This window comes from Equus caballus, chromosome X, assembly GCF_041296265.1.
Source record: "Equus caballus isolate H_3958 breed thoroughbred chromosome X, TB-T2T, whole genome shotgun sequence".
Taxonomy (NCBI): Eukaryota; Metazoa; Chordata; class Mammalia; order Perissodactyla; family Equidae; genus Equus; species Equus caballus.
In genome coordinates, this window is record NC_091715.1 from 13,854,329 (window position 1) to 13,976,224 (window position 121,896).

Here is a 121,896-nt window from a genome sequence, read left to right on the forward strand (position 1 = left end):
CCCCAGTTGCAGCGGTGTTGACTCCAGTGATGATTCCCCACCTTCCTAATTGTGACAGAGGTAGGATTTCTTTGGGTCAGTCAGTTGTGTGACATTCTGGCAGTCATTCTGCTCATCCAGCCCTTCCAACGATATGGTAAGCACCTGATTCTCTGAACTCGAGAACTTTCTGTCTAAATACCTAAAGAGGTTTCTGTTTCCGGCACTGAACACCAATAGATACAGCATGGTATCCCTCCTGGGCTGGAACTACAGTAGCACCCAGATACATAGTGCAGGTTTTCAAAAAGGATGATACTTGCTGTCCTCCTGTGAGCAGAGGTTTTCTAATCAATGTTGCCCAGACCGCATTCTTTACTCAGCTGAGCAAGGAACAAAAAAAGCAAAGGCCTTCAGAGCTTCGGTCAGCAAAGAAGCAAGAATGCATCACCACCATGCCTAAAGGAGCCAGTCTCAGGCTGCTCCCATCCCAACATCTTTGCTTCCTTCTGCTTGGCTGCACCTTGCCATGGGGCCTCCTCTGATGCCCTTGAACTCTCCAGGCTGATGCTAGGAGACTCTAGACCATTCCCATCAGACCACATGGACAATGCCAAAGGTTAGTTGCCACCCACAGATACTTCTCAGAAATTACAAGAACAGCTTCTCTGTAATAAAGACAGGGGAAAGATGGGAGGATGGAGAATGATTAATGGCCCCTTCATACTTGATAGAATGCAAGTGCGATCTGCATTTTCGGTGTTGATATTTTCTCACACCACGACATTCCCACATGGTAGCAACCTGGGAAATAAAACAACAGCTTTGTTTGGGGAAAGAAGGAGGTCTGTGTTCTTTAGTTGCTTTGGAAGAAAGCATGCATTTCGGGAAGTATTGCCATAGGGGACCATGGGCTCCTGTGGTGCTTGGCAAAGTTAGAGTCTCTGGAAAGTCCAAAGGTGATATATTTAATAGGCAGCTCATTTTCTTTCATCTTCATGGTAAGTGTCTAATCCCAAAGGCAGTTCTTACAGCAAGACACAGCAGGTAAGATGCGACAAAGTCCCCATCAGACTTCACTGCTGAAACTGAGTGGGGAAAAAGGCTGAAAAACAGTGGCATGGCCTTCTGCTTCTGTAAGAGGAAGCTAAAGAAACACAATGAAGGGCAAGTTGATGGGCAGGAAGGAAACAAAGGAACAGAAGCCACAAAGCAGGAATATATGAGCAGGATGCAGACAAGGGACCCATGTCCAAGGACACCCATAGAGGGAAGGGAAGTGTTCCAGTGAAGGAGATGAAGCTTCAGAAGGGGACGCAGGGTCATAAGGGAAGGCATTTCAAAATGTACCCTGTCTGCAGTCACATTGGCCAGAAGGCTTCTGAGCATTGGGAGCCCAGTTTTAAACAATATAACTTTTTTCAAGACTAAGGCACACACAAATATCTAAGACTTCCCCAGCACTTATCAAAATGCCTAGAGGTAAAAAATTAAGCAAAATTTTTAGATTTTTTTCTCTGATTATAAAAGTAACACATGTCCACTGTAGAAAATATAATTATATAAGAAAGAACAAATATTCCATGCAGTCCCACCACCCACATATAACTGCTTTGCTGTATTTTCTTCTCTGTGTATATGAAGTTGCACATCTTCATCTCTTCACTAAATATTGTATTGTATTTTCCCATATCACTAAATATTCTTTACTAACATGCTTTTTGACGGACTAAATTAGTATTCTTGTACATAAATCTTTTGCAATTTTCTGATTATTTTCTTAGGATAAACTCCTAAAAGCTGAATTACTATGTTGATGGGAATGTTTACTTCTAAAGTTCTTAATGCTTACTGCCCATTGTTTTACAGAAACTTTGCACCAATTTACATTCCTACCACTTTCTATGAGGGTGCACTCAAAACTCTTTTTGGTTTTTGCTTTAAAAAACAGCCTTTCTTGGGCAATGTAGTGCTATTGAGGAAATATATGAAGAAAGGTGAGATTTTAGTACTGGTTCTGCCATGTGTCTTTGGGAAAGTTAATTCATCTTTTCATACCTTACTCAAGTTACCTTTAGGAACACTTCAAGCTCAAACATTCTTTGAAATTGTGTTTTTTTAACTAAGATAAAAAGAGTAAGTGTCATATTTTATCCAATTTTTTTTGGAGGAAGATTAGCCCTGAGTTAACATCTGCCGCCAATCCTCTTCATTTTGCTGAGGAAGACTGGCCCTGAGCTAACATCTGGGCCCATCTTCCTCTACTTTATATGTGGGATGCCTGCCACAGCATGGCTTGACAAGTGGTGCCATGTCTGCACCAGGCATCCAAACCTGTGAACCCCAGGCCACTGAAGTGGAACGTGCGAACTTAACCGCTGCACCACCGGGCTGGCCCCAATATTTTGTCCAATTAATAGAATATCAAGACATGATAGTATTAAATGAATGCACATATTATTGAAAATCTGTTCATTTGTGATTGGTAGAATTTAATCCTCCCGAGAATAGTCACTAGAATAAAGCTATTAAGGGAGGGCTTTGCATCTGTTTTGTCACTGCTATATTGCCATGCCAAAATGCATACTGGCTGCTTTATAAATATATGTTGAATGCAAGAATGAATTCATGGGGAAAATTTTATTAACTAGATGTAGCCAACCAATGTAGCTGTTGGTACTCTGCCAATATCTCCTTGGCCCATCTGAAGGTCATCCACAGCTGTGGTGGACAGTTCCTGTACACACTGGTAGATTCCAGCCTCCAGCACCTGGGTCTCCCTGCCTGAGGACTTTATCTGACCACAGTAGCATTCTCTGTACAGGCAGGACAAACCAGAAGTGCTGGGGAGCTAACACCCCCAGGAGCAACTCAAACAATGAGGGCTGGGAGTTGGTGGATAAATACCCCAACTTCCTCGCCCCCTAGTGGGACAGGTCTGAGTCTACACAATCTTTCAGAGAATCCTCAGCAGGACTCAGCCCAGTTGCCCACAGCAGTAACCTACTCATCAACACACCTTCCTTTCCCTCACTGCCTCCCTGTGCTTCCTGAGAACACCTTCCAAATCAACCTCTTGCACCTAAATCCTCATCTCAGAGTCTACTTTTGGGGGAACCAAACACTAGAGTTGATGCTTGCAAAATTATAGGTATATAACTTGAAAACGTGTCCCTCTTTTTATAAGGAACAAATTCTCCATCATTTTAATTCCTGAGAGCAGGAAGTAGACTGGTAAACTCACTCAGAAGCAGTGATGTAAGTGGGGTTTTGTGACTGCGTGTGCATCCAGGATAGCCTTGGTCTCAAGGTTTATTTGAGAACAGATGCCAAGAAAGAGGGCGGGCAGTTAATTATATTAGAGATTTCAAATTGAAGAGTTAAATGTAGTTCCAAGCTGGAGAGGAATCAGAACCTATTCTTCTCTGTCCTGGGGAAGACCTTAGCACCAGGATGCCAATTACCACACATCACCTTGTGTGAGTTATTGGAACAAGGCCACCAGGATTCATATTTTTCTTCCTTTTTTTTTTTTTTTGAGGAAGATTAGCCCTGAGCTAACATCTGCTACCGATCCTCCTCTTTTTACTGAGGAAGACTGGCCCTGAGCTAACATTCATGCCCATCTTCCTCTACTTTATATGTGGGACACCTGCCACAGCATGGCTTGACAACCCTGGGCTGCCGAAGCACAACATGCAAACTTAACTGCTGCACCACTGGGCCGGCCCCAAGGTTCATATTTTTCTGAATCCCCCAGCTGCTATCACAGTAGGTGATATCACAAAGGACGTCTTCAAGCAAGAATCATGGGCTGCTTCAAGCCTCATTTGGGTATTTGGGGGCTAATGTACAGCAAGCATAGAAACCCCTATATACCAGTCAGAATTTTAGTGCAGACAACAGAATCCACTCTAGCTAGGAAAAAACTTGAAGGATATAGACAATCTCTGAAAAGCCGGGGAACCAGTTTAGAGGCTGTGCAATGAGGAACAATGCCACAAATTTCACCAAGCACTGGTCTGGTAGAGACACCCTTGCCACCTCCTGGGCAGCATCACACAGCTGGCACCATCCATCCATTAATGCTGAACCTCTGCCTTGCTGGAAGCTGGTGTTGCCACCCTCACCCTCATGGATTCCATACAGTAACACTGGCTGCTTCCATGCCAAACATTGACCTGTGTATGTTTGATTGGCTGTACCCTGATCTCTAGCTGCAAAAGAGGTTTAGAAAGTGAGAATCTCTCTTCCACTGTGGGAGAAAGTAACATATTTGGGGGGTTCTCCAAATATAAAAAAGGTGTTCAGAGGAATTAGGTCAAAAAGGATCTGCACTGCACTTCTTCAGCTGTCACTCTCCAGTGCCCTCCCTGCCACCAGAATGCCAGATCCTATCCCTGACTACCTGTGAGCTCTGACATACATCTGCCTAGTTAGTGGCATCTTAATACAAGTTGCATGCTGAGCGCCTGGTCAGAAAGTAGAGCTTAGAGGAAGAGCCTCCATGGGTGATGAAATTCCTGGGGGCGCTGTGATCGGGGCTCCCGCTTGAGGTCAAGGACACATCCTTTTCTACCATCCTTTGCTGTCCAAGAGAAATATAGTATGAGCCACAAACACAAGGTAATTTAAAATTGCCTAGTCACCACATTAAAGAAAGGAAATCCCTTTTAATAATACACTTAATCTAATGTAACCAAAATATCATCATTTCAACAAGTAATCAATATAAAACAAATTTTGAATAAGATATAGGACCTCTTTCAAATGAAGTCTTTGAAATCCAGCATGAACTTTACACTTACAGCACATCACAATTTGGACTGCCCACATTTCAAGTGCTCAAGAGCCACATGTGGCTATGGCTGATGGCTCCCATATTGGACAGTGCAGACGCTCCTTTTGGGATGGCAGCGCTGGTGCTGTGCCCTCCTCCTCTTCAGCTGTGAGCCGCCTGCCACGCCCACGGTCGGAGTAGCCCTTCAGAGAACGTGCATTTTTCTACACTACAATGCGGTTAGCGCCATTCTATCTAAGAGTTGAGTTGAGTTGAGTTACAAAGTTTCTCACTCCTGGCCCTCAGTCATCCTGGCTGCCTGAGCAGTCTATGATCCTGTTCCCTCTCTACTCACGCCCACTGCTAATCCCTCCATGGGCTGGGGACCCCAGGAGGCAAGCGGGCACTCACCTTGGCTGCAAAATATAACAGGATGCCAAAAAACTCAGTAATCAAGATAAATATTTTAATGGAATATTTTCAAATTAAAATTAATGCAAAAATCCATGGTGGAGATAATATCGAAATTTTACATGCTAGCAGGATCCACCAGGGCTGGGATGAGAGCGAGGCTAGGGAGGTGGGTGGCGCACGTCCAAGGACTGTCCTTCCCCTGCCTTTTGCCTCAAGTACCTGTCAGTGTCCCAAGACAATGGGGCCACTTTGCTAAGTGCTCAACATATTTGCTGGGTAAATGAATAAATGAATGAGGAAAAAAAGTCCTTTCTGACTGGTTCTTTATTACTTAGCCTCAAATTTAGCTTTAATGAAAAGCAGTAATATATCGGTTTGACACAATTACAATCAAAATCCCATTGGAATTTTTTTAACTTGACAAATTGACTCTAGCATTTACACTGAAGAATAAGCAGGTGAGAATAAAGAGCATGCAATAAAGAGTTCTTTTTATAACCCGGAGAAAATAATCGAGAAGAAACCAAACCCTGTTTGGTTTCTGCTTCTTGGCTGGACAGCCCTCAGCCCTGGCTCCCACACAGTCCTACACCAGCAGCGGCTCTCCAGCGTGGGGCAAATCATACTAGAGGGATCCCTTTCCCCTCCCAGAACGGTTTTAGCAGGTAAGAAGTGGTTCAACAGTCAGCAAGGGCCTCAAAAGGAGAAAGAAGGAAAAGAATGTTCCCAATGCACAGCCTGTACCCTGAGGAGTTTCTGAAATCAGAGGTAAATGCTAGCAGTCTCTGCCCCTTTCCGCAGATCAACTCCTCTTTCCCACCCCTAGACCGGCCCCCACCCAACCCCCAGGACATGGCTACCTTGCCCCAGGCCCTCTTCTAGCAGCATCTATTGAGTCACTCCCATGTCTCCCACTCCTGACCACCTCTGGCTGCCCACACAGAGTGGACCTCAAAACCCAAGCCAAGGACGGAACTCTGCCTGGTCTAACTCTACCACTCGTGCTTTTCTCCACCTTTAATGCCCTGTCCTCTCCCTCATCACACGCACACACGTGCCTCATTCCCCTCTTTCTTGGTCCATCTGTTCCAGCCAGTCTACTTCTTCCTCTTTCTCCCTTTCCCATCACCCATGAAGCATTTGCATTCATGAACACGCATTTGCCAAAACCCTACACTGCAGGGCCACCTTTCTGCAGAGGGAAGCCTGGGGTGGAGGGGCCTGAGGCTGAGAATGGTGCCTCCACTCGCACCTAACAGGCTGAAAGCTTAATGAGCTGGACTGTCTGGGGAGGTGCAGGGAAGTCTATGTGAGAGCAGAAGCCTCATCAGATGGCTGGTCCATGGGATTCTCTCAGCTTCCAAGGACCATATGCATCCTTGGGTTGTGTGTGAGGGTGTTGGTGCGGAGCTGCCTTGTCAAAGGATTTGAGTGACAGAAAAGGACTCTAGGAATCAACACAGAAGATCTTTGAGAGTGGAAATTCAGTATCACTTCCGTCAGTGGAAGGCCATGTCCCAGTGTCTCAGTGTCACACCAAACACTCATTTCCCCCATCACAAGAGGTAGAGGAGGGACAGGAGACAAAGAGCTGGACTCTTTCCTCTAGGATGGCGTCTCAGTCCGTTCAGGCCGCTATAGAAAAGCACCGCAGGCTGGGTGGCGTATAAACAACAGGAAGTTATTTCTCACAGTTCTGGAGGCTAGAAAGCCCAAAATCAAGGTGCCAGTAAGAACCTCCTTCCTGACTCATAGGTGGTCATCTTGCTGTGTCCTCACACGGTGGAAGGGGCAAAGGATCTCTCTGGAACCTCTTTTAACAATGGCACTAATCCCATCCACAAGGGCTCCACCCTCATGACTTAAGCACCTCCCAGAGGTCTCACCTCCTAATACCATCACCTTGAGGGGTAGGTTTCAACATATGGATTTGGGGGGGACACAAACATTCAGAGCATAGCAGATGGGTACTCATTTCCTTCCTTTCTCCACTTGAGGTGAAGACGCCCCTTTGGGGGTGACTTCTGGCTTCCAGCTTCCTGGTCTTTGAAACTGCACTCTGCAATCTGGCTTCTCTCCAGGAAGTAGTCTTGGTTCAGAGATATAAAAGCTTGTGGTTGCAGCTTGGGCCTTCCTTGACCCCAGTGACTGGGACTCTAGAAGGGAGGCCCTGTGTCCACGTCTGTGCCCAGGCTCTCTGAAGTGGCACTCACGAGAATGTCCCAAGGCCTCTACTATGCTGTCCCTTCCCACTCCCCTTCATTCTCTGCCCTATTCCTCCCCTTTTTCCTCTTCTCCTTGTACTAGACCCCGGGACACAGCCCTGAGGAGTCTGGGCACCTTCCTACATCACCCACAGCCAAGGCAACATTTGTAAAAGGAAAGTTAATCCAAGAACCATTGCTAGCTAACATTACTGTGATCACTGAAGTAGTTCGATACTTTCTGGGAAGAAAATGTCGCTAGCTTGCTAAAAGAGTTTTCTTGGTCTGACAGATTTCATCTTTCATCATCTTCCTTTCCCCCAAAGACAACTGGAACTTTCCAGAACCAAGAACTTTCTGACCCTTTTGCTGGTCCTTCACTGTTCTATCAAAGCTTCCCCATCACGTGTTTACATCATCAGAATTTTACATGGTGCCTTATCAGCTAATTAATAAAGCAGTGATTTGCCAGCTTATCTGTATGAAGATTTAATATGAATTTCTTGCCTACATATAAAATGTTTACATTATTTTAAAAATTTAACATGTTCCAATAGTTGTAAACAAAATGGCACCGCCATTAACATGCAGGTGGATATATTTTTTGGCAAACTTTAGCATAAAGTGTCTCCTGCTGTCTTGGAGAGTATATTAGAGCTTTTTGTGGATGAGCCCTTGATCAGAAAGGGAACACCTAGTGAGAGCCTTAAAAAATCTCCAGGCCTGCACACATTTGCTCACATACTGCTCATGTCCCCTGGGGGGCACAGAGCTGAGCCTGGGTGTTTTGCACTCAAGAGCCTGTCACCAAATTACAAGCGAACACCAGGAATTGAGGCAGCATGTTCTGGGAATAATCGCTGAAAATGTTCACCTTGGAGTTTTTCTTTTCTGTACTTCCTTGTAGGTGACTCTTGCCTGAACAGTCAGGGGCATCCATGTTGCCTTGAGGATTATTGAAGGCAGAATGGAAAGAGAAGAGGTTCAGATTTTACTGTCCAAAATAAGACCTTGAAGCTCGCAGGGAAAAAAAACCCCAACAACATTTATTTTGAAAGCGAAAGCAGGATTGGTTGAGAGGGAACTCCCTTGACAGAAAGAGAAAGGCAGCTTCCACCCTGTCCAGAAGGGCAGCTTTAGCCTATCCTGTCTTGACTAATATACTATCCAGTGATAGAGGGCAAAGAGGCTACTAAAGGCAGAACGCAAATGTCTATAACTGTGGCCTAAAGAAAGTGTTCTCTAAAGTGATGAGGTAAGTTTGCCAAGAGTATGTCCTCAGCTCAAAGTCAAGCACAACTGGAGCTGCACACAGAGGAACTTGACCAATAAAAAGGAAAAAGGATCTCCTTCCTTTCAGGCTTTTTTGTGTGTGTGGCTGAAGATTTAAATTTATCTGTTGTTTGTCATTTAACATGCCTTCACACAATTTAAATAAAAGGTAGGTTCTGTTCCAAAGCACAAAGCCAAGAAAAGAAAAAGCATAAAACCAATCTCTTTTTTTTTCTTAAAGAGTTTTACATCAGATGGAAAGAAATTCTTAAAAGCCTAGAGCTATCTCTTTGAGCGTATCACGAGTCTACCCATTTTTCCTCCTAGAACGATTTTCCTTGCTTTGAGTCTATTCAAACAGTCAAAAACACTATAAAAGACCATATAGTTTTCCTGATCAAATGTGCATGGATTATAGAATGTGTCAGCTATGGAATGCACTCTGTTTGAACTTTAAACTCATTTTAGTCCCCAGTTTTATTATCGTTTTTTTTTCTCCATGTAATTTTCTCTAAGTTTCTACTCTGTTCAGGGAACAATTGAGAAGGTGGTGTGCAATTAAAATTAAAACCTGCCACTTCCCACATAAAATATGTAAATAGTGCAACACAGTTTGCATTTCTAAAGACAGCAAATTCAAATTCTCTTAAGTAGTCTAAGAAAAACCATGGATGAATTTAACCCAGTGACCTCCAACCCTTCACATTCCACAGGATTTTTATTCTAATTAACGGGAAGATTAAACATCTGGATGCTGGGCCTCCCTCTAATATCTGCCATTCAGTTGACTTTCTATGAAAAGCAACCAAAATGGAAAATTTCTTTGGGCTCTTACCTTGGGGAAAAAATCTGCCAATCAGTATTATCAGAATCAGACTATGGGGAAGTATAGGGTGGCCCACCTTGGAGCTACCTTTACTCTGATATGTCTAGCTGAGACACTGTGGCCTCAGGGAGACTCCGAAGAACTGAGGACTATTGAAGAGCTTTACCATTTTGCTGATATGGTTTTTTGAAATTATAATCATTTATGATACCTAACTTTAAAGTAATGGGAATAAATGCATTTTGTTAATTGACATACATAAACACTAATGTCTGCACCTATATTTCCCTCTGGTCTTCCAAACTAATAGAGTCACCTTCTTCTTTTATTGCAAATGTTCTGAGCCCCTGAATTAGTCAGGTTAAGCTAGGCTGTGCTGCAGTAATGAGTTAGTTCCAAATTCTAATAGAGATTATTTCTCACTCACACAAAATCCAATGTAGGTGTTCTAATTGAGAGGCTCTCCCAGGTGCCTTTTCTTCAAGCAATGATTCAGGGGTCCAGGATCCTTCTACCTTCTAAGCCTATCATCTCCTATATGCTTGGGATCTTTTGCTGGATCCTCTGAATTTGGCTGGCTGATGAATAAACTGAGAGAATACAAAGGATTACATGGGATGGTTTAGGGGCCAGGCCTAGAAGTGATGAACATCACTTCTACCCATATTCAATTAGCCAGAAGTGATTATATGGCCCCACCTAGACATGAGGGGGCTGAGAAATACAGTTAGCTGAGTAAAAATGGAAAGAGGAAATGGGTTTGATGAGCATCTAACCAATCTCTGCCACAGCCCCCACGCCAGGCACCAAGAGAAACCACAGTGTACTCTTGAACCAAAATCTCCGAGAAGTCTCATTCACATAGTTCTATTTTTATTGAACATATAATTATATATTATTAAATATCATATGTAGCATTCTACATAGTATAACAGCAATGATTCACAACTGAGGGTGATTTTGACTCCTCTCCAGAGGACACTTGACCATATCTGGAGATATTTTTGGTTGTCACAACTGGGGGGGAGGGGTGGATTATAAACTCTAGTTTTTGGTCCAGTATGTAAGTAGCTTGGAAGTCATCACACTCATCCTCACAATAAGAAAAAGGCTGAAGAAACAGAAAATGAACAACTCTTCTTAGATCTATCAGAGAATTGAGGTCAGGGGCAAACCACTGCCCCAAAATTTGGAGAGACAGACAGACAGATACAAAGAATCACAGCTTACCATGAGGAGCAAAAACCACCACTGGAATCAGTACCAGGGTAGGGAAATCTAAACTTTAATTGATAAAATGCTGGGACTCAGTATGGACAAGCTTGCAAACTAAAAACGCCAGGAGGTCCCAGCCTTAAGGGAGGGCCACATTTTTGTGACTTTTACCTCCAGGAGCCCTACCAGGTTCCCACAGTTAAGACTGGGGGAAATCTCACGCTTCTAGCAGAAAGAGGAGAAAAGTGGTCATTCTGAAACATGCCCAGAGCCTTCTGTTCTTAACAAGGCCTACACTCAAGAAAAACTGTTTAGCCAGAACCTAACCAATTGGGGTTTTACTAGAGCCTAAATGACCTGGGAGAAGGGAAACACTAAACTCCAGCCCCCTCTAGCCTTCCTGTCTCACCTAAGGGGTGTGTGTGTGGGGGGGAATTAAAAGCACTTATAGAGGTCACAGCCCAGGGGAACAGGCTCACTAAAAGTCTAAGACCTAATCATAGGATTATAGAATTCATCCCATCCCTCCCAAAACTACCACCACATCAGTAGGATTCCCGTGCCATAACAGAGGAATACAACTGAGAGAATTGTACATCTCAGATCTTATTTAAGAAGTTGTTTCTGGGGAAACCCAAAGATAATGGATAATATAAAAAACAAGAACACCAGAGGAAATTTTAGCCTCTGACACCACAGCTACAGCAATCAGTAAACACAGCCTAACTCCTAGCCAGACAAAACATAAAACCTCACACTAAAAGCCTATTTACCTTAGTTCCTTTTACCTATTACATTGTGTCTTGCTTTCTACAAAAAGTTATGAGGCATCCCAAGGGGCAAAAAATGTAGTCTGAAGAGACAAACCAAGCATCAGAACCAGACGCAGATATGGCAGTGATTTTGTAATTATTAGACTGGGAATTTAAAGCAACTATGATTAATATACCAAGAGCTCTAATGGAAAAAGTGGAGAACATGCAAAAGAAGATGGATAAAGTAAGCAGACAGATGGAAATTCTAAGAATCAAAAGGAAATGCTGGAAATCAAAAACACTGTAACAGAAATGAAGAGTGTCTTTGATGGGCTCTGCAACAGATTAGACACAGTCAAGGAAAGAATCAGTGAATTTGAAGATATGTCAATAGAAATTTCTAAAACTGAACTGCAAAGAGAAAAAAGAATGAGGAAAAGTAGAACAGAATATTCTAGAACTGTAGAACAATTACAAAAGTGTCACAGATGCATAATGGAAATACCAGAAGGAGAAGAAAAAGAGGAAGAAACAGAAGAAATGTTTGAAGTAATAATGACTGAGAATTTTCCAAAATTAATGACAGACACCAAACCACAGATCCAGGAATCTCAGAGGACATCAATCAAGATAAATATTTAAAAATCTACACCTAGGTATATCATATTTAACCTGCAGAAAATCAAAGACACAGACAAAATATTGAAAGAGGACAAAGAAAAAACACTTTACCTATGGAGGAGCAAAGATAAGGATTACATCACATTTCTCTTCAGAAATCATGCACACAAGAAGAGAGTGGAGTGAAACAATTGAAGTGTTGAAAGAAAAAACCTACCAACTTACAATTCTGTATGCAGCAAAATTATCCTTCAAAAGTGAAGGAGAAATAAAGATTTTTCTCAGACAAACAGAAATTGAGGGAATCTGTTGCTAGTAGATCTACCTCGCAATAAATGTTAAGAGAAATTCTTCAGAGAGAAGGAAAATGATATAGGTCAGAAACTCAGATCTATGTAAAGAAAGAAAGAGTGCTAGAGAAGGAACAAATAAAGGTAAAATAAAATCTTTTCTTTTTCTAATTCTTAACTGGCCTAACAAGTAACAAGTTGTTCAAAATAACAATAGCAGAAATCTATTCAGTGAGCATAGCTTCTAGCTAAGTGAAATGAATGGAAATATAGGGATGGGAGGGATGAATTGGGAATACTCTTATAAGATACTTGCCCTATCCATGAAGTGATAGAGTGTTATTTGAAAGTGGCCTTGGGATAGTTGTAAATGTATATTGAAAACTCTAGAGCAACCACCAAATAAAAGTTAAAAAAAGAAGCATAATTGATATGCTAAGACAGGAGAGAAAATGGAATCATATAAAATGCTCAATTAAAACCAGAGAAGATAGGAAAAAAATAGAAGACCAAACAAACAAAGAACAAGGGCAACACATAGAAAACAGTAACAACTAAGGGGATGTCACTGGCACCTAGTCAGTAGAAACCAGAGATGCTACTAAACATCTTAAAATACACAGGACAGGTCCCCACAGTAAAGAATTATTCCATCCAATGACGACATAAGGAGATGGAAAGACATTCCATGTACATGGATTGGAAGAATAAACATAGTTAAAATGTCCATACTTCCTAAAGCAATCTACAGATTCAACACTATCCCAATCAGAATCCCAATGACATTCTTTACAGAATTAGAACAAAGAATCCTAAAATTTATATGGGGCAACAAAAGACCCCGAATTGCTAAAGCAATCCTGAGAAAAAAGAACAAAACGGGAGGCATCACAATCCCTGCCTTCAAAACATACTACAAAGCTACAGTAATCAAAACAGCATGGTACTGGTACAAAAACAGGTGCACAGATCAATGGAACAGAATTGAAAGCCCAGAAATAAAACCACACATCTATGGACAGCTTATCTTTGACAAAGGAGCTAAGAGCATATAATGGAGAAAAGAAAGTCTTTTCAACAAATGGTGCTGGGAAAACTGGAAAGCCATATGTAAAAGAATGAAAATTGACCATTCTTTTTCACCATTCACCAAAATAAACTCAAAATGGATCAAAGACCTAAAGGTGACACCTGAAACCATAAGGCTTCTAGAAGAAAATGTAGGCAGTACACTCATTAACATCAGTATTAAAAGGATCTTTTCAGACACCATGTCTTCTCAGAGAAGGGAAACAATAGAAAGGATAAACAAATGGGACTTCATCAGACTAAAGAACTTCTTCAAGGCAAATGAAAACAGGATTGAAACAAAAAAACAACCCACTAACTGGGAAAAAATATTTGCAAGTCATATATCTGACAAAGGCTTAATATCCATAATATATAAAGAACTCTCACAACTCAACAACAAAAAATCAAACAACCCAATCAAAAAATGGGCTGGAGACATGAACAGACATTTCTCCAAAGAAGATATACGGATGGCCAATAGGCACATGAAAAGATGCCCATCATCGCTGATCATCAGGGAAATGCAAATCAAAACTACACTAAGATACCACCTTACACCCATTAGAATGACAAAAATATCTAAAACTAATAGTAACAAATGTTGGAGAGGCTGTGGAGAAAAAGGAACCCTCATACACTGCTGGTGGGAATGCAAATTGGGGCAGCCACTATGGAAAACAGTATGGAGATTCCTCAAAAAATTAAAAATAGAACTACCATACAATCCAGCCATTCCACTACTGGGTATCTATCCAAAGAGCTTGAAGTCAACAATTCCAAAAGTCCCATGCATCCCAATGTTCATTGCAGCATTATTTACAATAGCCAAGACATGGAGGCAACCTAAGTGTCCATCAACAGATGAATGGATAAAGAAGATGTGGTATATATATACAATGGAATACTACTCAGCTGCAAAACAGAACAAAATCATTCCATTTGCAATAACATGGATGGACCTTGAGGGAATTATGTTAAGTGAAATAAGCCAGTTAGAGAAGCATAATCTCTGTATGACTCCATTCATATGAGGAATTTAAAAATGTGGACAAAGAGAACAGATTAGTGGCTACCAGGGGAAAGGTGGGGTGGTGGGTGGGCACAAAGGGTGAAGTGGTGCACCTACAACACAACTGACAAACAATAATGTACAACTGAAATTTCACAAGATTGTAACCTATCATTAACTCAATAAAAAAAAATTTAAAAAATAAAATAAATAAATAAATAAAAGAATTATTCCATCCAAAATGACAATAGTGCTGAGACTGAGAAATTCTGTATTATACCAATGCCTCATTAACTCCACGAATTACATACCTGAAATTTTTCCTAGTAAATATGGCAGAAACAGCTAACTGTACAACAAAATTCATGCATTCACTTTCATGGTATAGAATTGCTGCTAGGAAATGGCTTCTCAGCCAGGGTACTATACTTCCAGCATCTAGGTCCAATTATACTGCTAGTTTTTGACCAAGGAATGTGAGCAGAAGTGATGTGTGCCCCTTCTGAGCCCAGGTGGTTAGGAAGCAGGTGTGCCTTCTCCACCTTCTCTTCTTTCACTTGGTTGCTAGCTGGATGCAAAGCATTCAGCAGTGGAGCCTGATGCCCTAGGGGACAGCAGAGACACAAGATGGAAAGAGCCTAGGTCCCTCAATGACCCCACAGGACACTGTCTGCTGACCAGGAAATCCCCTTGGACCATTATCAGGGCAAGAAACAAATTCTATTGTGTGAAGCCACTAAAATTTGGAGTCATACTTGTTATAGCAGCTAGAATCTCCCTAACTAATACAGTAAAAGTTTTAAAGGTGCTTGCTTCCAAAAGAATCCTGAATCACCACTAAAAACTTACTATCGAGGTAACACATCTCTTAAATCACCTTCTTCGATTGTTGAAGAGATACCACAGATTTTGTCACAAGGGTTATGTTATGAAGACTCCAGTTCTTATTAAGTTTTCAAAGGAGACTTTGTTATCTTGAAATAATGACTATTGCGTGTCATTCTCCTATCCTGCTACTTCGTTGTTAGTGTATAGAAACGCAACCGATTTTTGTACATTGATTTTGTATCCCGCAACTTGACTGTAATCCTTTATTATTTCTAAAAGCTTTTTAGTGGACTCTTTAGGGTTTTCTAGATATAAAATCATGTCGTCTGCAGAGAGTGACAGTTTCACTTCTTCTTTTCCAGTGTGGATCCCTTTTATTTCTTTTTCTTGCCTGATTGTTCTGGCTAGGACTTCCAATACCATGTTAAATAAGAGTGGTGACAGTGGGCATCCTTGTCTGGTTCCTGTTCTTAGAGGGATAGCTTTCAGTTTTTCTCCATTGAGAATGATATTTGCTGTGGGTTTGTCATATATGGCCTTTATTATGTTGAGGTATTTTCCTTCTATACCCATTTTATTTAGAGCATATGATGGAGAAAGGAGAGTCTCTTCAATAAATGGTGTTGGGAAAACTGGACAGCCACATGCAAAAGAATGAAAGTAGACCATTCCCTTACACCAGGCACAAAAATCAGCTCAAAGTGGATTAAATACTTGAATGTAAGACCCCAAACCATGAGACTTCTAGAAGAAAACATAGGCAGTACACTCTATGACATTGGTCTGAGCAGCATATTTTCAAGTCCCATGTCTGACCGGGCAAGGGAAACAAAAGAAAAAATCAACAAATGGGACTACATCAAACTAAAAAGCTTCTGCACAGCAAAGGAAACCATCAACAAAACGAAAAGACAACCTAACAATTGGGAGAAGTTATTTGCAAACCACATATCAGATAAGGGGTTAATATCCAAAATATACAAAGAACTCATACAGCTCAGCAACAAAAAAACCAACAATCCAATTAGAAAATGGGCAAAAGATCTGAACAGAGATTTCTCCAAAGAAGATATACAGATGGCCAACAGGCATATGAAAAGATGCTCAACATCATTAGCTATCAGGGAAATGCAAATCAAAACTACAATGAGGTATCACCTCACTCCGGTCAGAATGGCTATAATTAACAAGACAGGAAACAACAAATATTGGAGAGGGTGTGGAGAGAAGGGAACCCTTGTTCACTGCTGGTGGCAGTGCAAACTGGTGCAGCCACTATGGAAAGCAGTTTGGAGTATCCTCAGAAAATTAAGGACAGATCTACCATATGATCCAGCTGTTCCACTGGTGGGTATTTATCCAAAGAACTTGAAAACACAAAGGCATAAAGATACTTGCACCCCTATGTTCATTGCAGCATTATACACAATAGCCAAGACTTGGAAGCAACCTAGGTGCCCATCAAGGGACGAATGAATAAAGAAGATGTGGTATTTATACACGATGGACTGCTACTCAGCCATAAGAAATGACGAAATCCGGCCATTTGTCACAACATGGATGGACCTTGAAGGTATTATGCTGAATGAAATAAGTCAGAGGGAGAAAGTCAAATACCGTATGATCTCACTCATAAGTAGAAGATAAAAACGACAACAACAAAAAAAACACATAGCATTGGAGATTGGACTGGTGGTTACCATTGGGGAAGGGGGGAGGGGGGAGGGCAAAAGGGGTGATTAGGGTCACATGTGAGGGGATGCACTATAATTAGTGTTCGGGTGGTGAACATGATGTAATGTATACAGAATTTGAAATATGATGTACATCCGAAAAAAATAAAAATTAAAAAAAAAGGGCTCAGCTCAAGTGTCATTCTGTCAGAGGCCTTTCCCAACCATTGTGTCTAAAAAAAAAAAAAAAGCCCAACATTTAGATTCTTACCTCACACCATACCACAACATAAATTCTTGATGGGTTAATGATTAAAAGAAAAACACACATTTAAAGACAAATGCTTACATCACATTGACATGGTAACAAACTTTCAAAATATAAAAGCAGAGAAAGAAATCAATATGATCCTCTAAAAACGCCATAAATAAAATTAAAAGGCAAACGAGCAAGAAAGGAAAATATCAGCACTATATTTCATATTATCGATCTAGATATTTAAAAAATCAGTTTCTCTTAAAAGATGAAATCCCAATGGAAAAAATAGGTGAAGGTTGTGAGAGATACTTCACAAAAGAACAAATACAAATGGTCGGTAAATGTGTGAGAGAATGTTCAACTTCCAAGCAGTAAATGAATGCAAATTAAAATGATACTGTTTTCACCTTTCAAAATGATAATAATTTAGAAACCGTACTACTCTGTTTTGATAAATGTGCGGTGACAAGAACAGCCTCAGCCTTCTTCAAACGCTATAAATTGGTAAGACTTCCTGAAGGGCAATTTGGCAATATGGATCAATGGCTTTAGAAAATCACCATGAACTTGACCTGATAATTCTACTTCTAGGAATTATACGACAAAGATAATCAGAAAAGCGGGGAATGATGGATGTCCGGGGATTGTCCCTTCAGCTTTGTCTATAATAGAGAAAATCGGGACTAACCTAGAGGAATGACTAAATAAATGACGGCACACTTATTTAATGAAACCTGAAGCATCCATTAAAGAACAAGTTTTTAAGGAATATTCAACCACATGAGAAAATGCTCAGAACACAACAGAAAAAGCAGGATATAAAACCGCATATTTCATATCGTGATTTTATAGTGAAATGCATGGGGGAGGCAACAGAGAAATGTTAATAGTAGTCTCTGCAGTGAGTTTACGGGTGATTTCTAGTTTCTTCTTCCTTTTCGGTGTTTATCCCCCACATTTTCTATAATAAAAAGTTTTTACCTTTATAATCAGGAAAAAAGCAAATGAAATGTTATAATCCTTTCAAGCTTTACCATATTTCCAGAGGGAAATTCTATCTTGATTATTCATAAGGTTGAACGTGGTTTTTTCCAACTTGGAGCCTGTAGGCATTAAGGACCGACTAAGTCAGCGATCCGGCCAGGCCAGGTAAACTTCCCCCTCTGCTACTCAGGCAACTTTCCAGGTCAGTGTTTTCCATACCAGCCTTATCTGTGGCACAATTTGGAAGTTCTGAATTTTTGAAGAACTCAGGTGAAATTCCTCAGAAAACATATTTGGTTGGTAGCGACATAATCAATGAAGTATTGGAAGTAATAGCGAGTAAAAGCGGAGAATTCTTTTAAAAGTACTCATTTCACTTCAAAGTATTTAGAAAGGAAAGAAAAGGGAGGAGGAAAGCCTCTTGGATCTAAAAAAAAAACAAAAAACAATCAGGGCAGTGTCCGTTGAAGGTCACTATTCCAGCTGTATGATGCTATGTAACAAATCACTCCAAAGCTTAATGGCTTAAACCAGGCATCATTTATCATCTCTCATGGTTTTCAGAAGTTCAGGAATTTGGAAGCAGCCTAGGTGGCTGGTTCTGGCTCAGGGTCTCTCATGGGGTTGCGTTAAGAGGTCGGCTTGACTGGAGCTGGATCAGCATTCACTTCCAAGATGGCCCATATGCGTGGCCAGCAACTTGGTGCAGGCTGTTGTCCATAGGCCTCAGTTCCTCTCTCTGGGGGCCCCTGCACAGAGCTATAGAGGATCCTCATGACATGGCAGCTGGCTTTCCCCTGAGGGAGTGAGCCAAGGCAGAGGCCTCAATGCTTTTTAGGACCCAGCCTCGGAAGTCACACACTGTCACTTCTGCAATACCCTATTGGTGACATAGGTCAGTCTTATTCAATGGCGAGGTGGAGGGGAGACACCAGAAGGCAAGAAAGAATCAGCAGAGGCCATCATGGAGGCTGATTGCTCAGGTACCTATCCCGCACCCTGACAATGCTCACTTCTTGACAGTACCACAGACTTTTGTTTAACTGTCTTTCCTCTGCTCCCTCCCCACTCCCCGCTCCAGCCACTGTGAAAGGAAGCTGACCCATCCCCAATACCACTGGTGGGACTAATTGGCCTAAATGTAATTACAGCCCCTTTGACCATGATTGGCTCAGACTCCCAGGCCTAAGCCAGTTAGCACGTGGCATCCTCCCAGCCTCCAGGATTATTCAGGGGTTGGCACATGACCAGATTCAGGCCAATGAGGCATAAGAGGACACTTTGAGGGTACTTCTTAAAAGAGCCACCAGAAAAGATGGTTCCTGTCTTCCTCAGGTGTTTTAGGGTGTGGATTTGAGTTCCAAGCGTGCTGCAGCACGGTCTACCGGCCTGCAAATCAAGCCTGCTTGTGGAGGAGGAGAGCAGAGAGATTCTCAAGAGATAGTAAGAGTCTTGATAGAACCAGAGCTGACCACTGCCCTGCTGCTGGGCTCTTCCTTCATTTGGGGCAATTAACTTCCCATATTTTTGAAGCCACTTTAAGACAGCTTTCTTAGTATGTGCAACCAAACCTGATTTTTCCCACTTGCAAAATGGAGATATCATGAGGCTCAAAGAAATGAAGACAAATGCTTTGAAAACTAAAAGAAACTTTGCTTTTTAACATTAGGGCTAATCACACCTACTTGAACCAAACCAAAATGTGGGACAGCTCCCCGACACGTGGACAAGAGTACTACCAAGCAGGCATGTCCAGAATCAACAATGGTGACGCCTATAGGCCAAACAGACAACTGCTTTGGGGGTGCCACTTCGAGAGTGTCTGAACGGGATGAGGTGGTGTGGGTCTGGGGTCCCAGGTGGGGAACCGTAAGCTCAGGATTTCTGAGCTGTGTGTAGTGAGGGGTACCCGGAGGGTCCACACAAAACTGGTCTTCAAAATGGACACCAAGTGGCACTGAGAGGTCCACCACTTCTGGCCAGTGCCTGCAATGCCACATGAGCCCCTTGCTTTAAGGCTGAGAGGAGGAAGATGGTGAAGCTTGCCAGGCACTGGCGTGTCACCATGAATTGGGGTTTTTAGCCCCTCCTGAGATTTGTGTGGAATATTTGTGCAGAATAAGAGAACAGCGGGATGGGGGGGGGAGCGGGGGGGCCAATCAATTGAAAATCAACTTTGCTGAGTCATACTTTTGCAGATGGCAGAAAAACTTGGCTGACAAAGCAAAACTTCACAGTTTTGCCAATGGCAGGCCATTTATGTTATTTAAGAAACGTATAAATAGACTTGCCATAAGCAAGTTCTGAGTGCTTTATAAACATTTACTTATCTAAGCCCCTCAACAGTCCCATGAAATAGGTATTCGTATCATCCTTATTTTACAGATTAGGAAACTGAGGCACAGAGAGTTTAAGAAGCTTACTTGAGGCCACAAAGCTAGAAAGTGAGGCACAGAGAGGTTAAGTGACTTGTCTGTGGTCACACAGCTGCTAAGTAGTAGAGTCAGGATTTGAATGCAGACTTTGCCGCCAGAGCCCGTACTCCTAGCCTCCGTGCTCTGTCACATTTCAGTTTCTTGGCAGACTCGCTGCTAAATGTCCTCTGGTGGGGATGTTCCTCTCTGCATGATGGTTCACGGTAGGGCCTTCGTGAAGCTAGAGCAGATTTAAGTACACGTGGGAGCCGTGGGTGGTTTTTCTGCCCCTTTTTCTGGCCTTCAATTCTGGGATATTGGGTTGCCCCAAACTCTGATTCTGTCGTCTTCAACCAGCCTGAAGAAAAGCCACGACTTTGGGCTTGTTAGAAATGCAGCCGATCATGAGGGACTTGGACCAACCATTTCCCTCTTTGCCCAAGCTTCCTGATCATTCCAGGCCTCTGCCCATCACACACCCTCCTTCTTAAATACTATCATCAGTGCCGGGGTCGTTAGGGAGAAACCCAATGAAGAGGAAATGATTATAAAAGTTGCATCTGCTGTTCAGGCAGCTGTTCTCTTTCCTCATTAAGACAATCAATCATTTTTCAACATCATTTTTGTAACTAGAAAAAGGCTTCATTTATTCTAAGACTAAGGAGCAGGAATGAGGGAATTAAATCCCACAGGTCTTTAGCTGATGGGATTTTTTTTAATACTCTGTCCTCACCAATGACCTAATTAAGCTTTCAGAGAATGAAAAACTCTCAGCCCCTCTGTCTTGTTTCCATCTGTGCCTTTGCAGAAGTCCATGCCCCCAGCAGTCCATGCCTTCTCTTCTGACTTTTTCTTGAGTCTCATCTTTGTAGATTAAGCCCAGATTTCTCTGACTTTCTGCAAGGGCTTCTTGGCAATGCGTCATTATCACTAAAATCTTACAGCCGAGCCGCAGATTGTCATGGAGATGTCAAGTCAAATGACGGTGATGTAATGACGTGAGCCCCAACCGTGGGGGCAGACTGCCCAGGTTCAAATATCAGCTCTGCCCCTAACTAGCTATTTGACCTTAGGCACATGACTTAGGCTCTTGATGCCTTGGTGTCCTCATCTGTGAAATGGAGAATAAAGGTACAAACCTATCTCCTAGGGTTGTGGGGAGGAAGAAGGGAATTAACGGTATATGTGGAACACTTAAAACAGTGCGTGATGCAAAATTATAATCATACTATTATTGTTGTTGCTGCTGCTGTTTTTATGGTTGCTATGTAGTCCGCCTGCCTCTGATGCTTATGTGCCCTCATGAACATCTTCCCATTCAAACCCCCACGTTCGGATCAGCCCAGCTGGGTCAGGCCTTCTGCCTGCCTACATCCTGGCTGTTGAGAGCTCTGGGGAAAATCAAACAAGTGTATGGACTGCAAACTCACGATCTCCATGCTAAGCCCACTCCCCAGATACTCCATTGTCTGTGCCTCCCTGTGTCAGTCAGGGCTCAGGCAGAAAGACAAAGCCCCATAGTGATCTCAGCAGAGGTAAATGAGGGATGGGAGGCGAAATTGCTGAACCAGGTACTGGAGGACTCAAAAGGGAGACAGGGGATGCTGATATAACAGAGATGGGAGCCGCAAGAATCAGCGGCCACCCTCAGGATGTGAGGGGGACAAAGGGAAGAGGTTGGGTTATCAGAACCTAGAAACCTGGAGGAGGGATCCCATGGGGCTGCATCCCAGATCCCCAAAGAGGAGATTCCATCCATCTCTCAGGGGGCACAATGAGGCTGATTCTGGGAGTGTTGGGAAAACTGTGAACTGAATGGGAATGAATCGCCAGTGCTGAGGCGATGCTCTCACAGCAACAGGAAATAGACAAAAAACCCACAAGAAGCAGCAGCCACCTGTTCTGCCTACCATAGCCACACTGATCTTTCTAAAAAGCAAATGTGGCTGGGTCACAAGCCTTCTTAAAGCAATTCTGTGGCTCTCTCTACATCTCCAGCAATCTGGAGTGTAGCTTGCCATACAGGCCTCCTGGAGCTGGCCATTGCCTGCTCACTAGCACTCTCCTTTCCCATGCTCGACACTCTTTCCAACCACCCCCGCGCCAGCCGTATTGAACTCACTGCATTCTCCCAAACACTGTGCCATTGTTCCAGCCTAGAAAGCTCTTCTCTATGAAGTCTTTGTTGATCACCCAAGCTAGGAATCCCCTCCGTGTGCCTTCACTGTAAACCCAACATTCTTCTAGTAGATGCTTCTGGGCTCTGCCCCATCTCCTTGGTCTTCACCTCTACAGGGAAGGTTGCTTATTATGAACAACTGTGGCTCCACCTGGGGCTGTATTATCTGCCCACCGGCGCACATTTGGCCAGGTGTTCAGGGCAGGGAGTTAATGCCTCTCAAGGCAGCCTTCAGACACAGCTGAAGAGGGATCTGATGGCTAACTGCCCCATCTACATGGCTCCTTGGTGGGGAGAATGAGGCATATTTTACACTGTCTCCCAGAGCTCCCTGGAAAGACTGAACCCCCAGTAACTAGCTTAAAAATCCACTCTTGATCAGCTTTCTTCCATTTCCTGCCTCAATTCCATGATCTCTTCTACCAGTATTTCCTGGGATCACTTCCAAGATAAACTACTTGCACTTAAATCCTTGTTGTACAGCCTGCTTTGGGAGAAACCCAAACTAAGACACTTCTCTCATAGCCCATTACACAGTGTTGTACTCATTTGTTTAAATGTCCCTATCCTCCTAAGCATTCTCAACTCTCTGAAGACCAGGACCTTATAGCATTCTTTGCATCCTCAGACCATAATACAGTGCTGGGCACATAATCTGCCCTCCATCCGTGCTTATTGACTAAGGGGAAAGATCTGAAAACCAAAACAATGGCACTGTGGATAGAATGCGGTGTGTGACAGACAGGGCTTATTGGAGGAGGCTAGCAAGGAGCTTTGAGATTATAATTCTCATTTTTGGAGGTAGGGCTACTTGGGCAACCAAAGAAAGGGAGTAGAATTGCTACTTTTAATTCCTCCATTTCTTCAGAGGAGATTGAAACAGTAGTAACAGAACTGTAGACACACACACATGCATGCACACACACACACTGAAATGTGAGACACAAGAATTCTGCCCCCTTCACCATGCCCCATAACTCTGGCCCCCAGAGCAGCTTGTCACCTCTGATTCTAGCAAGTATCTATCCCTTTACCCTGCTGTAAGAAACATCATGCTTTTGTGACATCACTGCGGCAGCTCTTTCACTCTGAGAAGCTCAGAAATCAGGCAGTCTGAACATTGTCTGGCATGGCTGATGTCTGGCTTAAGGCCATCTGCTCCCTCTCTAATCAGGACTAACCATGTTGGGAATACTCCCTCTGACTTAATCCTTCCTCTGAATGAGACTGATCATAAATAAGAGCTCTGCCACAATGCCCAAGAGTGTCTCAATTCCCTTATGATTTTCAGCATTAGACATAAAACCTCCACATACCAAAGTCATCTCGTCTTCTGGCCCAGGAGGGCTTCTGTGCAGCCCAAGGGCTGGCTTCTATTATGTAACTTAGTCTGACCTCTTCTAGCCAAGCCCCTCATGAACAGTTTCCTACCATATGTCCTCCTGCTTGGACACCTTGGGGGCCTCCAAATCAAGGCATTTCATGACTCCTTCCAATACTATAGCTACTAAAGAAGATTTTTAAATTACAATTATTTTATTATCCAACTTTTTTGAAAACCTAAAATATGCCAGTACCACTTAAGAAACACTGTGCAAATGTTTTACATACAGTAGCTCATTCAACCCTCAAAACAACTCGATGAGAAAGGCAGGTGGATTAGCTTCACATCACAGCAGGGGAAGCAGAGGGTGTGCCTGACTTGCTTAAACATAGGCTTTCCAACTCCCAAGCCTGTGCACTTTACCACAGTATTATTCCGGCATTATTTCCAACTTCATACAATGCAGTTTTACTTCTGAAAGGGACTGTAGAGATTAACTAGAATCCAGCCTCCTTCAGAGGCACTATTCCTTGGTAATTTAAGGCAAGTTCTTGGCGATCAGATAGACCTGAATAGGAGTTCCGGACCTGCCACTTAACTGTGTGATCACAGACAAGACACTTAATCTCTAAGCCTCAGTCTCCCCATCAGTAAAAAGGGGATAATAAAAGGAACCCCTTGAGGATAATATTGCTGTGTTGAAGAAATGAGATCCTGGATGAAAAGCACTTAGCCTGTTGCTTAGCAGGTGTCTGTTAAATATTAGCTAACACTTATGTAGTACTAACTACATTCCAGGTACTCTTCTAAGTACTTGTCACATATTGAATTCATCTTAATTCCCACAATTACGTCATGAAGTAACTGCTATTATAATCCCCACTTTACAGATGGATTAACTGAGAGACATGTCAGACATCAAACCATAGATTCATGAAGTTCAGAGAACACCAAGGAGGATAAATGCCAAAAAAACTACACCTAGGCATATCATATTCAAACTGAAGAAAATCAAAGATAAAGAAAAAATCTTGAAAGAAGCCAGAGGAAAAAAACACCTCACCAATAGAAATGCAAGAATAAGAATTACATCAGACTTCTCATAATCTATTCAAGCTAGAAGGCAGAGGAGTGAAATATTTAAAGTGTTAAGAAAAAAAGCCCACCAACCTGGAACTCCGTACCCTTTGAAATTATTCTTCACACGTTAAGTAGAAATAAAGACTTTCTAAAACAAAAATTGAGAGAATTTGTTACCAGTAAACCTGCTTTGCAAGAAATGTTAAAAGAAATTGTTCAAAGATAAGGAAAATAATATAGAAAACTCAGAAACTTTGATCTACATGAAGAAAGGAAGAGCATCAGAGAATGAATAAGAGAAGGTAAAATAGAAACTTTCATTCTTCTCATTCTTAATTGCTCTTACAGATAATAGTTTGTTCAAAATAACAATAGCAACAATATAGTCAATTATGTATGCTTATGTGACTGTATATATACATATGCTCATGTGTAAGTGAAATGAATGACAGTAATGATACAAGGGTTGGGAGGGAGGAATTAGGATTATTTTCTTATTATAAGGTACCTGCACTATCTGTGAAGTGGTATAGTGTTATTTGAAAGTGGTCTTGGATTCTCTGTAGATGTATATTGCAAACTCTAGAGAAACTACTAAAAAAGTAAAATAAGAAATATAATTGATATGCTAAAAAATGAGAGAAAATGGAACCGTATGAAATAATTAAAACCACAAAAGGCAGAAAAACTGTGGAAGACAATAAGAACAAAGAGAAGGGCAACAAATAGGAAACAGTAACAAATATGGTAGATAGCAATCCGACTATATTAGTAATCACTTTAAACATCAGTGGTCTAGATGCACCAATTGAAAGACAGAGATTGTCAGAGTGGATCAAAAAATAAGACCCAACTATATGTTGTCTACAAGAGATCCACTTTAAATATGACGACACATATAGGTTAAAAGTAAAGGAATGAAGAAGATATACCATGCTAATACTAATCAAAGGAAAGCAGGAGTTGCTATGCTAATTTCAGACAGAGCAGACTTCAGAGCAAGGAAAGTTATCAGGGATAAAGAGGGGCATTACATATTGATGAAGGGGTCAATACTCTAAGAAGACATAATGTGCCTAACAACAGAGCATCAAAATACATGAGGCAAAAACAGATAGAACTGCAGGGATAAATAGATAAATCCACTACTAAAAAGACTTCAACACCCCTCTATCAGAAATGGACAGATCCAGCAGGCGTAAAATCAGTAAGGACGCAGCTGAACTCAATAGCATCATCAATCAACTGAATTTAATTGACATCTATAGATGAATTCATCCAACAATAGCCAAATATACATTCTTCTCAAGCTCACATGGAACATTCACCAAGATAGACCACATTCTGGACCATAAAATAAACCTTAATAAACTTAAAATACACCCTAAGAAATTTGAAAGAATAGAAATCATACCATGTCTGCTCTCAGACCACAACAGAATTAAAGTAGAAATCAATAACAGAAAGATAGCTGGAAAGTCCCGAAGTACTTGGAGATTAACATTACACTTCTAATTAACACACAAATCAAAGAAGAAATCTCAAAGAAATTTTAAAATATTTTGAACTAAAAAAAGTGAAAAATACAATTTATCAAAATTGGGGGGATGCAGAGAAAATAGTGCTTGGGGGGAAATTGATAGCATGGAATGCATATATTAAAAACGAAGAAAGATCTAAAATCAATAATCTAAGCTTCCACTTTAGGAAACTAGAAAAAGAAGAGCAAGTTAAACCCAAAGTAAGCAGAAGAAAAGAAATAATGAAAATTCAAGCAGAAATCAATGAAATTGAGGTTCTGGCCCAGTGGTGTGGTGGTTAAGTTCACGCGCTCCACTTCGGGAGGGTTGCCAGAGCCAAAGTTGTCTCGGGTTTGAGGGTTTGGATCCCGAGCGTGGACCTACACACCACTCATCAAGCCGTGCTGTGGCAGCATCCCACATAAAATAGAGGAAGATTGGCAACAGATGTTAACTCAAAGACAATCTTCCTCACCAAAAAACAAAAGAAATCAATGAAATTGAAAACAGGAAATCAATAGAGAAAATTAACAAAACCAGAAGCTGTTTCTCTGAAAAGACCAATAAAATTGTTAAGTCTCTAGCCAGGCTAAGAAAAAGAGAGAGTAGACATAAGTTACTAGTATCAAAAATGAAAGAGAAGACATCACTAAAGATCTCATGGATATTAAAAGGAAGATAAAAGAATATTATGGACAACTCTATATCCACATATCTGATAACCTAGATAAAATGGACCAATTCCTTGAAAGACACAATCTGCCAAAACTCATACTCAATAAAATTGTTAAAAAATAAACATATTCTTACCATATGATCCAGCAATTGCACTCCTTGGGATGTGCCCAGATGAATTGGAAACTTGCATCCACACAAAAACCTACAAATGTTTACGGCAGCTTTATTCATAACTTCCAAAACTTGGAAGCAGCCAGGATGTCCTTCAGTAGGTGAATGGATAAATAAACTACGGTACATCCAGACAATGGAATATTATTCAGTGCTGGAGGAAAATTAATGCATATTACTAAGTGAAAGAAGCCAGTCTGAAAAGGCTACATACTATATAATTCCAAACATATGACATTCTGGGAAAAGCAAAACTATAGAGACAGTAAAAAGATGAGTGGTTGCCACCGGTTGGGGGAAGTGAGGGTGACTAGGTGGAGCACAGAGACTTTTTAGGAAGTGAAACTATTCTGTATGAGGCTATAATGATGGCTACATGTCATTATACATTTATCCAAAGCTATAGAATGTGTGACACCAAGAGTGAACCCTCATGCAAACTGTGGTCTTTGGGTGAGTATGATGTGTCAATATAGGTTCATCAATTTTAACAAACGTCCCACTCTAGTGGGGGATGTTGATAGTGGGGGAGCTGTACACATGTAGGGGCAGGGGGTATATGGGAAATCTCTGTACTTTCTGATCAATTTTGCTGTGAATCTAAAACTTGTCTAAAAAATGAAGTTTACTAATTAAAATTAATTCTACAACCAGCAATATGGTTCAAGCTTCAGCTAGATGTAAAATCAGAAAAAAAACAAAAAAAGGAAACTGAGACACAGAAGTGTTACAGATAACAACAGCAGAGCCAGAATCTGAACTCTGGCAATCTTTCTCTGGGGTGTGTGCAGTTGCCCACTATACCACCCTGGCTCTCAATTGTTTGTTCTTACTATTTTGCAAGTGGGAAAATGAGGCTAAGAGTGATCAGTCACTTGCCAAGGTCCTAGATTTGGTGAGAGACAGTATAAGATTCCAGGTTTCCTGAACCCCTGGATCCCAGTTCTTCCTCCGCTCTCTCATATTGTCTCCACACTCCCCCATGTCTCCCTCTCACAATATCTGGGAAGATCCGTGTTTGTTCTCCTGGAAAGGAGGAAACTTTTTTTTCCAAATATAACATTTCAATACTCAAATCCTCTGGGAAGCAAAACCGTCTCCTCTTCACTTTCAGCCTGGCTTTATCATCAAAGTGAGAAGAGGATATTCACTAATGCAAGCAGTCAGTGAATAAATGGCGGGTGCAATCTGCTTCAAGACTCCAGCATTTTTAGCATGCTTGGTTTTGACACCAGTTTGCATGGATTCCTGAGACAGATAGGATGAGTAGAACATAGACCAGCATGAAATCCAAGTAGATATGTAGCTGGGAAATGGCTGGTAGAAAGAGATTTAAAAAAAAAAAAACCCCACTGAGAGGCACTAGAAAAGAGAAAGAGACTGTTTTTAATTCTTTCAAAGCTTGTCTAGCTGAAAGGGATCTGCTTTGGTATAATTCCTGACCCACTTTTTTCCTAATAAGAGATAGCCAAGAAACCCAGATGTGAGGGATGGCCTCTCTGTAGAAAGGCTCTTATTTGATTAGACACTGCTTTCATTTTCCAGTGATTCATATTTCCAAGGGCTTCTCCTTCTTTGCTTCATTTTACATCTCGGCTTCTATTTCCTTCCACGAAACCCAAGGCTCTATATTTTCAAGTTAATAACACAGTGCGCCAGAATGTATGATTATGTGCAATCTAATTTCCTTGATTTCATGTTCACATTCACTTATTTTATACTTATTGAGAATAGAGCTATCTTTGCTTTGAGTTTTTAAGCTGTGAGTTTTGTCTGCTCTAAGATAAATTGGACTTTATTCCAAAGGCTTAGTGCGCTCTGGTGAACTACCCTAGGGCCCTGGAGTTTCAAGCAAATGTCTTTTTCTCCTTTCAGAAAACTAAGCTGAGTCTCAAAGTGTGTCCCTTGCTACCATGATTTCTTATTATTTCCTTTCATCCCTAGAAGAAATTTCACAGTTCCGCATGATCCAATGCCTCAGTCACAATTGGCTGAGTGATATTTGCTTAAATAACAGCGCTTCCCAGATGGCTGATACTAGCTTCAGGTCAAAACATAATGAAACTAAAGAATGATCAGTGTTCAGAAATCATTGGTGTGTTGCTTGGTGTTTAAGTATAATACAATTCTATCAGATCCTCTGATTCATGGAAAACTTGAGAATGAGAAGTTGGAGAAGGCAATTTTTTTGGTTTGCTTGCTTTGAGAGTTAGAAGGACCAAGAGCTTCTGGCTGCTGAGGGCAAAGAACCTCAGAAAAGTGAAAAAGGAGCTGTGTGTGTATGTTTGTATATGAATAATTAAGTGTCGTACACAACAATCATACTAGATATCCCATTTCCGATACCCAGTCCAGGGAGGAACTTCAAAGATAATCAAACTTACCACCTATTATCAAACCTATGATAGGTTTTATTGTCTGGGAGGTTATAAGCATCTTATGGAGCTTGGCAAGAAATTAGGCTTGAATGCAAAATGGTACTTTCCTTTAGTTTCACCCTGGTACTCTATACTTCTATCAAGGCATTCAAATTATGAAATGTCAGAGTCCATTTACAATCTCTATTTTCACTCCCACATGAAAAAATATCTTATATTATCCCATTAAATATATTTATACTTGGTATGTACCGGGACCAACTATAGGGAGTCTTACCAAAGAAAGAATACCTTTTTTTCACTCCTAAAATTAGCATTCAAAGATAGGTAAGCCGAGCAATAATGATTCCTTTCCTGTACATGTTGATTTACAGTTTTCAAGCCATTTTCACATAGATAATCTCCTTTGATCTTCACAATAATCTCTGAAGAAGGAAGGCTAGATATTATTCGCATCATTTACAGCTGAGGAAGCCAGAACCCAGAGAGTATGGCAGAGACTAGCCAGTTATGGGACCAAACTATTAAGGGACCAAACCGTGTCCCTTTTCCTTTCTGGCATACAGCAAGACTACCTTTCCCATGATCCCTTGCCATTAGTGTGAACATGTGATGGGTCCTGTCCAATAGAATGCAGGTAGAAGTGATGTGTATGACTTCTTGGCTTGACCCATAAAACCCTCCAATATATAAGCTCCCCATTCTCTTTCCTCATTGACTAGCTGAATGAAGATTACTCCAAGGATTTAGAGGACAGCAAAGCTATAATATGGAAGAAATCTGAGTCACCACTTGGAGGAGAGTTGTCCAGGGAAGCCAGGCAACCAGGAATATATATTGGATTGTTGTGTGAGCGAGAAATAAACTTACATTGTTTTAAGTGATTGGAATTTTGGGGTTATTTGTGGCAGCAGTTACCCTACATTGATACAGAGAAGGTAAATGATTTACCCAAGGTTATATGACTAGTTACACAATAACACAAAAAATCCAGGACTAGAACTCTGTTCTTCCAGTGCTTAGATTAATATTCATTTGTTTATCAGCATCAACCATATGTAAGGCACCCTGCCACAACCTGTTGGCAATCCAGTAATTGAAGGATTGAAAAGTATGACAAATAAGTCACACACAGGCTCTTTATATCTCTCATCTCTCTGATGGTCTCCTCTTTCTGTTTCCTCCATGTTTTCTTCTAGAAGTTACTTTCTCAAGTATCCCAGCAACAACCAAATACAGTAACAGATACCAGGACTTACTGATCTGAGAGGATCCGTATCTGAAAATTATCTCTCCTGAGATCCTTTCTTTCCTGATAGAATAACCAAGAGTTAATGAAACATATATTCTCTTCTACTGAGATAACTTCAAATAGACTTCCTTTAGAGGATGTCTGATAAATGAAGCTGCCAGTACATGCAGAGAACAGGCAGTGACTGAAGTTCCATTACGTATTGGTACAGACAGATTGTGTCAAGGAGTCAGAGGCCAGAGGGCAAGTGCCAAGGCAAACAGAGGTAGTGAATCCTTTAGGTGAGAGACACTAGTGAGAGGAAGGTTCCGTCAGCCTGGACAGAGATGCAGGCAGTTGTTCAGAACCTTGGAGAGCTCCTGGTGAGCGCCATTGCTCTGAGAATGTTTATTCTGAGACCCAATCAGGTAGTTTGCCCTTTCTTCTGAACTCTCTAGTTGATAAAGGGACCTTGTCCTTTCTATGAATGTCTTAGTCTCTATAGAATAAAAGATTGACTCTCATTTTTTTTTGAGGAGTTCAGGTCTGTGTCCAGTAGGTACATTGGAGCTGCCTTATCTATCCTTACTAAAGGCCACATGAGATCCTCACATCTCAGAAAATCTAGAAAAGTACATAATCAAGGGCCTTCATCTCTTCCAGGTTAGAGGCTGATGCTTAGGTGGGCCTGGGCTCCAAATATTTCACCCAACTGAAACCTCATTACTATATGAACCACATCATTAGCCTTATAATCCTAACAGAAGGATCACCAAAATTATGGGCCCCTTTCTTCCTGAAGGTGTCTTCTCAAACGAGTTAATAGATATTCTATGAAAAAGGATTCCATAGAAAAGTAAATTTGAGAGAACTTGGATAAAAATGCTAAATACTTAAAGTGCTTTTGTATATATTCTCTCTCTCTTTATAAAATACAATGTAATGAACATCTTCAGGCATATAAGTCTTTTTCTCCTCTTGGGATTATTTTTTACTTTGGAGATATGTTCCCCAAAGTAGAATTCCTGAGTTAAAGGACATGAGTAATGCTATCATTTGTCAGGTATGGCCAAATCCAATTGGGATTGTGTAACTTTACTTCCATCAGCAGTGTTTGAAAATATCAGTTTCACTAGTATCTCATTAGTAATTTGATTTATATTTGATGGGGTTCAGGACATCCTGCCCCAAGATGTGCCATTCTGGTATGTGGATTATTTCAAGCTGAAGACAACAAAGTCTCAGAAGACTCAGGAAGAACATTCAACCTTTCTCCCCTAACTGCCTAAAAGAAATTTAAAATAAAGGCCTGTTCCCCAGGACAGGCCATCACCATAGATAACTCTGGGTTTCGGTAGACTAGGAGGATCCTTGCTAAGCCCACTCTTATCAAAGTTCTATTTACCGAGCATTTGCTTTTCCATTTCTGTGTGAGTTGCCTTCCTCCCCTTTGAAGTCCCAAATCACTACCCCAAATGTCCTCCTTGTCTGCAGTTGAAGATAATTAAACAGGCAGCCTTGGCTAGTTGGCTGAGTTACTCAGTTTCCCTTGAGTTTCTCCCATACATACACGCTATTAAACTTTGTTTGATTTTCTCCTGCTAACCTGCCTTTTTAATTATTTGACCAGCCATGAGAACCTCAAGGAAAAGGGGGTAATTCCCTCACTTCCCCGACAGTTTTGGCATCGTTGGCAGGATCCCCACTGGCTGGCAAGTTACTGTCTCTGGCTGGAAGAACTACTTCCTCCCTGGGACCACTGTGGATGAGGAGATCCTGGGTTGCCTGACGAAAGCTGGCAAAAGGTAAGATTTCTCACCACGTCAGCCTCCTAGAATCTCTATCTGCCGGGTCAGATGGAAACAAGTGGCGAGAATTTTTTCTTTCTAAATTTAGCTTAGCAGGAGAAAACATTTGGGAAACTAGTTTCTTGTGTGACTCTAGTAAATTTGGTAGAGTACTCGTGGCTTTATTGATCCTTTTCCTCCCAGAGATAGCCACTATGTTTTTCTTTTGTGTCGTGTGTCATAAGAAGGAAATACCATAGGGTAGGACACGGGCATAGGCCCTATAAGCCTGTTGTCTGGGCCAGCCCTACAGCCTGGTGAGTTTTCGGTGATGAGACCGGCATCAACTAGATAAACTTTGCTGTGGGTTAATATGCACATGAGGTGAAAGCTGTTGCTTAGGGCATCTTGGAAGTCAAAAAGGCTGCAAATTTGGTGGGCACGGCTCAAGCAATTAAGAGCCATTAGGGTGCTTGCCACCTCAAGAAGTCTCCTGTGGAAGGATAAGTTGGTCACAGAATGGGGTAGATGACACAGGTGCTCCGCCAACATCAAGAAAATGTCTGTGCAACAGCGAGGTACTCTGTAAAACCACACACAATTCCCAACTCCACAGCACCTCCCTCCTAGGTATTATTCTGGCTCCAAGAGACCCAACGCTTAGCTAAAGCTGTCATTGTACATATAAGAAAAAAACTGGATAAGGTTTTTCCTTCTGTCTTGTTCTGTGTCCTGACAATTTGGCTTCTTGACCAGTGAGAATATTCTCCTTGGTCTCCACCATATGGAAGGTGCATTTACCAGGGTGCACCTTGGTAGCCAGTCAAATAGATTGGGGTTCCGAGCTCTCTCTCTGTCTGGCTCTGCTAAGCTCTCAGGGGAGTTTGTCATAAAGGGCCCAGTCCATAAGGGCCTTTGTCATCTCAACCTTCATTGCTTGATAGTGCTGGAAAAATCCCATTCCAGTAGTGCCTGTCCAGTGTCACAGATTAGCAGGTCTGTGACTGGAGGAGTCCCATGCTCTCGTGGGAGACCAGAGACACCGTTTTCACTACACGATCCTTACTGCCTGTGCAATGAAGGGCTTTCCTTTCTCTGTCTATTTCTGGGAGTGAACTTTTGGGTCATGGGGCCTACATCATCTGCACTCTCTCCAGGGACGCTTCTTGTGTCCGTGGTAAAGATTTATTCTAAGCCTGGAAAGTTACCTTAAAACTCCTTAAAAAGGCTTATTGGGTTGAGTCACTGTTGGAATAAATATACGAATGGAGATCCTACTGCTCAATAGCCAGATGGTGGATCTTTTGAATTAGAAAAACTTCTATATTTGAAAAATATTTTAGAGAGCTCTCCTAACAAGCAGCAGCCTTATTGGTATTTATGGGAAGATCAAATTGAAAAGAAAACCCTCAAAAGTATAACGGCTAGCCTTAAGAAATCTCTTAACAAATTGAAAGAACAGAAGTCAGACTTAGAATAAAGATTAAAAAGCAAATTTAATGAAAATTCTCCTTCTCCTCCCTCCTATGCTCCCCTATATCCCCAGCTCCCTGTCCCTGATTCCCCAGAAGATCTTTTGTATCTCTGGGCCCCTGGTTCAGACCCTCCCCCTCAAGACTTAGCTCCTCAGCCAGCTCCTCAGCCAGTTCCCTTCAATCCTAGAATGTCAACTTCTCCAAAGGGCATTCAGCTGCCTGTTTTAACTTCTCTCTGTAGAAGACTTACAGGGGGCACTCAGGCCTCACCTCCAAGCAAGAGGCATACAGGTCACTTGTGTAAATGCTGGAAGCCAGGAAGTGAATTTAGTAGAAGTGGCCAGAAAAAGCAGAAAGGTTCGCTTTGCTGTCCCTTACAACTCCTCCTAGTTTCTAGGGCTCTGTAATCAGGCTCTGCCAGCTTCAGGGGTTTCTATGCAGTGTCCAGTGCATTTAAGGGAGAAATGCCCTTCAGGAGGAGAAAAAAGAGCCTTCTTGGGGTTCTGGGGCCAAGCAGGGATATTTTTTAAACTTTCCCTTCTCTTAAGAGTGGGACATTCTCTTCTCCAATGCCCTGGTTTCTTGGACCTCCACTGCAAAGAATTCATGTCCCCTGGACAGCAGCCGATCTACTGAATTATAAAACTCTCCTGCCTCCATTGTCAGAAGATCCTACTAAGTTTAAAGAGGAATTAGAAAGATTAGTGGCTATTCATAACCGCACCCACAGAGATCTTGACTGGCTGCTAAGAGGGGTTCTTCCAGCCCATGATTACACTGTAGTTATCAGACAAGCCAGACAACCTCCTGGAGAAAACCCCCCTCACAGGGAAAATAGATGGCCAGACCCTCCTGCAAATGACCAGGAAGTGGCATGACTAGAGGCAGATATTCAAGGCTTAATAGGAGCAATTTTAGAGGCGTTTCCTCCCAAAGTTAATTGGTCAAAAATTGAATTATGTACTCAGAATGAAAGGGAGCATCCAAAAGCCTTTGTTGAACGTTTTATACAAACTTTTCAAAGGCACACTGCATTAAACCCAGGAGCCCCAGAACATAGGAATCTCCCAATTTCTGCTTTGGTTGGAAAATTTCTTCCTGATATAAAAAAAAAAAAAAAAACATTCAAAATAGTGTGGTTGGTTGATCAGGGTAATTAGTTAATGATCACATTAAGTGTAATAATGGAGGTTGCTACACAATTCTTTGAAAATGGTCAGCAGGAAAGTAAAAGAAAAAGAGAATTAAAGACAACTCTTCTCGCTTTACAAGTTGAATGTTTTCAGAAGCAAAAAGACAACTCTGAAAGTAAACTAAAACCCACTCAGAGGCCTCCCTATTGCCCTCCAGACAATTGCAGGTATTTCAAGAAACCAGGGCATAGGAATTTCCCACTCTTAAGAAAAGGGAAAGTTTAAAAAATATCCCTGCTTGGCCCCAGAACCCCCAGAAGTCTTGTTTTTCTCCTCCTGAGGGGCATTTCTCCCTTAAATGATGGGGTCAGCAAATCTTCAGTTGCAGCCCTGAACCTACCATTAAACTTAAAATAGAGGATCGGGAACTGGATATTTTAGTTGATACTGGAGCAACTTTCACTACTATTTGTTCGAAGGATTTATCTCCGCCTGTCACCTCTGATTCTATACAAGCTGTTGGAGTCTCTGGGCAGCCTATTTCACTGCCCGTATCTCAGCCCACTCCAGTATCTTTAGGCCCCCTTAACACTCATCATGCCTTTCTGGTCTCTGACTGTTCACCAGCAAACCTCTTTGGCAGAAATTTGTTATGTAAACTTAATGCCACTATAAATTGTAACAAAAAAGGTGTTTTTATCTATTTGCCCTTGGACCAAACTCCAAGTCTCCTACTTTCCTTGCTAGAAACTCGTCCTGATTTAAATTCTTCTGAAGAGGATGGTCCTTAAAAGATGTCTCAATTAGATCATGGCAGAGAGAACTTGCCCGTGACTCTCTCCCCTCCAATATACAACAAAAAGGGGCATCCATACGCCAACAGAAGATATCCTAACAACCCAAAAACCTCAGAGAGACATGTAGCCACACGATGGAACGTGGAGAGGCTGGAGCCCCCTTCGGAGGAGCTGGACCAGGGTAAGAGAGAACTTCACTCCCTCCCCTAAAGACTGCAATCACTGCCAAGGGAGGCTCTGTGAGGGAAGGAGTGGGGGATGGGTCATGCCTCCACGGGATCACCCAGGACTCACACAGGCCCTTGAAGCCTAGAGGGAAGCCCTGTAACAGGGCAAAAGCTTTTGTGCAGGGTGACATCATCTAGCCAAGACCCCAGGAGACCAGATAGCAAGAGCTGATCGAGAAATCCCGGACTGCACACTGGAGAAAGTGCCCCTCCCCCAACCCGACCTGTGCCGTCTCAGCTGAAGGGAGAGGGCTCAGAATACGTGGCTCTCGACCCCCACCCAGTGGCGGTAGGCTGTAACTGCAACCAAATAATATCAGAATGAGAAAGAGCTGACCTTCCAACATCTGACACTACATCAAATCTCCAGACCAGAGAGAAAACGACAAGCACCCGGAACTCAATCCTAAGGACACAGAAATATGTAAGCTAAATGATAATGAATTCAAAATAGCTATCATCAAAAAAGTCAATGAGGTAAAAGAGAATATAGAGAAACAATTCAATGAGTTCAGGAGCTACTTCACAAAAGAGATTGAAACTATAAAGAAGAATCAATCAGAAATATTAGAGATGGAAGAAATAAAACAAAATATGGATTCCCTGAATGCTCGAGTGGACATCACAGAGGAGCGAATCGGCATAATCAAATATAGTCATATTGAAATGCTCCAGACAGAGGAGGAGAGAAAACTAAGACTAAAAGGAAATGAAGAAAGTCTCCAAGAAATATCCGGCTCAATGAGGAAATGCAACATAAGAATTATAGGTATTCAAGAAGGTGAAGAGAAGGAGAATGGAGCAGAAAGCATGTTCAAACAAATAATAGCAGAGAACTTCCCAAATCTAGGGAAAGAGAGGGAAATATGTGTGGAGGAAGTTTCCAGATCTCCTAGGTTTGTCAATGTAAAAAGACCTACAGCAAGGCATATAGTAGTAAAACTGGCAGGGGAAGGGGTGTAGGGGGTGGGTACAGGGAGTGAAGGGGAGCACTTATGTGGTTACAGTCAAGAAATAATGTACAACTGAAATCTCACATTGATGTAAACTATTACAAACTCAATAAAAAATAATTGATATTTTAAAAAAGATGTCCCAATTAGTCTCTAGGATACAAATGCAAATGAGGTAGGATTGTTGTTTAGTGCAGAACCCATGCACATTACTTGGAGAAAGAATAAACCATTTCCATCAGTAGCCCAATACCCGCTCTCCGAAGAGGCATAATGAGGAATTGAACCCATAATAGACTCCCTTTTGCAATAAGGTGTACTAGTTTTCACTTCCTCACCCTGTAACACTCCAATCTGGCCAGTAAAAGAAGAAGGCAAATTTGACTCAGACGGGAACCAAATCTATAGATCTGTACACGACCTCAGAGCCATAAACTCTTCTGTAATTCCTTGGCATCCTGTGGTCCCCAATCCAGCTGTCAACCTGACCTCAATTCCTGCTGATGCAGCCTGGCTTACAGTCTGTTGATCTCTGCTGTGCTTTCTTTTCAGTCCCATTGCACCCTGACTCACAATTTCTTTCTGCATTTACATTTAAAGGGAGACAATTAACATGGACTCGCATACCTCAGGGATATTGTGAGTCCCCCTCAATATTTTCCCAAGTCCTTAAAGCTGACTTGGATTCTGTAGCCTTTACTCAAGGCTCCACTCTTGTTCAATGTGTGGATGACCTTCTACTCTAATCAAACTGAGCAGGGAGCCCTCACAGACTCCCTCATTCTCCTGAAGGCACTCGCTGAACGAGGCCATAAAGCCTCAGATCTAAACTTCAGTGGGTGCAAATGACTGTTACCTACTTAGGGCATGAGATATCTCAAGGCATTCAAAAGCTAACCCCAAACGCCTTGAGGCAATTTCATCCATCCCTCTCCCCAAAATCAAAAAACAGTTACATAAATTTCTAGGGGCAGCTGGTGACTGCTGCCAATGGATTCCTAATTTTGCAGCCCTTTCTAAACCCCTATATGCTCTTCTCCCAGATATCACTCCCGAGCCTATTTCCTGGCCTTCAGAGGCACTAGCCTCCTTTGAAGGCTTAAAATTAGCTTTGTCCACGCCTCTGGCTCTCGGTTTACCTAATTTTGACAAATCTTTTCATCTATACTGTCATGAAAATAATGGAATTGCTCCAGGCATTCTAGGAAAATCTTTTGTGTCTCAAATACATCCTATAGTATATTTCTCCTGCCAACTAGACCCTGTGGCCTCAGGTATGCCCCCATGCTTACATGTGGTGGCTGCAGCTGCCACCTTGCACCAAAGCCAGTACTTTAACATTAGGCTCTCCCATTCATCTCTACGTTCCCCATGATGTGTCTGCTATCTTGCAAGTACGTAAGATACAACACCTCTCTACACAGCAACAGACCACCTACGAGCAGGCTCTTTTAACCAACCCTTCCATCATCTTACATTGTTGTAACACTTTAAATCCAGCTACTTTACTGCCCCTCCCTGATGATGGAGAGCCCCACTCCATCCCACATGATTGCCTCGCAACTATGGAAATGGTCTCAAAGCCACAAGAGGATCTCTCAGACATCCCTTTAGACAATCCAGACTTACTTCTGTTTTGTGATGGCTTCTGTAAGCAAAATTTCCAAGGAAACATAATAACTGTTTACGCCATAGTTTCCCCACATGAAACTCTTGAAGCTTTTTCTTTACCCACTGCAAAATCAGCCCAAGCTGCTGGACTCATAGCTCTTACTAGAGCTTGTGCATTAGCAAAAGGAAAAACTGCCACTATTTACACGGACTCTGGATATGCTTTTGGAGTCTGCCATGCTGTTGGCACAATTTGGAAATCCCGTGGATTCTTTATTTTTTTTTAAACATCGGCACCTGAGCTAACAGCTGTTGCCAATCTTCTTCTTTTTTTTTTCTGCTTTTTCTCCCCAAATCCCCTCACTACATAGTTGCATATTTTAGTTGTGAGTCCTTCTAGTTGTGGCATGTGGGATGCCACCTCAGCATGACTTGATGAGCAGTGCCATGTCCGTGCCCAGGATCCGAACCGGTGAAACTCTGGGCCGCTGAAACCTGAGCATGTCGACCTAACCACTTGGCCACGTGGCCAGCCCACCCCCCCCCCCACCCCCGCCGCCGTGGATTCTTAACTTCTGCAGGAACTCCTATTGCTAATGCATGCTTAATAGCAGCCTTATTACAAGCTATTCACCTCCCTTTTAAAATTGCCATTCTTCATTGTTCAGCCATACTAAGGAGACTGATGTCATATCTTTAGGAAACGACAGGGCTAATACAGCTGCTAAACATGCAGCTCACAATGGACTCCCTTATCCTTTTTCCACCCAATTTTTAAAGCTGCCTTCACCCCTGACTGATATTATTCACTAACAGGCAAATGCCCCACAATCTGAAAAAGACAATTGGACACAAAAAGGTGCCAAACAATTATCAGATGGATTATATATTGGGCCAAATGGACTTCCTGTAGCTCCTTTTCTTTTGACTTTTTGGCTTACATTTATCTCCCAGCAAATGGGACATATGTGCAAATGGGGGGTAGTTAAGAAACTAAAAGTTACTTTAGTTAAGAAACTAAAACTTTTGCCCTGGCACCCATAAAATTTCTGACCAAACTATTTCCCAGTGCACTACTTGCAAATCTTACTAAGCTTCTGGGAGAAACCAGCATACTCCAGGAAGCCCTCCCAGGCCCACACTGCCCTTTGTGGCACTCCAAATGGACTTTCTAGACTTGCCCCCAGCTTTAGGCTATCCTCACTGTTTGGTCATCATCTGCATGTTTAGTGGGTGGATTGAATGCTATCTGACTAGACATGCGGATGCCACAACAGTGGTAAAGAAATTAATAACTGAAGTTATTCCTCGTTTTGGCATTCCTTTATGGATTGAATCAGACCAAGGAACTCATTTTACAACAGAGATAAACTACTTGCTTGCAAAAACTGTAGGGTACTTATTAAAATTTCATACCCCATATCACCCACAGTCATCATGGCAAGTGGAATGTAAAAATCTAGGCATAAAAAGGACTCTAGGAAAGGTCTGTCAAGAAACTGGACTTAAACGGCCAGAAGCTCTGCCCTTGGCCCTTAGAAAGATTCAAAATACTCCAAATAGGAGATATGGTTTGATTCCTTTTGAAATAGTTTTTGGACTCCCGATGCCTACTGGCATCTCTGAACCTTTCATTCTTAGATTAAGTGAATATTATGGGGAGTTAAGTGACCAATTTGATGCTATGACTAGCTATATACAGAAATTAACTAGCATACTTGAAGCATATCGTCAACAGGTAGAAGAGGCATGGCCCCATCTTCTGAAAAGCCTTGCCATCCCTTTCGACCAGGAGATTGGGTGTACATCAAGGTCTTTAGAAGAAAAACACACTGTCACCTCGCTGGCAAGGACCTTATGAAATCTTACTGACCGCCTACACTGCCATAGAAATACAGGAAAAATCTTCCTAGATTCAGGCAAGCCATGCCAAAATAGACCCAGAACCTCACTCTCAAGACAACTAGGAGACAGTCCCCACGGGTGACCTTAAACTAAGGATTTCCAGGGCCAATTCCCAGGCCCCAGAAGTAGCCGACATCACTAAGTAGACAGCTTTTCCCAAAATCACGGATCAAGAAAGCTTGCTTTCACCTATTTCCTCCCCTTTGCATTTAAAAGCTCCCTACACACACACACACACACACACACACACAATTAGCAAATATATATATTCCTTTAATCATTTATTAGAAAGCTTACTGGAGAGTGCTGGTCTCTATCTATCCTACTTCCCCTCTCTACGTCTCCACTATGGGCTCTTTTCCAAGCTGTATCTTGCTTTTACTAACCCTCTCTTTTTCAACAAGTTGAGCACAGACCAAGCACCCCCTTATGCCAGTTTACCAAGCCTTGGCCACGCTAACTAATCAATCTGACTGCTGGTTATGTCAACGGCTAGACAGCGCAAAAGAACCTGAGCTAGTCTTTGTTTCCACTTAAGTGAACACCTGGTGGACTAAGGACGGAAGGCGGATGAACAGCAGGGTGTGGTTTCCCTGACAAGGAGAACTTCACTCTGCCTCTTCTCCTGGTGAGTCATTTGGGCCCCAGAAAGACTCTACAGCAGCTCCAGGTCTCTCCCTTGCCCAGGGAAAGACAATAGGCAAAAGTTTTCCCTCTGTGCTGAAAGTAAACATGACGCTGGACCTTTCCTGGATGACATACTTGGACAATATTGTAATCAAGCTCTGTGGTTCGATTCCACAGGTGGCATCTTCAAACCTCTAAAGTGAGTTATACGTGACTCTAACACTACTCCCTTTGGCGCAAACATCTGCCAAGTCACCAAATGCTCTGGACGGCTTACAGGCCACTCGTGTACAACTTGGAGTATTGCAGCTGCCCGCATGGTTAAGCTGCCCAGTGCCACAAACTATATATGGGTGGATCAAAAATCTGGACTCACTTGGTCAGGTGACCGGAGCAGGCTTCATAGCTGCCGAAATCAGACTGCGTGCCTCCTGTACCAGCTATTCCGCAATCTGTTCTGTTCTCACAGATTGACAGGAGTGCATGGAAAATGGAGATGTTTAGGCACTAATAGTACCAATGGCATAGGTCATGGAATTCTCCACACCACGGGAACTATAGATTCACTTCTAACTTTTTCTATAAACCACAATGGTCTTTTTATTTTATGTGGCAACAAAGTGTATAAAGGATTCCCACCTAATTGGTCAGGACGCTGTAGATTCGGATGCCTGGCCCCTTCTGTCACTAAATACTCCACCCTAAATGCCAGCCAAATTGCAAACCTGGGTTCCATTGTTCATAAGATTGTGTCACATAAACGTGCCAGTCAGGAAATCATGGAAAATCCATTTGTGTATCACAATTCCAAGTTCTTTTCAGCATTGAGAGTCTTATTCCCCAGCTTTGGAGATTATGAGTTGGAAAAGCCAATCTTAAATCTCTCCACGGTAATGGAACAAGAGTTCAACACCACCATGCAAACTTTGAAAATACTCCAGTCAGAGATGAGCAGCCGAGCCTCTGTGGTACTCCAAAATCGACGTGTTCTGGATACACTGACTGCCCAGCAAGGAGGAGCCTGTGCAATCATCGGTGAAAAACGTTGCTTTTATGTGAATCAAACTGGGCAAGTAATATCTAACTTACATCTCTTAAAAGAGAAGATTGACATTTTCCATCAGATAAATGAAGCTCACACATTTTATTGGACTGACTTATTTCCAGGATTGGGAACTGGTTTAATGGAGTGTGGGGAAGTGTGCTACGGTTTGTTCTTTTCTGCTTGTTTATCCTCATTCTAATCTATGTTCTTTTCTCTCTTTGCAGATTTCTTACCACTTGGTTACTAACTCGATTTTTCTCTCCACAGCCAGCAACCCCGTTTTTTGTATGTGAAAATCCAGGGAAGGTTCAGAGGAGGGAACTGATGGGGTTCAGGGCAGGCCATTCCAAAACACGCCACTCTGGTATGCAGATTATTTTGAGCTGAAGACAACAAAGTCTCAGAAGACTCAGGAAGAACATTCAACCTTTCCCCCCTAACTGCCTAAAAGAAATTTAGTCCCCAGGACAGGCCATCACCAGGGATAACTTTGGGTTCTGGTAGACTGCGAGGATCCTTGCTAAGCCCACGCTTATCAAAGTTCTATTTACCAAGCATTTGCTTTTCCATTTCTGTGTGGGTTGCCTTCCTCCCCTTTGAAGCCCCAAATCACTACCCCAAACATCCTCCTTGTCTGTAGCTGAAGATACTCAAACTGGCAGCCTCAGCTAGTTGGCTGAGTTACTCGGTTTCCCCTGAGTTTCTCCCATATATACACCCTATTAAACTTTGTTTGATTTTCTCCTGCTAACCTGCCTTTTTAATTATTTGACCAGCCATAAGAACCTCAGGGAAAAGGGGGGAATTTTCCCACTTCCCCGACATATTCTTTGATGACTAGTACCTAGAAGTACTTTGATAAAGTGCCTAGAACTGTCTGGCCCATAGTAGATGCTCGATAAGTATTTGTTTAAGATTGAAGTGAAATGTTTAACACTTTCCCATATATCTGTTTACTTAGCATAGTTCCTCATTTAGAATTGCCTCTGTCTTTTTCTTCTTTATTATTGAGATAATGTTTTCTTTTTGATTTGCCTAAGATATTAAGCCTATTTTCCATATTTGTTAAAAAATATTTCCCCTGTGTTTTTAATTTCTTATACACAAAGTTTTTAATCTGTTATGTAGTCCAATTTGTCAGCCATAATTGTGATGTTTTATCACTATAAAGCTTATAAAACTTGGAGAGAACTCCAGAGACCTCATAAAATTCAATGTTTTTCCTCACAAGTTAATTTCTTATATATCATCTGGCATTGTGGTGTGAAGTGTAGGTCTAAGTTAATTTTTCTCTAAATTAGTAACAGATACTTCAATACAATTTATAGTCGAATCTTCTTTTTCCACAGTGTCTTGACTTTTACCAGCGGCTCTTGGTTACACATGTGGGTTGAAACAAAAGAGGATGAGTTTCAAATCTCATGAGAGGAAGTAATATGAGATAAAATGGAATTATCTAATGCTTTACTGTGTGGTTTGCACCATCCTGCTCTCAAAGAGTTTACAATCTTCTTGTGAAAGGTCAAACTTTTGTTTACTTCATTTATGTGTTCGAATATAACAATCTAGTTACCTTAGAGTGTTTTAAAGTGGGTGTTGAAATTTCACTTATACTACATTCAGATGTGCTGTATAAATGTAGTTTCTTTATTTCTTAAAAATGTGATATATTATTCTTCACAAACCCCAATGGCACTTATTTCTAAGCCCTAGGATCCTCTCGAGGCTAGAGTCTGGATGATGGAAATGGGACTTGTCTTGGAGAGAAGGTGAGAAAATGTCCTTGTATTCTCTTGTGCTGTGTCCCCTGCTGGCCTTGAGGTCAGCGTCTGCAGCTGGTGAACTTGTGGTCTGTTTTTGTTTCTGTTTTTGTTTTTTGGCTCAGTCGATGTCCTAAGAGAGTATTGGCCCTTTCCGTCTGGCTGCTTCAATCTCATCTCTAGAAATCCCTCTGAGTCCCTGTCACAACCTCCTTCTCATCCCCTGGGAACAGAATTCACCCTTTATCCTCTGCTCCAGATCACTGTGCCCTGCAGTGGCCAACCTCATGGTAGGCTTCTGGACTGCAACATAGGGTCCACACTACACAGGAAGTGAGGTTGACTCAGGCATGCTAACCAAGTCCTCACTGCAGAGGACATTATTGGCGCTCCACAGTGATCCCCTTCACCAACCAATTCACCCATCCCTCCAGATGTTGTGTGTTGGTTGCTAACAGCTTACAAATGTCCCCTTCTTTAGAGAATTTCCCCCAGGAAGCCATGCCCACCCCCACCTTTGGGGGACAGCCTACAGCCAATGACTAAATGCTAAGAAGCATAAAATTCTGGCCTCCTTGCTCCAGGGGAAACAACTCTATAGTGCAATTCATGCTACAAAACTCCCTACGGGGACAGGCTGAAGCTAAGACAACATCCTTGCTTAGCACCTTCCCCTGACTTGTCCTGCTTTCCTCACTCCGTTTCTCCTGAGAGCATTCCTCCAATAAACAGCAGGCACCAGAATCCTTGTCTCAAGCTCTGCTTCTAGTGAACATGACCTAAGACACTCTCTATGCCTGATAATGGCTCTCTTTACTAGGCTGAGCCATCCCATGTTGGCAAAGGGGTCTCTGTCCAACAGACTCCGCCAGGACTTTGAAACAATAAATGAGGCAAAAGTTCCCTGGTCTCCATTTCCGTATATTTGTCTGTTAGCGCCAACCCCATCCTTTTCCTCAGCCCATATCTATATGAGAGTTCTTAATATGTCAAAATGCTAGTTTTGTAAGTTTTGTGAGTTGCAAATACCTTCCCTCACTCTATGATTTATCTTTTCACTCCTTATAGTGTTTTTTGATAAACAGAAGTCCTTCAAGTTAATATCTAATTTATCAATATTTTCCCTTTCCTTTTGGTTAGGTATCTTTTGTATCTTGTTCATGCAATTCTTCCCTACCCCCAAGCTTATGAAGATATTTTCTATATTAGCTTCTAGGAGCTTTTTAAATTTTTCCTTTTATGTTTAGGTTGTTAATATGCCTGGAATAGATTTGGGGTACAGTGTGAGATAGAGGTTTAATTATAGTTACCCATTGTCTCCATGCTGCTTGTTCTAAGGACTGGCATTTCTTTTCTGTTCTACAGTTCAGCATACATTGAATATTGACCTTATGTGTGGGTATGTTTCTGGGTTCTTCATTCTATTCCACTAGTCTATTTTTCTATTCATGAAAAAATAATATACTGTCTTGGTTACTAAAGCTTATTAACAGTTGTGGATCCAGTGGATCAAGTCTTCCCCTCATTCTTCTGCTTCAAAAAGGTAATGGCATCCTTGGCCTTTTGTATTTCCATATGAATTTTAAAATCAGTTTGTCAAGTTCCACCAAAAAACATTTATTGAAGTTGCATTGAATTTAGAAATAAATTTGGGGAGAATTGGCACCTTTTTTGCTCATATTTGCTATGGTATAGCTCTCCTTCTTGCTATTTCTTTAATGTCTCAGAATAAGGTTTTATTGTTTTTTTCTGTAGAGGTCTTGCACATCCTTTATTAGATTTACTTCTCAGTAATTCATATTAATTTCATGTTCTGTTTGTTGCTGGTATGGAAAAATATATTGCATTTTTGGATACTGAGCTTTTATATTGAAAGACTGTGCTAAATTCTCTTATTAATTCCAGTAGTTTATCTGCCAAGTCGTTTGGATTTTCTGTGAATATAATCATATCATACACAAATAATGACAGTTCTCTATTTCTTTCTTTCCAATGCTTGTGTCTTTTCCTTGTTTTGTGTACTGGCCAGAACTCTGTGAACAATGTTGAATAGCAGTGGTTATCAAGGACATCCTTGTCTGGTTCCTGACCTCCAAGAGAAAGTTTTCAACATTTTACCATTTAGTATGTTTGCAGTAGTTCTTTGGGAGATTAAAGATGTTCTCTTTGCTAAGAGTTTAATCATGAAAGGATGTTTAATATTATCAAATGAATTTTCTACATCATTGAAGCACTCACATGATTTCTTTCCTTATTCTGTTAATGTGATGGATTAAACAGTTCAATTTTCTAATTTTAACCCAATTTGCATTCCTGGGTCAAGCCCCGTTTAGTCATAATGTATCATGTTCTATGAATATTTTTATACAGATCTTTTGGTCTATTATGCACACATTTCTTCTGGTTATATATATAGGAGTGGAATTGCTGGGTCATAGAGTGTGGAAGTCGGTTTTAAGGAAAGAGTGTGGGCTTTAGGTGTATTGACGCAAGGCTTCAGAAGGACCTCTAGGAGGAAATGTTCAGCAGGCAATTAAAAATGTGGGACTGGAGTTTAGGTAGAAACCAGAGGTGTGGATTTTGGAATCATAACATAAAGCTTATATTTGAAGCCAGTGGAATGGAATGCTCTGTGTGGGGAAGGATTACGGAAGAGAGAAGAAGACTCCAGATCAACACTTAGAAAATACCTGTAGCTAGGAGGCAGGAGGACAAAGAACCCATAGAGACGGGCATGACTTCAGATGGGTTGGAAGGAAAACTGAGAGTATCAAGCTTTGAACATTATGGAGAAAACAAAGGTAAGGAGGACCTTAGATCTGGCGACCAGGAGGCCTTCATACTATTTTCTCCCTTTCTGTAGCTGCTGCTACAGCTACTGCTATGCTTTTCTGTTTGTTTGCTCTTAATCTTTGTAAAGTTCTTTGGTGACTTTTGGAGTCAGGCCAGTTTGCAGGACTGTTATCACCCTGGGCAGCTGCTAAGATCATTCTCTACCACCCCACAGAAATACTCAGGACAGAGTACTTAATGAGCACTTACTAATTATAGGTCCATCAGTCAAAATTATGACCTCCAAAATAGCAGCCTTTCAAAAGTCAGCTGAAGGTTCATGTGTCACAGAACAAAGCAGTCACACAAATGGAGAGAGAGAAAAAAGAGATTCCTTTTAAAAAACTATTACCTTCTCAGAATTGGGTAGCTGAGGTTTCATGGCTTGAAATACTGAACTTTCCTTCACGTTACCTCTTACCACTCCTGCCAACACTATTTAAGGCTCTTTTTCAAAGGCTACTGGAGAAAAATCATGAGGAAAGAGAAAGGAAAAAGAGAGAGGGTTAGCTGAGTTCTGTGGATAGAAACACTAAAGAAAGCTGGGGAAGATTTCACTAGCTTGCCCCTACACTCTCTGGGAGCAGGAGGTAAAGCAACACGTACACTACATGCCATTAGGTACACAGCAACAGCCCTCAAATAGGTAGTGAATGTTATTCCATGAGATAAATATTTATCAAGTTTTTACTCTATTCAAAGCAAAGGAAAGACAATTAACCTTGCAGAAAATATCTCATCGGCAACATGAAAGGTCAAAAGGCAATAGAAAATGAGGACATAAAATGGGTGATAAAGAAAGAATTAGAATGGATAACTTCCAAACCAGAAGAAGAAAGCAAAAGTGAAATAAATAAACAGGAACAATAAGAAAGCAAAAATTAAGCCCAAATATATCAGTAATCTATGTTTTTAAGCACTATCTTTAATAGATAAGTAAGTCTGTTTAATATTGGGTGGGTGAAAACAAAAGCTAGGTGTGGGCTATTCACAAAAGTCACATCTAAAGCACAGTGACGTACATAAGCTAAAATAAAAGGAATGGGAAAAGACGTACTAGGCAAATAACAACAAAAAAATCTATCTAACAAAATTAGTATCAGGCAAAACAGCATTTAAAGGGGAAGACTTAGTAGGAATAAAGCAGGGCCTCACTTGATGGTAAAACGAACAATCTACCCAGAAGCTGTAAAAATTTTGAACCTGCATGCATTGAATAACATAGTTCCAAAATATATAAAGCAACATTTTTATAACAGATCCACCATCATAGGAGATTTTAGTTAACATCTCTCAAGGAGTTATCGATAAGGTGGGCAAAATGTATGTATTAAGAATAGCAAAGATTTAATCCACACTAAAAACACAGCTTGATCTAATATTTATACACAGAATATTGCACTCAACAAATAGAGAAATACATATTCATTTTGAGATAATATGGAACATTTTAAAAAATTGATTACATACTAAGTAGGCTGTAAAGAGAATTCCCACCTTGCATTCTTGGTGGAGAGAGATCTGTTAGTACTGTTAGTTCTCTGTAGTTGAGAGACTGGGACAGTCTAAGCCTCCATGCGGCCATGTCAGGTGTAGCTGGCCAACTGTCCCAAGCTGAGATCATGCTGGATTCCATTTGATTCTGATGAATCAAAACACATGACATAAACTAAATCACTGGAAATTCCACATTTTGGGGTTCAGAAGCAAAACCACTTGAAATAAAATAAAATGAGAAATCACTGTGATAATTTTATTTTCCAGCTTACTGCTGTTCTCTGGTTCATTTTTCTATCCAGTTGCAAGCTGTCAAATCATTTCAACTGCCATCTTCCATTTCTGTTGTACTTTCACAGATATTATTGATTCCCTTGATCCTCACGATAAGCCTGTGAGGTTAAAAAAGTGGTAGAAGTGCCAGATCTTGCTGAAAAATATCTGAATGTTATTCTGGATATCCAATAGCATCTTCTTAGCACCCACTCTATCCCTAATCCACCAGCACAAAGCCCATTTTGCCACCAGGGAAGCAGGCTGAAAGTGCTGGGAAATTAAGGTTCCCCCAACAGTCCTCACCCCAGGACTTGGTATATAAATGCTTCGGCTTCCTCACCCTCAGGTGGGAGAACCCTGAAGCACGTTTTCTACCCCACCTCCCAGAGATCTCCAGCAGGCTTAAGCTCCAACAGCACCCGACATTGGCTCCTCCCCTTGCCTGTCTCATTTCCCCACCCGACTCCAGAGTTTCCTCCCCCTCCCAATCAAATGATTTGCACTTGAATCCTTGTCTAATGATTGGCACTTGAATCTTTGTCTCGGGTTCTACTTCTGCAGGAACCCAAACTAAGACAATCTTCCATTCTGAAAAATGTTACATGTTTTGCACAATTTCTACTTATTGCTTAATGTCAGAGATGATTGAGACATTAACATTTGTTTTTTTCTCTCCTGATATGTGGAGAATTCAAGGTAAAATGTAACCAACAAACATGATATTTAGTGAGCACCTACAGCACGCATAGCTGGGTACTGATGGCCTTATTTACAGCAGAACACCACAGACTAGGTGCTGCCCTGGGCTCCTGCAGAGGGAGAAAGTAGAGTAGAATATTTAAGGTTGGAATTTAGTAAGGACATGGTGTCAGGGATGGGTTAACGATTCTTCATACTATGAATGCCACAAATGATTTGCCTGTGTGTGCTCTAAAAAGCTGCACAGGTCAACTCTCCAAAGGCTCCTTGAGACTGCAGCGCCATTTCACACGGTCCCGATTCCAGGTGGGAATTGCAACACGCAACATCGCTGCCACTTTTAGCGGGGACTTGTGTCTCCCTGGAGACATTTCCATGAAAGCAGAGACCTTGTCTGGGCAAAGCCGCCCACTCTCTGTAAAACCAGAGAGAGGCCTGACTCCAGACTGCCCAACTCTATAGCTCACACCACTTCTAGAGGAAATTATTAAGGAACGTGTTTTCTGCCCTTTATTCTTTTCAAGATGATTTGCAACCATTCGCTGCTCATTCCTTACAATGGTCCTCTGAGGAAATGCAGCAGAAAGCTGGGAGATTTGTGGATCGGTTATTCTGTTCAAATTACCCCTCCCAGTGTCCTTACACCCTTCCTTGGACAGAAGGGAGTCTCTAAATATCATGCCAAATCTTCCTTTGAAGTGACATGTAGACAATGAAAAATAGTTCAAAAGGGTCTTTCATTTTCTGAAAGAATGTAAGATCTTGCTTTACCACTCTACAGTTTAAATAGCTTTAGAAAGACTTGGGGGTTTTGTTTACGTTCCCCTCCTGCTTTGTATCTATGTTTTAAAAGGCCAAATCTGTTCTAAAATAAATAAGTCTCTATCTCCAGGCAGAGTGACCTTGAGTTCCTTGCAATGCCTGGGCTCTGCTTCGGGCACTATTGTTTTTCCTCTCCGGTGGGATAATATTGTCCCCTTGTCTGAATAGGTGAAGCACACATTAAAAACTGTGGCAAGGAGGGAAACAAGAAAATCAGAAGGAAACAGTGCTTAAAATAACAACCGGAAGAGAACTTCCCTTGTTCTTTCTTGTCCTTGTTCCAGAAAGTGGCTAGCGCAGGCAGAAAGGGCAACGTGTTCTTGCTCAGTCATGACCAGGATGGAGAGGCTCAGCAGCCAGGTGCCAGTCATGCTTAGCATCACAAACCTTTTCTTTTTATCTTTTATTCTTTTCAAACTTCACATTCCATATTTGGAGGTCCAGCAGTGTCTCCCTTGGCCAGAGAGAGGAAAGGGATTGTAGACCAATGGTTTTCAAGGGGCAAATTCCTTTTTATGCAAAATAAATCTTATTTGAATCTTCAACATATAAAGCAGATTTACAAAATGGTATTTTATGTGTCGAAATTTATTTTGTAAGCTCTAAATCAGATAACAAGCAGCCAAGGCTTACCAAAAGAAAAAAAAAAAGAAAAGAAAAGTAAAAGAAAAAAAGGAAAGGAAGAAAAGAAAAAACCTACAACTGTATGTAATGTAATATTGACACAATGACAGCTATTACGAGTTCCCTTCTTTGGGGCTCATGACATTAAATTGAGTGCAGCACACATGAGTTGGGACGGTGTTTTATATGAGCACCAGTGCACAGGCCTGAATTACAGAAAAACAAACAGAAAAAGCAAATAAAACAAAAACACATGACAACGTTGTAACCTTCCAAAATAATGACACATTTATAAGAATGTGACTGCAATAAACAAATTAACGTGCCATAAAGACAAGCTGTGTAGTGGATGCTGTGGCGAGCCATCCAGACCCTCCCTTCCGGACCGACACGCCCATCCCCAGCTGCTGTGAGTGTTGAGGCTGAGGGCTCTCAGCTGAGGACCTGCCTGGGAATTGCCCTCAATGAAAGAGAGCCACCTCACCCAAGGTCACGCCCCATCCCCGGAGTAGCTCACATCCAGTGACTGGTGGGTGAGGAAGCATAAAGCCCTGGCCCCTTGCCTCAAGGAGGACAGCTGGGAAGGGCCATCCCAGCTGCAGAGCTCCCACTTTTTGGGCTGAGGACTTTGTTGCAACTGCATCACAGCTCAACTCCTCCCCCTGCTGAATCCGGAGCACTCCACCATCAACTTCTGCACGTGAAACATCCATCTCAGAGTCTCAGACAGTTGAAGTACAAGGAATACCCATAAAGCCTTTACCTGGATCCAACAAGCACTCTCATATTGCTATATTGACTTTAACTCTTTCTCTCCATATATATGCATATTTATAACACATATTTATACATATTTCCCCAAATTTTTATTTTAAAAATTGTCAAACCAAGAGAAAGAATAATACCACAAACACTCATATACTCTCACTGAGATTTGATAATCCTTAGCGTTATAGCATACTTCATCTCTCCCTATCCATCTTTTCTTTTTGCTACACCATTTGAAAGGATAATTGAAGACGTCGTATCACTTGCCTCCTAAATACTTCTGCATACATCACCCAAGAATAAGTGCAATCTATGCCACAACAATACTATCATCACACCTAAGAAAGTTAACAATAATTCCATTAATCACAGGTTTTAAATATTTGTGTGTGTGTGAGGAAGACTGGCCCTGAGCTAACATCTGTTGCCAATCTTCCTCTTTTTACTTGAGGAAGATTGTCACTAAGCTAACATGTGTGCCAATCTTCCTCTATTTTATGTGGGATGCCGCCACAGTGTGGCTTGACAAGCAGTGCTAGGTCAGCACCGGGGATCCGAACCTGTGAACCCAGGGCTGCAGAAGCAGAATGCACAAACTTAGTCACTACGCCACCGGGCCAGCCCCTAATGTTGTTTGCAATGATACTCTAATCAAACATTTGTGAAATCTTTGGAGTTTCTTGGAACAAAGTTTGAAAAACACTTTTCTAGGTTAATACCTAAAGAGCACAGGCACATCTGAGAAAGAAAAAAAAAGATGAGTCTCTAATTTCATCTATGACCTGTTTAACATAGAAAGAGTACCTAACAAAGCTTGGCTCCCTCTGTCCCCCACAGATCCAAATAGTATTCTGCAGCCTTGTGTATCAGACCATCACACAATAGAATAGTTACCTGCCTGCACAGATTCACACTAAGGTCTATGAATTGGTTAATATTCTTCAATAATTGACAAGCTGGTAAGTGCGCCTATGTGAACAATTTTGTTCTCAAACCCACAGTTTGCAAATTTCTAACAGCTTTTCTTATTAGGCTGGTATTCTTCGGCAGATCAGAAGGGTGTTTAAACATACTCTTGGAACCCAGTGAGTAAGTACAGGATACTGCATTGCCAGGCACTGCAAAATATATCAGTGTTATATCTCCCTTAAGTAGACATCATTTGTCACTTAAGTAAACCAACAGTTAGGCTGAAAACACAAGTGCTAATAGAGATGGACGATATCCGCTAAAATGTACACTTTATTTCAGGAACATCACTTTTAAGAAAGAGACTTACTTGGAAACTCACTTAAGTGGTGCCATTAAAAACTTGAAATGCCAACATTCTCGGGAAATGGAGTATATTAGCTATGTGAATGTGTGAGTGCCTCCTCGGGCTGGCCTTCCATGGTCCTGTTCCAGTCAGATAGCCCAGTTAAGCAGGGCCCTTACCTGGCCATTTAGGGATAAAGACAATGTATTGGACTCTAAGCATGCGTATGCATGTTCCTTATTCTCCCCCCCAACACACACACACACACACACACACACACACACACACACACACACATCAGTCTTCCTGTGTTGGAGATGGGAAAAGAAAAGAAACCTACCATTGCCTACATCTTGAAGGCTAGTGGCTGGCATTTCCTTTAAACAGACATTTGAAATAGCTTTTTTTTTTTAAGATTTTATTTTTTCCTTTTTCTCCCCAAAGCCCCCCGGTACATAGTTGCATATTCTTCGTTGTGGGTCCTTCTAGTTGTGGCATGTGGGACGCTGCCTCAGCGTGGTTTGATGAGCAGTGCCATGTCCGCGCCCAGGATTCGAACCAACGAAACACTGGGCCGCCTGCAGCGGAGTGCGCAAACTTAACCACTCGGCCACGGGGCCAGCCCCTAAAGTAGCTTTTGTTTAAAGAAACAACGAGGATTTCAAGGATTAAAAAGAAAGTATTTCAAGGATCAGATGACAGGTGGAATGTAAGGACAGAGAAGTTCATTCCAGTAAACACAACCCACTGCGGTCCAGCGCCTGCTTCCCAAGGGCAATCTGGATGCCAAAGGCCATCTCTGAAGGAGTCACTTGTGCCTCGGATTGAAGGGAGGCTAGTGCTCTCCTTATAGCCAAAGGGAGAGCCATTCCCATGGACTGTCCCCCGAATCTCTCCAAATCACAGGGCAAGGGAAAACCAGTCACCTGCACTTGTTGACACAGTGAGCTAAGCAGAGCAGAGCTAAAGTTACCAGAGCCAGTGGCTTTCAAATATTTTTTAATTATGACCAGAATAAGAAATGCGTATTACAAGGTGACTCATTCCTACATACAGTATAGATACAAAACTGAGACAAACATTTTCCAAAATAATATTGTTCTCTGATATTTTCTATTCTATTCTATTTCATTTTTTAAAAGCACTAGTCCCACCTCATTAAACTGATTTCACCAGCCACTGACTGGAAATGGCCTGCAGTGTGAAAGATAAAATGCTAAAGGGCCAAGACCAGAGCTGTATTTTTGCACTTGACTGGATTCACAGGAGTTCCTCAGCTGTGGCATTATTTAGAGCTGACTAAAATCCCACTGTTTAACCAAAAGAACCTTTCTCATAAGATGTCCAGTTGAGATCTCAAGACCAGCCTGGTCCAACTGCATAACTGTCCCTTTCAGCTCTTCTTCAAGATCAGGGATTCCATTTTCTATAAATATTACTTGAATTAAACTTGGCCTATTTTTAATTGTGCGTACATGGACATTGTAATTGATTCAAACGATAATGCCTCTCCACACCCATTCCTACCCATTGCCCAGGACAGCCACGGTAAATATCCAGACAAATATCTTCCATTTTTGTGATATATTACACACAACCACACATATGGTTTTTAATAATGAAAATAGAATCGTATTACATTTATTGTTCTGTGACTTGCTGTTTGAACTTAAGAGATACGCCCTTGCTAGTCAGCACACAATTTTAAAATCAGTTTATCTAGATTGACTATATTCTTTTTTACAAGAGTGCTTTGTTGATGTACAATTTATATACAGTAAATGCACATAACTTCAGTACAGCTTGAGGGATTTTTACCTGTGTATATTCCTGTATGACCACCATCCAGATCAGTACGTAGAACATTTCCATCACTCCAGAAAGGCTCCCTCATGCCCCTTCCAGTAACACCACCACCACAGAGGTGAGCCCTGCTCTGCCTTCTGATACCATAATTTGTTTTGCCTGTTAAACTTCACGTTCACGGACTCGTACAGTAGCTATTCTTCTGTGTCTAGATTCTTTCATGAGACTTAATATCTATGAGATTCATCTATGTTCTCGCATGTATTGGTAGTTTTGTGTTTTTCGTTTTTGTTGCCGACTGGTATTCCCATCACAGTTTGGGTTGTTTCCAGTTTGGGGCTCTTGCGAATAAAGCTACTATGAATATTCTTTTAGAAATCTTTCTATGGACATATGTACTCATTTCTCTTGAGAGTATACTTATAATTGCTGAGTCGTAGGTAGTGCATATTTGACTTTATTAGAGACTATCAACCTTTTTTCCACAGTGATGATGCCATTTTACACTCCTACCAGCAGTGTGTGGTGTTCCAGTTGTTCCAATCCTTGTCAGCACTTTATATTGTCAGTCATTACAATGTTCACCATTTTGGTGGGTGGATGCTGGTGTCTCATTAGAGTTTTAATTTGCATTTTTCTGATGACCAGTGATGTTAAGCACTTTTTCTTGTTTTTTTTTTCTTTTTCTCCCCAAAGCCCCCTGGTACATAGTTGTAGATTCTAATTGTGAGTGCCTCTGGTTATGCTATGTGGGACGCTGCCTCAACATGACCTGATGAGCCGTGCCATGTCCACGCCCAGGATCCGAACCAGAGAAACCCTGGGCCACTGAGGCGGAGCGTGCAAACTTAACCACTTGGCCACAGGGCCAGCCCCTTCTATACCTTCTTTTATGCCTGTTCAAGAATTTTGCCCGTTTTTAAATTGGGTTGTTCATCTTCTTGTTATTGATTTATAGAATTTTTAATATATAGTGGATGCAAGTTCTCTATCAGATGTGTAGTGTGAATATTTTCAATCTGTGGCTTGCATCCCACTTTAATGTCGGCCACATTCTTTTGAATGTATGCATATTTTCCCGTTGTAGTAGCAATTTCTTCATTTATGTTACCAGTTCTCTATTAATAGATATTTATACTCGCAGGGAAAAATTTGTGCTTCACTGGAAAACTGTACATTGTTTAGAGCACACCATTCTTGGTTATTTGATTCTGAATTTCCATTTAGTAAATTGTGTATAACTGACAGCGATGCAAAATAATTCTTATCTATAATCATACAAATAAATTGGCTGGTGGATATTCAATCGACTCCCTTCCCCAACTGTGGAAGCAGCCAATTTTGCCTCCATTTGCACTTTTATTTTAATATTCCTAATCTGTATATGTGTCTGTTCTTTGGATTGTCCTTTAAAATGGTTGTAACATCTTACCAGTTCCCTCATTAGTAATGAGTTAAGTAAAATCTCTAACACACATTCGTTTTATATCTGTACGAGAGTCGTAGTTTTGCCTTTTAAAAAAAATATTCTTTAACACAGCTTCCAATTTTTTATCCTCTTACAGACAATGCTGCAACCCTAATTGCACGTCTATCTTTGTGTAGCAGTCTCTCTCAAGACTAAGAAGTCCTCATGCTCTCTCACACTCCAAATCAAACCAACTTTGAGGAATGGCTTTAACAAGTTCAGCTACGTGAAGGCATAGAGGATGAATACAGACAGAACTTATATTTTAACAAGGGAAAAGGTCAAATTAGGTTCAAACCAAAGAAATCATATTAATGGTGGAATTTCAGGCATGGTAAGGCAGGGTGAATGAGGAATGCCTTTGTCTATTGCGCACCTACTGTGTTAGGCACTGAAGACACAGTCTTCGCCCCTAGGAAACTCAGCTGGAGGAAAAGACTTCATCAATCTCCGGTCCTCAGGTTATAGTCTCTGAAGATTTTCGGAGCGCCTAGGAATGCTTTCATGTGGAAATGGCCTTTTATATTCGAAAGACAAAAGGAAATTAAGTCTCGATCTTCATCCTTTTCACTTTAAGAACACTCATTCTGATAACAAATATATTCAGCTTTATTGCTAAGAACTATCTGAAATAGTCATTAAACTGCTCCTGGGTGCATGTGGGAGTGGCACAATCGACTTCTGAGTTACCCCATTTCTAGTGGCGCCCAACTCCTACGGTGGTGGGAGGATGAGTGCATTAATACGTGTTGTACTACATCAGGGGTCGGTTAGGAAAGCAGAAGCCGTGCTATGTATACCAGGATAAAGGGTTTCAGCATAAGAACTAGTGGTTTATAGGACTATTAAAAGAGGTAGGAAAGACAAGGTCAAAAAAGATGCCACCAAAGATCAAGGAAGCAGACACTAGAGACCTCAGCTTGAAGCACCAAGGTGAAAAGTTCCCAAAAGATTACTGGGAAGCTCTGAAGTTCTCAAGAATCTCTGAAAATCCCCTCACCCTACACCTACTCATCTGCAGCAGTGAAGTACGTGATTCTCATAAGTTCTTCAGGAAGTTTCTATAAATCTCACATCTTCTCACGTGTCCTGGTCGTGGAGAAAAATGGCTTCTCCTTTTCTTCTGCCCTCAAATTTCATGCAAATTTCTCTCATCAACAAACTCTAAGCCGGAACCATACCAAGACAGGGGTTCTGGGAAATGTGGTTCGCAGCTTCTCTTTTACAAAGCAGAGATTTTAGAAGGGGGAGGTGGTGATGCAGAGTTGAAACCTGGCACACACACAGCTGGGGCTCACGAAGTGTGCCATCCATGAAGCAGCAAGGACACTGAGCAAGTGCTCAACTTCTCCGCATTTGAAAGTATTATTTTTCTCCTAGGATCTGTCCATCTCCCAGCGTCCCCTTTCCCCCATTTCATTGTTCAGGGGCCAAACTGCACATTGAGGCTAAATAATTCAATAGTATTGAAAAGTATGTGAAAGGATATAAAGGTTTGTGTTAACAACCCTAGCACGAAAGTGAGACTTGAGGCCGAGTCCTGGCTTTAGTGCTGGCAACTCTATGATTTGGGGCAAACTGCTGAACCTTCTTCTACCTGTTTTATTGAAAAATTCAAAAGGCTGCGATACTGGATGGGCACATCATCTCTGGAATGTTCCTCCCAAGAATGTATAACCTCAGTCCAATCATGAGAACATATCACACAAACCCAAATTGAGGGACATTCTACAAAATGACCAGTACTCTTCAAAAGTGTCAAGGTCAGGCAAAACAAGGAAAGATTGAGAACTGCCATGGATTGGAGGAGACTAAGGAGACATGAGAATTAAATGCAATATGGAATCTTGTATTGAATCCTGGAAGCAAAAAAGAGCTTTAGTGGAAAACCTGGTGAAATACAAATAAAGGCTGTAGTTAATATTATTGTACCAATGTTAATTTCTGAGTTTTGATAATTGTATCGTGGTTATGAAAGCTGTTAACATTAGAAGAAGCTGGGTGAAGAGTGTATGGGAACTCTGTAGTATTTTTGCAACTCTCCTTTGAGTCCAAAATTATCCCAAAATAAAATGTTAAAAAATAAAACTGTGCTATTTAAACAGTATCAATGAATTAATCATTTTGCACTAGGCCCTGCAAATTATGTAGCCAGTCCTGCATTCAAGTAGATGGAGAAATGGATAAAACCTGTTTCCTGTGATGCAAAATAATGATGTGGCAGCAAAACAATTCCCATGAGCCTGAGGGGGACCTGGAAGGAGCAGGGATAGGAGCTCCTCCATCTGAATGAGTCTTTTTGATAGGAATAAGAATGGCTCTGGGCCAAGGACTAAAGACCAGATGGGACAAACATCTCAGCTGATGATGGCTAAGAAAAATGCCAAGAACCTGATTCTGAAACCCTCTCCCCAGCCTTGGCATTCTATAAGACCCCTAAAACTTAGAAGCAGTTCTGGAGAAAAGGATGAAAATACCCACCCGTTGATATTCTCCCAAATCTATCTCCATTCATGTCATGGGTTCTTTCCTTGCATTCCTAGGAAACTCAAAAGCCTTGAATGACTAAGGCTAAGTTTCTACTCCTAGTGCATGGAGGCTCAAAATTAAAATTAAAATTAAATAATTAAAATTTTTTGTAAATTAAAAATAAAAATTGAGTGACATCACCAAGATGGTGACATAGATCTTCGTGACTTCGCTCCCCCTCACAAGAAGAACAGCTAACAACTATTCATGAACGAGACACCACTGAGAGAATCCTAGAACACGGGGGTGAGGCTGAAGCAGCCTTGCACCACAAGACCAAGACAGACTGCACAGAAGGGTAGGAGGAACGGCTGCATGCTGACCCACTGCCCTTCCCCGAGGCCAGTGCAGCACCATGCTGAGCCGTCTCCCTTGAGCATCCAGATCCTCCTATGGGGAGAAAATAGCCCAGGGGAGAACCAGCACCCCCAGCATTGTGGGTCGCTTCACGAGAGTCCCTATTCTGGTCTCTCCCACAGGGATCCAGGGGAATCTGACTGTGAAGAAGAAGTGGGGAGGGGCTTACAACAACCAGCACTTAGATCTTGGCAGACTGAGTTCATACCTGCAGAGCCCAAGTAGTAGTCCCAACCAGCGGCCTTGCTCATCTGCAGAACCAAGGCGGTGGCACACTCTGACCAGAGAACTCACTGGGGTGCAGATCTGCCTGAATTGGGTCCTCAAGCAAAGAGTTTTGCCCTAGAGCCCAGTTTGCCCACGCCCAGGCGAGGAGCTTGGGAGAGTGTCTCCTGACCCCACCTGACCAGGGAGGCTGGTGGGAACACCAGATGCTGGGCCGCACAGGTGGGTGGGTAGAGCTGATTGCCCCCAGAACAAAGCCAGTACTGGGAGTGGAGGGTTCCTGGGCTTTTCCAGGCAGGGAGATTAATTCATAGCCAAGGCTGAGGGTAGCTCCCGGTCCCCCCAGACCAAAGAGCCTGCTTGAAAAAAACTGAGAGTTGCCTCGAGTGGCCTTTCCCCATCCCATCCAAACAACTGAGCTGAAACAAGGCCCCATCTGACTGGAGGGGCTGGTGAGAGTACCTGGAAGGTGTGTAATCAAAATAGAAATTAAGTGGTTATAGAAAAATAAGGTAGTGTTTCTTGTTCACATGTGTTGGTTATGGGCTTTGTACCTATCGCCCATCAATCTTCCAAATTAACTTTACCAATTATTTGAGATTACCAATTATTCCTTCTCACAGTGGATGAGCAGATTTTTTTATCATGATGAAAAAGGTCATTGCAAATTTAACATATTGGGAGTTAAAATAAGTTAGGGTGAAGGCAGAGGGGACAAGTGTTCACTCCCACACAAGAGCGAATGTGGTTATATTGCCACTGTCACAGAACACCACAGTGATACTACTCTACTAGGTGTGGATATGTATGGGATATAAAAAAAAGTGAAAATCAGAGCTCAAAATCTAAGCCGTGCCAGCCAAAATAAAAATGTTACCATATATTTAAATAAATATTAAAATATAAAACAATATTATGCTTTAGTAACACTTATATTTTACCCAGGAAGGACAAAACACTTCCAAAGTTGTCAATATCCTTACAATTACACCCACGATAGTAAATTATTGTTACTGGGTTAAACTATTCTGTTTTGCTCATCAAGCAAGAGAGCAAACTTTCTAACTGTGCCACATTTATGGAATTGGCTGAAAAATGTTATCATTAATTTAAAAAAAAACTGTAGATGACATTAGTAAAAACTCTGTAAAATTACTCCATTTAAAAAAAAACAACCTAGGCATCTGCATTAAGATTTTTTTAAATGTTTATTTATTGCATTTGCTTGGAAAATAAAACAACATATGAAAGATAAATTTATCAAAAACAAGTCTTATGAGCAGGCATTTAAAATGTTTAACATTGGACTGATACAACAACAGAATGAATCTGTAAAAATTTGAAGGCAGAAAAGGTCTAATTCAGTTTAAAACAAAATACAAAACAACTTTATGAAATTTATTTTGCTCAGTCATGTGCTTTTTAAAAAGTTACGTGTATATTATTATGATTAAAACCATGGGGACCATTTTAAACACTTTTTCAAAAAATAAAGAGCATTCTACACTGTGCTATCCAATACAGTAGCCACTATCCACATGTGGCTATTTAAATTTAAATTTTAATTAGCCAAAATGAGATAAAATTTAGTTCCATTGTCTAATTAGCCACATCTCAAGTGCTCAAGAGCCACATGTGGCTAGTGAGTACCATACTGGACAACATAAAATTATAGAATACTAGCAACATAATGGAAAATTCTATTGGACACAGCTAGTCTAATAACTTTTATAAGCAACCATGACAATAAAGTTAACCACATAAATCTTGAAAAAAAATTGTAAATACGAAGTTTTGTTTTTGTAATTTTGCTTCTAATCCAGGCAATATTTCAGATACCACAAAATACAAATCGTATTTGAAATATGCATACACAATTTGAAATGTAACCCTGCCCAGGATATACAGACAGTCCCTGACTTAGGATTTTTCGACTTTATGATGGTGGGAAAGCAATACACATTCAATGCAAACTGTTCTTCAAATTTTGATTTTTTGATCTCCCAGGCTAGTGATATGCTAGTGATAGAGAGAGGAGAGAAAGAAGAGAGAGGAAAGAGAGAGAGACAAAATCGATGGGTTTATCCGGATGCAACCACAAGGAAGAGCTGTAATTTTACTTTTCCATATTAGCTCTATTACCAGTAGTTTGTAAAATTATTTGTGAAACCGAATAGTGAAGCCAAAGATTATCTCAGATGAATTAATCTGAGTAACTCTGGTCAAAACTCTTTTGCCCTGTATGGAAGATTTTTTTGGCTTGAGTTATCTACTTTTTAAGACCATTGTAGGCATAGCCTAGACATAAAAAGATATGCATAGAAATACTATAATTTTTTAAGCTAAAGACAACTAAGAGCAATTTACTTATTTGGTCAAGAGGGTCTTAAAAATTAAATCTCCTATCTTATCTTTATAAAGCTAATCATACCGTTTCACTAAAATTCTTTAAAAGTGGAACTTAATTTTCAAAAGATAAATCGTGAAAATTTGCATCTCTTCTACAAATTGACCAGATAAAACCATCTTAAATTGTCTCACAAATCACAAAAATAGCAAGACTTGTCAACTTTCACACAAATTATATTGTTTGACTGACCTACTTATTACTTTCTATGTAATTTATTCTTTGCTTTGTCAAAACGCTAAAGTTAATTAACGTCAATTATCTAAGACAAAGCCACGGGTCATGAGCCAATGGCCATAACTAAAGATTGAACTCACACAAGGAAAAAATTTGCCTTCTGAACAATAACTAAGAATGCTATAAAACACATGTAACTGGGGACTGCTCAATAAGCTGAAAGCTGAAAGATGGCATTATAACTGACAAAATGTTTCTTAAACACAAATGATCAAACAATGAAGTTATACAGTATTTTCTACGGCTGAAACATTCAAGAACTTTAAAATGAAGTGCTTAAGCTTAAAAGAAAATCCCATTCATTAGCGAAATGGAATTTTTTTTTAATTCTCCAATAACCCTACCAATATCCTTTAAGATCTATTTTTTCTAATTGAATTTCTGATCAAATTTTCCTTCATTTAAACATTGTAAGATTTAAATTTGCATGCATTCAAACTAGTAGGATCAATCAGAAAACACAGTAAACATATTAAACCTTCACTCACACATTTCAGAAACCCAAAAAAATGTTAGTGTCTGAATCTGGTCAGATTCTTTTTATTCATAGTGATCTATTCTTAAATTTAAATTTCTTCAATGCAATCAAAAAGTCTCCTGATAGGATTTTCCATGTTGACTCTTAGCAAACTTCTGTGATAAAATATTCTCAGGAGGTAATTAAAAGAATGCTATTCTTAGGAGTAAATCAAAAGAACACAGGTCTCATCTCTGGAAAGCTCAAGTCAAACAATACGGTGTCAATCCTATGAATCCCCTACTGATGGATGTATAGGAAAGCGAGCAGGGCATTTTGGTTATAGGTAAACCACACCTCCCTTCTGACTCAATGGAGCTTAGACCTAAGCTCCGCAGCGACAATTCACTTGAGAAATATTGAGTCTCCTACCTGCAGGTTCCCACAGTCGCCATTATGGTGTGCCTATCCAACTCTGGCTCTCTACCTCACCAGCTCTATCGGCATCACTGACGCTCAGATTTCACCTGTCATGAAGAGTCAAAGGTGCTATTCTCATTCTACTTTAAAACAGCAATGAAAACGACCTTTAGGAGTTTCCCACCACTCCCTTAATCAGAGGCTCTTATTGGAATACTGCCCATTACTTTGCTCGTGAGATGAAACATTACACATCTTCCTAATGCAATTCCGCCCCTTATGTGGGCAGAAATAGAACAGTGGCTATTTCTTCAGGTGTGAATGCAGAACTACACTGTCACTACAACAGACTAACTTTGGAATTATAATTTGAGAAACTTACAGGATAATGCAACAGTAAAAACAAACAAAACAAAATGAAACAAAACAAGTCGGCTGGCTGACATTCAAGTACTTCAGTCAGTGAAGTCAGGGTTGCCTGGCTCGGGCTCTGCTGAAGGGGTTGTTTCTGGAAGCGGCTGCGATTTGGACATGGACTTGTTCAAGTCATATCTAAGACTACGGATACAGCTGTTGATGGCTGTCACACACAACTTCCACGCAGATCCAGTTTCTGACAGATCACAAGCCGGGTAGACGTCTTGGAGAAACTCTGGTGGTAAAGTCCCAAAACATAAGTTATTTAGAAATCACTTCTCAGAGAAATGAATTTATTCAACTTTACTTCTATTGCTATGTCTATGAAAGGGTCATTAAGACTAACTAATTAAAACACATGGACTATAACTATTATTAAATTACTTGAAATCTTTTCATCTAAAAGGATAATAATATGAAATAGCACCATTCTTAAATCACAATAAAACAATATCCCATGATCTTGCTACATAACCAGAACGGAAATCCTCTGCTGCCATTAGCACCCAACATAGACTTCTCTTATTCTTAAATTGATCAAACAGGCATGTTATTCATTATACCAAATAGAGACATGCTAAAGCTTTGTAATGCACAAGAGGCTGCAGTGTCTTTCATACTTTTAGAGGCAAGATGCTATAATGCCAAATTTTTTGGTACTGCTTGGTTTATCTCAGACAAAAGGAATGAAGAGTCTTTATCTCACAGTTAGAGGAAAACTTCCGTAAGGGAAGGTGACAGAGCAACACAGCTCAAGGAGCACACTTAGAGAAGTGGGAGAACGGACAAAGGGAAAGTGGGGAAGAGAGGTGCTAACCAGAAGAGCAGAGCTGCCCTCAGATACTTTTCGAAGTAACTTCCTAAGTACCTTTGAGCTCTCAGAAAAGGATCTGGTGATCGCCAGCATTAGCTGGCTACCTTAATCTCATTTGTTTTTTGATAGGATTAATAGGCTGGGGAATCAGGACAATGCCATAAACTCAGCATATGTGTCCAAATTTTTTTGCAAGGCATGTGACAAAGTTAAAAAGCTGTCATACTCAAAGGACTAATTAATTAAGAGACCAGCAGTAGCCTGGAAGGAGGCTTTTGGTGGTGTGTCAGTGGATTCAGTAGCGGGCTCTACCTGCTGAACACTTTCATCAACAAAAACAAAGTCATGGAGAGCAGGCATGTCCCCTCTGCCCCGACAGTAAAGCTGGGGCGGATAACGAACAGACTGCAAGACAAACACGGCACCTGCGAAACTTTCAACAGGCTGCAACGAGGACCCTAAACTGGCTGATGTTTCCCAAAATGTGTTCTCTGAAACACTAGTCATAAAAGAAGTTTCTTGGGGCAAAGTTTCCGGTTGTGCAAATGAGAATTGCGACACCCCAGTCAGTTCCCACTGAAAACTCCCACAGTAAAGAGACGTGCTGATTCAAAGGTGAGATGCAGATGCGCTGGGAGGACTCATAAATGAGGAAGGTAGCAATGCATTAGACAACAGAGGGTCAGGATTGTGGAGATCTGGGCGGGCCTGACAGCTAAAGGCATTCAAAACATGTCTTAAAACTGAGTGAAACAGATCTATGGACTGAGGCCCTTGGGTGCCAGATCAAGATCTTTCCTAGCCATTTCACTAGAGAGCACATCATTCATGAAGCACCTATTAACATTCAGCTGTCTGAGAGAGCTCGTCAAGATGGCGGTGTGAGCAGACGTTGAACTCGTCTCCTCCCACGAACACAAACAGGTTACAACAATTTTTGGAACAATTACCCCGGATTGAAAACTGAAAACTTGATAAAAAAGAACCCCCACAACAAGGGACAGTCCTGACGAAGGCAGAAGAGACAGGAATTCCTTCTGGAGAGGAAAAAAGCCACCTTTGGGAGCAGCGGAGCTTCTCAGCTGGTCAGGAGGGAGCCACCCTAAGGTATGCAGCCCTCCCTGGAGGAGTGAGGTCTGGAGCAGGGGCGATAATGCTATAAGCATCCTTCAGACTCAGCCCAACTGAGACGGGGGTCTTACTGTCTGGCTTTGCTGGCTATCAACTGCAGCGAGGATACCCCCAGAAAAGCTATTGGCCAAAAGCCGAAAAGACCCGGGTCTTAAAGGGCCCACGCACAAACTCACTCATTGCAGCAACCTGAAATCACCAGAGAGAAGGCTGACAGTCCTTTGGTGAAACGACACTCACCTGGTGGGCTCTAGGGGCATCTTGGTGGGAGGAGGGACCTCTCCAGAGACTGAGACATTGGTGGGGGCCATTGTTCTGAGCTTGTCCAGGAGTGCTGACACGGACCCTGGTGGGGTCCATTGAGGTTCATCCTGTGGCCTGTTAGCCCAGGGGTCTGCCATGCCCACTAGAGCACAGATTTAATCCAGTTCAGCCAGGGCAGGCAACCCGCCCTAGGGACCAGCCCCACCTAACAGCAAGGCCTCAGGCTACTTTTCAGCCTGCATTGACTGGGTGCCTTGATCCTCTACAAGCAGGCAGGCAAGGGTGTCTGCCTCTGTGGGACAGGGCCTGTGTGAGGACAAGGTGAACTGTGGGGGGCATTAGTGGAGAGGTGGGGGCCTCTGCAGTGTGGCATCGGGGTACACTCCAGGGGGTTGAGAAGTGTGCATGGACCAGGACTGTGTTGACGGTGTATGTGGTACTGTGGGGTTTGAGGCTTATCAGCGGCAGAAGACCTGGGCTTCACAAATAGCCATAAAGGATCAGTGACAACATGGATGGACCTTGAGGGTATTACGCTGAGTGAAATAAGTCAGAGGGAGAAAGTCAAATTCCATATGATCTCACTCAGAAGATAACAACAACGACAAACAAACACATAGCATTGGAGATTGGACTGGTGGTTACCATAGGGGAAGGGAGGAGGGCAAAAGGGGTGATTAGGCTCACATGTGAGGGGATGCACTATAATTAGTTTTCAGGTGGTGAACATGATGTAATCTACACAGAAGTCAAAATATATTATGATGTACATCTGAAAATAAATAAATAACTAAGTAAATAAATAAAAACATTCAGCTGTCTTTAAGAACCATAGTTTGGAGAATGCTGCTCTACAAACAGGATTAAATGCAGGAGGAATAAATATAAAATCCTACACTTACAATAAAAAAATACCAACAGTATAAATAGGAACAGCCTAAACACTAACAATATAAGTACTGGTTAAATGTCAGTATATAGAAAAAAAGATCTAGGGGGTCTTAGTTGACAAATTTAAAAATGGCAAGTGCCATTTTAGGCTGTATTAACATTGACATAGGTCTTGGCAACAATTTTTTTAATCCGACACCAAAAGCAAAAATAAACAAGTGAGACTACATTAAACTAAAAAGCTTCTGTAGGGCCAGCCGGTGGCACAGCAGTTAAGTTCCCATGCTCCACTTCGGCGGCCCAGGATTTGCTAGTTCGGATCCCAGGTGCAGACCTACGCACTACTTGTCAAGCCATGCTGTGGCAGGCGTCTCACATACAAAGTAGAGGAAGATGGGGATGGATGTTAGCTCAGGGCCAGTCTTCCTCAGCAAAAAGAGGAGGATTGGCAGCAGATGTTAGCTCAGGGCTAATCTTCCTCAAAGTAAATAAATAAATACTAAGCTTCTGCACAGCAAATAAAGCCATAAAATGAAAAGGTAGCCTACTGAATGGGAGAAAATATTTGCGAACCATATATCTGATAAGGGGCTAATATTCAAAATATAGAAAGAACTCATACAACTCAACAGCAAAAATCAAACAATCTGATTAAAAAATAGGCAGAAGATCTGAATAGACATTTTTCCAAAGAAGATATACATATGGCTAAGAGACCCAAGAAAAGATACTCAACATCAGTAATCATCAGGGAAATGCACATCAAAACCACAGCGAGGTATCACCTCACAGCTGTTAGAACGGCTATCACCAAAAAGACAAGAAATAAGAGTGTTGGTGAGAACGTGGAGAAAAGGGAATCCTTGTCCACTGTCAGTGGGAATGTAAATTAGTGCAGCCACTATAGAAAACAGTATGGAGGTTCCTCGAAAAATTAAAAACAGAACTACCATATGATCCAGCAATTCCTCTTCTGGGTATTTATCAGAAGAAAACAAAAACATTAACTCAAAAAGATATCTGCACCCTCACGTTCATTGCAGCATGATTTACAACAGCCAAGACATGGAAGCAACTTGTGTCCATCAATGGATGAAGAAGTTGTGGTATATATGTATACAATGAAATATTATTCAGCCATAAAAAAGAATGAAATCTTGCCATTTGCGACAACATGGATGGAGCTTGAGAGCATTATGCTAAGTGAAATAAAAGAGAAAGACGGATACTGTACGATCTCTCTTATATGTGGAATCTAAAACAAAAACAAAAATCAAGCTCATAGATACCGAGAACAGATTAGTGGTTGCAAGACGTGGGGGTGAGGGGAGGGAGAAATGGGTGAAGGTATTCAAAAGGTAAAAAAACAAATAAAATGAATACATGTTGCAACATGTATATACATAAAAAAAATAAACTGAAAGAATGGCCTCTTTTGCAGGAGCGATTTTTCAGAGACCAAAAAGCCCAGTCCTCCTCCTAGGGCAGGAACTTCCTCTCCTCTCTGGTCACTCAGCCTTTGCTCTGACTCTCTTCATTCTCCAAGTTCATTTTGTCCTTATATTAAAGTAAAATATGCTTTCTTGTCAGCTTCTCCTCCTTGGGCCTGACTCTGCCCCCAGGACAACGATGATTCTACTGTATTCTCTCTGCTGAAATAACTCACATAGCTGCCCTTCAACAAAGGTGTAGAACCTTGAGTCTTATGGGAAATTTGTTACAATATGCCCTATGTGGATAGTACGCCAAACTCATGCTGAATGTTTTTTACTATAAAAGACATCTTCTTGATTTGTAATATAATTCAACAAGGGATAAAACAAAATGAAATACACAGAATAATATCTTTAGTCCACTTTTAAGGAACTCATCTATTTCAGATATTAAAGAACTATAAAAGTCACCTTTTTGTCCCTCACTTAAAAAATTTTTAATTAGAAAGACACTATTTCTTCTATAAACACCTTCATTTCCAAATTGGTTACAGACTCTGTGTTCTTTTTTTACCATAAGATAAGAGGAATTGGGTTTTGGTTTTTTGCCTGGTGGGTTAGCTCAGTGATGTTCAAACGGCAAATCGTGACCAATTACTAGGTCGTGAAATCAGTGACAGCAGCACTTTAAAAAAAGAATGTAACAGGATAGAAAACACTGGAATGTAATTCTCATAAAAAAGTATTGTTTTTGAAACTTGTGCTTCAGTTTTTTCAAAATCACACACACACATATACTGAGTCACAATGTAAAATGTATTTCTTACTAAGAGTTGCAGTAAAATTTTAAAAAGTTTGAAAACAATTGGATTAGATGATATCAAATGCTTATGAAAGGTGCTGTAAGCCAGGTTTCTTTAGTCTGAAACACAAGTGTTGTTCAAATTTGTTAGATACGAAACATGTGATGTGAAGGGAAGACCCAAGGAGGAACCAACTGAGATCAATCCGGGGCTCAGAACTCCATCTTCGCTGGGTACCAGGGACATGAGTAAGAAATATTCGGCTTCCTGCTTTGTCCAAATTGAAGATTTCACAGAATTGCTTTCGGAAGCTTTCTTACTTCATCTATATATGTCATAGATAAAGACCACACTCTGCTCATGTGCACGAGAAAAAGCTACCAAATTAACCTGCTGTGCTATTGTTGACACTTTTACAAACTGACAAAGCCCAGCAGCTTTCACCTTGATCCTCAGTAGAAGAAAGTGTTTGAGTTTCCATACGCCTGGCTGTCCATACCAGGGAGCCACAGTCAATAATGCCTTTCCTGTTCTAATAATACCATTCAAGACAGAGCAATTAGCCCTGAGAACCCAGGGGCAAAAAGAACCATGATTCCGAACCTGCTCCTTGCTAGACCCTAATGAGGGAATTAGTGAGGGCTCTGTCTCTCCTCCGAACACACACAAACTGAGTGGATTTCTCTTTCTGCCCTTCTCTAACGCAATTTGCTTTTATTTATTCTCACACACTTGACATGTAACAAGACACGTAACAAACCTCGGAGAGCGTTAATCCTGTTGGAGTTCAGGGCACCAATGCCCCGCCACACACTGCCGTAGACGTTACTTTTTATCAGGACCTCCTCTGAGAACAGGCTGCGAATAAGGAATCTGGCTGCCAGCTCTGGGCGAGGCCTCTCTTTTGCTACATTCAGAAGTGAAACTGGCATCCGTATATTTCTACTTGGATTTCCAAGATAGTCTTGAAGCAAAAGAGAAAGAAGAGGTCAATTTTCATGGCAGATTTTTAGGTTTTTAACAGGCTGTAATAGAAAGGGTGATTTTTCTGAATTTTTAAGCTCAAGAGTTTGAGAGGTTAAAAAAATTAAAGCCTGAAGTTTTTAGGCTATCATGAAACAGCATGAGAAATAAGGCAGGAATCACTGCGGATGTGATGACATGGGCTCTGATCGTTCGAGAGGACAATTCTCTGTTCTGCTGCCTTTTAGGATACGATCAGCTTTAACAGTACATTTAGTAAGAAATGCTATGTAATTTTAATGCATCGTTTTCCTACTTATAAAACGGGCATTTTCTTTTTTTTAAATGAGCCTTTTCAAAAATAAGCACCATGATTCTTACTGAAATATTTATAATTTTAAAAATGTAAATTTTTTTTGGTATTAGACTGATTTAAAAATCACCAAGTTCATCTTAGATATCATATTTTAGATAACTTATTTGAACTGAAAAATAAACGTTAAGTCTGTTTTCATTTCTCAACTCTACAGCCTAATCAACACCATCTCTCTTCAGTCCATAGTGATCCAAATTAACCAAACTGTACTTGAAAAATATATTTTACATATAATAAAGAATTATTTGAAGGAAATATATTAGAGAAAAATGATATGATTCTTACAAGTCAATAAGCATATTTTCCATCTTGGAACATCCATCATTTATTGGGTGATGGTATAAATTGCTGAATCCCACAGGTCCAAGATTTAGCAAGAGAGATTAAATTATTTAAAAATTCACTCAGTGGGTCCAAAGACTTAACTCTGGAAGATCAACCTAGCAATATTTATCAAGGGTCAGAAAAAAGGTTAATACTCTTTAACTTGGTAATTTGAATTCTGAGAATGTAACTTAAGAAAAGAATCCAAAATACATAAAAAGCTATATGAATGACAATTTTTTTGGCAGCATGATTTGCATAATTGATAATCCCCTCCAAAAAATCCTCAAAAAACTTTTGTAAAAACAACAAAAAGAGGGACATAGTTAAATAAATTAGGGTACACTTACTGGAGTGTTATATACCTGTTTAAAGCAATGATTATGAAGACTGGAGATTCTTGAGGAAAAACATATATCAAGTTTAAAAAGAAGAGTAATTATGTGGAAGCCATAATGTTTTAAAAGATTTGTAAGAAAAAAATTTAAATGTCCACAACAGTTTTTTTTTAGTGTGAGTCATTTCTCTGTGTGTGTTTGGGGTTTTTTTGGTGAGGAAGATTGGCCCTAACATCTGTTGCCAATCTTCCTCTCCTTTTTTTTTGTTTCCTCCCCAAAGCCCAAGTACACAGTGGTATATCCTAGTTGTAAGTTCTTCTAGTTCTTCTATGAGGGACGCTGCCTCAGCATGGCTTGATGAGCGGTGCATAGGTCCCCGGGCCACCAAACCTCGGGCTGCCAAAGCAGAGCATGCGAACTTAACCACTACACCACTAGGCCGGCCCCCACAACACTTTTTTAAGGTATCTTGACTGTGAGAGCTTTACTTCTCTCCTAAACATTTTCCAGTGTTTTAAATAAAATAGTCTAATAGACTACACACAAATTGGGGTGGCTTCCTGACTCACAATTGGCTTAGTTGCCCTGTCCCCTGGTTCGAGCTGAGTCAGGGGCAGAGACACGTGACCCAAGCTCCCCAAATTGGATACTTTCTCCTGGGGATCTGAACAGGGACAAGCGAAACCTAGAACCTAGATCTCATGGAAGCTGCAGACATGGAGCCCCAGAGCCCTCGATGGACCCCAGACACCACAGTCTTGGGGCCTCTCTGGCCCCTGCCTGCGGCTCGGTTAGTTGTTTGCTTCTTTAAATCTAGGAGCTATTCATCCAGTGATTTTTGTTCTAGTGGTTTAATTTAGCCAGAGTCTGGTTCTATGGTGTACAACCTGAACAAATATAGCAGTTATATCACTTTTGTAATGGAGAAAATCCACTATAAAGATACATCATTTAAATACTTCCTCTTGAACAGATTCACAGGTAGTATTCTACTTAGGGTTGACATGGGGGCAGGGGAGAGACAGAAAATAGTTTTTCTACCTCAGGTGCCATTAAACCCTAGCATCCTGGGGAAGACGCACTGGGAAGCATGAGTGGCAGGTGGCACAGTCACCTATGGAACCCACTGCCACTTGACACTGATGAAGCAGGACGTGCCTTGGGCAGACAGCTAGCATTCTGAGGAATAGGAGTCACTAATTCAAGTAGAAACTCTTTACGAGGCACGTGCAATGTGCCCAGCACATAGAGAGCAAGACCCCTGAATGCTTCTGGCTCATCCAGCTGTAGCTCCTTCTTGTTTTAATTTTTAAATTTTTTTTTTTTGAGGAAGAGTAGCCCTGAGCTAACATCTGCTGCCAATCCTCCTCTTTTTGCTGAGGAAGACTGGCCCTGAGCTGACATCCGTGCCCATCTTCCTCTACTTTATATGTGGGATGCCTACCACAGCATGGCGTGCCAAGCCGTGCCACGTCTGCACCCGGGATCCAAACCGGCAAACCCTGTGCCGCTGAAGGGAATGTGCGAACTTAACCGCTGCGCCACCGGGCGGGCCCCTGTAGCTCCTTCTTTACCTGCCTAACCTGAGAGGTCACACTGGCCAAAGGAGTCAGCTGAGAACTGCTCTCTGAAGGAAAAATGACAGATTTAGCTTGATGTTAAAAACTGTCAGTCTCAGAACTAGTATCTATATTTCATTAACTCATTAATATAAGAGATCAAGTTGTCTAGACTTATTATGAAAAATCTCAAACGTACATAATAGTAGAGAAAATAGGACAACGAGCCCCATAAATTCATCACCCAGATTCAACATTTATCATCAAAAGAACTTATTTTAGGGGCTGGCCCCGGTGGCGCAGCAGTTAAGTTCGCACGTTCCACTTCTTGGTGGCCAGGGTTTGCCGGTTCGGATCCCGGGTGCAGACACAGCACCGCTTGGGACACCATGCTGTAGTAGGTGTCCCACGTATAAAGCAGAGGAAGATGGGCACAGATGTTAGCTCAGGGCCAGTCTTCCTCAGCAAAAAGAGGAGGACTGGCAGTAGTTAGTGCAGGGCTAATCTTCCTCAAAAAGAACTTATTTTAAAACTCACCCAATGTTTCACCAGATGCCACAGAATTACCAGTGGCAGCTTCTCTCATTTCTTCAGGGAGAGCATTGTTGTGCTGCTGAGGATCTCCATCTTCTCCTGTTTCTACGGCAGCGGTTTGCTGAGCTAACTGGGAAGCGCCTTCACCGTCCTCGCCATCCCTTCTATTATCAGCATCTGCAGACGGTGGTGTATTGACAGTCTGCTGAAACACAAAATTGTATCTGTAAACAAAGTCCCATAGTGCGAAATACGGACACGCTCCATCATCTACCAGGGCCCCCAGGTTGGTGGGGAAGCAACTGTCTCTAGCAAGGTGGGTACAGGCTGCGAACATTGTGTGCCGTGATAAAAGCAGCACAGGTGTGGATCTTCCTCAAGCTGCCACGATGTGCTGCTTCTTGGGGGCCTTGGTAGCTCTCTCTAATGAACCGAATGATAACTGCTGGCACAAAATAAGTGCTTAATAAGCATTTCATGAATAAATGAGTTTCTTGAAGATGACAACTTTTTGTTTGTTTTTTAACGTGTTTGTTTGTTTTCTCTTTCCCCAGTGACTTTCAAATCTGGCTGTACATTCGAACACTTGAATCACCCTAGAGATTTATTTTTAAAGCTGTGCTTAAGCCCCGTGGGAGGGAGTGGGAGAGCTCAGGTGTTAATAACTTTTTTAAAGAGTGTCTCACGTGATTCTAATATATAATGAGGGTTGATGTCCAGGCTTCTCAAACTTCAATGTGCACACACGTCACCTGGCAGTCTTGCTAAAATGCAAATTCTGTCTCAGTGAGACTGGTGTGGAACTCAAGACTGTGTTTCTCACCAGCTTTCCAGCACTGCTGGGGCTGCGGGTCCGTGGACCCACGTTGAGCGGCGAGGACCTGCCCTCTCCTAGTCAGCTACACAGCAGGCACTCGGCAGATGCTGCTTCTCTTCTGACGCTGAAGCAAATATGCAAATGGCCATTTTCCAGGCAGTATCATAATTTTACATTCAAATGTTTGGGGTGCAATTTTTGTAGGATATAAAAGGGAATGTGAAAAATAAGCAGATTCGGTCTCAGACAGATGGTGCTTGAGCTACCACTGAAATCAAGCCGCTCACCAAGAAAACATAAGCTCGGCTACAGATATTCTTGGCAAATGGTTTCCATAAACTTACTCCGGAGACCCAGGAGTGACTAGACATGGTGAGAATAAAAGGAGGTTTTTAGAGAGGTGGAAGGAAATTAGGAATTGTCATTAAGTTAAATGCTTCGCCAGGAGAAGGCAACAGTCATGACAGTCTTCCCTACTGGCCCATTCCCGTTAAAAAATCTCTACTGCACCCTGAACACAGAATGGATGAGAGGGAAGCCAGAGTCCTGTTTACCATGTAACGATACAGAGCATAAAAGATCTCTGAGAGCTTAACCTCATGTCTATGCATTATTTTCACCAGGTTCTGCCATCACTGAAAGTGAGCAAGTAATAAAGTGCCTTCCTTTTCTCTTGTGCCATCCTTAACTGCCACTAGAACAGCTAAGCAGCGCCAGGCTGCTCTTTTCTGTGTTACTCAGTGGGATACTAAAAAAGACTTGCCAAATATCTTTGCAGCTGAAACCTTTTTCTAGTCTAGCCATTGGCTTCAAATATACTAATTATAACACTCTGGTTGATTTATCTTAGGGCAATTTTGATGGAACATAAATATCAAAGAGTGAAATAAACAGGCAATATGATTTGAGAGACGTACCCTGCCCCTAAATTAAATAAACTAGATGGCAAGCACGTGGCCTGAGGAACCTGCATGTCATGCTATCAGTTCTGGAGTTGTTCACAGGACGCACTTATACAGCAGCAGCCATAGTTAGATGGAAAAGAACTTACTGTCATTTTTCTGGCTTCGAAACATAAATAGCGGATCAGAGAATGGATATCGGCAACACAGTTTTTCCAGTCTTCTCCACATTCACGCAAGTCATGGTTGGGAAAAATTGTTGCCAGATATTCTGCAAATAGCAGAAAGCATTCATGAAATTAAAAAAAATAATAAACTGATGAGAAATTTTTTATTTAAAATACTGAAATTTTCCCTTTTTAATTGTCATTCCTTTCTCTCTTTCTGAGAGTTGAGAAATTCCACCCAAAGAGGATGCTTTGCTGAATATCTCAATGTGCAACTGCATAAAACACTGACCTAGGGAGCCAAAAGTGAAGTTTTGGTGCTTAAAAAAGGCAAGTAACCAAAAGTCAACTATTTCAGGGTGCTAATGCCATTTAATAACCCCATGGATAAGTTACAACTAAGAATAAAAGGAAATCTGTAAAGAGAAAATGGTGTTATTGCAAACATTTTTACACCAGGGTCTATTTATCTGTGCATATTACATGTCTGTCTTCCCCATAAGCTATTCCCTCTGCCTGGAACACCCTTCCTATTTTCTTTACCTAGCTAAGGAACCCTTCCAAATCTAGCTCAGAAGTCTTGTCTTTAGTAAGCCTTCCCTAACAAGTAGTTGCTCTGCTCTCTGAGCCCCCACACTACCACACTGGACTGGAATGGATCTGTTTCCTCCAACGGGTCCCTTTCTAGACTATGAACTCCTCGTGGGCAGAAGTACTTATTCATTGTTGTATCCTCAGCGCCTCTGAATTCTAAGAACTCCATACACATTCCTGGAAGGCAGGAAGGCAGGAGGCTAAAGTGGATTAATCATGAGATTCTACTTCTGTGTTGCCAGTTACTAGCACTGAAATATGTTTTATTCTTCCACCTTTTTTTTGGCTTTTTCTTTATTTTTTAGTACCTAGTTTCAGCACTGAAGAATTGCCTTAGTACTAACCATAAGCAACTATAATCAATAAAGTTTGTCTTATTCCACCAGTCTATAGACAAGCTTTATTCTTTAGAAGTTGTTATTCATTACATACTATTCAATTATAAAATCTAGGTCAGACAGGTAAAAAAATGAACAGTTCTAAGATTTACACAGACTTCATCATTATTTCTTCAACTGCTATTAACATTCATCAGATGACTAAATGATGATAAAACAAGATTCCATAATGACTTTACATACCTCTTAATGCAGCTATTTTGTTTGGATCTAGGGGTTGGCAGCCTTGGGAAGTGATACCTACGGAGCTGCAAATCAGAACTTCCTTGGAGAACAAAACACGAACCAAGTAGCAGGCTGCGTGCTCAGGTGTGGTCTTCTTTTGTGCAGCCACCAAATGACTACCAAGTATTCTGACATTTCTCCTTGGATCACCAAGATAGCCTTTAAAAATACAGAGAAAAAGTAAAATCCTCATTTTTTCATGCAAGGCTACCATGAAAGTGCCTAAGAAAATTAAACTGATTGATTTCTAATTCACAAATTTCTACTTGGGTGAATTTTTTTCTACATTTCTCTCTTCTTTTCCTTAAATGAATCTCTTTCCGCATAACTGTTAGCATTTTTCACCTTTGCTAGTCTTGAATTTGCTATACTTGAAACAATCTGTTCATTGTCTTGAATAAATTTAATTCTTAGGGGGCAGGTGCATATGTAAACATGTTGCTCTGCGATCCCACTGCTCCCTTTTACCCTCTAAAAGTACACTCAGAGCTATATTTCTTAGCGAGTATATGTTCCGTGAAGACAGTTTGAAAAGTATGGGTGGGTATAATTGAGAAAACTTGAAAATTTATTGAGTATCTACCATATATCAGGCACTGTGCTACTAAATACGTTACATCTATAAGTCATCCTAACAACTTATTCCCACTTAGCAGATGAGAAACTGAGGCCCAGAAAAGATAAGTTATTTGAACAAGATCACATTGCTAGTTACAGAGCCAGTTTTAAAATCTAAGTCTGTCTGTTTCCAAGCCAAGTGCTCTGAACCATCAACCTTCTGCTAACGTCGTCCATTCTTTTTTCTATTTCTTTTTTTAAAACACGAAATTGAAATCATACTTTACATAGAGTTTGAATCTTGCTTTTTCAGTTAACACTATATTTTGAGCATTTCTCTATTTTCTTTTGTTTTCTTTCATGTCTGCCTCCCTGTCATCATGATTTTCCTGACTGGTGACATTTGCATTGCACTTATGTTCTGGGCATTGTGTTAAGAGCTTTAAACGAATTCTCCCATTTGAGCCTCACAATTCTATGAGGTAGGTACTATAATTTTTGTCACTTCACAGATGAAGAAACTAATATTTGGGTGATAGGAGTGGCTTAAGTTCACACGGTTAGTAAGACAAAGAGCCGGGATTTGAACCCAGGCAGTCTGACTCAGGAGCCCATGCTCTTAACCATCGTGCTTTACGGCCTCATGTACTGTCGACACAGCAGGAGTCACTTAACTAATTCCCTATGGTTGCTTATTTGGCTGTTTCCAATTTTTCATGATTCTGTAAAGAACATTTTTGTACCAAAATTTTAATACAAATCTTTTTTTAAATTATGCCTTCTGATAGAAGTGGGATTACTGAGTCTACTGGCATATTTTTATGAATTTTTATACAAATTACCCTTCAGAAAGTTTTCACCAATTTATACTTTGTGTGTGTGTGTGTGTGTGTGTGTGTGAGAGAGAGGAGAAATGGCCCTGAGCTAACATCTGTGCCAATCTTCCTCTATTTTATGTGGGATACCACCACAGCGTGGCTTGATGAGTGGTGCTAGGTCCGCACCCAGGATCCGAACTTGCGAACCCCAGGCTGCTGAAGTGGAGTGTGCGAATTTAACCACTATGCCACCAGGCAAGCCCCTACTAATTTATACTTCTAACAACAGCATATCATAGTGCCCATTTGGAAGAAAGAGCACAATTTTTAAAGTTTCTCCTCATTTGGGTAACAAAATAATTTAAAGCAAAAGGGTCTCCTCTAGGACAAAAGTCAGCAAACAATAGCCCACAGGCCAATGCCATCACTGGTTTTTGTAACTAAAGTTGTATTGGAATACAGTCACGCCCATTCATTTGCCTACATCTGTGGCTGCTTTCATGCTAAAACAGCAGAGTTGAACAGTTGTGACAGAAACCAGATGGCCCACAAAGCCTAAAATAGTTACTGTCTAGCCCTTAACAGAAAAAGTTTGCTGAGCCCTGCACTAGGATATTAATAAGATATTAGCTACTTAGAAGTAGAGACACAGAGGAGCTATAAAATATTAGGAAGGCTTTCCCTTAGAGGCCACGGAACCTGGGGTCTCCTCATGTCTGCCACTGTGGTGTGGCAGGCAATACAAGAGACTGTTAAGAAACATGAGCTTTAAAGTCAGAGAACTGGGTTAGAGTTCCAGAACTGGCACTCACCAGCTCTGTGAATTTGGGAATGGGGCTAATAAAAGTACCTACACCGTGAGGTCATTATGAGTGTTAGTGGAGAAGAGGCATGTCGGTTGATTAGCACAGTGCCTGGCACATAGCAGACACTCCATAAACGTTAGCCATCTTTATTAATAACACCTAAAACCAGCCTCAAAATAGGAAATAAACATCTTCCATTAGCTTGTATAAAGAATGTTGAGGAATATAGGTTAAATAGTGCCACTTGTAATATGTGTCATTTCACACTCACCGAAGTTGCAAGGGAGGCAGGAAGAAGATGAGGAAGAATCTTGGCTACTGTCACTATCCAATACGGTTGAGTGATTCACTGTTTCAAAGTTGTTTTCCATCCTGTTGTCTATTTTTACCAATACATCTACAGGTAAAAGTGCTGAAAGAAAAGAATTCTCAACCAAAATTCTATATTCAGCAAACTATCCTTCAAGTCTAAAGGGGAAATAAACACATTCTCAGACAAAAGAAAACTAAAAGTATTTGTCACTAGCAGACTTACTCTTAAAGAATGGCTAAAGGAAGGTCTTCAAACAGAAAGGTTATGATGACAGAAGGAATCTTAAAGCATCAGGAAGGAAGGAGGAACAACAGAAAGAGCAGAGGTACGCATGCAGAGAAACTCAATCATCCATACATTGCCGGGGGAGAGGTAAAATGGACCAGCCACACTGGAAAACAGTCTTGCAGTTTCTTACAAAACTAAACATGCTATAATAACCACATGACACAGCAATTTCACTCTTGGGCATTTATCCCAGAGAAATAAAAGCTTGTAATGACACAAAAACCTGCACATGAGTGTTCCTAGCAGCTTTATTTGTAATAGCCAAAAACTGTAGTAAACAACCCAGATGTCCTTCAACAGGTAAATGGTTAAACTGTGGTAAATCTGATGCCATAGAATTCTACTCAACAATAAAAAGGAATAAAGAACAGAAAGAGCAGAAATATGGGTGAATACAATACTATTCTGAGTTGTGTAAATCATATGTGATGACTGAAACAAAAATGGAAACACCATCTGACACCAAAGACAATGACAGTTAAAAGTGAGGAGGGCTGGGATCTGCCCTGTGGCCTAGAGGTTAAGTTTGGTACATTCCACTTAGGTGGCCCGGGTTCACAGGTTCAGATCCCAGGCACGGACCTATACCACTCATCACCCATGCTGTGGCAGTGACCCACATACAAAATAGAGGAAGATTGGCACAGATGTTAGCTCAGGAACAATCTTCCTCAAGCAAAAAGAGGAAGATTAGTAACAAATGTTAGCTCAAGGCGAATCTTCCTTAACAAAACAAAAAAAAGTGAGTAGGACAAAGGAACCTAAGTGGAATTAAAGTTTCCACACTTCATTCTCAGTGGTAAAATGCTGATACCAGTAGACTATGGTAAGCCACATGCATATAGTAACACTCAGAGCAACCACTAGGAAAACTGTACAAAGCAATACACTCGAAGACATAAATCAAGATGGAATACTATAGGGGGCCAGCCCTGTGGCTTAGTAGTTAAGTTTGGCACACTTTGTTTCGGTGGCCCAGGTTTGCAGGTTCAGATCCCAGGCGCAGACCTACACCACTTGTCAGCCATGCTGTGTCAGTGACCCACATACAAAATAGAGGAAGACTGGCACAGATGTTAGCTCAGGGACAATCTTCCTCAAGCAAAAAGAAAAAAAAAGGAATACTAGAAAATATTCAGGTAATCCACAGTAAGGCAAGAAAGAGAAACAGAGGAATGAAAAACAGAGGAAACAAAGTGAAAAATAATAAAATGACAGACAATTAAAAATTACTTTAAATGTAAATAACCATATCAATTAAATGGCAGCAATTGATAAAGTAGATAAAAATCAAGACCCAACTATATGCTGTTTACAAGAAGTTCTACAAATTCAATGATATAGGTAGACTGAAACTAAAAAGATGGGAAAATATATACCATGAAAATAGTAATCCAAAAAAAGAGCAGACTAGCTATATTTATATCAGACAAAGTAGACTTCAGAGCAAAGAAAGTTACTGAAGACAAATAAGGATGAAATGATCAAGCCCCAGGAAGACATAATTACCTTCAACACACCAAACCATGAGTCTCAAAATACATGAAGCAAAAACCGAAAGACCTCAAAGCAGAAATAATCAAATCCAGAATTACAGTTGAAGATGTCAACACTCCCCTCTCAGCAACTGATAGAACAACCAGACCAAAAATTAGCAAGTATATAGAAGACCTGAACAACACAGTCAACCAACAGGATTCTCATTATAGAACATTCCACCCAATAAAAGCAGAATACATACTTTTTTCAAATGCCTGTGAATCATTCACCAAGACAGACCACATCCTGGGCTATAGAAAAATCTCAACAAATTTAAAAGAAATGAAAGCATATAGAGTATATTTTCTGATCATAATGGAATCAAACTGGAAATGAATAATAGAAAGACAAGAAGAAAATCTTTAAACATTTGGAAATTAAACAGCACACTTCTAAATAATACATGCATCAAAGAGAAAGTTTCCAAGAAAATAATAAAGTACGTAGGACTTAATGAAAATACAACTTACCAAAATATATGGGATGCAACTAAAGCAGTATTAAAGTGAAATTTATAGCACTAAATGCTTACATTAGAAAAGAGGACAGGGAGCCGGCCCCACAGCCAAATGGTTATGTTCGCACACTCTGCTTTGGTGGCCCACGGTTTTGCCAGTTTGGATCCTGGGCGCAGACCTAGCATGGCTCATCAAGCCATGATGAGGCAGCGTCCCATATAGCAGAGCCAGAAGGACCTACAGGAAGAATATACAACTATGTACTGGGGGACTTTGGGGAAAAGGAAAAAAAAGATTGGCAACAGATGTTAAGCTCAGGTGCTAATCTTAAAAAAAAGAAAGAAAATGAAAGAGGAGGGGGTCTCAAATCTATAAATCTACACCAAAAAATAAGACTAGAAAAGTAAAATAAACCCAAAATAAGAAAAAAAGAAAAACAAGGAATAATACAGAGCAGAAATCAATGAAACTGAAAATATAAAAACAATAGGAAATCAATGAAACAAAAAGTTGGTGCCTCAAAAAGATTAATAAAGCTAATAAACCTCTAGAAAAACTTACGAAAATAAAAAGAGATGATGCAAATCATCAATATCAGGAATGAAACAGGATATCACTACAGATCCAGAAGCAATTAAAAGGATAATAAGGAATACTACAAACCACTTTACACTCATAAATTTGATAACTTAGAAGAAATGGGCCAATTCCTTCAAAATTACAAATACCATAACTCATCCTAAATGATATAGATAATCTAAATAGTCCTATAACCATCAAAGAAATTGAATTTGCAATTAAAAAGCTCCCAAAAAGGAATCTACAGGTCTAGATGATTTTACTGGAGATTTTAACCAAATATTTAAAGAATTAACAGTAATTTTTCACATACTCTTCCACAGAAGAGGAGGAAAAACCCTTACTCATTTTATGAAGCTACTATGCCCTGATACTAAAACCAGACAAAGATAGTACCAAAAAAGAAAGATAAAGACCAATATCTTTCATGAACTTGGACACAAAAATTCTTAATCAAATATTTGCAAACCAAATCAATAATGTATTCAAAGAATTATGCAACAGAACCAAGTGGGATTTATCCCAGGTACGCAAGGCTAGTTCAACAATGAAAAATCAATCCATATCAACAGGCTAAAGAGAAACCATGTGATCATTGACATAGAAAAATTGTCTGCCAAAACCCAATACCCATTATTGATAAAAACTCTCAGCAAGTTAGGAATAGAGGGAAATTGCCTCAAATTAATAAAGATCATCTATCAAAAACCTACAGTTAACATCATACTAAATGGTGAAAGACTGAATGCTTTTTCCCTAAGATCAGAAACAAGGCAAAGATGTCCATTCTCACCACTTTTATTCAACATAACACTGGAAGTTCTAGTCTACTGCAATAATGCAAGAAAAAGGAATAAAAGGCATATAGATTGGACAGGAAAAGATAAAACAGTCCCTATTTGTAGACGTCGTAATACAGAAAGATGGCTATATAGAAAATCCCAAGGAATTGCCAAAAAAAGACTCCTAAAACTAATAAGTGAGCTCATCAATGTCACAAGATGCAAGATCAACATTCACAAATCAAGCTTATTTCTATAGACTAACAGTGAAAATGTGTAAACCAAAATTTAAAACATAATAACATTTACAGCATCGCCAAAGAAAATGAAACACTTAGGTAAAACCTTATTTTTAAAAAATGTACAGAATCTGTATCCTGAAAATTAGAAAATGATGACAAAAGAAATCAATAATATTGTATTAATAATATGTAAGAATAATATGTATTAATAAATACAGACATACAATGCTCATGGATGAGAAGACAGCATACTAAAGATATCAGTTCTTCTCAAGTTGATCTGTAGATTTAATGCAATTCCTATCAAAATCCCAGCAAGTTTTTTGGAAACATAAACAAAGTTATTCTAAAATTAGCATGGTTGGAGCCGGCCCCATGGCAGAGTGGTTAAGTTTGCGCACTCTGCTGCGGTGGCCCAGGGTTTCAGCGGTTTGAATGCTGGGTGCAGACATGGTACCACTCATCAGGCCGTGCTGAGGCGGCATCCCACATGCCACACAGCTTGAAGGACCCACAACTAAAAAAAATACACAACTATGTACCTGGGGGGCTTTGGGAGAAAAAGGAAAAATAAAATCTTAAAAATAAATTAATTAATTAATTTAATTTAATTAGCATGGAAAGGCACAGAACTTAGAATAGCTGCAACGATTTTGAAAAAAAAAGAACAAAGTAGGAGGAATCATTCTACCTGAAGTTAAGGCATAATCATGACATTGTGGTTTGCCAGGGGGATAGAAACATAGATCAGTGGAACACAAGAGAGAAACCAAAAACAGACCTACACAAATATGCCTAATTAGTTTTTGATTAAGGTACAAAAGTAAGTCAGTGAAGGAAAGATAGCCATTCAAAAAATGGTGCTGCAGCAACAGGATATCCATAGGCGGAAAAAAAAAAAGAACCTCAACCTAAATCTCACATCTTATATAAAATTAACTCAAATGGATCAAAAATGTATATGTGAGATATAGAATATAAAACTTTTAGAAAAAACAAAAGAGAAAAAAGAGTTCACAGACTTGACACCAGAAGTAGAATCCCTAAAAGGAAAAGTTGATACATTGAACCTCACGAAAATTAAAAACTTTCATTCTGCGAAAAAACCTGTAGAGAGGAGGAAAAGGTAAGCTGCAGACAGGAAGAAAATATTTGCAACCACATATCCAACAAAAGATTCATATCTACAAATATCTAAGCAACTCTCAAAAGTCAGCAGTAAAAGCATAAATATTACTATAAGAAGACAGAACAGAGATTTCAGAGAAAAGAACATACTGATTGCAAATTAGCTCATGGAAAGATGTTGTACATCACTATCCAAAGGCAAATGCATATTAAGCCCACAATGAAGTATTACTATACACCTCTTAAAATGGCTAAAATAAAAAAAAAGTGAAAACACCAAATGCTGGTGAGGATGCAGAGAAACTGAATCACTTACACACTGCTGGTGGGAATGTAAAATGGTACAGTAATTCTGGAAATAGTTTGCCAGTTTTTTATAAAACTAAACATGCACTTACCATACCACCCAGCAACTGCACTCCTGGGCATTTACCATAGAGAAATGACATTCACACAAAAACTTGTATGCAAGTGTTCATAGCAGCTTTATTCCTAATAGCCAAAAACAGGAAACAACTCAGATGTCCTTCAATGGGTGAACAGATAAACAAATTGTGGTACAGCCACACCATGGAATAGTACTCAGCAATAAAAAGGAAGGAACTACTGATACATGCAGCAACTTGGATGAATCTCCAGGGAATTATGCTAAGTGAAAAAGGCAATCCCAAAAGGTTAAACACTATATGAGTCCGTTAATATAACATTCTTGCAATGACAAAATTATAAAGAGGGAAAACACATTAGTACTTGGATGGGTTAGGGATGAAGCCAGGGAAGAAAGGGCATGAAGGACGTGGGTGTGGTTATAAAAAGGCAACGAGAGCATTCCTGGAAGGGATAGAGCAGTTCTGTGTCATGACAGTAGTGGAGAATACTTGTACCTAAACATGTCACAAAAGTGCAGAGAACTAAATACACACACACACAAACAAATGAATACAAGTCAAGCTGGGGACATAAGAATAGATCTGTGGATTGCATCAATGTCAAAATCCTAGTTGTGATATTTTACCATATTTTTGCAAAATATTACTATTGGGAGAAATTGGGTAAAACATACACAAGATCTCTCTGTATTATTTCTTGCACCTATATGTGGTTCTAAAATATCCCAAAATGAAACCTTTAATTTTGAAAAAGCTATCACTAAGAATTAATATGAAGAATGTTGGTAAATCTAGATTAAAGAGTGCTACTTATAATATGTATCACTTCAAACTCACCAAAACCAGAAGTGAGGAAGAAAGATTCTGAACCAGTATCTTGATCATTGCCATTTTCCATTGAAGTTGGACAATTCACTGTCTCAGAACTCATTTCTGTGCTGGATTCTGTTTGAACGACATTTCAATAAGTAAAACATTTTCAAGTGCTGGAAGACAAGAAACCTCAACAGTAAATTTTATATCAGGAGAAACTATCCTTCAGTAATGAAGGGGAAATAAAGACATCCTCAGACAAAGGAAAACTAAAAAACATTGTCACAGGCTGACTTACCCTCAAAAACTGGCTAAAGGAATATCTTCACACCAAAAGGATATGATGAAGGAAGGAATCTTGGAGCATGAGGAAGGAAGAGCAGAAATATGCATGCAGAGAAACTAGATCACTCACGCATTGCTGGTGGGAACATAAAATGGTACAGCTACAGTGGAAAACAACCTGGCAGTATTTTACAAAACTCAATGTCCCATTACCATAGGACCCAGAAACTGTGCTCTTGGGCATTAGCCCAGAGAAATGAAAACTGATGTTCACACAGAAACCTGTACACGGGTGTTCACAGCAGCTTTACTCCTAATAGCCAAAAACCAGAAACAACCCAGATGTCCTCCAACGAGTGAACAGATAAACAAACCTTGGTACACCCATACCATGGAATGGTACTCAGCAATAAAAAAGAAAACTACTACTGATATACACAGCAACTTAGATGAATCTCCAGGGAATTATACAGAATGAAAAAAGGCAATCCCCAAAGGTTACATACTATGTGAGTCTATTTATATAAAACTCTTGAAATGGCAGATTAGTGGTTGCCAAGGGCAGGGACAGGACAAGGTAGGGGTAAAAGGCTGAGAAGAGAAAGGTGAGTGTGGTTGTAAAGGGCAATAGGTGAAATCCTTGTGGTGATGGAAATGTTCTGAATCTTGACTGTGATGGAGCATATGGAAACCTAGCCACATCGCGGAATTATATAAAACTGAATACACATACACACACACAAACATAAACACACGTACAAATACAAATAAAACTGAGAACATCTCAATAAAACCTGTGGACTGTATCAATGTCTATATCCCGGTTGTGAGAGTATACTGTAGTTTTGCAAGATGTTATCATTGGGGGAAACTGGGTAAAGTGTACACAAGATCTTTCTGCATGATTTCTTACAATTGCATGTAGAGCTAAAATTTTCCTAAAATAGAACTTTCAATTTTTAATTAATTAAGTTTTAATTAGGAAAAGCTCACACTAAGGGTGGTAATGAGTCTAGATTAAACAGTTCTACTTGTAATATGTATCATTTCAAACTCACCAAAACTGGGAGGGATGAAGAAATATGATGAAGTGTCTTGACCACTGCCATTTTCCAAGAAAGGTGGATAATTCATCACCGGAGTGTTCCTTTCCGGGCTGGTTTCTGCTTTGACCAACATTTCTATAAGGAAAACATTTCTCAAATGCTGTAAGAAAAGACTCCCAACCTCATATTCTAAATCCAATGAAATCATCCTTCAATCATAAGGCAAAAATAAAGATATGTACAGACAAAGGAGAACCAAAAGTATTTGTCACTAACTGACATGCTTAAAAAATGGCTAAAGGAAAATCTTCAAAGAGAAAGCGTATAATAAAAAGAATTCTGGAGCATCAAGCAGGAAAAAGAACAATGGAAAGAGCAGAAATAGATGCAAAGAAACTGGATCACTCATACATTCCTAGCGGGAATGGAAAATGGTACAGCCACAATGGAAAGCAGTTTGTCAGTATCTCATAAAGCTAAGGATGCAATTACCAGAGGACCCAGAAATTGCACTCTTGGGCATTCATCCCAGACAAATGAAAGCTGTGAAAGAGTGAGATGAAGTGAAATTAAAAGCTATGAACAAGTATTCATAGCAGCTTTACTCCTAGCAGCCAAAACCAGGAAACCCAGAGGTTTTCAAAAGGCGAACAGATAAATAAACCATGGTACATCCATATCATGAAATACTACTCAGGAATAAAAAAGAAGGACCAACTGATAGACACAACAATGAATTAGACTGAGGGAAAGAAGCTAATCTCAAACACCACATGATTCCATTTATATAAAATCCTGAAGGCACAAATTATAGGTCTGGAGAACAGATTCACGGTTGCCAGCAGTTAGAGACAGGGCAGAGGCTGGGAGAGGGGGGAAAATGTCAACTGGAGGGAGGTGGGTATGGTTATAAAACAGTAATATGAGGGATCATGGTGGTGATGGAACTGTTTCAGGGCTTGCCTGTGGTAGAGGATACGCAAACCTACACATATGATAAAATTACATCAAACTAAACACACACACAAATTAACACAAGTGAAACTGGGCACATCTCAATAATATCTGTGAATGGTATCATGTCAGTATTTTGATTGTGATCATTTTCTATCATTTTACAAGATGTTACCATTGGGGGAAACTGGGAAATGGGAACACAGGATCTCTCTGTACCATTTATTACAACTGCATGTGCAACTAAATTTTCTGAAAATAAAAACTTTAATTAGAAAAAGCCGGACTGGCCCCATTGCCGAGTGGTTAAGTTCATGCGCTCTGCTTTGGCGGCCCAGGGTTTTGCCGGTTTGAATCCTGGGCGCGGACATGGCACCACTCACCAGGCCATGCTGGGGAGGCGTCCCACATGCCACGACTGGAAGGATCCACAACTAAAAATGCACAACTATGTACCGGGGGGCTTTGGGGAGAAAAAGGAAAAATAAAATCTTTAAAAAAAAAAAAAGAAAAAGAAAAAGCTACCATTATCTTGCACTAAGGATGTTGACAAATCTAGATTAAATGTGCTATGTGTCATAAGTATCGTTTCAAACTCCCCGAAACTGGGAGGAATGCAGCAACACAAGGAAATGTCTTGGCCACTATTGTTTTCCAATAAAAGTGGATAATTTGTTGTCTCAGAGTTCTGTTCCACGCTGGTTTGAGCTTTTCCCAACATTTCTATAAGTAAAATATTTTCAAGTACTGAAAGACACGAAATCTCAACCATGAATTCTGTATCAGGCAAAACTATCCTTCAAGATTTGAGCAGATTTGGGACAACATGAATGAACCCAGAGGGCATTATGCAAAGTGAAATAAGCCAGACAGAGAAAGACAAATCACTTATACGTGGAATCTCAAGAAAGAGAAAAAGTTGAGCTCATAGAAAAAGAGTAGATTGGTGGTTGCCAGGGGGCGCGGGGTGGGGGAAATAGGGAAGAGGCTTGTAAAAGGGTACAAACTTTGAGCTAGGAGATGAAGAAGGCCTGAAGATCTAAGTATAACATGGTGACCAGAGCTGATAATACTGTATTGTATAGTTGAAATTTGCTAAGAGAGTAGAACTTAACCGTTCTTGCCACCAAAAAATAAAAGGTAAATATATGAAGTAATGGACGTGTTAACTAACTTGACACAATCCTTTCACAGTGTATACCTATTTCAAATCATCACATTGTACACTTTAAATATATCACAATTTAATTTGTCAATTATACCTCAACAAAGCTGAAAAACAGAAATGAACATCTAAATTGTTAAAAAAAAAAGGGGGGGGGAAATAAAGACATTCTCACATGATTCTCACATGAAGAAAAGCTAAAAGTATTTGTCACTAGCTGACTTAGACTTAAGAATGGCCAAAGGGAAATCTATTAGAAAAGAATGATGGAAGAACAAATCTTGGAGCATCAAAAAGGAAGAAAAAACAATGAAAGCAGCATAAATATGGATGCAGAGAAACTGGATCACTCATACACTGCTTGCAGGAAGTAAAACGGTACAGCCTCCCTGTACAACTGTTTGGCGGTTTCCTATAAAACTAAACATGCAATTACCATATAACCAAGCATTTGCACTTTGGACATTTATCTAAGAGAAGGCAAAACATCTGTTTACACAAAAACCTGTACATGGACAATCATAGCAATTTTTACTTGTAATACTAAAAATTGAGGGGAGGAAGTCCAGTTCTTCCACAGTGAGCCAATACACAAACCATGGTACATCCATACCATGGAATAGTACTCAGCAATAAAAAAGATACACTACTGATACATGCAACAAGTCAAATAAATCTCCAGGGAATTATACTGAGATAGGTATGATTATAAAAGGGCAATATGAGGCATCCTTACGGTGACAGAAATGTTCGATATCTTGACTGTGATGGTGGACATCAAACCTACTCATGTGATAAAATCGAATACAACTAAACACGTGCACACAAATCAATACAATTAAACTGGAGAAATCTCAGTAAGATCTGCTGATTGTATCTATGTCAATATCTTGGTTGTGATGTTCTATTATAGTTTTGCAAGATGTTATTGTTGGGAGACACGGGTAAAGCATAAACGGCATCTCTCTGTATTATTTCTTACAACTACATGTGCGTCTTAAATTACCACAAAATTGAAAGTTTAATTTAAAAAAGAGCTACCACTAGCTCACATTAAGGATGTTGATGGATCTAGATTAAACAGTGCTACTTGAAAGATGTATCATTTCAAACTCACCAAAATTGGATGGGATGAAGACAGATGAAGAGGCAGTATCCGGGCCACTGTCGTTTCCCAGTAAAGTTGGGTAATACACTGCCTGAGAGCTGTTTTCCAGGCTGGTTTCTGCTTTTCCCGGCATTTCTACAAGTACAATTTTTTCAGCTGCTGGAAGACAAGAACTCTCAACTGTGAATTCTCTACTGGGTGAGATTATCCTTCAGGAAAGAAGGGGAAATAAAAATATTCTGACGCAAAGGAAAATTTTTTTAAAAATTGTCCCTAGTAGAGTTACTCTTAAAAAACAGCTAAAGGATTGAGGTTATTATGCCAAATAAGTGAGATGGAGAAAGCCAAATACCATATGATTGGACCCATATGGAGAAGATAAAAATAACAACAAACAAATACACAGAGACAGAGAATAGACTGGTGGTTACCAGAGAGGAGGTGGCAAGGGCAAAAGGGGTAAAAGGGCACATGTGAACAGTGACGGATGGCAACTAGACTTTGGGTGGTGAACATAATGTGGTCTACACAGAAGTCAAAGTATAATGATGTACTCTTGATTTTTATGTAACGTTATAAACCAATGTGACCTCAATAAAAAAAAAACAGCTAAAGGGAAATCTTCAAGCAGAAAAGATACTATGAAAGACGGAATCTTAGAGCATGAGGAAGGAAGAAATAACAACGGAATGATCAGAAATATGGATGAAGAGAAACTGGATCACCCATACATCGCTGTTGGGAATGTAAAATGGTACAGCGTCTCTGGAAAACTGTTTGGCAGTCTCTTATAAAGCTAAACATGCTATTACCATAACACCTAGCAGTTGCACTCTTGGCATTCATGACAGACAAATGAAAACTTATATTTACGCAAAAACCAGTGCATGAATGTTCATAGCAGCTTTACTTGTAGTATCCAGAAACTTGGAAAGAAAAAAAAACAGATGTCCTTCAATGTGCGAATGGTTTTTTAAAAAAACTGTTGCATATCTATATCATGGAAAACTCTCCATCAATACAAAGGACCTATTGAGAAATGAAAACTTATATTTACACAAAAATGTGTACATGAATATTTATAGCTGCTTTTTTTTATTACTCCTAATAGCCAAAAACTGAAAGAAACCCAGATGTCCTTCAACAGGTGAGCAGTTAAACAAAATGTAGCATATCCATAGCATGGAATACTATTCAGGAATAATAGTAAAAACTATTGACACATGCAACAAACTGGATGAATCTCTAGGGAATTAAGCTGAGTGAAAAAGAGCTAATCCCAAAATGTTCCATAGTGTATGATTCCACTTATATAACAATCTGAAGAGATAAAATTATAGCAACGGAGAAGAGATCAGTGGTAGGCAGGTGTTAGGGATAGGTCTTAGAGGAGGGGAGGGTGGGTGTGGTTGTAAAAGGGCAATAATGAGGAATCCTCGAGTGATGGGAATGACCTCTACCTTGACTGTGGGGTGGCTGCGCAAACCTACTCATGTGATAAAATTGCATAGTGCTAATTACACATATGAACATGTACACACACACACACATACAAATAAAACTGGAGGCATCTCAATAACATCTGTGGATTGCATCAATGTCAATATCTGAGAGTGACACTGCCCTATGGTTTCGCAAGCTGTTATCATTGAGGAAAATAGGTAAAGCACAAACTGGATCTCTCGGTATTATTTCTTACAACTGCATGTGAATTTTAAATTACATCAAAATAAAAACTTTAAAAAAGAGCTGCAACTGCTTTGTATTAAGGATGTTGATGGATTTAAACAGTGCTACTTGAACTATCTATCATTTCAAACTCACCAGAATCAGGTGGCAGGGAGAGAGATGAATTGTCAGTATCTGGATCAGTGATACTTCCCAATAAAGCTGGGTAATACATTGTCTGAGAGCTGTTTTCCAGGCCAGTTTCTGCTTTTCTCGGCATTTCTATAAGTACGAGTTTTTCAGGTGCTGAAAGAAAAGAACTCTCAACAGTGAATTCTAAGGCGAAAGTATCCTTCAGGAAAAAGATGAAATAAAGACATTCTGAAACAAAGGAAAACTAAGAGAATCTGTCCCTAGCAGACTTACCCGTATAGAAAGGCTAAAGGAAAATTTTCAAACAGAAAGGATATAGTGAAAGAAAGAAATCTGGAGCATCAGGAAGGAAGAACGAACAATGGGAAGAACAGAAATAAGGATGAGAAGAAACTGATCACCCATACATTGCTAGTGAGCATGAAAAATAGTACGGCCTCTTTGGAAAACTGTTTGGCAGTTTCTTATAAAACTAAACATGCTATTACCATAGACTCAACAATTACACTCTGGGCATTCACGACAGAAATAAAAACTTATATTTATACAAAAAACAGTACATAAATGTTCACAGCAGCTTTCTTCCTAATATGAAAAACTGAAAAAAAACTGATGTCCTTCAATGGGTGAATGGTTAAAAACAACTATCTCATATTGAAATCATAGAAAACTATTCAGCAATACAAAGGGAAGAAGTATTGATACACGCAACAACCTGGGAGAATCTTCAGGGAATTATGCTGAGTAAAAGGAACACAATCCTCAAGGGTTACACACCATAAGATTCCCTTTATATGACACTTCTGAAGTGACAAAATTATAGAGACCACTGTTTGCCAGGGGTTAGGGAACAGGCATGGAGAAGGAAGGGGCGACCTGAGAGAGGTGGGTGTGGTTATAAAAGGGCAAGGCGAGGCATCCTTGTGGTGATGGAAATGTTCTGTATCTTGACTGTGCTGGTGGATATCAAACTTACTCATGTGACAAAATCAGATAGAAATAAATATAAATACACACAAATTACTACAAGTAAAACTGGGAACATCTCAATAACATCTGCATATTACATCAATGTCAATACCCTGGTTGTGATATTTTGATATAGTTTTGGAAGATGTTATCATTGGGAAAAAAGGGCAAAGTCTAAACGGGATCTCTTAGTATTATTTCTTACAAACATATGTGAATCTAAAATAATTTCAAAATAAAAAGTTTAATTTAAAAAATCAGTTACTACTAGCTTGCATTAAGGATGTTGATGCATCTAGATTAAACAGTGCTACTTGTAATACGTATCATTTGAAACTCACCAAAATTCGGTGGGAGGCAGACAGATGAAGAGGAAGAACATTGGCCATTGTCATTTCCCCATAAAGTTGAGTAATTCATTGCCTCAGGGTTGTTTTCCAGGTTGGTTTCTGCTATTTTTGGTGTATACACAGAAAGAACACTTTTCAAATGCTTAAGAAAAGAACTCTCAAAGTTAATTCTATTCATAGCAAAACTGTCCATCATTAATTTATGGAAAATAAAGACATTGTTACATGAACAAAAACTAAAAGAACTTTTCCCTTACAGACATACCCTTAAAGACAGGCTAAAGGAAAATCTTCAAACAGAAAGGATATGAGAAACAATGGATCTTTGAGCATCAAGAAGAAAGAAAGAACAATAGAAAGAGAAGAAATATGCATGTAGAGAAATTGTATCACTTATATATTACAGGTGGCAGGTAAAATGGGACTGATCTTCTGAAAAAAATTTTAGCAGTTTCTTATAAAACTAAACATGGAATTGCCATATGACCCAGAATTGCCCTCTTGGGCATTCATCTCAAAGAAATGTAAACTTATGTTTACACAAAATCCCGTACATGACTGTTGATAGACTTTAACTTGAAATAGCCAAAAATTGCAAATATCCCAGATGTCCTTCAATGGATAAACAGATAAACAGTTGTATATCCATATGATGGCATGGTACTCAACAATAAAAAGGAAGGAATTATTGATACATGCAACAATTGGTATGACTCTCCAGGAAATTATGTTTAGTGAAAAAAAAAAGCCATGCCCAAAAGGTTATTTAGTATTTTACTCCACTTAAATAACAATATTCAAGTGACAAAATTATAGAAAGAGAGGTGAGTTCATTGCTTTCCAGGGGTTAGGATGGGGCAGTGTGGGAGGAAAGGGTGACCAGAGGGAGGTGGCTGTGGTTACAAAAGGGCAATGTGAAGGGTCCTTGTGGTGATGACGGAAGTGTTCTGTATCACAACCATGGTGGCGGACAGACACTCCGACTCATAGAATAAAACTGCACAAAACCAAATACACATTCACACACACACACACAAATGTGGATTTAATCAATGTCAGTATCCTGGGTAATATTTTACTAGTTTTGCAAGACATTATCGTTAGGAAAAATGGGTAAAGCACAAATGGGCACTCTGTGTAATTTCTTAAAACTACACATGAATCTAAAATTATCTCAAAATAAAAAGCTTAATTAAAAAAGAGCTACCACTGACTTGCATTAAGGATGTTGGTGAATCTAGATTAAACACTGCTATTTGTAATGTGTATCATTTCAAACTCACCAAAATCAGGAAGGATGAAGACAGATGAAGAGTCAGTATCTTGGCCACTGTCATTTCCCAATAAAATTGGGTAATACATTGACTCAGCACCGTTTTCAAAGCTGGTTTCTGCTGTTACCGGCATTTCTATAAATAAAAAGTTTTCAGGAGCTATAATACAAGAACTCTCATCCACAAATTCCATACTGGGTGAAACTATCCTTCAGGAAAGAAGGGGAAATAAAGACATTCTCACAGAAAGGAAAACTAAAAGATTTTTTGTCCCCAGCAGACTTACTTTTAAAGAAAGGTTAATGGAAAGCCTATCAGAAAAACATGATGAAAGAAGGAATCATGAAACATTAGAAGAAAAAAAGAACAATGGAAAGAGCAGAAACATGGATGCGGATAAACTGGATCACTCATACATAACTGGCAGGAATGCAAAATGGCACAGCTACACTGGAAAACAGGTAGTTTCTCATAAAACTAAACATGCAATTAACATATAACCAGCAATTGCACTCTTGGGTATTCATGTCAGAGAAATGAAAACTTTTATTTACACTAAAATCTGTACGTGAATATTCACAGAGCCTTACTCCTAAGAGTTAAAAACTGGAAAACAAAAATCCAAAATTTTCTTCAACAGATGACTGGATAAACTATGGCACATCTATACCATGGAATTGTACTCAGCAACAAAAAGGAAGTAACTAGAGATACACGCAACAACTTGGTTATCTCCAGGGACTTATGTTGAGTGAAAAAAGCCAATATCAAAAGTTTATGACCTATACGCATTCAACTATATAACAATTTGGAAGCGACAAAGTTCTAGAGATGAAGAATAGATCAGTGACTGCCAAGCGTTAGGGACAGTGGAATGGGAAGGGCAGGGCCACCAGAGGGTGGTGGGTGTGGTTATAAAAGGACAACACAAATGATCTTTGTGGTGGTGAAAATGTTCTGTACCTTGACTATGGTGGTAGACATACAAAACTTCTCCCGTAATAAAATTGCATAGAACTAAATGCACAGACACACAAATGAATACAAGTCAAACTGGGGACAGCTGAATAAGATCCATGGCTTATATCAACATTAATAACCTGGTTGTGATATTTTACTGTAGTTTTACAAGACGTTACCATTGGGGGAAACTGGGTAAAGAGTATCATTCTGTATTATTTCTTACAACTGCATGTGACTCTACAATTATTTCACTATAAAACTTTTAATTAAAAAAGAATAGCTCTAGTTTGCATTAAGGATGATTTTTAATCTAGATTAAAGGATGCTATCTATAATATGTGCCACTTCAAACTCACCAAAATTGGGAGGAGTGCCAAGAGATGACGAGGCAGCGTCTGGACCCATGCTGTTATTTCCCAGTAAAACTGAGCAGTGCATCATCTCAGGGATGTTGGCCAGACCGAGTTCCCCTTGTGGCAGAAGTGCTGTAGGTACTGCTAGAGGAGCCTGGGCAGATGAGGTAACATTGTTGATACTTTTGACATCTTCGCCCAAAGGACAGGATAGGACAGCAAGACCAGGTACGGGGCCGCCTGGTGTATAAAATGGCTGTAAAGAATGTGTGGAGACAATCTTGGGAAGTGGACTCTCCTGGAGGAGCGGCTGCTGCAGTTCCAGGCGTGCATTTGACTGAAGAGACGTTCCTACAGAGTTGGTCTGGACAGAGCTTTCCCGACTTTCCACTGGCAAAGACAGCCCGCCATCTCCCTGTCCAGGGTAAGAGAACAGAATGGGTTTTCTTTGGTTCCTGGACTTTAATTTCTCCATGAAGTATACAATCAAAACTTTTTTGTGTAAATCTAGTTACCCTCTAAAATGACACAGACCCAATATAAATCATCTGTGAGTAAAAATAAGAATTAAAAAGTTAGCAAAAGCATTAACACCTATTTTCCCTGCAACATCATTTTCCACAATTAAAGACAAATGCTGAATTTTTATTATATGATTTTTATTCCTCTTCAACCCTACATTTTGATTGCATTTCCTACATTATGGTTACAAACATAAAAATATTCAGTGTCATAATTTCTCAAACCTTAACTTCAGCATTCTTCCCACAGAGGTTTAGTCTCCTATGCGCTACTAAAGTAATTCTGGATCAGACTTGCAGTCTCACAGTTATTGGTTCACTCACTTCTAACTGACTGGCATCTTTAGGATTTAGGAACTAGAGATTTATCAAAGTAGTAAGAATTTGGCAGGGGGCTTGCTGGGGAAGATTCGCCCTAAGCTGGCATCTGTTGCCCATCTTCCTCTTTTTTCTCCCTCCCCAAAGCCCCAGTACATAGTTGTATATTCAAGTTGTAAGTCCATCTAGTTCTTCTATGTGAGCCACCACCACAGCATGGCTAGTGACAGACAAGAGGTGTGGTTCTGCATCTGGGAACCAAACCTGGGCTGCCAAAACAGAGCGTGCCAAACTTTAACCACTAGGCTATCAGGGCTGGCTCAGTAAAAATGTTTTTATGACACTTACGTAATTGACTGATAATGGTTTCTCCCAAGAATGTTGATCTTTTGCAACGATTCCATAAAGGTGGCTAACCTGTCTATTCGTGTTTTCAATAAGTTCACGCAAATCCTATTATAATAAAAAAATATTTTAGTAGTTCCTATTTCAAAAGAAAAGTAACATATAAAAAGATCAATAAGCCAAATTTTAACTGCTAGAAACAAAGTTCTCAAGCCGTCAGAAATGTCTTGTTTCCCACTTGATGCCTGGTTTTAGGCGACGTGGAGCCGAGCCGGCTGAGGTAAGGAGCCCCATCTCCTCCTCAGCTACTCCATGTCATGCCAGCATTTTCAGCTTTGCTACTGGAGAGTCAGCGTACCACAATTCCTGGAAGCCGTCACATTTATGATGGAGGCATTTTACATCAAGGAAGGTGCTATTTTAGGAAAGAAACTTTCAAATCTGCTACAAGGCCAAAGAGCCTCTTTCCATATAATGATGGTATTGAACTAATAGGCAGTGAGCGTTCCACTCAGGAAAGAACAATGAGCCAAATAGAACAGATGTGACTTTTGGCTTCAAAGTATTTTAAAATCGTGCAATCAACAATGAACCTTAGAAAACCTTTGCGTATGCGTCCCCTGCATGCCAATCAGGTGTGTGACTGATAAAACCTGAGAATTCTTGAAATACGCAGAAATTTCATTCGGGCAGAAGATACACTTAAGGAAGAGGCCAGAACCACTTCCTCACTCACGCATTCAAATAAACATTTACTGAGGGCCCACCACCTGTCAGGGCCACTTTGCTAGATGCTGGGAACACAGACGTTAAAAACAAGGAAAAAGCCAGCTCCTGCCCTAGGAACTCCCACTGTAGCTGGAAAGAGAGACAAGTAAAGAGACAATTTCAACAGAGAAAGTGATCAGCAGCCTGGAGCAGCGGGTCTCAAAGTGTGGTCCGTGGACCAGCAGCATCAATATCACCTACTGACTCGGGAACTCTGAGAGTGGGGCTCCGAGATCTGTGTTTTCACAAGCCCTCCAGGTGATTCTGATGCACAATCAAGTGTGAGACCCACCGGCCTAGAGCACTAAGGTAAACAGCACAGGCTCTAGGGGATGAGGTTGGGTTCAAACATTAGCGTTCTGCCACTCCTTGGTTCTGCGACCTTGGGCAAGTTACTTAACTTCTCTGCACTTCAATCTCTCAATAGATTGTGAAAATCTCTCTCAGAGTTCTCTTGAGGACACAGCGAGGTGCTATAATATTATGTTAATACTAACATAATAATAACAACAAATACTACATGATGACCGGTCCAATGGTGTTCAGTTGTCTATTATCATTATTATTACCAGTGCCACGACAAAGGTAAGAACAGGAGGCTAAGCGTGCACAGAAAAAGGGGACCTAACCCAGGCTGGCAGTCATGGCAGGCTTTTCAGAGAAGGATATGCCTGTATTGAGAGTTAAAAGATGAGAAATTGTTCACCAGGTAAGGATGCATGGAAGGGCATACAGGGCAGAAGGAATGGCATATTAAAAAATACCAGAACATGAATAAGCATAATATATTTAGAGAACTATTTCCAGTTTAGTGCAAAGCAGGAGACTTAAGAGGAAAAAGTGTTCGGAAAGGTGGCTGGGGAGGCAAGTAGTACCATAGCTAGTTTTTGACTCTGAAGGCAATAGAAACTCAAGCACAAGAATGACATGAGGTAGACTCATTTTTAGAAAAGTTCAAAATGAAAAATGATGAGGGTCTGGATGAAGATAGTGGTGATTACAATGGAAAAAACTGTTTTGAGTGATATTAAGGAGAGAGAACCATCAGGATTTGGTAAATGGGGGAGAGGGGAAGGAACTAATCAAGGACAGTGTCTCAATTTCTGGCTTAAACAATTAAGGAGATGATGGTAGTTAACCTGAGAGAGGGAATATGGAAAAGATGATTTTGTACACATTATATAGAGTTCTCCAGCAGGCGCCTAGATACAAACATGATTCTAGGGGGAGCAGCATAGGGTAAGACATAGATTTGAGAGTCAGAACTGTACTGAATCAAAACCTTTGGTGAAGAGGAAATCGTTCAGGTAGATTTAGACTGAGCAGAGAGGGACCAATGGACGGTACAAATGAACTTAGAAGAGAAAGATGTAATTTCAAAAACAGAAGAATACTTTTAATAATCCAAACAGTATGCCTGAAGAGATTATTCAGGTTGATTTCGCACATCCACAAAACAAGAATATAACGCTATAAAATAGTGACAATCATGGGGCTGGCCCCATGGCCGAGTGGTTAAGTTTGCACGCTCCGCTGCAGGCGGCCCAGTGTTTCGTTGGTTCGAATCCTGGGCGTGGACATGGCACTGCTCATCAAACCACGCTGAGGCAGCGTCCCACATGCCACAACTAGAAGGACCCACAACGAAGAATATACAACTATGTACCAGGGGGCTTTGGGGAGAAAAAGGAAAAAAAATTTAAAAAAATAAAAAAAAAATAGTGACAATCAGAAAATAAGAACAAATTACTGAAAATTATAAATATGATTGACTTTGTCAAAGAAAAATAAACAGAACATCAGGAAGATAAAGTTAAGAGTATTACCCAGAACACTGTACATAGGTCAAAGAGCCAGAAAACGAGACAAACATTAAGCAACATGAATGATGTAGGGGTTGTCACATCCAACTAAAAGTCATTCCAGATAGAGGGAATAGAGCACATGGAAAGGAGGAAATGAAGAAAAAATTCTGCCAGAGCTAAAGAATGACGCAAATCTTCAAATTTAAAGGGTCCATGTAGTGCTAAGCAGGATATATGGAAAAGGGATAAAGAAAAGATTCTAAAAGTTTCCAAAGACAGAGAAAAAATTTCACCTATAAAGAATCATAATACTAACAGATTTCTCAAGAACATTGGATGCTAGAATAGAATTTCTATGGGAAAGTAATTCTGAACACAGATATCCATACTCAGTGTGAGAGACAAATGTGGGACATAAGAGATATAAAGGGACATAAAGACAATTTCAGATATGCAAAGACTCTAGAAATTTAACTCATATGCACATTTCTGGGAAAAAAATGTTTAAGGGGTAGTTACTCAGGGAAAATGAAGAAGAAAACCAGAGGGGAATCCAAGATGAGGAAGCCATGGGCTCCAAGAAACAGCAGGCAACTGAAAGAAGTACTGAGATGACAGTTGTGCCTACAAAGTAATTGGTTCAAATTAGAACAGGAAGGATTTGCGTAAAAACGACTTTAAGAAGAAAGTAGATCCCATTCAACATGGAGAATGACTCTGAAGCTTAAAAATCCTAGCAAAGAGATGAAAAATGTGTATTTCTTTTTTCAACAAAAATAAATAAATAAAAGCTCAGCAGAAACTCCAAGAGGAAAAAATCTCCTACATAAGCAAATGTTTAGACAAATAAAGCCATAGTCCAAACAGAAAGCCAACTAGAATATGACATGATTTTGAGTGCTGGTAGAATATAGGAGAGAATCCATTGACCTCGATGCTCGGGACACTGACCAGCAGAGAATCAGCAACATAACATTCTATTTCTTTCCCTATGAGAGGCCAATGACATGATTTGGTTCTATAGAAAATAATGTTTACAAAATCCTACTATTGTAAGTATGGATTATTTGTTTTTGATTTTTAGAAATAACCTATATCCAAAACATGGAAGGCTTATTGATAGTTTACAGAGCAGAATTTATACACGTTGACAGTGTTAGGAATATGAGAAATGGGAAGTGGAAGGAAGACAAGTAGAGGATAGTCTGTGGATTGCTAATTTCTGATTCTTATGTGATGGGGCATGACTGCGGTTCAAAGACTGCTGTTGAAAGCTGATATAACAAGTAACAGAAGTTTATTAGTAAAAACTAACAGTAAGCAATAGAGAACTACAAGTAAGAGTATAACTAATTTCAGGGTGAGGAAGATGAAAGAGCTAAATTCCACATCTTTCACAGTGGTAAAGTTAATAGTTAACACCGCAAGTTAACACCAAAAGAAATAGAGTATAGGTATATTATTTAGATAACGGCAGAAACCACAAGAAAAATTTAAAATAAAGACTATTAAAAGTGGTTACCTCCAAAGTATAGAGCTGAGGGTGGAAAGAAAAATGGTGGGGACTTCCTTATTTCAGTGAAGCCCACTCTCTACTGTTTAACTTTTCTTTGAACTATGTGCATATGTCTCACTTTTATGATTAAAAAAGAGAGACAAAAACAGGAAGTCAGATGTTTAGACAGTGAATATAAATGATGTTCAAAGAGCTGGGTTATTAAGGGGAAGGAAAGAGAAAGGATGACAGCTAAAGAGGGACGGGAAGCCAAAAGAAGAGATTTTTTTAAACTGTGGGAGAACATGCTGAGAGAGAGACAGAGACTGAAGCTGAAGATATAGGAGAGAGAGGGATGACGGAAGGGAAGTGTCTGAGCACAGGGAAAGAGGGTCAGATGCAGAAAACGTGCAAAGGCATTAGCCTTACAGAGGAAGACACCTTTCCCATTCGAATATTCAGGAAGGAGGTCAGCAGGGATGGATCCAGGCAAATTTGTTGGCTATGGGGAGAGGAATCAGGACTTGGAGGGGATTTCTGCTCTATGCCCTCCATCTTCTCCATGAAATAAGAGGCAAGGATTGGGATGCCTGAGCTCCTCGGGGATGGGAGAGAGAGCTGACTAGAGAGCTGTTGAAGGATTACAGGGCCGTGGACAGGTCCCAGCAGAGGTCCTCCCTCTGCTTCCCAGACTGGACAGTTTTACTAAAGAGGATGCTGGGCAAGGATAAAAAAGGAGAACATGAAAGTGCTGCACCATGTGGTCTAGACTGGTAAGGGAAGGAGCTGAAGAAAGGAGAGAGCTAGCAGATTAGGAGAAATGAACAGGAGCCCTTTTGGCCCATTTCAGGGGTAACTTTGGAACCTGGGCATTTCTTATCATAGATGCCATATCCCACCACACCTTGTGCAATTGCTCAGAAGGCCCTGGCAAAGCAGCATCAACCTCGGTGGTCATGGATGCCTGTGTAAGGCAGGCCAGGGACAGCCCTGCTCACAATCAGAAGCCCTCCTTCCCCGCTACATCCCACCCTCTGTACATCCTCCCCAGAAGACTTGATATGTTCCCTTTAAGCATTCCACTTCTGTTCTCAATAATAATGATAAAACTCATGTAAACATTTTTTACTTTTCAAAGTATGCTAGCTCATTTTATTCAAGAAACTTTGTATGTTAAGAAACGTTTATTTTTTATAAACATCATTAGCTCTAGGGTATGCAGCTCACAAAATCCTTGATAATTACATACTTCCATCAATCTCTACCAACATACTAATTTTTACAAAATCCCCTCAAAGCTATGTAAGATAGACTCTTTAAAGAACAGTGGTGGGCTGCCATTTTGTTTCAAATGAGATATCTTGATATGCATTTAGGCACATCCTAAATTTCATCCAAATCAGCCAATTTCCTTAAAAGAGTATGTTGGAGAAATTAAATACTGACCAATCTAGATGAAAGAGACTTACCTACATTTGACCAGTTATGGGCTATTGCTGTTGTTGTTGTTTAAGGCTAGAAAAGCTGAATTTTTATTCCAAGTTTTTCACCTAGGGATGCGGTTCTAACCAGAAATTTTTTTAAATGTATTGCAATGGAGTGATAATCATACAGAACTTGGCATAGCAAATTTCTATTAATAGTACAATGACATTAAATGAGGGAAAAAAATTTTAGCTCAGTATTCTGGAAAACTACATTTAAGAGACAGAACTTTGATACCTCACAACACTGTTGAACTTCCATAAGTTGGTTTTGATGATTTTCAGCATGGAAAACTTCAGATGCATCGCTCATCTATTAATATTATAAAAATAAATAGTCAGTGCTAAATATCGCTAGGAGTCAAATTAAGCACTAGGAAAAAATAACACTTTATATATTTATCGATTTTAATTGTTTTTCTTTTCGCCTACATTCCAAAACATTTCAGAAGTCTTATAATATAAAGCAGAGATAAAGTAAAACCAAAACCCACATTCATATGACAACCAAAAAGATAAGAGCTGATTAAAAATGGGGGTAAGGAAAGAAGTTATTATATAAGAACCTAAGTTCAAGAAAAGGTACTGAATACCAGTTTGAACATATAGTTTATAATATATATAAAGCCAGGTATAGAAATATAGATTTTTGTGTACACATGGATTAGTACACATACATTTATTTCCTAGCTCTGTCCACTGAGAGGGCCTAAGATCAATGACACAAGAGTAGCAATGAACACACCCAGTGTCCAGATCTTGGTTTCCAAATGCCACTCTCCAATAAAAGGAATCAGGGTTCCTTGGAGATAGGTGAATTCCAGGGCTGGGGCAGGGAAAGTATAAATGAACCCAGAACAACTCATGATGTCAGAAAATAAGGAAGCACTCAAAAAAGAAGTGGGGGCATGTCAGAAGGCCACAGGAGCCAACTGGAAGGAGCTCCCAATAGCCAAAGCTAAAAAATGTGATCAATAAAATGATAATATTGAATTATAACTCATATAATACAATAAATGCCCATGAGTCCATATTGATATACAATATATAATTGAATAAATAAATGGAGGAGGACAGCTCTTCCTTACAAATGAATTCCGATTAATAAATACAAAGAAATGAGGGAAATAGAGAGTCACCATTATTAGGGAAACACCACAGTAGTGAATGTTGCAGGTAAAATCTATGAGCTAACTCAACTCAGTGGGCAAAAAGTTAAGGAGAAACAGGATATTAGCATAGTCTCAAAGTACCCTCCCACCCAAGATAGTTATTAATTACAAAGGGAAAAAACAGTAACTTTACAGTGGAAAAATCCAGAAGATATCATGTTAACCCAGTGACTGATGTTAACATCACCAGTAAAAAGATATATGGACACCATGTACTCCTGATATGATTCAATGAGGAGACATCGTTTGTGTGGTGTTCTTGCCAAAAATGAATAATCTCAATCTATTCAAGAGAAAATATCAGAATACCAAAATTGACAGACATTTTACAAAATAACTGATGGGTACACTCATCAAAAATGTCAAGGTCATGAAAGACAGAAAAAAAGAACAACTGTCACAGAGTGGAAGAAACTGAGACACAACTCAATTCAATGTGGGATACTGGACTGGATCCTGGAACAGAAAAGGACATGGGGGAAGGAGAATGGTGAAATTCAAACACGGACTGCAGTTTAGCTAATAGTACAGTACCAATGTTAATATCCTGATTTTGAAAACTCTACTGTGGTTATACAATTACCGTAATTTTAAGTTATGCAGGTAAGTTAACATCAAGGGAAGCTGTCTGAAGTGTGTACACAAGAACTCTCTGTAATATTTTTGCAACTTTTCCGTAAATCTAAAATTATTTCAAAAATTAGAAAAGCTATTGAAACAGGGTACAAAACTGCTGTGAATTTCCTATTAGATAAGGAAAAGAGGAAAATAAAACGGTTAAGTGCTCATTGTCTTGTTAAGTGCTCATTGTTAAGGAAGCATAGAAATTCACGAGAGAGAAATATTTCCTTGAGCTCACAAGTTCAGAGTAACTCCACAGTACACAGGGGCTGAAAAAGAAATAGTTTTCTTTATGATAGTAAGTGCGAATATGTTTGGCAATTAGCAATTAATATTACATAAATATTCAGTCTGATGTGCATTCATTAATGACACGGACACCTTCTTCACAATCAGGTATTCATGTTCTTGCCTAGGGAAGATTTATTAGTAAACCGAAAGGAAATATGAAAGAAAGAGCTGAAAGAAAAGTTCGGGACTTGAATTTTGCTTTCAAGAGGCGCCAAAGCCCTGAAGGACCTCTGCCCACTGTAAATACTACAACAACATGAAAAGATGTACTAGCAGAACTGTTTTCTCAGTAGCCAAGTACACTTAAGAGACTATTTTCCATCAAGCTTGACCCCTTAGGTACTTTAGGGTAGAAAGACTAGTCTTCCTGCAATCTGGCACCAGAACTGCTTTAAAAGCAAATGTTTCTAACTAGGAACAAAGAACCGAATGTTACATTGCTTTTGATTTTCAAATAATCCAACAGCGCCACTCCGTGGACAAAATAGGAAACATTTAAGGTACCTATTTTTCTTAATAAATTAATCTCTAAGTCACCATAAATCCCTTTTTGGAATAAAACAGGGTATAAATAAGTAAATAGACAGCAAATAACCATTAAATTTAATTACAATAACTCTTTATTCTAAGGATAAATTATGGACTATAAGAGTAATTTTAATATAAACATACCAAGTAGTCATCAATATCTTTGTTTTAAAAATTATCTGAATTGGTTCTGCATTATAAACTTATTAGAGAGAAAAAATTATATGGAATTATACTATAGATTAGTAATTATGAAAACAATAGGGGCCGGCTCCGTGGCCGAGTGGTTAAGTTCTCGTGCTCTGCTGCGGCGGCCCAGGGTTCAGATCCTGGGCGCGGACATGGCACCGCTCATCAGGCCACGTTGAGGCGGCGTCCCACATCCCACAACCAGAAGGACCTGCAACTAGGATATACAACTGTGTACAGGGGGTTTTGGGGAGATAAAGCAGAAAAAAAAAAAGATCAGCAATAGTTGTTAGCCCAGGTGCCAATCTTTAAAAAAAAAGAAAACAATATTGCTATTTTACCCTCGTATAGTGCTTTCTGCTTTTCAAAGCGCTTTCACATAATTATGTCAGAAACCATGACTCTTGGTAGACAATTAAAATTATCCCCAAAGATGAAAATATCAGAGCTGATAGAAGTTAAGAGAATTGCCTACACTACATAGGTGGTATTACTATCCTCATCCTTATGTAAGTAAACAAATGCATTCTCTGTTAAGCTAAACTATAGTTTAATAATCTATTTTATTCAACTTCAGAGATCAAGAAGCAGAACAGAATGTGATGGAAAAGTAACACAGTACAACCACTTCAGAAAACTGTTTGGCAATTTCTTATAAACTTTCATCCACCTCAGTATTTCCACTCCCGAGTATTGACCCAAATTAAATGTAAACATACGTTCACAAAGAGAGTTCCATAATAACGTTCATAGCCACCTTACTCATAATAGCCAAAAACTGGAAACAACCCAAATGTCCTTCTAAAGGAGAATGAATAAACAAATTATGGATATTCATACAATGAAATACCACTCAGCAATAAACGGCAATGAAACATTGCTACAACCAGATGAACCTCCAAAACATTATTCTAAGGAAAAGAGACAGTGACACAAGAGCGTATACTGTATGATACTATTAATATGAAGTTTTAGAACAGGCAAAACTAATCTATGATGGAAAAACCATAAGAATAGTATTTCTCCAAGGTTCAGGCAGATGGAGACTTATTGGAAACAGGCATGAGAGAACTTTCTGGGGTGATGGAAATGTTCTTTATCTTGATGGAAGGTGGGTATACATATTTGTCAGAACTCATTGAACTGTACACTTAAGATCTGTGCATTTCACTATATGAAATTAAACTCAATTTTTTTAAAAAAATAAAGCAGAATGGAAAAAACAAAGAAAGATTTTCACTTTAATATACAAACCATATTATCTTCCTCTGGAAAAGATGATTGTCTATTGTGCAACGGGTCAAACTCCACTTCCGCTGAATCGGGATGATATCTTTCTAAATTTCCCAGATGGTTCATTTGTGAAATCGCTTGGTCACCTTGTACTACTAAACCTTCAACTCCTGGAAAGCAACACATAAAGAAGTTAACTTCACACACTTACTACCTTAATAAACTTAATACGGATATGTTCTCAGAATGCCAACTCAATTTGAATCAGAGTCCTGGTTGAACTTTAGAGTGACAGAACAAGAATCCTTCCATCAGCGATCTAGAAGAAGTCTTTAAAAATTGAAAGGCTATATTGCCCACGTCTAGGAATAAGAATCAAGACCAAACACAGTTCCAAACTGTGAAGTGGATGCTTCCCAACATGAAGGCTGCAGAGTAAATGCTGGAAACAGATGAACAAGAGGACAAGGTTCCTAACTGCTTTTGTCAAGGAGCTCAAAAAGGCTTTTTACTTAGGGAGGCAGCAGGCCTCCAAATGTGAGTCAGCAGTCTATTCTTGGGCCCCCACCACGGTGTGGACTGGGCAGACCACTAAAGATGCCGCCTCCTCACCTGCCAGGTGAAAACTGGTTGAGACTGTCTCTAAGGTCATTTCAGCTCTAACATTAGGATTGCTTCTGCAGCTCCATTTTATATTCAACCTAAATAAATGTATGTGAAATAGAAGCCAAAAAATCTTCTAGAATTATGTAGGCTCAGTTATGGTTCTGAGTCATTTAACTCTGCAACCAGAAAAAGACACTGAGTGCAATGTTATCACATTATATCTTGCAGTAGAGACTGGAAGGCTGGCATCATGGTCCTGGGAGGGGCGCATTAATGAGGGACCTGATTCCTGTTAGCCATCCTGAGCCAGGGCAGTAATGAGAGGCAGGATGAAGGAATTCAAGTTTCATCTTGAAGGGGAGCAGAATTTGTCACCCCAGAATATGCCACTTTGGCATGAGCATTATTTTGAGCTAAAGGCAATCAAAACCCTGCAGATTCAGGAAAAGCTCTTTACCACCCCCTCAACTGCCTACATTCACATTGGAAAGGGGGCCTGCCACAGAAGAGACCCATTACCAGAGAAGCCTTTTTGCCTAAGAAGCTTATCTGCACAACACGACGGCCTTTGTTTTCCAATCATCTCCTCGCCTCCCTTCCCTTTGTATATATGTGAATGGCCCTCCTCCCCTTGGGGTCCTCGGACCTCTACCCTTCTCCTTAGCTCAGGATGGTTTATAAGCCTCAATTACCTGGCTCCCTTTGGGTCTCGTATTTTTATGGAGCTCCTGTACACATAAAATTTGTTTGTTTTTCTCCTGTTTTATGCCTATTTTATGTCAATTTGATTATTAGATCAGCCAAAGAACCTAGAAGGGAAGAAGGGAAATTTTTTCCGCCCCTTCCGTCTCCTTTCCTGTTTCCCTTTAATTCCATAGTGGAGATCCTAATGAAGAAAGGCTCAGAAGACAGAAAGCCAAAGGACAGAAAGACTCTCAAGTTAGAGAAACGCAGATTAATATTATGGGGGAAATTCAATTATAAAATACCTCCAATTTGAACTGTAACTTCAATTTTTACTTTTTCAACTTTTTTTTTACTGATTATAAAACTAATACAAGTTAAGAATAATTAAACTGGTGTTTTATTACAAAGGAAGAGTATACAGCAATGAGAAAACCAACTATTGCTACCAACAACGAGGATGAATCTCATAACCTATAATGTTGAGTAAAAGCCAGACACAAAAGAGAACATAGTTGTGATATTATGATTTATAGTAAATACATATTTCATCTTCATCCTTGTTTCTGACAGAGCTTCTAAAACCCTTGGAATTTCTTAAGTGTTGAGAATGATAAAAGAGTCTTTTGTTATGTTAATGAGGTGACTTTTGGAATGCCCCTAGATCACCTAAGGATGGGGCCTGGTCACCAGAGGAATCAACCATGTGATTGGAGGGTTGAAACTTTCAGTCCCATTCCACCTCCCACCTCCGGGGTGGGGCAAGTGGCTGGAGGTTGAATCAATCGCCAATGGCCAATGAGTTAATCAATCATGCCGACGTAATGAAGCCTCCATAAAAACCCAAAAAAGGACAGGGTTTGGAGAGCTTCCGAGTTAGTGAACACGTGGAGATTTGGGGAGAACGGCGCACCTCGAGAGGGCATGGAAGCTCCGGGCCCTTTCCCCATTCCTTGCCCTATGCATCTCTTCCATCCGGCTGTTCCTGTTATATCCTTTTATAATACACCAGTAATCTAGTAAGTAAGTTCTGTGAGCTGCTCTAGCAAATTAATTGAGCCTGAGGAGGGGGTTGTGGGAACCTCCGATTTACAGCCTATTGGTCAGAAGCACAGGTAAGAGCCTGGCCTTGCGACTGGTGTCTGAAGCGGGGAGGGGGAGAGTCTTGTAGCACTGAGCCCTCAACCTGTGGAATCTGACGCTATCTCTGGGCACATAGTGTCAGAATTGAGTTGAATTCTCAGACACCCTGTTGGTGTCCGAAAATTGTTCAGTGCTGTGGGAAGCCCCTCACAACACACACCTTGGAATTGGGTCCAGAAACCTAAAACAATAGTGTATGATTCAATTGATCTAAAGCTCAAAAATAGGCAAAAGTAATCAATGGTGGGAGATGTCAGGATAGTGCTACCTTGCAAGAGGGGGATAGTAACAAGAGAGAGGCGAGGGTTGATTCTGGGGAGCTCATAATCTTCTATTTCTTGATATGGGTGCTGGTTATAGGTGTATGTTAATTTGAAAATTATTTAAGCTATATATTTATGATTTGTGCATATTTTTGTATGTGACAGATTTCTGTAAAAAGTCTAAAAAAATTCAGAATCGAAATAAAGTAATCCATCACCAATAGCTATTATAAACTTTAGATATATTTCCTTCTTCTTTTCTTACTCTGCATATATTTTATGTAGTTTGAATCATACTGTACATATAATCTGAGCAATTTTGCATGTCATTTATAAAAATATTTTTAAATGCTTTTGCATAATATTCCATTGTGTGAATGTCCAAAGGTTATGTGGGACGTTTATATGGCTTCCAATTTTTCACTACTTTATTATAATGATGTATACACATTCAAATATAAACATTTATGCACATCTCTGAATAGTTCCTCATAATGGATGTCTAGAAGAATCACTAGGTCAAAGGCTGTGAACACTTCAGGGCTCCACGAATGCAGCTGAATATTTTCCAGATGCTTTCTATCAATTAATATTTCTTGTCCTGTGACTTATTTTTCATGTCTTCTGCTCATCGCCCTATTGGGGTTTCATTGTTTCCTGTTTGATTTGTAGGAGGTCTTGCTATCTTAAGGATAATAACCCTCGAAACATATATTTTCGGCAAACACTTTTCCCAGGTGGTGATGTGATTTTGAAGTCTGATGTTTTTGAGATAGGAAGGGGTTCTCTGTTTTTATTTCATCAAATTCATTAATATTTTTGTGATTTCTTGAATTGCTTCTATACTTAATCTTTCGCTGGGATTAGAAAAACATTCAACTCTATTTCCTTCTAGTTTTCCATACTTCCATTTATTAGATATTCAACTCTTTAATTCATCTTGAAACTATTTAAGTGTGCTATGTGAGATGAAATCCAATGGGCCTTTTCCCCCAATAGTTAAGCATTTGTACCACCATGATTTACTATCCACATTTCTCATGTTAACATACTATAGTATACTAACTCTAAATTTTATGTTTTGTTTATGAGCTTCCTATTGCATTAAATCTGGCTTCCTATTTCAGAACTAGTACCATAATATTTCAATAATTGTACCTTTAAAATGTTTTAGTGTTTGATAGGTAAATGACCAACTGTCCCTTTAAACATGTTTTCCCAAGGTCTTGGGGGTTTTTTAAGGTATACTACAGTGTTTTTTCTCCTCCAAGAACAATTTGTGTCTCTCCACTTACTCAAACCTTATTTTATGACTGACCCTCAGTAAAGTATTTGCTTTTCTTTCCTATAGGTTCTGCTATTTTTCATTGATTTATTTCTTAGAATTTTTAATATTTATTTGTAGCCATTATCAATTGGGGTTTTTGCCTATCTATTTCCTAATTGCTTGATGCTGGTCTCTGAGAAAATAATTTCTTCTCAGAATTTAAAAAATTAATTATCTAAACTGACTCAAGAAAAAATAGAAAATCTCAACATACCTATGACAAGTAAAGAGATGGAATCAGTCATCACAAACCCCCCAGCAAAGAAAAGCCCTAGATCAGAGGGCTTCGCTGGTGAATTCTACCAAACACTTAGAGAAGAATTAACGCCAATCCTCCTCACATTCCAAAAAACTGAAGAGGGAACACTTCCTAACTCATTCTATAAGGCCAGAATTATCCTGATACCAAAGTCAGATAAAGACATTACAAGAAAAGAAAATTACAGACCAATATCCTTTATGAATATAGATACCCTCTGGCTGAAAAGCCTAAAATATTTACTATCTGACCTTTTACAGAAAAAGTCTGCCAACCTCCAATCTAGGCAATAACATTTCAATGTTTTAAAGAGTAGGAAACCCTATTCTCTAAGCAAGGGGCAAAGAACAAATTGTCATAGCTACTGAAGAAATCTTCCAAATGGTTAGTGTCTCTTGGCTCTGTGTATAAGTGAGGAGATGAATGGCCTCACATTTCCTTCATTATTGTGATTGAGAGGGCATCGCAGGAAGGACAAGTAGCTACAGCATTTCTGGTTGCGGACCCACTTTCCAGGAACTCTTTTTGGATGCTAAAGTAATTTCAAGTTCCAATTGTTTATTGCTGACATAGGAAAGGGATTGACTTTGGGGTATTAACTGTATATCCTACAATCTTGCTACAATTGCTTATTAGTTCCAGGAGTTTTTTGTTGATTCTTTGAGATCTTCCACTTAGACAATCATGTCATCTGTTCCATGGACTCTTGACCCAAGCTGTTTTTCCCATAAGTTCAGTTTTTGCTTTGCCACCAAATAGTTATAATTACAGTTGTCCGGTATAAATAATTTTTCAGAAACAGAGAATACATTCTCCCCAAAGCTTTCTGAGGCTACCTCCCCACCCCTCACAGAGAAAAAAGGAAAAAGGAGACATGACAAAGCTTAAATGAAGGGAAAATGTAAGCAAAAGTAAACACTGTGATATTACCACGAAGCTTGGCCCTCTGATAATAACTAATTAATGTAAAAGTTACAGCAATATTCAAGCAATTTACTGGAAATGGGCACCAGGGAGCAAAATTTCACAGAAGAGGAAATTTAAGAAAATTACCATGTGACATTTGGGATGGTTGCTGATCGCTATCATAGCTGACTTGAAAAGTCGGTTGTGTGGTCAACATGCCATCAGTGGAAGATGCATCCTCAGTGAACTCTGTGTCAGAATCTATTATCTCAATTTTAATATCATTGCCATCATCACTGTCAACTTCAATTTGTAGAATAATGGAATCTAAGAATAAGCAAAGAGAAAGTTTAGATTAGATGCCATATTAAATAAATAGTTTCTAGAGGAAACCACTTTATAAAGTGATGGCATGTTTAAAAACCATTTTAGCTGAAAAAATTGCATTAAATATTTTCATATCTTTAATCACTGCAAGTTAACTAAGAAATCAATTGCTTAGTATGAAGCTTTGAGGTATACATGTATGTTTATATAAATACACATACAGTATTATTTCTAGTACTTCCAATTCTATAAAGCAATAAATTTCTTCTCATTTAAGAAACATGACCACCTGGCCCATGTTTCTATGTGTTCAATGATATGCCTTTAACTTTTAAATAATACAACAGATTTTACATAGCCATACTTTGTGGTGACCGTGAATTTCCAAACTTGTTCTCTAAAAATTAATATTAATCTTTATGATAATAATGCAGAAATAAAGTACAAAATAAATGTTATGAAACAAATTCAAGTTGAATCTCACAAAATGTGAAATATCAACTTGGTAAACCATTTTAATTACTACGAAAAATAGCACATTACGCAAACTGTATGATATATAAATGGGCTTTCTCATTACATTTATTTAAAATAGACCAAAGCAGGGCCCGCCCTGTGGCCAAGTGGTTAAATTCGTGCTCTCCGCTTCAGCGGCCCAGGTTTTCACTGGTTCAGATCCTGGGGGCGGACATGGCACCGCTCATCAGGCCATTCTGAGGCGGGGTCCCACATGCCACAACCAGAAGGACCCACAACTAAAATATGCAAAACTATGTACTGGAGGGATTTGGGGAGAAAAAGCAGAAAAAAAAAAAAGAACATTGGCAACAGTTGTTAGCTCGGGTGCCAATCTTACTAAATAGATAAATAAATAATAAAATAGACCAAAGCATTAGAATAAAGTCATTAGCTAGTGTGAGGGGGTGTGGTGGCATAAAAATGGTACTAAATTAGCAATCACATGATATAGGCTCCATTTCAGGCTCTGTAGCCACGCAGTGGTATGATCTTTGGGCTGGATACATCCACTGTATTTTGTTTGTCTCTGTTTTGTCATCCATAAAACATGGGGCTGGGTTTGGAGAGACGCTGTGAATTCTACTTAATAGTCTTCATGGAAAAAAATAGAATATTAGAAATTACCTAATTATCCAAACAAAAGGGATTTGGTTAAATAAATTACAGTATTTCCATATGATGGGATGGTATATAGCCAATGAGAAGCACATTCTCAAAGAACATATTGCTATTAGAAATGTTTGTGAAATAATGCTAAAGAGGGAAAAAAGATTCAAAGCAGAAAACACTTTGAGAGCAGAAAGAAACATACCATTAGTCATCTCTAAGTCACTACCTCTGGGTGGCAAAATTATCTTCATTAGACCTCTCTGTTAAGGCTGTCTATAATAAACTTTGGACTTTATAATCCGAAGAAAATAACAAAGGTAACTGAAATTTTATTTTTAAGACAAGCTTTTGTATATCAACAGACTTTTCAAAGTGGAACTAGTAAAGCTATTGACCACTCCCCTAAGGTTTCTCAGTATATTTGTAAGATTACAATTAATTCCTTTAGGTATATACATAACCTTCACAGGCAATTTTTAAAAGACATTATAATATTTAGAAGTTTTTTGAAGTTTATGCTCCCAAGCAGCAAGGAACTAAGTTGCCAGGAACTTAATCAGATAAGGCATAGTTCACAATGTGAGAGCTGCAACCTGCGTTCCACATCCAGACCACTGCAAGGAATACACAGCAAAACAGGGCAGATTACAATGGCTAGACTGTGCTTTTTAGCAAAACTGTGTGTCACACTGAACAATCACTTTCTAAATCTCCTGTCTGTCAAGACTCTCAAAAGCAGCCCTTCCATTGTCTATATCAACTTTAAAGGGCCAGTCCTGCTGGCCTGGTGGTTAAGCTGGGTGCCCTCTGCTACGGCTGCCCAGGTTCAGTTCCCAGGCACAGACGCAGACCACCCATCTGTTAGTGGCCATGGTGTTGAGGCAGCTCACATTTAAAAAAAGAAAAAGGAGAAGATTGGCAACAGATGTTAGCTCAGGGTGAATCTTCCTCAGCAAAACAAGAAAAAAAATAAATAAGTAACTCTAGAAGCTGCAAAGTCCGCCAGACTGGGGGGGAAGGAGATGATGCCACCAAACCTGTATCCCATCGCCCAGCACTTGGTGCAGGCAGGCTTGAAACTGAATCGAGCCCATGCCCTGCTTTATAAAACACCATGCAGAAAAGCTGCTGGTAAAATCATTATTTGTAAACATTAAACCAGTTTACCACTGCATCTTATAAAACCTTAGAGCAGGCCGAATTCAGGGAGAGCTGGGGAGAGGAGGGAGGGAAGCGATCCCCAGCAGACGAAGTTAAAGCCTTTTCTGCAAAAGCCTTTTCTGCAAAAGCCTTTTCTGCAAAAGCCTTTTCTGCAAAACGAAGCTCAACCGTACAGCAGGCGGGGTGAGCTCCGGGGCAAGCACAGGAGGGCTCCTCCGCTCTGCAGGGGTCCGCACATTTTGTAGCATTCTCTGACTCCTGCAACTGCCCTCTTGAAGCAAAGAACAGGCTCTATGCGCGGGGACTTCTCCACACCTACTTCTTTAGGCTCTTTCTCCTGGCTTACGTATTTCCAATAAAACAGCGCGGCTGCACTATCTTTGATCAAACGCGGTTACCGTCAAAGCCTCGAAATCAACCTCTCAATCTCAAAAGATTTTATACGACTCGACTCGCTAGTCTGTCAATTCTTTAAACTCAAATTCTATATAAAGTTTGAGAGACTTGGTTGTTCCTCGCCCCGTCCCCGGCCCCCCCCCCCCCCCCCCCCCCCCCGCCTCCACCAGGGAAGAGAAAGGATGAAAAGGGATCAACTCGTCCCAGAAAGTCAGCACCAAGGACTTGACAAGGAGCCAAGTCTCAACAGCTCACACGCGCTGGCCTCCCTCAGAGAGGAGCTGGGAACCACCTCCAAACCAACCCCCCACAGGGCTGCCGCCATTTGAGGCTGCGAAGGGCAGCCTCGCTCTTCCAGCAAGGCAAACCCTCTCCTTGCAGGAGCGCCTCCGCCGCTAAACCAAATCGCTTTCCTGCCCTAACCGCCAGTGCTCAACGGCAGCTTACGCCACGTGCACACAAGATCTTGAAAATAAATTCAAGGAAAGACGGCAGCTGTACAGACCCACTCTAGCGCCAGAGCCTGCCATGCCACCCTCTAAAGGGTGTAGGGAAACAGCTGGCGGTGGCCCAGCCTCCCGAGCAGCGACGACCGACATTGTTTTATGGCCCTAGAGGATCTGGAAAGAACCGCAGCCCTCAAGCCGGACGCCTGTCCACGTGCTGGTGCCACGAGCACCAGTGTCACCTCGAGTCTCTCGATACCACTAACCCAGGGAACGCGGCCAGCCCTGGGGTTATCTCGAGCCCCTGGGACGCCATGAGCCCCAGAATCACCTCAAGCCCCTGGGACACCATGAACCCAGGGGACGCCACGAACCCCAGAATCACCTCAAGCCCCTGGGCCTCCATGAACCTAGGGGACGCCACAAGCCCCACAATCACCTCAAGCTCCTCGGCCGCCATGAACCCGGGGGACGCCACGAGCCCCACAATCACCTCAAGCTCCTCGGCCGCCATGAACCCGGGGGACGCCACGAGCCCCACAATCACCTCAAGCTCCTCGGCCGCCATGAACCCGGGGGACGCCACGAGCCCCACAATCACCTCAAGCTCCTCGGCCGCCATGAACCCGGGGGACGCCACGAGCCCCACAATCACCTCAAGCTCCTCGGCCGCCATGAACCCGGGGGACGCCACGAGCCCCACAATCACCTCAAGCTCCTCGGCCGCCATGAACCCGGGGGACGCCACGAGCCCCACAATCACCTCAAGCTCCTCGGCCGCCATGAACCCGGGGGACGCCACGAGCCCCACAATCACCTCAAGCTCCTCGGCCGCCATGAACCCGGGGGACGCCACGAGCCCCACAATCACCTCAAGCTCCTCGGCCGCCATGAACCCGGGGGACGCCACGAGCCCCACAATCACCTCAAGCTCCTCGGCCGCCATGAACCCGGGGGACGCCACGAGCCCCACAATCACCTCAAGCTCCTCGGCCGCCATGAACCCGGGGGACGCCGCGAGCCCCACAATCACCTCAAGCTCCTCGGCCGCCATGAACCCGGGGGACGCCGCGAGCCCCACAATCACCTCAAGCTCCTCGGCCGCCATGAACCCGGGGGACGCCGCGAGCCCCACAATCACCTCAAGCCCCTGGGACGCCATGAACCCGGGGGATGCCGCGAGTCCCAGAATCACCTCAAGCCCCTGGGACGCCATGAACCTGGGGGACGCCACAAGTTCCTGGGACACCTCAAGTCCCGGGGACGCCCTGGACCGCGGGCCACCCTGGCCCGAGTCACCCGGGTTCCCACACTCACACTGCTCAATCAGGGACAGCAGCCCAGAGGCCAATCCCCGACACGCCTTGGCAGATGACCAGCGAATCCCGCGGTCACCTGAGCAGCCCTCTAGGTGGGCGCGGTGCAAATCCTGTTAGAGCCTTCCCCAGACAGGGTGAGGGAAGAGGCAGAAGCTAGTGGGGCAGCCTTGGGGAGGGCCTCTTACCCTGCTCCTCAGACATCGTGAGGCGGCTCAGGCTCGGCGTCGGCGCTGCGGTTCGAACGCGACTGCCCACGCGGCGACTGCGCCCACGCTGCGACTGCCGTAAACTGAGGCGCCTAATGGAGGGGGTGCAACTCACATCCTGAGAGACTTTTCTGCAGCTGCGCAGTAGCGCTCAGTGTGCGAGCGCCGCTGCCAGGAGAGGGCAGGGACGACACTCAGCATGGCGGCTTGCTTCGCTCGCTTTCTACCTATACGTTTGTATTTTTAAGTGACCTTTTTAAAACAAATCGTGAGCCGGTAGCCTCCAGTGTAATTCTGCCCTTCCCAAAATGCTCTTCACACACAACACATCATAGAAAAAGTGCAGGATGTAACAGATTTCAGTTCGGCCTTTCTGATGTTTTCCAGGTTACATACTCACGTCCAACGCCGGCTTGGAAACAAATCCAAAAATAATCCAACTTTTAAAATGTGCCCCTAATAAGGCCGTCCATTGCCATCCTGCCCTTCAGCTGCACTGCTCTCTAACAGTGCATTTTGCAAACAGCCATGTGCTTGATTCTTCCTTAAAGTATTAATAGCTATGATTTACCTTTACCAAGTGCTCACCACAAGCCGACCACTAACATAGCTGACCTTATGTGGTCCTCAACCCTATAAGAAGTGGTTATTATTGTCCCATTTTAAAGATGAGAAAACTGAGGCTTGGAGAGTTTCATTAATTTGCTCAAAGCCATAATGCTAGTGACACAGTAGTGATTTGAACACACGTGTCCGTCCATAGCACATGTTCACTTTCCCTATGGCGTTCTACCTCCTGCTCAGTTGCTTCTGGAAATTTTTCACATCCTTCAAAGCCTGTTCCAGTATGACATCTGTTCTAATAATACCAAGACGCTTTCCTACATCCCAGTGGTGAGAATGAGTAGCTTCTCTAGGATTCCACAACGGATTATTTTCACTGCCTTTTAGCACTTAAATCACTTTGCCTCATATTAGAAATCCTTGTCAATATGCCTCTCTCTTTTGAAGTTCCTAGACAGCACCTCATCTTATTTATATTTATATGGCACTTCCCTCACAAGGTCCTAAGAGTTAAAAGTTAGAAGCTATAAAGCAGCCAGCGCAGTGCCTGGAGTTTTGGTTCCATTTCACTGTGTCAGATCTACAAGGACTCTTGGCACTGTGCATCTCTTCATTTGGAAGGAAGGGGGAGAGTTTCTTCACTTGTAAGAAGGAAAGGTGCGCCTCGGTAGGCAGAAATGCAGAGTTGTTTCACTGTAGTGTGGGAGTAGAACTATGGGCAGGAGGGTGCATAGGGAACCTGAGTAATAGAATGGATGCACTATGCTGGTTATCGATGTATTGCCTCAGCTTCAAATTCATCCCTTTTGCCTGCTCTGGGAAAATAGATATGGGCCCTTTAAATATTTTTTTCTGTTGCCAGCAGCACTATTTAAGCTTTCTTCAGTAGTAGGTGCTGGACAGAGATTGCAGAAGGAATGAGCTTTGCTTCCTGGTTCCCATTTGCTCTCCAGGCAGGCTGCTGGAGAATGCAGCTCCCTCCTCCACCATCCTGCAGGGCATATTTCCAGCAAGTTCCACCAGTGCAGCGCCACAGTGACTTATCTCATTCAGTGAGACAATCCCGGAGTCATCCAGGGATTTAGCACTCCCAACTGCCTGGCATAAGCAAACAAAAATTCATTCCTATAAAGATAACATAAAGTTATTTCTACAAACAATGTTTAAATAGAATATGGAGCACAAAGTGAAACATAACCAAGTATAGGAGAAGATAAGACATCAGTAGAAAGAAGCCATAAAAGCACCCATGCTGGGGGACAGAGCCCGCTGCTGCACCCTCCATCTCCCACCCTCCTCCCCCCACCCCGAGAGAGCACCACAGGGCACTCCTGCACATAGTGGTCCTGACACAGGCAGCTTGCTGGTGACCTTGGTCCTCTGAAGGAAGCTAGTCTGTGAGCATCTTAGGACACCCGAGGGAAGGATCCAGATCGGAAATCCTCGAGGGCCTAAGTTTTCAGGAAGGAGCCTTCTCACCCTAGGAACGGAAAACTGTTCCAGCAAAGCCAGGGAGAGAGGCTCGCAGGCCCATGCCTTTCCAGCTTCCCTCACAGGCTGCAATACAAGCTGCAGCGAGTATGGACCTGAAGCAACCACCTCCACGTCTGTGGGGACCAGAAAACTGGAGCAGGGCAAGGTTGGTGGGGTTCTTAGATGCAACAGAGGGAAGTACGGAAGGTGTGGTCCCCAAGGGAGCTGGAAGAGGAGGGCAGGCGAGCTGGGGAGGCCCAGGCCTAGACTCCAGCCACTGCCCTCGAGGGAGAGCAGGCAAGGGGCCCATCCGCGTCACAACTGGCATTGGTCGTGCTTCTAGGCGCCTGTTCCCGACCCTGGCTGCACCCGGAATCACCAGCGGAACCGTAAAAACTCCTGCTGGCCAGGCCTGAGCCCCAGAGGTCCCCATGTCACTGGTCAGGGGTGGCCGGATGCTGGGATTGAAAAGTTCCAGAGCATTCTCACGGGCATCAGGCAGAGGTGCACTGCTCTGTACTCCAGCAGGTTCATGCCATCAACCTGGTTTATGTGCAGATGGAAGCAAGCAGGTTGCACCCATGGTGCAGGCAAGAAGAGGGTGTGAAGTGACTTTCAATGCAGATGACAGCTCTGCCACCCCCTGCCCACAAGGCCCAGGACAGATTCAACATTCTCACAGAACAGCATCGACCCTTCCTGTATGCAGCACATGCTGATGGTTTCTCTTCGACTCCATTAAAACGACTGCCACCTGGGGAGTGGACGTCACAAGGCACTGTGAATGGTCATGGCTCCAAGGCATTAAGAACCCTTCTCAGTGTGGGGTGGGCAGGGGAGCGGGCAAGAACGCAGGAGCAAGTTGGAGGAACCTATGTTTTCTTTGTAAAGACAGGGAAAGGCCCAAAAGAGGCACAGAGCACCAGGCTGCATCCTTGTGCTCGTAAAGCTGGATCTCATCGGCTCATTAACACAGACATGTGCATGTATGTATGACAGGGGGAGAGACAGAGAGAGAATGTGTGTGAGAGAGAGGCAATGGGAGCGGAGAAGAGGAAAGGAACTCGGAAGGAGATAGTGCAAATAAAAGCTAACACCTTCCCATTGTGTGACCTGTGAGGAGGTGGCTTCAGGCAAGATAAGTCTGACCCACAGCTAATCTGTCTCCCAGGCTGACTCTGGGCCCGAGACCCCCAGGGGTTGGGGGCAGCAGGGCAGCCCATCTCCGGGAAACAGTGTGGCCAGGGGTGACACCTCGTCCCGCCCCGTTGGCCGCGTGGCTGCCAGGTGCAGAACTCGGGACCTCCCCTCACTTGCCTTCTCTCTGGCGGTGACACAACTGCCCCATCGTTTCCTGGGCACGGCACGTGGCTGCTCAGCACCTGGGTTGGGTGGGGAGACCCATCCGTCCATCCTCAACGCGTCACTGGTTCGGCCACTGCACACGCAGTCCTCCCCACCGGGTCCAGAACTTTCTGCTCCTGAGCATGATGTACACGGAGTCTGCAGACTAATTCAGATTGCAAGACATCAAGGCTTCTGGCTGCCTTCCTGTATTCTTAACCTGACATTATAATGCTGAGAAATCAAATGGGAGAAAGCATTTTACAGAAGAAAGCAAATTAAAAACCTCTGCAGGAGAGTTCATCGAAGACCCCTGCAAAAAACTGGGCTCCCCAGACATCCGGAAGTCTCTAAAGTACATAACTACTTCTACCATTTTAAAGAGGAAGGAGGTTGTGCTCAACCGCTGCCTATAATTAACCCAACAACTCAGGCCACCCTCAGAGGGACACCTAGCCTTCTGAGAACAACCCCAAAAAAGGTTTTATGAAATCGCTGGAGTCGCCCCAAGGAAAATACCTGGATGGGACTACATCGAGGCTACTGTGCATAGTGGACCATCGGTTCTGCCTGCTGAGAGCTCTCCTCCCCACCCCCAATAGCTGCCAGAATGTTCTGTCCAGAATGCAGGTCTGGCTGAGTGACTGTCCCCCGACTGCCATTTATAATCCTTTAAGTGCTTCCCACAGCCCTTGGCATCCCATGCAAGGCTGACCCAAGGGCCTTCCTGGTCCAGGAAGATCTGTTTCAGGTCTACTTCAGCCCTCCAGAAGCCAGACTGAGGTTTTTGTGAAGAACAAATTTAAAGTCTTCTTTAATCTGAAAGCCACACAGCTGCTTGCCGGGGCTCCAGTACAATCGGGGGGAGCTGTGAACAGGATATGGCAAAGAGAGCAGCAGGGACTGAGGGGAGGGGCACTGCAGGAATAAGGGAAGGGGCAGTTTCAGCACTTATTGTGTCAAGCTGCTTCTCATCCTCCATCTCCCCGAATTCTCACAGCCCTAGGGGGAAGGGGGGCTCCTCGTCTCTGAGAGCTGAAGCAATGTAACCAAAGTCACACAGAGAGAAATGGAGAGGCGGGTGTGGCCCTGAGTCCCTTGGGTAGGTCTTTCTCAGACTTCTGGAACACAACCTGGAAAGACTCCAGTGCACTTGGGCCAAGGAGATGCTCCAAGAGGAGAGACAGGAAAAACGCCCAGGAACCATTGTGGACAGGGTAAAGCAGGGTGGGGCCTGCCCTGAGGACGTTGGGCCCCAGCACACCCAGCGGCCTGCACAGGACTCCCCGCAATGGAACACTCGAGAGTCCACTGGGGCTCAGGAAGAGTGAGGAAGGTCTCTTTCCGTTTAATGCAGTCCTCTCCTGTTAACTTTTGGATTTGGGAGTGGTTTTGTAACATGAGCACATTAGCACTGGAGTCTATGTAGTGACCCTTCCCCAAGGTGCGCCCCCATCCTGACTCTCAACTCCACAGCTTCCGAGAACTGAGCCCCCACTGGTGGCTGCCTTGTTACCCTGCGTGTTCCGAGGATTGCTCCAGAAGCCTCTGAGCCGTCCCTTCAAGCTCCGTGACTTATCCCACTGCAAAGACAGGCCGATGACAACTGGACCCTCCCCTGTCTGGCCCAGCGGCTCTTTCTAACTGTCTCCATCTCTACTGCTCTCTTGAATCCCACTGCTCCACTGGGAACCAATCAAGCTCCCCCCGCTCACCGAGCCTGAGGCCGTCACAAGTGAGTTCCACCCCAGCCAGTCCTCCTGCCTCTAACTCTCCCTCTGGGCAAGTCCTTCTCCAAACATCAGTCCGCCAGGCTCCTCTGCCTTCTTGTGGGTAGAACAGAAGGGCTCCTTGTGCCTGAGGTCAAGCGCTCTGCTTACACACCAGGAACCCCAGGCCCTTTCCCCCGACTGGACAAGGTAACGTGTGTGTGGATCATAGAAAGAAAGAGGGGAACAGGGGCAAGTTTGTGTGCGAGTTTCAATTTATAACAAGGCAGAAAGAGATGTTCGGGCCCACATTATGTATGGATATGGGCCAGAATAGGACAGAAAGAGATGGGCAGGGGCAAATGTATGGGTATGGATCATAGTAAGACAGAAAGAGACGGGCAGAGACCAGATCCTGTGTCATATGGCTATCAAGAAGACAAAGAGATGGGCAGGCCAGATAACATGTGTATATGGGTCACAGCAAGACACAAAGAAATGAGCAGGACCAGATAATGTATGTGTAGGGATCACAAACAAAGAAAAAAATGTGCAGCACCAGATCGTGTGTGCACATGTATCACTGGAACAAAGAAAGAGGTGGACAGGGACAAGATCACGTGTGGGTGTGGATCACAGGAAGAGATGGGCAGGGCCAGGTCATTTATGAGTCTGGACCATATCAGGACAGAAATAAATGGGCAGAGCCAGATCTTTGACGGCTCAGGATCATAACAGAACAGGAAGAGATGGTCAGGGG

General features: G+C 41.0%; 1 protein-coding gene across 1 annotated transcript; it reads right to left on the minus strand.

The window, feature by feature from the left end:
- Positions 1 to 60,816: 60,816 nt before the first annotated feature.
- Positions 60,817 to 116,171, minus strand: BEND2 (BEN domain containing 2). The gene is made up of 18 exons (XM_070257127.1): positions 116,026 to 116,171; positions 111,211 to 111,390; positions 105,897 to 106,045; positions 102,080 to 102,154; positions 96,293 to 96,397; positions 95,109 to 95,520; positions 93,799 to 93,924; positions 92,507 to 92,617; positions 91,200 to 91,349; positions 89,385 to 89,531; positions 86,161 to 86,283; positions 84,842 to 84,949; positions 78,558 to 78,698; positions 76,063 to 76,263; positions 74,870 to 74,991; positions 73,005 to 73,206; positions 69,668 to 69,871; positions 60,817 to 63,806 (listed from the first exon to the last, which is right to left on the minus strand). The coding sequence occupies exons 1-18, from the start codon at positions 116,039 to 116,041 to the stop codon at positions 63,610 to 63,612; spliced, it is 2,769 nt and encodes a 922-aa protein (XP_070113228.1). The 5' UTR covers positions 116,042 to 116,171; the 3' UTR covers positions 60,817 to 63,609.
- Between the last annotated feature and the right edge of the window lie 5,725 nt (positions 116,172 to 121,896).

Coding starts and splice junctions, on each gene's coding strand:
- BEND2 (XM_070257127.1), bottom strand. Junction 102,155..105,896: donor TTCCAGAGGAAGATAATATG/GTTTGTATATTA, acceptor TAATATTAATAG/ATGAGCGATGCATCTGAAGT. Junction 63,807..69,667: donor CAGGATTAACGCTCTCCGAG/GTTTGTTACGTG, acceptor CTTTACCACCAG/AGTTTCTCCAAGACGTCTAC.